Genomic DNA, 144,179 nt, shown 5'->3' on the forward strand with positions numbered 1-144,179 from the left:
CTTGTATCACGGTCTACACACGATTGACTGCAAATAAATAAATAATGTTGGACGGAGACTTGAAAACACTGGCCGTTTTTGAACTTTGTGTACTTAGGACCATCTTTGGCGGGGTATGTGAGTTCAGTGCATAAGGGAAAATGACAAACCACGAGCTGACGCAACTCTTCGGTGATCCCAGTACTCAGACTCAGCATTGGACAAAAGATAGGAGTCACAACGACAACTTGTTAAGCATAGCTACCTATTACCCCCCCCCCCCCCCCCTTCCTTTCCACTCTTTCCCCTTCATTCCCCTAAAAAATCCTTCTTCATTACTTTCCCTTACCGTCCCTTCATCAATTGTAGAATCCTCGTTTCAAAAAAATATGCCAAAACATTCCAAATCCGACCACTAGGACCGTTGCAGTAAAATAAATAGTGCGTCCAGATTTCAAATTTCAATATTTTATATTTATTTTTTTTCAATGCTTGAATACAAAATTGAAATAAAGCATATGAATTAATCGTAGAAAATTTGAGGTCAATCATTTAGTTCTAGATGTTCTTTTTCCTCAAAAGGAAAAACCCTTTTTCGCAATTTACCAGAATTCTTGTTTTTGAAAGAAGATAACTTTTGAATACATGGTAAGAATGCTGTAATATTAATATCAAAATGTCAAGAAATAAGAAGAAATAAAGAAATAAAGAAATATTAATGCATTCCTATTTTTCTTCAAACATTAAGCTGAACTAAACTAAAGATTGCAGTCTTTGTTGAGCTAATAGCATGAACACCTGATAGCTTTTCTGTATTTCTTTAGCTATGCAGAATAAACCATAAATCATATTGAATCAATTCAATTTTTGATAGCATTACGTAAAATTTAATCCTCTACGATGTCTCACCACAGTAACGAAGCACAGTTATGGCATCACACTGATCTCCCCGTGACATATTCAATAACCAGACATATAAAAACCACCCGTCCCGTTCGTTGATTGATCAATTGGTAATAGTCATGGTTGTCACGGTGTGTGTTTCCTTCCACTGCTCGGCCTGACTCCACTTCACTCAACTGCCTCAGATTGTGGCAGCATCTGCCGCTACATGGCGGCAGACAATGCAATTGGCGAAAATGTCACCGTCTCATTACTTGGAGTGTGTTTCCAGTTCGACAGGAAAAACCGTCAACCAGAATCGATATTGGCATCCGTTTTGCAGAGTAAGATAAACAATTACTCACTTCGAGCTGTCACAGGTTCGTGCTTGAAAACCGAATCGGGAAAAAATGCTGAAATCATGTCGTAATTCTACTTTTCACCAGTGAAGGATGCTCGTTATCTTATGACCAAACTGTGTGAACTTGCCAAAGTTGGTCATCAATTAATTTGTTTTCTAAACTCATTGTACATTCGTTTTTACTAGGTATTCATTTTTTTAAAGCGAACAACGGAAATTTAATCTTCATTCGAATTTAATATCTCCAAAGCGCGCAAAAGTTTCCATTATCGGAACGATTTAATTCGTAAGCGGTGTTTGGAGTGTAGTTTATTTTTCGCTCCGAAAGCCATGAATGATGATGGCACAGCGCAAAACTCTCGGTTCGGACCGGCGAAACTTTCAATCAACTCAAACTTCACGGGCGTAGAAAATTGCTTACGCTCGCCGGAAATCTTTAGCTGACTTCCATTGAGCCAACACAGCGTAAAAGTTGACGAAGATCGTCAGGCTAAGCTAGTCCAAATGCAATCAACAGTAGTAGCTAGCCGGCTTTGTAAACTGGTTGAAAACCGTCGTCGTCCTCGCCGCCTTCTATTCAGATCCTTCTTCGGGGAACGATTGTCGGCGGGTGTCACTCGCGTGAAGTTATTTTGAAACTCATTAAAACTCAATTAATTGCTTGACACATATGTGACGGCAATTAGATTGGGTTTTGCCCCTAACGTAGTATGACGGTGGTTAGGTTACTTGTGTTAGTGTAATTCCGATCAATTCAGTGCCGATGAAAATGTTCGGAAACAATGATTCTTCGATATAAATTAGTTAACTTCTGAGTAAATTATAATATTATTCGAATACAAAGTTATAGGATACCCGACCCCAGTGTCAATCTAATGACGAAGAAGGGTTTAAAAAAATCCTTAAAACTTATCATCAGACATTTTCCGCACGGCACAACCTCGACCCGTGATTGTCATACTATAGTGGAATTAATGTCAGCATGTGATTCTGTTTGAGTGGCCACGGCATTCGACCATTCCTATTCACGTGACGGGGTAGCACTTTAATCTCGAACGATAACAAGTAGTGTCAGCTTGTGGAGACTGTTGTGCGAGGGGGTTTCACGGCACGTGCACATAAGCGAAGACAGCATTATGGTGTGCTCGTTAAATGAAGGAAATTGCAGGACTTGACTTTGTTTTATCGAGAGGAACCCGAAAGCAACGGTATGGTGGTTGGCATGGTACAGAACGATAGATGGACTGCTCCTGAAGGCGTTGGCTTACTTCTTGACGGTGTTATTTTCTTCTGAGAAAACAAATTAAATTGCAGAGGATTTCATTTTGTTGCACCACGAAAGGTCTGCACTGCAAAAGTCATGCGGAGGCGGTAATGTTTTGACTGTATGTAATTTTATTGTTGTTTGCTGGTGTGGTTTATCTGATTGTTCTGTTTGTTATGCTAATAATATTTAAATTAGGTTGAGAGCACACCATCATGCTATAAGAGTGACGAAATTAAATTTTACCACTTAAAAATTTAAGGTTTTACTGCTGAACGTTGTTTCGCTGTAACGAAAATTTGCTGGAACATTCAAGTAGGTGTGCATCTCGCTAATTATGGAATGAATATCCTCCTTAATAAAATCAATATAAACCGAGTATCCTCATAAACAACCTCAAACAGCTCAATTACAAGTACAAGTACACTAAATTTTCAACCAAAAGTATCTACCTCCCCCTGAATGCCGGAGAACGGGCAGCAGCAGAATTCGGAAGCGAAAAATTGGATCAGCAAAGTGAAATAAATCCCTTCGCTCTATCAACCGTGTCGCCATCCGACGAAACAGCAGCAGGAGCAGCAGCAGGACCGGCAACAGCAACAACCCAGAGCCGGGCGAATGGCCTTTGTTTTGTGAGACATTCCGAAGTTTTTAATTCAATTTTCCCAACAGCCGTTTTCCCGCGGCGCGGTGCGTCCTTCGTGTGGCACAGCGAACCACAAACCGTGCCGAGCAATGCGACCGAGAATCGTTTTTCATGGAAAACGGAGTTGTACGGAGCAGTGTCAAGTCGACTTTGACCTCGCCCGCTAGTCGTCGCTATAGTCAGTTGATGTTGATATCGCTGCAAAAAGGAGAATGCGATGCGGCTTTCATGAATGGGTTCTTTCTCGCGGGCACACCACCAGGAAGTGGCCCGGGATGAATAACTCCGTGCCGGTTCTATGGCTATGTAGCAAACGCTCTGCAGTCTGGTTGGCCTATTGAATTTGCTTGCTGTATAGGTGCCAATGCTGTGTCACGGGGCGGAAGCCCTTCAGTCACTGCGACGGTTCGCACGCGGGCTGACAGATACCTTCCGATAAAGGAGCAACCAGCGCGAACGTGGCGGCCGTGGTAGCGTTGGTATAATTAACAGGAACCGCAACATGGCAGTGGGAGAACTATGGACTCGTGTCAAGTTCAACGGCCAAAAAGTGTTTAAAAGCCGAAAACAAACTACAGCGAAGACTTTATCTTGAGTACAGATAGAAAGTCGATCAGAGCGACTAACTTTTGATTTTGTGAAAAAGTATGCGGACCAGACAAAATATTCCTGGAGTACCTGAACCGGTACTTCCTGCTTAAGTTCCTGACTCGAAATACCGAACATATAAGAATACCGGTACTTTCAAATATGATTCATCAAGACTTTCAAGATCTGGACTGCTGTGCAATAAGCAATGATCGATCTTAAACTAGATTGGACTAGTGAGGGCGAGCTACTTAAGAAACGACGAGATGGAATTAGTTAGAGAAATGATTAAAGCTTTGGATCGTGTAAATGCAACAGATGTTGCATATTCTACGAAACAGCTCTTCATTTCATGCATGAATTTGACTCGACTTTCAAAACACCGATATTGCCGACGAATTTTCAGAAGTACTAAACCACCATATTAAAGGCAGGTTACAAACGCTACTTCTCTGTGTTTTTGTCCAGGCCAGCTTCAAGTATGAATATTTTTCAAAACAATACGGATTTATTTTTGTTAAAAGAAGCTAAGTTACTATTACTGAATCGAGATTGAAAGGCGTTGATTATGGGAATGGACTAGGGATGCTATACCGGTTTTACCTAAACCGGTTTTACCGGTATTACCGGGCTATTTTCCAATACCGAATTACCGGTTTTTCCAAGACCAAAAACCGGTATTTTCGGTATTTTTTTGCATGATCAAATAACAACTCAAGAAGCCTGAATCGCTGGTAAAACTTTTAAAGCACGGGGAAACTTAAATTCATGATTGAAGGTTCTACAAATAATAACTCAATTATGTAGTTCTTCCAAAGGGAAAACCCTGAAATACCTCCCCGCTGTCAGCATAGAGCTGGAGTGCCTCATGCTTTTTAAGCAGTCGTCTCCATTCAACTCGTTCCACTCCATGGGCTACTCGTCGCTAATTTCTCAGTCGTCTCAGAAGTCGCAAATCACCATGGATCTGATCGTGCCATCTTGCATGTTGAGCTCCTCTGTTACTGGTGTCGATGGGGTCGTTGAAGAGAACTGTTTTCGTTGCTGAGAAACAAGGATACGCTTTACTTAAGTGATGAGGAATTCATGAAGAAATAAGAAATTGTCGTAGTGCTAGAACCAGCCTTGGCTACTGTACCGGAAAAATGGCAAACTCTACGAACTACGAACTCTAAAACTACTCTCGGAACACCTTTCAAGTATCGCACAACTGCTGTTCGAGTTACTGTGTTGGTAGAATTTCAGAGAGAATTTCGAATATTTAAATTTATTCGTTTTATTCTTAGCCGCATTTGTGCATGTGCAATGACTTTGTAATAATCTTCATGGCATCAAGGATGTTTTAATAATAAAATTCTGCAAGGTTTTATTATTTTAAAAGTCAATGGAATAAACTCAGAACCTGAGCAGGCAGAGGAACCAAATCAACTAAACCTTCAGTTATAATTTATCATAAATGTCAGTATCTAAGCAGCTTATTAAAAACTCTTGAACAAGGGTTTTCCTACGCTACATTTCTAATTTATCACTAAAAATTGTTCTTTCTATCTCTGTGGACATCGAATGAAGGTTCTCTGCCTCCGGAAGTTTTTCATTGAAATTTGTTCTCGTTTAAAAGATGGCTCGGTAAATTCTCTTCGCATTGTTAAATATTATTTTTTAATGAACTAGTCAATTAACTATGCGACAGAAATTGAGTATCGTTGATTATGGAAGGATCTTCATATGATTTTTAAATATAGTTTTCAAGAGTTAACTTTTACCGGTTTTTTACCGGTTTTACCGGTATTGCATTTATCAATACCGAAAAACCGGTTTTCAAAATACCTCCCGGTATTGGCATCTCTAGAATGGACAGCTAACAAAATGCTACTTTAAAAGTACAGCAGCTCAAGGCATATTCAGCTTCAACGATTGAATTCAAAACACGCCTGGATTCAAAAAACTAAAGAATTGAAAGGCAAATTTTTTAGATTATGCATTTTAACGCCCTAAGTATGGTTCGCACTACGTCGGTAGATTCCGAGATGACATTTTTAGTCTGTCAATTTTACTAAGTTTTGTTCTCGAACGGAAGTGCAGTTGCAACTGCATTAATTGTTCTGTGAAATTTAAAGTCGAATTTATGATTTGGCTGCCCCTGTTAAGACTAAAATAAGTGTTATTAAATAAATAAGTTATTTTAGATTTTCCTATGAATTATATTCTTTGTTTTCGAAACTATCTTGAATACCGGTATTGAAAATATGGTGTCAAAACTCTCAACCTTGGTCGGAGCGCATGCTGTCCTTACTCGCTGTCGCTCACTTGGACTTAAAATTTGAGTAATCCTAGAAAACCAGCAGATCATGTGTTTGTTGTACCGTCGTTGTACTTTCTCTATCTCTTTCTAATCCTACCCTCTCACTCACTCTGTCAATCTTTAACTCCCTTTTTCACTCTATTCTATTCTCTCTTTCCTATCTCTATCTTCGTCTCTCTTCTTCTTCGTTTTCTTCTCTCTAGCTCCCTCCTTCTCTCTCATCCAGTTCCTGCCTCTCCCTCACACGTTCTCTCCCGCTCTCTTGCTCTCTTTTGTCTCTCTCCCTCTCTTGCTTTCCGTCCCTACCTTGCTCTCTCTCCCTCTTTCTTCCTATTTTCCCCTCTCTCTCTCCGTCTTTCTCCCTCTGTCGCCCTCTACCCCTTCTATCACTCTTTCTCTCTCCCTCTCGTGCACGCTTCAAATCACCGTCCACTCATCCAAAACACTCCCTTACTCAAAACAATCCACAATCTTCGATACCGTCAACATCAATCCGAGAATGGGCACGAGTGCCCATCAGCTGTTGTAGGTCGCTTTGAGATTTAAAGAGACTTAAGAGTTCTTACGATACTCTTGCTACGCACATCGCTCGGCACAATTGCCTTGACTAATCGGGTCAGTATAACCTGAAATCCTCGTTGTTTTCTAATGTTGGCAAGCACAGGGTGACCACTCTGACGGTAAAATATAAAAAAAACAAGAAAATGCCTGGGTTCAGTAATAACCGGGAAAACCCCGAAAAGGTTGGGAATTTCATAAATACCCCAGAAATTATCCCGCCTAATAATTTTATTTCAATTCCGACATATTTCAATCAAAATCTTCAGTAGGCCTTAGAAATGGTCAGGTTTCATATTTTCCAAACCCAAACCCGACCCGGGCCCGAAAATGTTTTGTCTGACAAACTCGAACCCGAAACTTTTTTTTTTGCCAAACGCGGACTTCAATTTTCATAAAACTCACAGCTCGATCCAAATCTAGCCAGTTTTTTTTTTCATATTATCTTTAACATGCAAACTCTGAAGTTAATTTGAGTTTTAGGTTTTTATAACCCTTCTATTTCGTTCTAATGGTTTATTTGAGGAACCCCACAAGCGCCGTTCGACGTGAGTTAATTTTTATGAGTTTTTGGCAATTTTGAATCCTCCAGGATTTCTACATCTTCTTTAAAATTCTGAAAAAGGTTGGTTCCATAAACCCCTTTTAGTTGGGGTTGAAAATATTTGCAAAAACTATTTTTTGTTGTTTTCTTACACTTGAGTCAACATCACATGTGGGGTTTTCGAAACAAACGCTTCATTTCTTTTTGACTTGAGAACTTAATAAAAAATTCTAAAAAATTAAAGTGTACACTAGAAACATTTTTTACTTTTTGTGAGAATTTTTCTATTAAACCGTGTAAAAGCAAAACTAAAAATTGTTTTGAAATGCTTGGGTCTTGTTTTATTATGTTATAACGATATCTAATGACCAAAAGGCAGTTTTTAAAACTCTCTATACTGACATCAAAAATTGTTTACTTTCCTAAAATTCGGCAAAAAAAGCCTTTATTATTGACAATTGTAAATAAACTGAGTGAGATCTGTACATTGACCGGTTTCTCATTACTCAAACCCAAATCCGACCCGTACCTAGGTTTAATTTTTTTGCTATACGCGATCCCGACCCGAGCCCGAATATTTTTTTCCGGTCAAAACCGAACCCGACCCGAACCCGATATCTGTTAAAACTTTCAAATCGAACCCGATCAACTCTAGTGGGCCTTTAGCTTTTTCCTGTCTCGATTATCAGTCATCCTCACCGCGTGATTTCCGCGGAGTTATGAATTGAATCCGAATCCTCAGGGGAAAAGGCGTAAATGCTGAGTGTACTCCATTAGGGATACAAATGATGGACATACGGACGTTAGGCATCAATACGCTAGGCATAATAGCAGGCATAACCCGCGGAAAGTACCATTCGGATTACCTAACCAATGAGCATTAACATAGGCAATAACTTAGCCGCTTATTAGCATATCTGGCATTTCATACCGCACGTAGCAGTTTATTAGCTTTTTGACTGCCTAACTGCATGAAATTGGCATCCAAATTATTCTTGTCGGTAATAAACTACAAATAAGTATTGTCAGTATACACGAGATGAACCGGCCCACAACTGAAAATCTCGATAATAGAGAAAAAAAATATTGTCAGTATATTATTTTTCCAAATACGGATCCAATAAAAAATACAATAGATAAAACTTTTTGCAGTTTTCACAAGATTTCGAACACTATTTTTACAATCAGCTATATGTTTACACAAGAGATTAGTGCTATATATGTATTAGTTTTAAAGTTAGTTAGAGTTAATAGGATCTTAGACACTGGCCCTGTAATTATCATGTACTCTAACAGCTGGCTGCGAAGTCTGTCGTATTAAAACAGAAGGTCAAGTTTCGATAACAGAATGTAGCACCTAGGCTTTGCTTTACTATCATGTATAAGTTTAACGTTTAGATAGGAAAGGAAAAAATTTAAAAGTAGTTACGTCTCACCTACACAACCGTGTGGGCTCGGACTTAAAGAGATAACAGAATTAGCAGTAAAGTAGCCGTATATTTTGCCGAAATAGTTTTTAAGTAGCATTTAAGGTGACTTAATTGCTGTTGTCTTGCGTTTGAATGGCATTGGTAATGCTTAGTGATTACCTGGAATACGAATGATCGAAACTCAAGTTCCCGCAGTGGCCGACACTACGACCACAGACTAACAGACGTAACACTGAAGCCTCATTCCATCGTCAATAAAAACGATCATTTCAAATGTTCACTTAAACCAAGACTCAAACAACACTCTCTGCGCGAGAATGCCGCTTGCTTGCGCTGGCGCTGTTGTCAGATAATATACAAATAAATTTATAGCATTGCTAAATTTATAGCGAGCTGCTCTGCGTAGCCCGCAGACTGCACCAGGTGATTCTAGTGCTTTTTTCCAAGTTTTAGGGGTGTCAATGAAACGATGTTTTGTTAGAAAATTTGTTCGAAATGTTACGTCTGTTAGTCTGTGGTAAAACCATTTTAATTTTCATCATTTGTTGAATGGATTTAATGAATACTCCAGCTCTTGTGCTGATTTGACTCACACACACTTACCTTCCGATCCGTGAACTTTGAAATCACTGAAAAGCGATTATTAAACAATATTATTGAAATTAAGCAACTGACTTTATTTCTTAAATTCGTCGTACCGTTTTAAAATCCGGCCATCAAAATTTTTCATCGTCCGAACTAAAAATCACAACAACGAAGCTAACGCGCATGTATTTGTGTAGAACGGTATGACAAATATTATTCTGCAGAATTTCTGCAGGTCAGGCAAGTTTTCCTGGCTGTAGAATAAGGACAATGCCTTGCATGAGTTATTTTCATTTATGAATGACGGAAATCAAAACGATTAGTCAACATTTTCTTCTTCGTCGCACGAAAAAACGTAGCAAATTTTACTGGTAGGATTTCTTTAACGATAAAAAGCATTTAAATAGATCTCAGCTCACTTTGATTGATCGCGTATGATAGACAACAAACTAAAATATTAGGGAATAACTAGTTTTCCATTGTGTGTCATAAAAATGCTGATATTTTTAATAATTTGTGTTAGATAGGACGGGAACAGGCAATTACGACGAAGCAGCAACATACCCCATATGCATTTTTTCTTTCAACACAATGAGCAGAACTGCTTTCAGAAATGAGAAATAAATCCACATAATGAAAAACAGACTAAACACAAAGAGAAAAAGTGACGCGCAGAAAAACTTCTTATTGCGCTCTTTAAATGAGAAACTTTCGGTTTCGCTCTCAGTCCTCTCGTGCGCGTACAGATACTATAGACTCAGAGGCGTCAAGGCAATCAAACGTCGTTAAATTTTGAAACATAGCAGAGAATTACCTTTGTTTATAATGGGACTTTCCTGTAGGTGCGCGTCAAGAAGCAAGTGCATGGGAATTCCAATGTTGTCATTTCTAAATAACATTTTTCGCACTGTTGCCGTTGTGACATGCCTAACTATATGATGCAGTTACGGGCAGCCAAACTCAACTGAATATACTAAATCATGATTCAACTGCATTAATGGATTAATATTTTCCTGATGGCAATGACCGCTATTTACAATCGTCGTTTTTTCTAAATGCACTACCCATGTTAAAACTACCCGTAGTTGTCATACGTCAGCGCATCGCATCAACGTATTCAAAGAGTATTAACATTCTGTTGCTCCTCAATGAGTAGCGCAATGTGCGGTTGCTCATACAACCGCGTTCAGCGAGAAAGAGAAGAGTCAAAATGAAACGGAGAAGAATAAATCGCGTTGAAGACTGAGCACAGTTTGAATTTTTCTCTTCTCTTTTTTTCTTCTGAGGAGGAATCATCCCTGCCATATGTATTTTTTCTAACAGTCAAGCAGCGCTTAAAGTACATAAAGCAAGTGTATTCTCTCACTGACGCAACTGACGGAAAAGAATCAAATAAACCTTTACTGGGTTCCTGGCCACTGTGGAGTGGAAGGAAACGAAAAAACCGATACTTTAGCGAGGCAGGGTTCATCTACGGACTTTATCGGCGCAGAACCGTTTTGTGGTGTATCACCAAGCGCACTTAAATCCGAACCTCGTGCATGGTAACAAAAAACAATAGAAGAAAATTGGAAATCCTCTGCAGGACTAAGGCAGTCAAAACGCTTTATACAGCCAGATCGTAAAAAAAGCCTAGCATTGCTTAATTTGAAGAAAACCTAACTAAGTTTAATAATAGGACTATTTACCGGTTACTGTCCGAGCAAACGCCATCTCAAAATGAATGATACTTGCCAACTCTGCGAATTCGAAAGCGAAACCGCAGAACATCTGCTCTGCCAATGCAGAGAACTAACTCTTCGCAGACTAAAAACCTTCGATAAAGGAACAATGGAGCCTTTCGAAGTCTGGTCTGCAAATCCTAATCAGGTAATAAACTTCACAAGAAATGCAATGCCGGACTGGGAAAAGAGGTATGAATTGTCAATGACAAACACTTCCGTCAATAGTGTTTTGTTGGCAACTAATACCTAGGCAAAAGAAGAAGTATACCACAATAGATCGAAATAATGGTCGCAGTGATCAAACCTTCCGACAAAAAAAGCTAAATGGTCCCTTATGTTCATGGCAATGTTTTTGTGGCAAACAGCATTATGCCAAATGAATTTACGTTAAATGGGCGGCACCGGTTCTCATTGTATTGTGACGCAACGTTGATTGACTCAAGTACGAGCTCATAGGAAAGCGAAATTTTGTACCTTATGGCTAACGCCCATTAGGCCTAACGTCCGCCATGCCTAATGTACGTATGTCTAACGTCGCGCACACATAAATGCTAACCGCTACACCGGAATTGATCCTTTTCAAGTTTACTTGCCCGGCTTTGTTCATTTACACAATTCATGTTTACACTTAAAAGATCTGCATTGAGTTCGTTCTTTAGAATTATCGGCACAGGGGTGTCCAAAATAAGAAAGCAGTGTCAGTCGTCGTATGTTCCAATCTCGGCTAGGCGATGCTGCTAAATAGAGTCAGTAGGATTTTTACACTAGCCCCGTAACTGTCCTGTGCTCTAAAAGTCGGCCGCGAAGTGTGTCGATAAAGAAGGATCTTAGAAAGACGTTTAAGCCCAAGGCTTAGCTCTGCTTCGTATTTCGCCTACGACTTGTAGACTTGTAGTGTCTGTTTTTGAACTTCGAAGTTTTAGAACATTTTAGAACGTTTTTCGACGTTCACGGATGATAAATCTCGCCGAATTTTGTGTGTATTTCCTGAGGGAACAGTCAGTGGGAAGCGCTTACACACACCGGAACAAACCGTGAAAAAGATTAAGATGCTCCGAACTGGCAATGGAAAAGAGTTTACGAATCGAAGGCTGGAAGTCCTGGAGATTTGAGGCGTTTGGGAATCCGCCATCAGACAACGGCGGACTCAGGTCGGAACAAAATGTACGTGTACATTTTGAAGTGAATATGCCGAAGACGTTCAGCCGAAACAATAGCAACAGCCGTCTGCCCGGCTAATCGATGTTCAAGCAAAGGGCATGAGATGACACCAGAAGAAATGTGGTCCGGAAAGATGCCCAACCTGGCACATGTATCAGATATCAGGTGCGTTTCTGGCACAAGTTCGAGTCATCGGGTCGAAAGCGATGGCGCATGTTTCCAAACTGAAGCGCAAGAAGTAGGAAGCCAACGCATCTGATCGCAAAAGCCCCTCTAAATCTGGGTGACACTCTGGAGCTAGAAAACGACCATACGAAGAACGCAAACGATATCGCAGCAGATAATGAACTAATAACGGAAGATGAATGACTGATGCAGATTATAACAACCCCACAAATGACGCGACCCTGCACTCCTCCTCCGGCAAACATCTTCACATCCAGCCACAGGTGTTGAGGCGAGGCAGAAGGAAGCACAACCTGACAGGCTTTCCGAGCAAAGGATTGTCCTCCGATCGTTTTTCAGACAGCCAATACGAGCCTAGTACCAACGAGGGTACTGAAGAAAACTTCGACCGTCCTGAACTTCAAGAAAGCCCACAACAGCAGGGACTAGCAGCCAGACGTCAACCATTAACCAATAAAGATCCACGAAACGCATCTAAGCCCTGAGAGGATCAAAAGCGAAACTCTGGATCAACGCATTGGATGACGAATATAAATCTCTAATTGAGAACGGTACGCGGAAACTGGTTGAACTGCCCCCGAAGATACGCAAGGCATTGGTTACAAGTGGGTCAAAACGAAGGAGGACAAGGGGAAACGAAGGGGAACGTAATGCGTCACAAAACCACGACTGGCAGCTTAAGAATTCGCGCAAAAGTTTTGCGTAGACTTTGATAAGATGTTCGCTCCCGTCGTCAAGCAAGTGACTCTCCAGACGGTCCTTACCATCGCAAGCCGGAGATGATGTTAATCGTGAGATGTTGGCCAACCTCGTGTTTTTAGTCTTAACCTTGAAATGCGGCCAGGCATATATATTAATGTTTTTTGAAACGGTGGTTCTACAATTGATGAAGGGACGGTAGGGGAAAGCAGAAAAAATTTTTTTGAAAAGGATGGGAAAGAGCGGAAAGGTGAGTTGGTAGCTACACTTAACAAGTATTCGTTGTGCCTCCTACCTTTTGTCCAATGCTGGAAGGTGCATGGATCGAACCAAGCTATAATCTGAGATTATAACCGGATTCGAATTCGTAAGATGTTGGTAATGCACATTTATGTTAGGACGGCGTATCTTCAAGGGATCGCAATCGCGGATTCAGCAATCGGGGCCTGCCACAAAAGACGATCATTAAGACTGTCGCAGTGGCCTTTTAACCCAATGCCCTTCTGGCATACAAAAAAAAAAAATCTTCAAGGGAAGCTAGAAAAAAGCCATCTGCAAGAAGCAGCCAGAACGTCACACCATGGGAAGTCGAAACACTGTCTACCAGCTGAAGAGAAGTTGTTATGTGTCAGGAATTAAGCTGGATGCGGAAATTGCTGATCAATATGGGCGAAGTTATCTTCAAGCCAGTTCGCACCTACGAAGATAATAACAGCTGCATTCGATTGGTAAGCAACAGAATTTAGAAGCGATCAAAGCACATCGAAACTAAGTAGGCTTATGTGCTTGACCTTCAAGAGAAGCAGCAGATCATTCTGGAGTACTGCCTCACCAAGCTTTCGCTGGCAGATATTCTCACAAAGCCGCTGCAACACCTACGATTGAAGACGTAACGCGAAAAGGCAGGAATACTGCAAGATATTTCCTAGGAGGGGTATTGATATGATGTCGATGTGTAGTAAATAAGCTAGTTCAATAAAATTTCTATTGCTGTTTCGCCTGCCAACCAGAGTAGTTTGTTCTAGAGCCAATACACAAGAAATCACAATCCAAAAATTCTTCAGTGAAAGATATTTTCTCAGCAACTTTCAATAGGCTGAAGGATAAGAACATAATATGATGGCATAGCCAAACTTTAGATATAAACGTCTTTAAGACTTGATCCTTCTTTATCGACAGACTTCACAGCCAGTTATTAGGGTAGAGGAAAATTACGGAGCTAGTCTAACGATACCAATGAGCTTAGCAGCACCGCCCAGCAGAGATTCGAACATACGACAACTGGCTTGTTAGACCAGCATTGTATCTCGAAGCTAACTGGACAGTCTGACACTTATTTAAGTGTCTTGCCGTCCTAGAACAAAGCCTATTGCACAAGGTTTCTTTAATTAACTCGGTTATACGCATAGGACAGTCTCATAATATGATTGACATGTTTAAATCCCAGAGAGTATTAAATACTCATAGCACAACCTCTCCCATCAACAGCTGCATCAGTTGAATGTAACCAACTTTTCCAATTTAAACACTCTTCCTCTTGATCATTATACCATGCAGAACTACGGCTAAGCCTAGTTAGGTTTAAAATGAAAACCACCAAGCTGTAGCAGCCTCGCCCACTATGCGTCATACTGATGATGCAAAGAACCACTTTTTGCCCTATAATTTTCCGCTCTCTTACAGGCTGAATGAGAGCGTCATTTTTACAACGTTCTCGCTTAATTTTCCTGTTTGCAATTTCATGGTATAATTTTAATTAAGTTTTTTAGGCATTCTTGCTGCCTCTGTCTACTGATTCGGACCCTTTTCAGGCGTTTTTCGACAATTACTCCGAAACTCCTCCGGTCTGGTGTCGGTGGAAATGGATGAATCATTATCCAGCGGGTTGACAAATGGATTAGTGTGCGAACCGTAAAAAGAACCCCCCGTTATTCAATATTCATGAATACGTAATTGCTGCTGGTAAAGCAGATTCGCAGTCAGTTATCCAATTGTCACCCATTTTGGGCCGATTTGCATAATGTTTATTCATTGCTTTTTTTGCTACCTTTCTACCAAATGTGTTTTATCAAACTCTAATTATTATTCCATTATGAAGTGCACTTATTGAACGGGTAAGCTATATTTTTCCCATTGAAAATCAAATGCCACCATTGCATTGGGGCAGTACAAACAGAGCAATTACTATGATGTGTATCGAAATCTGATCTACCGGTCATTCCAAACCACCCGCCCGTGGTGGTTTTACCGGAAAATCCATTGATTTTACATTAACCATTTACCGCATTCGGTTTAGCACAAAAAGCAAACTCGTAACCGGAAACACGTAATAAATAAATCCTATACAACTCATCCCAGCATTATTAAAGACCGATGCAAAGCCTTTATGGTTGATGTTTCCCGTACCAATGTACCGCAAATGTGGACATGTAACGGCGGGCATGCCAAACTTTGACCCGTTGTGGTGGTAAAGTAGCAACATACCTGCCGCCGGACCGGGCGGAACCGAACCGAACCGAACCAGCAGCAGCTGTGGCTGACCGGAACCATCCAATTGTTGCCGCTGGCTGTCGTGACGTGACGATCCGATAGGTCCTAGGTGTGGTTCATCTAAGCGAAAAACTATAACTAAATGGCAATCAGTAGGCATCCGTTCGCACGTCGGTCGGCGGAAGGCCAGGTCAGGCAGGTGATGATTGTTGATGTTTCCGAACAGGTTTGTCGGTTTTTTACTTGTTACTCACATCGGGCAGCATACGCTTGTCTAATCTACACGTATATTGTTTTTTTCTTTATTAGCCACTGATGAAAGGTTACTATCGGTGAGTGGTTTTCCATGAGTGGATTTTTGTTCTAGGATTCCCATGTGTGTAAAACATGCTTAAAATAAAATGCAAAATTGAAGAGAGGTGTATTTGCATATGTAAAATAAAAAATTAATAATAAATTAGTTTAAATATCAAAGAGCAAATAGCGCTCGGCCTGAAATTCATAACTTACTTGGAAAATGTTTCCAATAAAATCAGTTTTTTGCTGTTGGCCAAACATTCTGACCAACCCAACTAACCACTGGTCAACCGGCGTTTTTTTGCAATAGAAACAGAGTGCACCAGTCAGCAATATGTGCGCACTTATTTTGATATTTATTGAACCCACAATCCAAACCCCAATCATAGTCCGTTTAATTGCGGCCGACCGCACTCCCTGTGGTTTCCCTGGTTTCTCGTTCCAAAACCTACTGCCAGCTCCACGTATAAATATGCATAGATTTATATAAAGATGTATTTATAATGATGATAATATGCACACACGCATCCTAACAGTAGTGATAACACCCATAGACATAATTTCATGTAAATGTCAGCAACATCAACAGACTATAAATCATCAGCAAACAACAGCTAACGAAAGCTGCACCCAATCCCCGCCGGGGAAGCTGATGCACTGAGCCACCCTCGAACCAGGCGGCTCCGAACCCAAACGGGCCTCCGCAGCGGGTACTCGAGGCCGACCCGCTGTTCCGTATCCAGAGCGGTGGCTGCCGCGACGGTATCGGTGCCGGCATTTGGGTATTGCGTGCCTTCTCTAGGTTACTCCCGCCTCCTCCGGTGCCGGGTCCAGTCCCGGCACCATTGCCGGTTCCGGATCCACCGTACACACCCGCACCGGAACCGTAGCCTCCGAAGCCGCCGTTCGCTCCGTGACCTCCCCGTGGGGGCACTGTGGAAGAGAAGGATGGAAAATATTTTCGGTTAGTTCAGCTGTACGTACGGATAAAAACGCAGGCCAGTTTTATTTCCCCCGGCATGACGTCATTTAAAAGCAAATTTGATCATTATTCGATCAAATTTATGTGCGAGCATGTATTTTTTTTTTTCGTCAAGCACGCATCATGCGTGTAGGTCGTTTATTGCTTCCCTCAGCGTCGAAAGTGGTGAGAAACGCAATTCAAAGATAATGGAACAGCAAATCAAATTTCTACATATGCATTTTTTTAACGCAGAGGACCGCGTCGCAATATCCGTGTTGACGTCAATGACATGTGAAATACTAATGGATAATTAAAGATTGTTATGCTCTTGGTACAAAAGAATGCATTTGAACATTTTTCTGAAATAAGTTAAAAGTGTTTAGAATCAGCACAACAGACATTTGCGTTCAGGGTAAGATCATTTATTTACAGAATGGCGCCACTGGAATAAGTGTGTTGCGAATCGATCCCGCACGTTCGCAGTGAGAACCCTGTCATATCTACTCGTTAGTTATCTAAACTGTTGAATTATTCCAAATCCACAGTGTCCTGAAACGATTTTGAGATCATCTGATCACCAACAGAAAATCCAGAAATGTTAAAAAAGCTAAATCAGCTGGTTGTAAAACCCATTTTAAAGTAGTACCATGCTGCATCAAAATCCGGACGGTACCAATATCCGGAAACCTTCACTAATTTATCCTTATTAAGTAAGAATATATACAATTTATTATGTGTAGTTATGTGGATTACTTTTTAAATGTATCTAAGATCGTTTAAACATAATCGGTGATTAAGTAGGCTGCGCGAAATAACTTAAATAAATCCAAACGTAACGTACTTGCCAAACGGTGTCTTTTTCCTGCGAGTTATTTCAGATTAATAAAAAGTAATGCTTTCACGATTTAAGGTTTTGGGAACTTATTATTACAAAGAAACCAACTTTTTAGGCTCAGTATTAACAAAGAAGGTTAGTTTTAATTAATTGAGACGGTTTCATTCATTAATGTGTTGAAATAAAGTGTATTTTTATAAATAATTACGCTGTCCGGATTTGAAACCATGTTTTTAAATCCGGACATGTTGGACAATTGATGGTAACTACCTAATGTTTTTCTTAGAAAAAGCGAAAGGACTTGTTGAACTAGGCAGAAGGTGTGGTAAGAGAAGGAGTCTCGATCCATTGAACCGTCAAAATATTTGGAAATCCAAAATACTTTGAGGTATTTAATGTAGAGCTTCCGTTCTCTGGTTAGGTAAGTGGGTCAGTGTAGCACTTGACTAAAATCGTACCATTAATGACGCCAAAGTGGCATTAAAAGTAAAAGATGGTATAAAGAGATGATTTTTTAATACTACATTTTACAAGTGATAAGTTGTGTACTTATATTATAGGCATACATTTCTTAGACAAAATACGAAAAAGTTTTGCCTGTCCAGAAACCGATTCAAAAGTGTCCGGATATTGATTCACTGAGATGTGAGGTGTCCGGAATTATGAACAAGACAAGCCTGTTTATTTCTCTTATTTAAATGTATTTTATTGAGTTTTTATTATAAAACTAGCTGACCCGGCAAACTTCGTACTGCCACCAATTGAATTAAATGCCGTAAATAGTAAATTTTGGATGTACTCAAAGTGTAGGTTAAGTTTTGTGCGTTTTTTAGAAGTTTATCTTTTGAGGAAATGGTTAATTGACTACCGGATTTTCATAGAACATCTGTTTCTTACAACTGTGCTAAACCATTAGTTAGAAATGGCAATCAAAATCGTAAAATTTATTGCCAAATATACGCTAAAAACATGTGAAAAATGTTGATTTTTCAATTCTCAGTACCCAACAGTTGTGCTGAGTGTCAATTTATTTTTTGTAAAAGTAGACTCGATAACGCCTAATTCCGTCTACTGCAGCTAACTGTCTAATGATATGCAATATACATTCAAAACTTTTTGAGAACAGAATCATTGCACCACCAACTATATTTTCATTGCCGCCAAATCTATGATTGTTCTGTTCAACGCCCTCAAATGTTTTCTTTCGCCTTTGTGCATTCCCCCATTATTGATTTGAAATTTTGCATGTTCTTTTTTACGCAAATTTTTGCTTTATAAACATACTAGCTGACCCGACAAACTTCGTATTGCCACAAATTAACCTGTGTTGTACATAAATCATGAATCTCGGATGATCTTTGTCACAATCTCGAGTTTTGCAAGCCCCCAGTGGGCGGCGCTTCCGACGGCGGGTCACCGGCAACACTCGCGACCGTCTCGTCCTGAATGATCTAGTGTTACTATAGATAGTTTTTGTGGTCTTGTATTGACTAATGTTTTATGGAAGAGTCTCAAATTTCTCGAGTTCGATTAGTTTTTGAGTTTGCAAAAATTTCTGTTTTATTTGTATGAGAGTCCATTTCCCCCTACCACAGGGGTGAGAGATCTCTAACTTAATGTAAAATAAATTCAAGACTCCAAAATCTCCCACATGCCAAATTTAGTTCCATTTGCTTGATTAGTTCTCAAGTTATAAGGAAATTTGAATTTCATTTGTATGGGAGCTCCCCTCTTAAAAGGGGAAGGGGTCGTAATTCACCATAGAAAAAATTTCTGCCATTTAAAACTCCCACATGCCATAATTTGGTTCCATTTGATTGATTAGTTCTCGAGATAAGAGGAATTTGCATTTCATTTGTATGGAAGCCCACCCTCTTAAAGGGGAGATGGGCCATAACTCGCTTTCTAAAGAAGAGAGGGGTCTCAATTCACCATAGAAAAAAATCTTGCGTCCAAAACCACTTACATGTCAAATTTGGTTCCATTTGCTTGATTAGTTCTCGAGTTATGACGAAATTTGTTTTTCATTTGTATAGGAGCCCCCCCCCCCTCTTAGAGTGGGGAAATCCATAGAAAATATTCTTGCCTACAAAAGCACCCACATGATAAATTTGGTTCCATTTGCTTGATTAGTTCTAGAGTTATGAGGAAATTTGTATTTCGTTTGTATGAGAGCCCCCCCTCTTAAAAAGGTAAGAGGTCCTAATTCATCATAGAAAAAATGGTTGCCTCCAAAAACACCCACATGACAAATATGGTTCCATTTGCTTGATTAGTTCTTGAATTATGAGGAAATTTGTATTTTATTTGTGTAGAAGCACCCCCTCTTAAAGTTGGGAGGAGTCCTAATTCACCATAGAAAATATTTTTGCCTCCAAAAACCTCCACATGCCAAATTTGGTTCTATTTGCTTGATTAGTTCTCGAGTTATGAGAAAATTTGAATTTCATTTGTATAGGAGCCCCCCCTCCTAAAGTGGGTAGGGGTCCCAATTCATCATAGAAAAAATTTTTGTCTCCAAAAACACCCACGTGCCAAATTTGGTTCCATTTGCTTGATTAGTTCTCGAGTTATGAAGAAATTTGTATTTCGCTTGTATATGAGCCCCCCCTTCTAAAGTGGGGAGGGGTCCTAATTCATCATAAAAAATATTCTTGCCTTCGAAAACCTTCACATGCCAAATTTGGTTCCATTTGCTTGATTAGTTCTCGAGTTATGAGGAAATTTGTATTTCGCTTGTATATGAGCCCCCCCTCCTAAAGTGGGGAGGGGTCCCAATTCATCATAGAAAATATTTTTGCCTTTGAAAACCTTCACATGCCAAATTTGGTTCCATTTGCTTGATTAGTTCTCGAGTTATGAGGAAATTCGTATTTCGCTTGTATAGGAGCCCCCCCCTCCTAAAGTGGGGAGGGGTCCCAATTCATCATAGAAAAATTTTGGTCTCCAAAAACACACACATGCCAAATTTGGTTCCATTTACTTGATTAGTTCTCGAGTTATGAGGAAATTTGTATGGAAGCCCCCCCTCTTAAAGGGGAGAGGAGTTATAATTCCCCTTATAAAGAGGGGAGGGGTCTCAAATTACCCTAGAATAAATTCTTGTTACCGAAAACACCCACATGCCAAATTTGGTTCTATTTACTTGATTAGTTCTCGAGTTTTGCAGAAATTTGTGTTTCATTTGTATGGGAGCCCCCCCTCTTAGTGGGGGGAGGGGTCTCTAACCATCACTAAAACCTTCCCTGGCCCCAAAAACCTCTACATGCAAGTTTTCACGCCGATTGGTTCAGTAGTTTTCGATTCTATAAGGAACATGGGACAAACAGACAGACAGACAGACAGACAGACAGACAGACAGAAATCCTTCTTTATAGGTATAGATAATTTGTTGACACTTTCGATTTCCTCTATCGAAATCAGAGCTTTGTAGTGATTGCCACCGTAATTTTTGAATTTAAATTTGATTTTATTTGCTAATTTCATTTCTTGCTGGGCTCCTCAAACATACGAAAATGCAAATAAATGTACGCCTTGTCTTAAACCCTTTTTTGTCTTCTTTATTACTTTGGTATTTCAAAACAATTTGAAACAGAATTATAATTTTATGAGCCTTTTTGCACTTTTAGAAGTGTAATCAGAAGAGAAAAGCACAAAAAATAATTAACGTTGTTTTCAATACGATTTATTCTAATGGGTTACATGTACTTTTAGTGTTAATTTATTTTAGCTAATATTCTTTTCAAGTACACTTTTCAATTAAATTTAATACATAAAGTATATTCTTCACTTGACGGTCATATAACTTCATACCTAATTTTTAGTCATTGAAACATTTGTAAACATGCATTAGAAACGCATACAACGTAGAAAGTTTCCAGTTCTGGTTAATTTCATTAATTTGATAAATGATGTGAAAGAATTAGTTTTAGACTATTAGGCTCTTTTATAAACTGAACCCCCAACGCATTATACAACATTTATTATTTTTTAAATTTGCTAGCCCATAAAACTGTTTATTAGCAAGAATAAAGATTCTGTTTCAATATATGTATATTGCATACCATATTAACGGACAACTACAGCAGACGGAATTAGGCATTATCTAGAGCTATTGAATTTACTTTTATAAAAAATAAATTAACAGCTAGCTTAACTGTTGAGTGCTGTAAATTGAAAAATCAACATTTTCCACATGTTTTCAATGAATATTTGGCAATAAGTTTTAGGATTCTGGAAAGATTACCATTTCTAACTAATGTTGATTTCAGATTATCTCCGCCACCGCAATGTTTGTTCGATTTAATCGACGTTTTTCGGCGAAATAAGTATGAAGATTTTTCCGGACGTTTCGAGCTACTACTGGTCTTCGCTCATCATCTGCGGACAACTTTTTCGTCTATTAGGTTCTACTTGGACTTGGAGAAAGATAAACCAAGTAGAACCTAATGGACGAAAAAGTTGTCCGCAGATGATGAGCGAAGACCAGTAGTAGCTCGAAACGTCCAGACTAACTGGTATTTAAAAATCTTCATACTTATTTCGCCGAAAAACGTCGATTAAATCGAACAAACATTTCTAACTCAGTTTCTAAGTATTTCAGTATTCAGTCTTTCTAACACAGTTGTAACGAACAGATGTTCTGTGAAAATCAGGCACTATTGACCATTCAATCAAAGTTACCCTCATCAACATGTTTGTTAGCCCAGCAACGACGCTTCATATTGAATGCGACGCCGGTTGATTTGCACCGATAATAATCATAGTAGTCTAAAATATTGTCTATGCGACGAATGGCGGGAAAAGTAAAATATCGGTTTTTTACTATTTTTCAGTTTTTCGCGTAGATTTTTAATATTTTTTTTTGCGTATAAACCTGAAGCAAACCAAAACACCTCAACTGAAAAAAGAATCATGCAATTCCATTCTGCCGTTCTTGAGTTTATCCCTTACAAACAAACGAACCAACTTGGTTTTATTATATAGATTGACGTGTTATTGCAAAATTAAGCTTGATATTTGATTATGGTACAAAGCAATTACTAGAATGTTGCGAAATTATTGTTTACGGAGCATATTAAACATAAGACCTGCTTAAGTGTCCGGATATTGATGCAGCATGGTAGCTCTTTTTTAATGGAATCCAAAATTGTCATCGAGAGATGCGGTGAATTTGCGGGAGTTTCTCAATTCTATGATGACTATCCGGATGAATCCGGGATTCGCATTAGAATTCTGCATAAAATTCGTACAGAATGCCGTACTTATAGAAATAGGAATCCTTAAGATTCCTATAACTCGGTAAAGGAATTTTCTATGCCATGAAATAAGGATCCTCGGGATTTTGAAAGCAGGAATCCTGTGTGTGTGAGTAAGGGTGGTTTAAGTTTTATGACATAAGTTGTAACCATAATCGTAACGCGAGGCAAGGAGTGCCTTCACTCGTCGTAAGAAGCTGTCACTACATATTATAATTCGATTAAACAGTGATACAACAACAGTGATGTTACTTTCCAAAGTGTGGAGTCCGATGAATATGTCGGTAAGGAGTAGGTAAAGTAAGGAGGTAAGGTCGGTTAAAGAATAATTAATTGTAAAAGACAAACTGAAGAAGTCTTTCCATTCGAAATCCAAGGATTTTAAGTGCTCAGTAAGCGGTATAGTCGTCTTAATTCCGTAGAGGACAGCCGATTTAATAAGTGTTTTATTGACTGGCAGATGGATTCAACTAGTTTCTGCTTTTAATCTGATGAATTCACAAAGTTATGATATCAAAGTCATCAGCAAAGCCTAAAAGTCGAACCATCGCATAGTGGTCCAAACAGCGAAATACGTGATCGTGTGATATTGCGCCGAAATGTAAAGTTTTTCGCATGTAGTGTCTTTAGGAAAATTTCTTGGTATAACAAACCCCTTCTTGTGAGAGAAATCTTTGGGTGGTGAATTCTCTTTCAAGTGAGATACGAAATTTATTTTCTCGTATATTCGAGATAGAACTTTGATACATTCAGGAAAGTTATCGTAAATATTAATACAAACAACTTTGTCAAAGACACCATACTTGTATATCTTCACGTAAATTATCTATGAAGCGTTATACGTGGACAAACCCTTTAAAACAGTTTTAAACCCTGACTTATTCTGGTCAATTTTTACGTGTTCATAGTGTTCTAGTTTCTAGTTTTTCCCGGGACTTGGTTGTATTACCAGCTGGCACCACGAGGAGGTAGGGATAAGAGTTGCTATAACTGAAAGTGGTCAGGTTGCACTGTTATAGCCATTTACCAGCCAGAGCTCTAGCCCTTTGCCGTTTTGGTCTGCACAGGCGATCGTTTGAACAAGGAGATTTTGGTGGCGTGGTGGTGTTGGATACAAATTCATTTATCACATTCAAGATTGTTAATTGAAAATATTCGACGGCATCGTCATAATATGTAGCAGAGTTTAGTGTCTACCAATTAATGCGAAAGATAGAGGATCTAATCCCGACATAATCAGCTCGTCGAAAGTTCAGTGTATCATCATCTCCGAAGGGATCCTGAAAAATGATAGGCACTGGGAGATTCAACAGAACCTCTAAAGCAGGATGGTTTGCGTTGAGAGTAATCAAAGGCTCAATGGGTTCCGAAACGGTATAGACGGGTGTTGCAACTTCGTTAGACAAAACAAAATCAAGTGTTTCGGTTGACTATGCCATTGACTTCTGTCAATCCTTTTGCCCTGTAGGGCAAAACCATCGATAAGTGTAGAACTGAAGGGCGATAAAGCTTACTTACTTACTACTTACTTAGGTGGCTTGCCGTTCTAAGACAAAGCCTGTTGAACAAAGTTTCTCCATGTAACTCGGTTGAGGGCTATCGCTCTCCAATTCCTCGGACACCGAGTACTCTCCGCCAGATCTCGCTCCACCTGGTCTAACCATCTTGCTCGCTGCGCTCCTGGTCGTCTTGTTCCTACCGGATTTGAGGCGAACGCCATCTTTGCAGGGTAGTTGCCCGGCATTCTTGCAACATGCCCTGCCCATCGTATCCGTCCAGCTTTAGCCACCTTCCGGATACTGGGTTCGCCATAGAGCTGTACGAGTTCATGGTTCATCCTCCGCCTGTATGCCGCCGAAGATCGTTCTTAGCACTCGTCGTTCGAAAACTCCGAACACTCGCAGGTCCTCCTCGAGCATTGTCCATGTTTCATGCCCGTAGAGAACAACCGGTCTAATAAGCGTCTTGTACATGGTGCACTTTGTACGTGGACTTAGTCTATTCGACAGTAATTGCTTGTGAAGCCCATAGTAAGCACGACTTCCGCTGATAATACACCTCCGAATCTCACGGCTGGTATCATTGTCCGCCGTTACCAGTGAGCCAAGGTAGACAAATTCATCGACTACCTCAAACTCATCGTCGTCGATCAATATATGTACTACTGCCCAAGCGGTGTCGTTCGGCCTCGGTTCCGCAGGCCAGCATGTACTTTGTTTTAGACGTATTTACCTTTAACCCAATGTTTTTTGCTTCGCGCTTTAGTCTGGTGTACTGTTCAGCCACCGCCATAGATGTTCAGCCGATAATATCCATGTCATCGACAAAGCAGACGAATTGACTAGATTTGTTGAATATCGTGCCCCGCGTGTTGATATCCGCTCGGTTCATAACACCTTGTAGCGCTATGTTGAACAGCAGGCATGACAGACCATCACATTGACGAAGCCCTCTGTGTGATTCAAATGAACTTGACAATCCACCCAAAATCCGAACACAGCACTGTGTACCATCCATTGTAGATTTAATCAGTTTGATGAGCTTCCTGGGGAAGCTGTTCTCGTCCATGATTTTCTATAGCTCTTTCCGGTCGATGGTATCATATGCGGCTTTGAAGTCAACGAACAAATGTTGCAAAGGAACTCTGTATTCACGGCCCTTTTGGAGGATTTGCGCAGTGTAAATATTTGATCCGTCGTAGACCGACCTTCGACGAAGCCGGCTTGATAAGTTCCCATAAATCTGTTCGCAATTGGTGATAGTCGGCGGAAAATGATTTGAGACAGCACTTTATAGGCGGCAGAACGGTGATCGCTCAATAATTCTCACAGTCCAACTTGTCGCCCTTTTATTAGATCGAGCAGATAACCCCATCTTTCCACTCCTCCGGTAGCTGTTCCATATCAAAATTCTAACAATTAGTCGGTGTATACAAACGGCCAGCTTTTCTGGTCCCATTTTAATAAGCTCCACTCCGATGCCATCTTCTCCAGCTGACTTGTTGTTCTTTAGCTGCATGATGGCCTCCGTAACTTCGCCTATCGTTGGGACTGGCATCTCTTCCTCGTTTGTTGCACCGTCAAAATCGCTTTCCCCGCCGCCATGGTTCTCCGCCTGGGCGCCATTCAGGTGTTCGTCGAAGTGCTGCTTCCACCTATCGGTCACCTCACGATCGTCCGTCAGAATACTGCCAGTCTTATCCCAACACATTTCGGCCCGCGGCACAAAGCCTTTACGGGATCCGTTCAGTTTCTGGTAGAACTTTCGCGTTTCCTGAGAACGATGCAGCCGCTCCTAATCTGCATATCCCTGCTCTTCCAGTTAGCGCTTTTTCTCCCGAAAGATTTGGTTTCACTGCATCTTCTTCTGTTTGTGTCCGTTCCACGTTCTGACGTGTGGCACTGCGCATTTTGGCCGCCCGCGCAACGTTCTCCTCATCCATCACCCTCCTACATTCATCGTCAAACCAATCGTTCCGCTGATTCCGGGCCACATGCCCGATGGAGCTTTCCGCTACACTGCTAATGGCTGTTTTGATAGTGTTCCAACAGTCCTCAAGAGGGGCTTCGTCCAGCTCGTCCTCTTCCGGCAGCGTAACTTCGAGTAAATGCGAGTAATTTGCGGCGACGTCTGGCTGCTTCAGCCGCGCGAGATCTAACCGACGCTGGCGTTGGTACCGAATGTTGTTCACAACGGAGAGTCTTGGGTGCATCTTAACCATCACTAGGTAGTGGTCCAAGTCAACGTTAGCGCTTCGATAGGATCTGACGTCGATAATGTCTGAGAAGTGCCGACTGTCGATCAAAACGTGGTGATCGTCTGTGATTCTATCTGATTTGGTGACCTCCAGGTGTACTTGTGATGGATTCTGTGCTGGAAAAAGGTACTACGTACGGCCATGTTCTTGGAGGCGGCAAAGTCGATAAGTCTTAGGCCCATTTCATTGGTCCGCTGGTGTGCACTGAACCTTCCAATCACCGGTTTGTATTCCTCCTCCTGGCCGACCTGAGCACTGAAATCCCCGATGACGATCTTGATATCATGTTTTGGGCAGCAATCGTATTCACTCTCCAACTGCGCGTAGAATTCATCCTTGTCGTCATCGGTACTTCTGAGGTGAGGGCTATGCACGTTGATGATGCTTATATTAAAGAATCAACCCTTGATTCTCAACCTACACATTCGAGGATTGCTTGGCCACCACCCAATCACCCGTTTTCGCATCTCGCCCATCACTATGAAAGCTGTACCCAGCTCGGGTGTGTTGCCGCAGCTCTGGTAGATGGTATGCCCATCTCTGAACGTATGTACCGTTGAGCTCTTCCAGCACACCTTCTGCAGCGTTACGACGTCGAACTTGCGGCTCTTCAATACATCGGAGAGCACTCGAGTGCTCCCTTGGAAGTTGAGAGATCGGCAGTTCCACGTCCCGACTTTCCAATCCATAGTCCTTTTTCGTTGCGTGGGTCTATTCCGATTGTTCCAGTAAGAATTTCCTTTTTCTTCGTTCCGTGCTTTAGCATTTTTCGTGGTGACGGCTTGCAAAGCCTGCTACACCAACCCCCTGTTTCGCCGGAGGGCCAACGAAGCACGAAAGAGCCCTCCTTTCCTGTCAGCATACGACCTTGGCTTCCACCAGGGTTGGTTACCCGATCTCCACCAAAGTTGCTCGTATCCCGGTTAGTACCACGAGGAGGTAGGAATAGGAGTTACGATAAAGCAGTTAAGGAATCAACCTGAAATGTCCCGTCATTTGAGTTACACCACCGAAGCTGAGGCTGACTATAGTACCCAAACTTTAGAGCATAGTCACTAACTTCCAAGTTGTATGGGGGCGAACCAAACACTGGTTGAAAGCCCCATTAAAAAAAGTTGATAAATAAATAAATAAATCCAAGTTTTAAACAACAGCACCGAAAGATTCCACGTACTCATGAATGCTGCTTATATCGTTACGTCGATCCGGGAGTAAGTAGATCACGCCCACACTCACAACTCGACGAGGCTTAGCGATTCTAACCTATAGCTACTTTACAGTATCGGAAACAGGTGTTACGGGTTTTGATTCTGTTCGAGAGGTTACGATCAGTGCGATTAACAGCAAAGTCATTGCCGAATAGTTGCGCACTATATAAACAATAAACATTCATCATGTATCGATCAACAAAATAACATCGTAGTCGCACTTGCTTGCAGCTAGAAAGACTGGATCTAACTTTTCCAAAATCCTCGCATGTTTTTGTAGTAAGAGCGCATAGTGTGGGTATCTTCCACGTTGCTAGTTGCAACAACTCCATTGTTTAATTCTAAATTTGAGGTAGCTGGTAGAAAATACTCGGAATTCTAGCCGGGTAGTTCTTATCCCTAGTCTCTCGTAAACTTCGAACAGTCGCAGGTCCTTTCCGAGCATTACCTACGTTTCATGCCCGCAGAAAACAACCGCGTCTGAGCGTCGTGTATAGAGTACACTTTGCATGAAGACTAAGTTTGTTCGACCACAATTACATGTGAATCCCATAGAAAGCACTACTTCCGCTGATGCGCCTCCGAATCTAATGACCGGTGTCATCGTTTGTCGTTATAGAGGAGCCAAGGTAGACAAACTCGTGAACTACCTTCAGCAAACTCATCGCCGTCGATCGTTACACTACTTAGCAGTAACGCAGCAGTGCGGCGTCGTTCGGCTTCGATTACTGGTATTGTATTATGTTTATATTTGCAGTTGACAGATGTTCATCTGATCAACTTTCCGGCAAAACCATTCTCGTTCATAATTCTCCACAGCGGTCGATGGTATCATACGCAGCTTTGAAGTCAAATAACAAATTGTATGAGGAAACTCTGCATTTACGGTCAGGAAAGCAGCGGAATATCGTCATGGACCAGACTTTATCCGGGACCGGCCGCGACAGTGTAGTTAAAGATTATATAAAATCCGAAACATTCAAAAAAGTAAAGCAAAGTCTAGATGTTTCTTTCCGCACTCGAAACTTGACCTTCTGTTTATATTCAACAGACTCTGCAGACAGCTGTTATAGTGCACAACTGGAAAAATACTGAAACAAGAATAAGAAAAAATATAGCAATGCACTAAGATGAATCGATGTCATTATATCTGACACATGACGTGCCGAATAAATCACTACCGGTAATAAGTATCCATCCATCAGATTAACATTCATTTAATTTCCACTCATACATCACGGCATGTTCCGAAATGAAAATTATATTTTAAACAATGCAGAACGAATCTGACAAAAAGTTTCACTCAAAGTGAAAAAAATTGCAACAACAAAAATTAACATTTCCACCGAAAGCATGCTGCTCGAGGCACATAACATCTCCTTGCACGGGGAAAAAATATTCCGATGTTTGATCCTGGGTAACGCACGATAATCGCATTAATTAATTTATTGTGTTCACCCTGACCTTCTTCCGCCGCTTGGATGCTTGCTTGCCCGCTCGCTTGCTGGCTAGTAATACATTTGCACCGCGCGTGGGATTTAAGCCATCGCAATTGTGATGCAATAAAAATTAATTGAGCCTTCAATTTTGCAGCGATTTTAAATTAATAATGTACAGTTTTCCCCCGATTGGCAAAACGGAATCGGAGACATTGCGCGAATCGGAATTGAATCGCTACATTCAACCGATACCGATATGTACAAATGTATGTTCGCGATAGGTAGCGATAAAAAGCATCTGATCAATTCGAATAATTACGGAGCAAGCAAGCATCCGAATGCACCCGTTTGCGTACGTCTGATTTTCCCTTTTTTAATTCAAAGCTCTCAACCTGGATAAAGTGCTGCAATATTTACAAGTTTTTAATTACAGCAATAAAGTGGGTGCTGTTACCTTCAATTGAGGTGACTGCAAGTGACAACGCTGGTATTTATTAAGAGTCTTAAAATTCTAATTTGTCCATACATCGTAGTTTTCATGACCCTATTAAATACTATACATCAAGGTATGATTAAACATTTTGAAAAGAGCTCAATATCGTTCGTGTTTTATGCAAAACTTATTCAAAGAGGAAGTAATTCAACGGCCTAAATATATCTTTTTAATAGTTCCGGCAGACATAACTTTCACGAGCAGTATATTCAACAGTGCTTATAACGTGAGTTATTTTCAGCACCTGTTCCTTTTTTTTCGTACGATAGAACAAGGCTAGCAAGATACCTGTTAGGCACTCTATTCTTCGCGCTACTTTGTCAAAATCTGGAATGTCCAGGTGCCCAATCCACACAGCTCTCTACAGGTCAAGCTGCCAACAGTCAACACATTGCGACGTGATGTCCCTTTCCAATTTACGCAAACTATGCACAGCGAATGCGAATAAACCTATATATTTATACTTACCATCGGAACCAAAGCCACCGAGCAGGTCGTTCTCTTGGATGTGATTGATGATGTAGCTATCCCGGTTGAAGCTACCGCTCTGGCCACTTTTGCCGGTACCATCGTGGCTGGACTTGCCGTGGCCCTGATGGTGGGGCTTCCGCCGCGGTTGTTTCGCCGTCGGTGGCACGTACGGCGCCGGAGTGGTCGTCGGCTTCGGCGGCAACCGAAGCTCTGCAGAGTGGAGGAAAGTGAAAAGTAGAAGAGCGGGGGAAATATGATATTAGAACGAATTTACATACAATTAATTTTAATGTCGTGAGCAAATGTCAACTGTCAATAAGCAAATTAGCTAAACATGGATACAACGGTGATGCAGGTTGGCCTGGGCTAAATTTACTCTTGTGTGCTCTTGGCACGGCAGGCAGGCCCGTTGGAAATATATTAGATTTTCAATTTTTCGCCAATAAACTGTATTTTATTATTCGAAAGTTGACAGGATGGGCCTTGATGGGAGGCTTGCGTGCAGTTTGATGGAAACTCTTTCGATCTTCACATCTATTTCAAAACGCGCGTGTCCGCCAGGATAGCGGCGTTAGGTCCTGTACGTATTGAGCGGGGATTTTGCTATACGCTATAACGAATAGGTACCAGCGAACTGGAATGTCCCTTCGAGGAAAACCCGCTGGACCGTGCTAATTTTCCATCAATTTTACTGTCACTCACACTTGAAGGAACTTTTGCGACAGAAGCAAATTGATCACTCGCTTGAACGAAATTGAAATACGAAAGCTTTTTAAAAGATTTTTACTGCGTCCAGTCCATTGCTGAATCGCAATCCGACTCGAAAGCTAATCAGTTAGCACGGAGAGGTGATAGTTTCTGACAACCGAACAAAGTGTCTCCGAAAAAGTGTCGCAACGTTTCCACTTGATTGGGGCCGCTCGAAAGGTTGACGTTGGCAATCTTTGGAATTTTCCGGTCAAACTGAAGAATTTGTAAATTGAGTAAATTGAATAGGCCAACGAGTTATGTGAGCTATCTATGGGGGAAATGTAAAGTTTGTTCATGTTGTCCGAATAACGGGATCTAAGCGGTTGAATCACGGGCTTGCGACCACGTTTATGTCGCCGACGTCTCGGCACATGCGTAATAGAAACAGCAAGTTACCGCATACGATTTGCTCGACAATGTTTGCAACACCTTTCGTTAGGTAAACTGTCAAATGCCCTTCGTTAAGATACAGATAGCTTACTTCTAGTTGAGGCATAATATATGCATTTATTTTCCACTTAAGCTCTAAATACTTTTGTCCTCTTACTCAAGGTTTTTATATTCGCGTGTCTGATATGGCGTTGAACACTTTTGATTCAAGATAATCAAGTGTCTGCAAATAGACTACACGCTATAGAAGCTGCGTCGAAAAAGACCCGAATTAGCGAAAAATAAAGCATTCGAAAATATTATAGATCATAGGTATCCTTGGCCATGCACCAACGATCATAACCTAGATTACGATTTGCTTCATTAAAGCTGATGGAGAAGTAGTTTTGAGAGGTCATTCTACTATTCAGTTCTACTTCCTGATCTCTGGAAACACTGACTCGCTTAGGACAAAATATTTAGAAATACACCTGGAGGCATCCAAATGTCCTAATTTACGATCGACATTTTTCGGATGCCATCGATGCATCGATGGTACGGTCTTCTCGGAGACCAAATATCGACTCTGACCACTACTATCTCATCATGTGTAACATTCGCGCAAGATTGTCGAACGCGGCGAATGCTCGTACTGAGAGGACACTACGTTTCAACATCCAGCGGTTGGTGACAGATGGCGTGGCAGCCGAATGCACTAAAAAGCTTGATCAATTAATCGCAGAACAGCAGAAAGAAAGGGAAGAAGATATAAGTAAGCTGTGGAAGAACCTCCATGATGCCAATAGAACAACTGCGATAGAGGTGGTAATCACGACGTAAAGAAGACAGCGTAACGACTGGATTGATGTCGAATACCAGAGAGTACCAGATGAGAAGAACTTGGCCAGAAGTCACATGCTCACTGCGGCTTCATGTCAGATCGGAGAAAGTTATAGAGAGATTAGAGCTGCGGACAAAGCCCACCGTCTACAACAAAGCAAGTACTGTAAGCGCTTACTCACTGGCGCAAAGAAGCGATATGCCAGCAACGTCCTACGGAGCTTCTATAAAACGACTAGTTGAGCCCGAATCTTACGATCCGGAAAATATAAATGTCTGTTCAGAAGTTCGAAAACTGCGGATACTTTCCATTGGCCAGTGTTTGCGAAGATGGTTAATCTTTGTTTTAGTTCTTTGAGTTCTTATATTGCATAACATAGCTCTATGATGTACATAAAAGAGTCAGCCGGAAACTGAAACAAATAGCTTTTATGGTCGTATTGGATTTTATTTAACTGAATAAAAACTTCTGGCTGTTTGCAACATTTATGTAGTCTGATTAGAATAAAATGTTGCTTAGAAAATTCTTGATTATTTACCATCATTAACTCATTTTTTAAAATTTTGCGGCTTGGTCCGGTCTGATTTAACACCGACCATACGATATCGCGACAGGCAATCGAATTGAGCAGGCGATTCGAACAATCGAATCAAGCAATCGTGTCAAGCAGTTGGATCGAGCAATCGAGTCGAACAGTCAAGTCGAGCAGTCAAATCGAGCAGTCTAGTAGAGCAGTTAAATCAAGCTGTTCAGTCAAGCAGCCCGGTCGAGCAGTTGAATCGAGTAGTCGAGTCGAGCAGTTGAATCGAGTGGTCGAGTTGAGCAATCAAGTCGAGCAGTTAAGTGGAGTAGTCCTGTCGAGCAGTTGAATCGAGTAGTCTAGACAAGCACTTGAGTCGAGCACTCAAATCGAATTGTTTAGTCAAGCAGTCGGGTCAAGCGGTTAAGCCGAACAGTTGAGTCGAGCAGTTCATTCGTGCAGTCGAGTCGAGCAGTTAATTCGAGCAGTCGAGTCGAGTCTGACAGTTGAGTCGAGAAGTCCAGTCGAACGATTCATTCGAGCAGTTGAATCGAGTAGTCTTGTCGCACAGTTGAATAGAGTAGTCTAGTCGAGCAGTTGAGTCGAGCATTCTAGTCGAGCAGTCGGGTCAAGCGGTTCAGTCGAGCAGTTAAGTCAAACAGTTGAGTCGAGCAGTTCAGTCCAGTCCAGTAGTCCAGTCGAGCAGTTGAATCGAGCAGTTAAGTCGAGCTGTCGAATCAAACAGTTAAGTCAAGCAGTTGAGTCGAGCAGTCGGGTTGAGTGGCTAAGTCGAGCAGTCTAGTCGAGCTGTTGAATCAAGCTGTCAGTTGAATCGAGCAATCAAATCGAGTAGTCTAGTCGAGCAGTTTAATCGAGCATTCGGGTTGAGCAGTTGAGTCGAGCAGCCGATTCGAATAGTTCAATCGAGTAGTTGAGTCAATCAGTTCATTCGAGCAGTTGAGTCGAGTAGTTCAGTCGAGCAGTAAAATCAAGCAGTTGAATCGAACAGTTAAGTCAAGCGTCGAATCGAACAGTTTAGTCGAGCAGGTAAATCTTGCTGTCACGTCAAGCAGTCCAGTCGGCCAGTCGAATCGAACAGTCCAGTCGAGCAGCGCAATCGTGCAATTAAGTCGAGCAGTCGAGTCGAGTAGTAAGTCAAGCAAATGTGTCAAGCAGTCGAATCGAGTAGTTAAGTAGAGTAGTCCACTCTAGCAGTTAAATCGAGCTGTTCAGTCAAGCAGTTAAGTTGATCTGTACATTCAAGCAGTTGAGTCGAGCAGTCGAATCGAACAGTTCAGTCGAGCAGTTCAGTTAAGCAGTCCAGTCGAGCAATCAAATCGAGCAGTCTAATCGACCAGTCCAGTCAAGCAGTCTAGTCAACCAGTTGAGCAATCGAGTAGTCAAGCAGTCGACCAGTGATGTTAAAAACTCGAAATCTTAAATCTCATCAAAAATCAAAATCAACTGTGAATCATGTCAACTTGATCCTATGCAGAAAAAACTCACGCGTGAGTTTTTCTGTTTTCATAGCAAGAAGCACAAAACTCGCACATATTTCTTCCCGCTTGATCATATTCTGCTTTGCTTCAACTACTACCCGGAGCTATACACCTATACATACAAATTTGTTGTTGAACAGCATAGGCATTCTCTCGTGCGATACGTAACTGTGACTGATCGTAAGAGAATGAATCTCTAAATAAATCGTAAAGTTAAACTAAAACACACATTTAAACTACATGTTTCTCTAATTCGTATTGGGCTTTTTACTTTCTAGTTAAGAAAATGTCGATTCCCGCGAAGGAAAAATGTAAATTCTGCCAATTTGTTTGTCATCTTCATTCATGAATGTGTGCTAACTTTTTTCGCAGCTGATGTTTTCTCTGGCGGTTAATTCTCTTTCGCTCTATGGTTCGTTGTATGAAATGCCAGCTGTGGAAGAAGTAAGCAAAATGCTCACAGCTGAATTTGGTTCACATCGCATAGCAACAGAGACATCGCATATAATAGCGAGAAAAATTCATATGTGAGCTCGACGCTTCTGATCAAAGTTGAAATTTCTTATGCTTGAAATCTCATTGAGTTTTTTGCTGCTATTTTTCAACACTGGAGGTGACTGATAATGCAACCCATTGCTACGAAAGCATGACGTCCTGTCAGGGAGCTGTTTTTAGTTACCGATAAGCCTCTTATGACGTCCTGTCAGAAACCTGGTTTTCGGTACAGACATAAGCCTCTTATATAAATAGATGAGGAACAGGAATTTTGTGATGTGCAATGATGGTGCTGGCAACCTACTTACTTGACAGTAAGGTGGTTACAGCCAGATGGAAGGAACACTTCCGGACGCTGTTGAATGGAGAGCTAAACACGAATATCAGCAGGAACAAGCCAAGGATTGTGAGCAATGCTCAAGCTATAGGGCCACCAACACAAAAGGTTCGTAAGTGAAAGAAGTGGGCTGAAAACGCTAAGGCTGTTAAGAAGGGCGAAATCACGGTTTTACCTCTAGATCTGGAAGAATCTGGAAGGAAGAACAAATGCCGCAGGAGTGGTTGGATGGCCTCGTCCTCGTATACCCTGTTTTTATGAAATGACATCTACTCACATATAAAAACTATCCAGGCATTATATTGCTCAATTCTGCCCATAAGGTGCTCTCCCGTATCTTGTTCTGTAGAGTGTAGACTGAGGCCGTCGGCGGAGCCCTTCGTCGGTGCATATCAAGCTGGTTTTCGTGAGGGTCGCCCCACGATGGATCAGATGTCTACCCTGCATCAGTTACTAGACAAGTTCCAGGAGTACAACTTCCAGACTCATTATCTGTTTGTGGACTTTAAGGCAGCGTACGATTCAGTCAAACGAAATGAGTTGGAGCAGATGGCTTTCCGCAGATGCTAGAACATAGCTTTCCGATGAAACTAGTTACGCTGATTCTTGCGATACTGGATGGTTCAAAATCATCAGTCAGAATAGCCGCTTTCGTGACACTGGATGAACTTAAGGGGATGGTCTCTTTACCCTATTATTCAACATTGCCTTGAAAGGTGCAATACGAAGAGGAAACGTGAAAAAGAACAGGACCATAATCACGAAATCTCACACTTCTCACGCTTGTTGGTTTTGCGGATGACGTCAATACCGTCGCCATCAACCGTACAGTAGTGGAAGAGGCCTTTAGGCCTTTTAAATGGGAAGCGAGATTGGGAGGAACGTCGTAGTCCAAAAAGTGATGCTGCCGAGGTGGAGATGGATGGGGAAACGATATGAAGTGGTGGAGGAATTCATATACCTTGGCACGCTCGTGACATATGACAATGATACAAACCGTGAAGTAAAATGGCTAAGGCGAATCGGACTTTTTAATGATTACGTAGCCAGCTGAAGTCCCGTAGTTTGCAAATCCGCACAAAATTGTCGTTCTATAGAATACTAATCCTTCCGGTGATACTTTACGGACATGAATCATGGACGCTAAAGGAAACTAATCGATAAGTGCTTGGGGGTTTTGAGCGTAAAACTCTGCGGTCCATAGTTGGTTGCAAAATGGAGTGTAGCACAGACGCATGAACCACGAGTTGTACCAAATACGCTAATATAGTCAAGCTAGCACAACGTGGCGGACTACGGTGGGCTGACATGGCCAGAATGTCCGACGAATGAGTAACCGAAACTATTTTCAGCGGAGAATCAGGCAGAAGCTGTAGAATTTGGCGTTGTCGAGGACGAGGCATGTACAACTAATGTTCGAGGGGATTGCAGAAGGGCAGCCCAAGACCGATAGTGCTGGAGGACCATAATTCGTTCGGCGCAGGATCGATAATGGACAGTCCATTCGGCACTGAAGTAAAATAAATAAAGTAAAGTATGTAAGTAAGGTAGATCTACAATAGTTAGTATACAAAGCTATTAGAAGCTCCTAAATGGTTTAGTTTCTGAAGCACAATTTGGTTGGCAATACGGTCAAAAGCACCCATAAGATATATTTTCATTGATTTACTTAAGCAGCTTCCATCTGACGAAGATAAAATGAATAGAATTACAGAACATTTGAATCACTTAAGGAGATAACCCTATTGTTTTATTGAAATGCATAATATGCCCTTACCCTTGTCCTTATCAGTTTTGCAAAAACTTTCTGAAGCTTTCCCATGGTACATAAGGAAATGATACCACAGTAGTCTACTATGTTGCGTCCTTCCTCTAACTTGTATATTAGGAAATCATGGGATCTTCTCCAAGACTCCGGAAAATTGTTTTGTGCACTACGGTGTAGTGGTTAGTATTCACGCCTCTTCTCACGCTGAGGACTCGGATTCAAGTCCAAATCCCGCAAAGGTCATGAATGACATAAATTATTGAAGTAACAACCAAAATCATAGGAATAATCAGATTCAGATTCACTGACATCACTACTTGTAAGCGACAAATACTTTGTCGCGGTCTATACAGATTATGATAAACATGATCTGATATGAGATCATGTGCATTGATTGATATAAATATAACAAATACAGGCGATCGGTTGTGCACAATGCGTGAATTTCAATAAAAGCAATACGAAGGGCCGCTAGGTGAAATTTAACACTCGATGATCGACTGAGGCTACGAGTTATTAAAAGAGCAAAATTATGTGATTAAAGCTAAAGATTCACTGTTTGTCATAATCTCTACGGATCATGATCTGCGCGTATGACAATAGCTCATAGATTTGATCAAAATCGCTGATTTTTAATCGCTGGTACAACATAAATACTGCCAGTAAGTTAAATAAACTGTCAAAAATTTGAGGTTTTGTATTCACAATTACAAAGAAATCATTCCTGAGATCCCATAAAAAAACTAACCTCAATCAACAAGTCTGTCGCTAATCATTCCACTTACCTTGCAGCCGTATCCGGGCGTCGGCCTTCCCCAAGGCATTGATACTGGAGCACGCGTACGCTCCAAAGTCCGTCTTTTGGAGGTTTTTCACCGTCAGATTAAGCTGCCAGGTGAAGACATTCAGTTTTTCCTCGCTGATAATGTACTTTTCCCCTTCGTAAAGCTTGATTCCTGCGGAACAAAAAAGGGCACACCATTAGGTTGGACGACGAAGTTAGGCAAACATGCATGCTCATGGTTCGCGTTAGACCGAAATCGCCCGTAACAAATTAATCTTGGAACAGTACGATGGGAGCAAGGCAAGAAACAGTTGCTAAGCAGGTCGGTTGGCTGGCTGTAGTCGGAAGATCCCTTATTCAGCCAAGACGAAAATTGTGCGCCATAAAATAGCTCTCAACAGCAGACGTTCATTCCGATTATGGTCGTATGGAATGTGACTTCTTGCTAGTGAGTACCTCGAAACAGAACCGAAGCAGGAAAAAATGGGTATAAAATGCTTCCACAACAACACAACAGAAGCCAATTTTCCGAATAAAACATAAGCAAGGTTCCTGCGTTCAAATGTTGTTCATATGGCATGTCCTGTAAATCAACCAGGAAATAAACCGAAAGGGGTAAAACAATCACAGACAAGCTTTTAGGATACCTTCGAAAAATTGCAAGGAAAATAAATCAAAATAACATGTGCAATCGCGTCAAATGACGCGTGAAATTGAAAAAGCCAAAATCGAAAATAGTCAACTACCGCAACCGAATTTCTAGCTTCCAGGTGCGAACTTGTGCCATTTACACTATGACGACGGAACGACTCTCCGCACTTGCATCTTCTGTTGTCGCGTAACAATAGAAGTTCTGCAAGTTTATATACGATTATCTCCCCGCAGACGTAGATACTTACCTACGGGCAAGGACGATAGATGCCAAAGGTGCTGGCACCGGTACTTACCGTCGTTTTTGTACCACCCGTTGAGCGGCGTCGGGAAAGATTCCACGATACACTGCAGCATGACGTGACTTTCCACCGGTGCTGCCACCAGCTGATTACCGGCTTTCACGCTGGGCGGAACTGTAAAATGGGAAAATAAATTGATGGGGAAACGGTAAGATGTAGGAAATAAAATAAGCACTAAGAGATATAGGTATGTAAAATATTTAAATAGATAAAGAGACCAACCGGGTTTCCGTCCAAAAGCTGCCCCTAAACTTAACTGTATGGAGTAATCCACACGGCATAATTTCGACATAATCTGCACTCTTAAATGATTATACCCGTAAATAGGTCGGATTTTGCTAAAGCTAGGTTGAAACTACTCAAAATACCCTTAAAGTGTACAAACTCAAATTTTTGGGTAAAAAATTCAACCAATTTTCGCTACTTGCTACCGAAAATTGAATTATTCTCTGTGACAAATAACGCACTTTCAAGTTTTTTTTAAGGACTACTTTGTCCATTAATTTGAACTTTAAACTACTCAAAATCTGAGTTTGTACACTTTAAGGGTATTTTGAGTACTTTTAACCAAGTTTTAGCTAAATTCAACCAATTTGCGGGTAAACTCATTTGAGAATGTGGGTCAAATCTGGGTTAAAGCTGTTAGAAATAGGCATAATAACAACAATATACAATTTCAAACACCTACATTCTCTCTTCCACACTTTGCTCCCCTCTCAAACCAACACAATGGGGCCCCAGCTGATCACGTTAGTGACGGACCCGTAGGTTTCTCCATTATGGAATGATTCAAATAAACAGTTTGGCTTATGGAGCATTTTGGCAGATTTTCGGATCATTAGACGCCATATTGAATAACTAATTCGGATAGAGCGAATTTCATTTCTACTGTTTACTCCTAAAAACCAATCATAAAAATCTGAAAAAAGTCACAGTCACTCATCATGCAGGACTTTTACATTATTTTTTGGAAGTATTACACAGTAAAAAAATTTAAAAAATAATCATAATACAAATATTGGTAGACCAAACAAAACAAGTGCCACTCTTACAAAACTGTTATCATTGAGTTTGTTTAAGGCGGCACATAGGGAAGAACATCGTGCGTACATTGGAAAATTACAGGAAACCATGAAGAGTGAGCCTAAACATTACTGGAAATTTGTCAATAGCAGGAGGAAAAAAACCAGTGGATCTAGTGAGTATGAAGTATAAGGAAAATTATTCAGTAAACGCCAATTCGTCCGCTGCATTATTCGCTAAATTTTTTTCCATAGCGTGTATCGAAACACCGCGTTTCGTAACAACGAAAGAATTCGTAAAGCAAACGCTCGTTTTCGTACTATAAACCAAGTTTTATTATCAGTGTAAGCTTAGATAAAAACAAATCGGCAGGTGCTGATAACGTTACGAATCGTGTGATAGCTGACCTTGTCCAAGAAATTGTGGAATCATTGGACATTCTATTCAATTCTTCCCTTCGTACACTGATAATAAAACTTGGTTTATAGTACGAAAACGAGCGTTTGCTTTACGAATTCTTTCGTTGTTTGCTACCACAAACTAGATTCGTAAAATCAATCCTGAATGTTTCGTACATAGTAACAAAGCTATATTCGTAAGAATCATTACATTTTACAAAATGGTTTGTAGATTTTACGAATGCACGAAAAGGCTGTCGATAAAAATAATACTAGATTTCACTATTTTCCGATAGGTGTCAGTATGCTACATTACCGACACCTATCGAAAACTAGCGAAATCTTTATTGTCTCTGAAAAAAAGCTGTTTTTATCGGGAATCGAACTGAGCTCGTTTGTCATACTTCTTTACGAACAGTCGACGACGCCGCAAACCACAGAACCACAGCTACTGTGTACCAAGAAGGACATAATTGCACAAGTCTTTTTTCTCTTCATACAATCTTCGTATCCCGTTTTCGTCGATAATGATGCCCGACAACAACCGTGCATCAAATGGGTCTTGATGCAAGACAGCTACGAATGTGCTCTCGTAAAAAATACGAACCATTCGTAATAACAACATTTGCGGTAAACAATAAGCCTACGAAAGCTTTTGAATGGAACACACTAAAAAAAAAGTGCCGAAGTCAGCAAAATTTTTCCGAGATTTGGACAGCCGAGCGTTCGGTAAAATTTTTTATGATGCCAAACGTTAGTAAAGATCCGTAAACGTCGATTTGCAAAACTGAAATTTTTACCGAACGCTCGGCTGTCCAAATCTCGGCAAATTTTGCTGAGTTTTTTAAGTGTGTATGAAATTATTTGTACCAGCTACGAATATAGTTTTACGAATGTTTTTTCAAACAAAATACGAAATTATATTCTCAGTGTACTGGCTATTTTCCATCTCGGTGAAAAGTTTCGCATTTAACACCGATATATAAGAAAGGTAATCGTTCAGACGTAGAAAATTATTGCGGAGTGGCAATTCAGTCGGCTATTCCTAAATTGTTCGAGGCAAACATGTACGAAAGTCTATATGACAAAGTATATGGGCAAATATCATCGATTCAGCATGGGTTTCTGAAGGGTAAATCAGTCGTAACGAACCTGTGTGAATTCCATACAACAGTGACAGATTACATATCAACAGGATATCAATATCATCATATCTCACTGCTAAAGTGGTTAAACTCATATTTAACATGCAGAACGCAGTATGTATGTGAAAATTCACGGCGAAGTTTCTCAGCCGTTCATGTAAACTCAGGTGTGCCACAAGGAAGCCACCTACCTCCGTTACTCCGTACTAGTGATGAACAATCTCTCCACTTTCATCGTAGAAGCAAATATTTTGGTATACGCCCCTGATGTCAAACTATTCTTACCAGTAGATACCACCAAAGAATGTTTTATGCTGCAACAAGATCTAGTTAACTTTGGCAGATTCTGTGCTGCCTGTGGGTTGTCAGTAAATCACAGGAAATGTTCTGTATTGACGTTTACAAGAAGATCAGCGTCAATTGTATTTGATTATAGCTACGAAGAAACAGATACCCCCCAAGAGTGACAGTGATACGAGACTTAGGAGTTATATTCGATGAAAAGCTCTCGTTCAACTGCCATATAAATAATTTGATTAAAGAATGTTTGTAAATGTTTGCACTAGTGCGCTGATTTGGTCACGAACTTACCGATCCGCATGCTTTGCTAGCTATATTTATTGGCTTAGTCCGATCCAAGCTGGATTTTGCGAGTACCGTCTGGAGGCCGCAGTACTCTTATCAAATAAACCGTTTGGAAGGCATTCAGAAAAAAATCATGAGATTTGCCCTAAGGAACTTAGTACGGAACAACGACCACCTCCCTCCATATGAGCAACTTTGTATGCTTGTCGATCTGGATACCGTAACCGCCAGACATAAAATAACGGATGTTGTCTTCTTTATGAATGTATTGTCTGGTCGAGTAAGAAGCCAAGTGTTAAGCGACAAATTAAGTTTAAATAGGAGTCCCGCTGTACTTCATCGGTGCAGAACATTCGAGCCTCCTCTACAAAGCAGAAACTATACGCAGCATGAAGCGACATGTAGGTTCATGCACGAGTTTAACGGACTTCAGAATATTATAACTTTGGATATGACACCGAATATATCAAGACGAAGACTTAGTCTGTACTACAGAGGTCAATTACACAGCGTTTAGATTTTATGTATTTATAATTATTTAAGCCAATGTTTAATTTATAATTGTAATTCAATTATTGCTTAAGGGCAAAAAACCTACAAAAGCCAGAATAAATACAAATACAAATGAGCATTTTTCAGTGTTCCAAAGGTGCCGCCACTGACTTTTTTTTCTTCAATAAAATCATACTAAAGTTTTTGGAGCGTCTTAGTAGAATACGAAACCTGGAAATTAAATAAAAAGAAAACTTATCCAATTTTATTCTACATAGTAGAATTAAATTAGATAAGTTTTCTTTTTATTTTTATTTAATTTCCTAATGAGATCATATACAGTATACAGATTCTCTGTAGCACTTTTTACTGATGGTTTTATACTGATGTCAGTATTTTAAACACAGTAGTTTCCAGGTTCTGTATTTCGGCTATGTAGTTTGTAATTGTATTTATATTTCCTGGTATGTCTTTTTACACTGCCATGAAGCGGAATGGCGTTGCAGAGCATTTTAGGACAAAGAAGAAAGCCAAGTTCCCCAAAAAATATTTAGCATGGCAGGCCATATGCAGATGTGGGCGTGCAAGCAAAAGTTACATCACTACGGGGACCGGTTAACAAGGAAATATACCGTGAAGAATGCCTGCAGAAACGATTGTTGCCGTTCCTACACAGCCATGATGTACCCTCGCTGTTTTGGCCTGATTTGGCATCCTGTCACTACAACAAAGATGTTTTGGAATGGTATGATGCTAATGGAGTCCATATTGTACCGAAGGAGGTGAATCCACAGGAGGTAAGGTCCAAAATTACGCCCCATCGAGCGGTATTGAGCTTTGGTGAAGAGAGAGCTGTCCCAGCAGAAACAACAAGCAACAACTACAGATAAATTTCTAAAATTTTGGGCAAACGCAGCTAAATTGGTTGCCAATTCTGACCCTCATGGCAAGGGTAAACTCCAAAGTTCGCCAATTTTTTATGCAGACCAAATAAGTAATGTTAATTTGTTTGATTGAACGATACACACATAAATGATATAAAATTGTTGGATCATGGATTAGACTTCTACCAAATTTGTTTTATTGCAAAACTGAGGAACAAGCCTTATAACTTATTTTCCTTAAGAGATAGAAGTTTTCTTTCTTCAACAATAACTCCGTAAATAATATTTTGTACTACTTTTTCTGGGGTGTTGTTTATTTTTTGCTTCAAATAAAAAAGTAAATTGAATATTTATTGACCCACCCCCTTAATGCATTTTTTTGGAATAACGAAAAAGTACTTCGAACCAAAAAACGTTCCTAAAGACGCAAATACGGGAACATTAGTAGTTTCTTCGTAAAAGGCGTTGTCCGCGTTTTTTGAATCCGTTCCACTGTGCGCTGCTACTGCCTTATATTATAGCCATCTCATTGAATGTTTCTCTGGCCAGTGCATTTGACTATTAGAGTGATTTTTTGCACTGTCAAGAGGCTTCATCGTGCTAACATAGAATTCATAGAGTAATGAGGGGCAGAATAATAAACTCATGTTAAAGTGTGTCATAGCATAAGCATGACTTTAAGATTCGAATCCATTCACTTTTCAAAGCAGGACTTGTAAGCAAGCATAGGTGCCAGCCACGTAGCCAGAAGGGGGGGGGGCGGCCGGTGGCCCAATTTTGATTTTGACTGTTTTATATGCATATTTTTTCGCTTAAAACTACAATACATTAAATGTATTGTAATGTATTGTAATGTATTATATTTATAAACAGTAAGATATGCATATAACGTATTAGGAGCCAAGATGGGGCTCCTGGCCCCTACCTCTGGCTACGTGGCTGCTAGGTGCTGCATTCCGTTATTGAAACTTGACCTTCTGTTTTTATACGGCAGACTTCGCAGCCAGCTGTTAGAATACAGGACAATTGCAGGGCCAGTTACTACGATCCTATTGACTCTAACAGCCTCTCCCAGCCGAGATTCGAACATACGACGACTAAGCCAGTTGGACCAGCCCCTGGGAGGTAACAGGACTTGTATTGGTATAATTAATGTAGTATTGAATATTATGGACCCTATTCCGTAAGTAAGTAAGGTAAGTAAGGCTCAGTCGCTGTCGAGTGCGAAAAGAACGGGTAGCATTGCGGCTCGATGAATAACCACAACCGCAAGCTGACTTGCGGTCAGTTGCTGACAGTTGAGTTACTAGCTTTTTGGCGGTTGACTCAGTCGAGTTACTCGACAAAATCGTGTGACTTACATAATACCACAAATACTAAATGTGGATTAATCGAGCAAAATGACACTCGACGTGACTTGCAGAATAGGGCCCTATAGATCGCGTTGTTGGTTCATCGACTAAGTAGCATGTTTCGAAATCGAAATTTTCTTCAGGTTTTTCATCAAAATTAAAGACAAAAAATCTTTTTCTAACTAGTCTTTTATTTTTTATATTCATATTAAATCCTAAAGATATTGATTGATATTTGATATTTGAGAGATATCATTGATTCGATACAATGGTTAACAGTGGTTTCCACTCGGGAAATTCGTACCCGCGTAGATTTTTAAAAGCATTCCCGGTTGTGTTTGCGGAAAAGTAAAATGTTTGAGCAGTAGGCTTCGCATTTCTCTTACCCCGGCTGGCTCGAGCAAACTTTCTACAAAGTGGAGTATCTTTGTCCGATTCACTTTCGCTGGAAGAGTAATTCATTTTCGTGGACACATTAGCCAAATCCTCGTCTTCGTCGCTGCTTACGGGTTGCTGCCTGTCAGCTGATAATTTTTCCAAATTGGATTTGGAATTGTTGCTTGGACGGTCAGGCCTACAAGCTGCATTGGCACAAGACATGCCATGATGCTCCGGCTTGCTGCAATGACGACACGTTTTTTTCTGACCCCGATAAGTCACCAGCGTTGTTTCACGACACGACACTTTGTCGCAGAAGGTAACATACGAAGGTATGTGATTGTTTATACGCATTCGTAATACCCGTACTCCATTGTTCAACCCAGGAAAGAGGGATTTCCATGTTTCGTGCTCGATCGAAAGCACTTCACCGTATTTCTCCATTTCCTTCTTGATGACACTCCTACTAAGTCGCATCGAGAGATCGTGAAGTCGCACTTCAACGGCGTTATCTTCCATATAAATTGGAATACTATAAGTGGTCCCATTTTTTCTAATCGAATGCTTTAGATTGTTGTCAGCCACGAAACGTTCCGCCATGGTCCGATTTTTAAACGTAATCAATGCGCAGTTTCTGACACGATGCACCTGCAAGCAGGACAACTTATCGACATCCAGCTTCATTTCCTGCTTTAGGAGCTGCTCAATTTCCCGGAAGGACGGTCGAACCGAACAACGCTCGAAATCAACAACAGCGGTGTTGATGCGCAATTCAGGTGTTTGGTGATTTCCTGCCATTCTTGAAACGTAGTAGAATTCAATTTTAAAACTTTTAGTAAATCAAAACTAACTCTTTACTTCAATACGAAGCTATGCAGATCGAAAGGCAACTGTATCTTTTAAACCAGATAGCTGTAACTGCTGATTATATTGGAAATTTTTTATTGCCTAGCTAGTGAGGTAAGCGTTTTCGAATAACTCTCGGTAACCATTAGTAGGTAAAGCATATGTTCTATCGCTAATAGGTAGTATTAATCTACAAATTTTAACAAATGTTTGGAACACTGTAACAAATGCTTATGGAAACTTTGTCAATTTTTCTTCGCTGTGATATTCGAATCGGAAAATTTTAGGTAGATTGAATATCCTATGGATGAAGGGCAAGACTAGGACTGTCTAACCGGTAGTACCGGTAGTACCGAAACCGGTAATACCGGCCAATTTTTGGATACCGAAATACCGGTTTTGGAAAGGCAAAAAACCGGTATTTCCGGTATATTCTCATATCCCAGTTTTTGAGTTTCCAAAGATTCAAAGAAGAACTAAGTTTGATAAGAGATTGTAAAACTCATAGAAAAACAACTTCGTGTTAATGCTGACGAGATTCTTCGACTACTAGCAATGAATAGGGTGAAACTGTGGGTCACATAATTATAGCTCTTGAACCCGTTTAAGGCATAGTACAGCATCTTTGCTGTATGTTTCAAGCAAATGTTTCAGTGTATAACTCAAGCAGCACGATTTGTTGCATGAAAGGTTACGCAACGATAATTGAAACATTCAAATATTGTAAAAGTTCGCATCAGTTACCTTTATCGAACTGTTATGTGATTGAAAAAGCGCAAGAGAAGTCAATAACACAATGTGGTACATTTTTGATAATAAAGACATGTTCGGAATTGGCCATTGTAGTTCTTGGTGCTCAATTTGGCTTACTTGAATCTATTTCAAAAGTTTTAGTGTGATTTAAGGTGTCATATGATGAGTTTTTGTTCATGTTCGAAATTGGTCATTTCCTAGAGGTTTCCGGAGCTCCCCAAATATGTCCAGATATGACCAAATCTGACCCTAGATAGCAGATTTGGCTTCCATTGATCTAGTTATTGAATTCTAGTGTGATTTAAGGTGCCGCACGATAAGCTTTTGTTTGTGGACGAAATTGGCCACTCGCCTGGGTGTTCCCGGAAGTCCCCGGAACTTATCCAGATATAACCAATATGGTGCTAGGTAGTTGATCTGACTGTCAATGAGCTAGTTTTCAAATTCTGGCGTAATTTGAGGTGTCGCATGATAAGTATTTGTTCATGTTCGATACTGGCTATTTTCCACAGCAATAACTTAATCCGGAACATTTCCGGTTAATCCCAATACAGCGTAAAACCTTTAAAATGGTCGGCAATGAGTATGTTACATAAAAAATCAATACCGGCTGTGATTTACGTTCATTTTGGAAGTGTCATTGAAGATTTTTATTTACTTTATATGAGAAATCTGCCCTATGAAACTTCAAAAGGGCGTAACTCAAAAATTCGTTGATCGATTTTTTAAAAAATTGGCTCAGAGGTGTAGGATGGCAATACAAACCAACTGGCATTTTCCGTTTAAATGGCCTATTTTATTTCTTAATAACGGTATTTTGAACACCGTGATTATTGTTTAGCAATGACATTATAATAACACGATGTTGCGATGAAGTTTCATGTTCCTAGATATAGATATTTGTGACAGCCAGTATAAGTATTGGATAACCTGAATACAACGTATTAATAACATGAAGTTGCTTATTTGTTGTGTGTTTCAATACTGTAACCGGTGAAGTTTTTTGCAATTTAAACAAGACTTAATAGCAACATGAAAGATGTTGCAAGTGCTGCTTGGGAAGCCAGACGTCACGTTTTAATTTATTTTCGAACAACTTGACATGATACATATGTACAAGCCAGCAAACTATTCGCAGCTCTCATTTAACAAGATCAGCGCCCGTCGCTTACAATAGTAAATACAACAGTCATGCAACAATGAAGTAATGAAACTTCAGTTTCAACTGCATATAGACTGCATATGCATGTATATAGAAAAATACAAATGAAACTTTAAAACCGGTCGTCATGGTGAAGTGTTAATAATTCAAATATTCACTAGAAGGCCAACAACTTTGAATTTACTCAACATCGATAAATCGTGCCTGACTGCCAGTCGTCGTCATTTGATACAGTCACTAACTTCAGCTGAAGTTTGCTTGAACAAATTTGCTTGCCTGTTCAACAAATGAAACAAGTGACTTCATGTATGAAACGAAGGTACGAGAAAGTCAGCTTCATTTATTTATTTCGACGATGCCGGCCTGTGATTAGAATATGGGAATTTTCGCGCTTTTTGAGTATTCTTGGCATCAAAGAATCTACCAGGAAAGAATTTGGAATATTTTTCAAGTCTTTCAAGTGATATATTGATTAAACAAGTAGCTGAAATCTCCAAGCCACTATCTACGAAGAGTGGGATTAAAAGCAGAGATGAGAAGGTATCTATGCACGATGATGCAAGGACTCCGGTTTAGGGATAGAGGAAAAAATCGTGAAGAGACTGTAAGAGACCGGTACATTCATTATGCTGGAAGTTGCAATATGGAGATTTTTGAAAATAGTTGAAAGTGAGTTTTCCTATTATAAATTTGAAGAAATGATAGGAAAATTCCTGATGCGCTTAAAGCCGTTCGTCAGACTTCGATGAAAGCGGAAGTTTCTTCAATTGTTAGAAGCGTTGGCAACAAAATTCGTTCTACCAAAGGAAATAAATTGCTAAGCGTATTATTTCTGCCTTAATACTACCTTGCAAAGCAACAATTCTGAAGTAATAGTTTAAAAACAAAGATATTTACTGAAAAACATCAACATTTCTATTGATTGCGAATAATCTGCCAATACCGGTAATACCGGTATTTTCTACGCTAAGACCGAAATACCGGTTTTCACCAAAAGTGCCCAATACCCACAGCCCTAGGTAAGACCCATATATCCGGATTCCTAATAAATAAATAAAAAACCACACCGAATCCGTACAAACGCATGTTTGACCGATTAATACTACCTATTAGCGATAGAACATATGCTTTACCTACTAATGATTACCGAGAGTTATTCGAAAACGCTTACCTCACTAGCTAGGCAATAAATAAATTCCAATATAATCAGCAGTTACCGCTATCTGGTTTAAAAGATACAGTTCGATCTTTCGATCTGCATAGCTTCGTATTGAAGTAAAGAGTTAGTTTTGATTTACTAAAAGTTTTAAAATTGAATTCTACTACATTTCAAGAATGGCAGGAAATCACCAAACACCTGAATTGCGCATCAACACCGCTGTTGTTGATTTCGAGCGTTGTTCGGTTCGACCGTCCTTCCGGGAAATTGAGCAGCTCCTAAAGCAGGAAATGAAGCTGGATGTCGATAAGTTGTCCTGCTTGCAGGTGCATCGTGTCAGAAACTGCGCATTGATTACGTTTAAAAATCTGACCATGGCGGAACGTTTCGTGGCTGACAACAATCTAAAGCATTCGATTAGAAAAAATGGGACCACTTATAGTATTCCAATTTATATGGAAGATAACGCCGTTGAAGTGCGACTTCACGATCTCTCGATGCGACTTAGTAGGAGTGTCATCAAGAAGGAAATGGAGAAATACGGTGAAGTGCTTTCGATCGAGCACGAAACATGGAAATCCCTCTTTCCTGGGTTGAACAATGGAGTACGGGTATTACGGATGCGTATAAACAATCACATACCTTCGTATGTTACCTTCTGCGACAAAGTGTCATGTCGTGAAACAACGCTGGTGACTTATCGGGGTCAGAAAAAAACGTGTCGTCATTGCAGCAAGCCGGACCATCATGGCATGTCTTGTGCCAATGCAGCTTGTAGGCCGGACCGTCCAAGCAACAATTCCAAATCCAATTTGGAAAAATTATCAGCTGACAAGCAGCAACCCGCAAGCAGCGAAGAAGACGAGGATTTGGCTAATGTGTCCACGAAAAAGAACCACTCTTCCAGCGAAAGCGAATCGGATAAAGATACCCCACTTTGTAGAAAGTTTGCTCGAGCCAGCCGGGGTAAGAGAAATGCGAAGCCTACTGCTCAAACATTTTACTTCTCCACAAACACAACCGGGAATGCTTTTAAAAATCTGCGCGGGTATGAATTTCCCGATTGGAAACCATTGAAATAATCGTCAACATTCTCGATGCATATCTTGTACGAGGATGTTAACCATTGTATCGAATCAATGATATCTTTCAAATATCAATCAATATCTTTAGGATTTAATATGAATATAAAAAATAAAAGATTAGTTAGAAAAAGATTTTTTGTCTTTAATTTTGATGAAAAACCTGAAGAAAATTTCGATTTCGAAACATGCTACTTAGTCGATGAACCAACAACGCGATCTATAGGGCCCTATTCTGTAAGTCACGTCGAGTGTCATTTTGCTCGATTAATCCACATTTAGTATTTGTGGTATTATGTAAGTCACACGATTTTGTCGAGTAACTCGACTGAGTCAACCGCCAAAAAGCTAGTAACTCAACTGTCAGCAACTGACCGCAAGTCAGCTTGCGGTTGTGGTTATTCATCGAGCCGCAATGCTACCCGTTCTTTTCGCACTCGACAGCGACTGAGCCTTACTTACTTTACTTACTTACAATTTTACATTGGAATTTTATAATGATTAGAGTATATCAAAGCAAAGCGAACAAAAAGTTGTTTTTCAGTCGTGCGGATTTTAATATACAACTGGTTGCCTAGTAGCTTGCCGCCATCCCAAGGTTTCTAGTATTGATGTCGAATTCGTCTGTGAAAGCTAGAAGTTGAAAGTACTCTTGTTGAAGGTCGTTCCTCTTGTTTCGATGCTCGCTCACCGAATTACAGGGGTATATTTGATTAGCCGGGTTGTACGGAAAACCGTTGTCAATGACAACTTGTCATACATTATCTGCCATAGCAGTTCGCGTTAGATTGAATCGTATGCTACCTTGAAACCCACTAAAATATGATGGTTGGGCATATTGTACTTCCGATATTTCGGAAGGATTTCTTGGAGAGTGAATATTTGGCCTGTATTCTACCTGCCAGATGGCTGTAGTATACGCAATTGCATTTTAGCAGATAAGCGTAGTCTAGCAATAGTAAAATATTTCGTGAAAATGGTTATAGCTCGTGAAAGTTATAGCTCGGTTGATCAAACTTATCGAACTGGGTTGCGATCAAAAAGATGTACGTATCTATCTATACCAATAGAAATAAATTTCTGCCTGTCTGCCCTTATAGATTCGGAAACTACTGAACCGATTAGTGTAAAATTGTTTTTAGAAAAGACTGGCTACTAACGGAATGCCTTCAATACCATAGAATATAGAGCGAACACGACAAAAGCAACGTAGAATCTAAGTGCTACATTCCAATTCCAGTTCGGAGCAGAACACATCCATTCATCGCAAAGGAACATGTAATCCTGTAAAATTAAATGCTCATACAAAGGAATGCAATCATTATAATGGGAGCAACAATTCATTATACTGGAAACCAAAAAAACAAAAGCATTGAAGCGGTCCACGAAGCGGTCTCTATGTTCTGTAAAAAGAAATAATTTTAATTTACTTCTAATTGCTATTCTGAATTGAAATTTTTGATGTAGGTAGCACTGTTTAGTTTAACCCATCAGACGCAGTTAAAAAAATTGTTAATTTGTCATGGTAAAAAAGCAAAGCCTTTGAGTACACGTAGTGACACCAGTTGTCATATTCAAATTGTAGTTAAAAATTCCCAAAATTTCCTTCCACTGCTAAGTAGCCATACCATTCATTGGACCAATTTGCTGCCAGTTAGCTGTCTATACGTCAAGAAGAATGATTTTCAGTTTACCCATGTACTATTTTCACACCTATATCTACTTGATGCTTTGCCCAGAACCCTTTAGTTAATGGCATACAAGTGTTTGTGCTTGCTTCAACTTCGGCTGGAGAACCCTTTCTCCAACCAACCATCCGGTCGTAACAGCATGTTCATCATTCATGAACAAGGCTAGTCACCACTAATTTGAAGAAAGCAACTAACCGGTTCGAAAGAATTCTTTCCGTCCCGGTTTCTCGTCTCGGCAGGAATGAACCAGTGCATTTCTGGAATGTTAGCCGAAGGATACTTTCTCAACTGACCTTTTTCACTTCGTCAGAGTGAAGCACTTTGCGAGCGATAAATCATGGCAACGAACGACACAAGCAAAATTGAAAACCATGACAAATGATGGATAGAAACATTCAACTTTTTTCATCCCATCAAACAGAAATTTATTAGTCATCAAATTATACTCACAATTGACTTGCACGTCGTACCGCTTGCTCACCGAGGGAGGCACTCCGTTGGAAGCAATGCATAAATATCCTCCCATGTCCGTACGCTGCACCTGACTCAGAGCGAGCCGTTCTCCTTCGACGAATTTCACCACTGCAATGATTGAAGTGGATCGTTAATTTAATACCAATTAACACCTCTCTTAACCTTAGGTCAAACGACCACCTGTGACCCTTACCTTGCTTCTCACGACCGTCGGATCGTATAACGATGTCCTTACCGCCCTCTCGGCGCCATTGGACGTTCGGTAGTGGTACGCCAACCGCTTGGCACAATAGTTGTATATTGCCACCTTCGTTGGCGATGCCTTCTTCCAGGGAAGCACTATTTGGATCGTTGCTGTTTAGGATGTCCGGCGGAACTACCACATCCAGATGACCGGACTGAAAATGGGAAAGATGCATGCAAAATTTCGTGCATCAGTTTCGCATACGAAAATGGGTTGGAATTTGAACCGCTAAATTACGCGTGATGAAATGGATGCCCTTCCCAAACTGATGAATGAAAGAGCAGTTACATATATTTCTCTGCTTATTGAAGTCACGATCTCCCTCCAGAAATCAACATTCAGCGCAAGCTAGCGAACCGTTCACAGGCGGATGTCCTTTTTCGACAATGTGAATTATTCCTGCCATAAAATAATCGTCCTCGTCCAGCTGGCAAAGGTGTCCTAGGGTGCATGCTATGAATATCTAAAACCGACCTATTTTTCAAACCGAACATGCAAGCCAGCGAACGACGGATCCCTATAGAAATCAGATACAGAAAGACCACCGTATACTAGTTCACCCACCTGATGCCGCATTGGATCCGTGTTGACTTGGCACATATAACTTCCGGAGTCGTTGAGCTGCACGTGCGAAATGTGCAGCTTCCAGGTGTTGTGCCCATTATGCGTGACCGACAGGCGCGGATTTACCGCTACCATATGGGTGTGAATGGCGAGGATTGCTTTCGAGTCCGACTTTATCCATGCCACCTGTAAAGAAAAATAATCGTCATTGTATTATGGTTCACACCTAGAAGAAAATAATTATGATTCGACGGAAACCAAAATGTGGATAAAATTGATTAATGGTAAATGCTCTGAAAGACGCGCATAGCTTTCTAATACTAAGGTTAGCTGTTTTCTCACTTGTTTGACACCCAAATTTCCGTTTCCGTTTGAAATCCTTCTTGTCGCGGGCAGGACGACAGATTACGCTCCTTGGTTTGACTCAATTTAAAAATTGACATTTTGCCAAGTCGAGCCAGAAAAAACAATGAACCTTACGCTGTTCCACAGATACATAATGTGCACACTTTTTAATAAATTTCTTTGTTGACGATTCCAGAACTTATAAAAAACCAACCGGGAAACTTTTTCGAGAACTTCGACCTCTTTTGTAGTTTAACAAAGCTCTTTACCGATCAAACGATAAGCGGAATATTGTTTATTTTAAGAAAAATATTACTCATGACAAATGTCTACTATGATTCTACCCACTATGACCCAATAAATTTTGAAAGTTTTTGCTAACAAAATAAATAAATTCGGATTCTTTACCACTGACGACTTCAAATGGATGCATTCTGACAACCTGTAGAAATCGAACGTGAAGCCCAGCCAACCAGAAATATCGACGGCAAAGCGTGGATTTAAGGTAATGCTCAGTGCGCGCTACGGTCAGAAAGTGATGATCTACTGTAAGTTACTGGAATCAAATCAGACCATTTCGACGGTTGATTTGTTTAAAGTGAGCATTGATTGAAATTGATGACAACATCAATCAACTACCTAGTAGAAAAATTGCTGGTAAATTTTGTGTCATCCGCCATATTCACCAGATTTTACACTGTCTGACACTCATTTCAATCGACGCAATACGCCTTTAGTGGAATATTGCTTCTTCACTTCTGAGCAAGATACTAAAATATAACTTAAGGAGACATAAACAACTAAAAATGTTGGAAACCCCACTATTTTTAATTTCAGATTGCGATACTACAGACATTTTCGCGTATTTCGATATTAATTTTGTAATAATTTCACCACGGGAAGTGAATGAAACGATCACGACGCTTTTCAATCGCCTCTAACACCTGATGCTCAACAGCGCTTGTCCAACGGGTACGGGGTCTGCCTCGAAGTCGACGGCCTCCGTTGGGTTCTCTGCTGAATATTATTTTTGTTGGTCTCTCATCCGGCATCCTTGCTACGTGACCAGTCCATTGAAGTCCGCCGTGTTTTATCCACCTCACAATATCCGCAACTTTGTGTACTTGGTATATTTCATGATTCATGCTCCTGTACCACACTCCTTCTTGTAATACGCCGCCAAGAACTGATCGCTGGATCTAATGCTCAAAAACACCAAGAGTTCGTCGATCGCTCTCTTTCCACGTCCACGCTTCGTGACAGTAGAGTACCACCGCGAGAATTTGCGTCTTAAAGGGTGGGAGTTTTGTACGGAGTTGCAGGCTACAGGACTTCAGCTGACTACGTAATCCGTAGAAAGCCAGTGAACATTTAGTGCGTCCGGGAGAATCTCTCTTGAAAACCGCACTCGTATTCGCCAACAAAGATTTCCTGCAACGGCCTTAGTCTGAGAAACAGAATGCGGGAGAGAATTTTGTATGTAGAATTGAGGAGAGTAATGGCATCGGTAATTACTGCGTTCAAGTCGGGGGCCTTTTTTGTAACAAGGGCAAATGGACCTTGCTACTTCCGTAGGTATTTCCTCCGCAGTCCATACCTTTAGTAAAACCTGATGAATTGCACAATACAGCCGTTTGCTCCCGACTTTCAAAAGTTCCACAAAGATAACGGGTGACAACTAAAATTTTGGAATGTTTTTCTCAAGCTGTCAAAAAAGACAAAGATACATGAAGAAGATCTGATCTACCGAAATTAAAGATACATTATCCACTGTTGAAAAAAATAGTATCCATTTGAAAACGGTCCGTAATCGGCTATTCGGCGAAGCTTTCGCTTGACGTCGAAACAGGAGCGTTGTACGGCCGCCATGTCAACTTTGCGAATGCATCTCTTTATTCTACCAATCAACTGTTTGCAATTCGTGGTACTCCAGGTTTTTTTGTACACCAAGGAACTCAAAATCCCGAAGAAATCTTCGATTGGGCGCACTGAGACAGATTTTTCGGGTCGTGGTTTTTTGCTAAAAATGGGATCGAATGAGTATTCAGGAACGATTGTGTTTTTTGGCGTAATGCGATGATGATCCGGCCAAAACACGTATTGTCCATCTTCATGATGTTTTGGTAGAAACGGGATCAAAATTTTCTTCAAACATTCGTCTGGTGCATCTGAACCAGAGGGCTTGTTGTTGAAGAAACGAGAAAGAGAACGATGTCCGTCTGCATCCATAATTTTGGTTGGTCTTCCCCTACCTTGTTTGGGAATAGTTGTTGGGCATCTTAGGATAGGGTAAACAGTCGAAGCTGCAACATATTCGCTTTTTATGTTGTACCGTATACTTTTTGCCGAAATTTCTGTGGCAGTTCGTAGAAGTGTACAGCGCGCTCCCGAAATGCTTCTTGATTCGACGTCATTTTAAGCAAAGCAAGGCAAACATAAACAAAATAAAAAATATTGACAAAAAGAGGAGAGAGAGCTAACACATACATACTCTCATTTCTCTCTGAGCTCGTTTGTTGTGGAGTAGAGGGGCCTCAAAAAACTTCCAAAATTTTAGTTGTCACCCGTTACTTTTCTTTCCAGCTGCTTTGCCGTTTCTCAGCTCTCTCGCTGCTTTTCTAATCACATCCAAAATTGTTGGGTCCACAGCTTTTCCATCATCCTCAATCGTTATTCTATTTCTATTGACCGCTCCATCTTGTTCACCATTGAACAATACTTCAAAATGTTGTTTCAAACGCCTAGCCGCGTCCGATCTTTCGGTAATCCGGAAGGAGTTGGCACCAAGGCCCGACAACGTCACCTTCAATTGCATAGCGTCACTCAACAATGAAGCACTGAAGCTTCGGTTTCAACAGAAGCATGACCGTTTCAGTTTCAAACTGGCTTCAGTCAGTGTCAGCGAAACTGGTTTCACTTCGTTATGACTATCGGTTGCAACTTTTCATTTGTACTTTTTTATGAAACATTCAGAAGAAGGCCAGCAACTATGAATGCAAATGAATTGAATTTGAGTAACATTTCCTACAATGCAACGCATATTAAAGTTAACCTTGTAAATGTCGACAAATCGTGCCTGACATTTTGTCGTCGTCAATTGAAACAGCCACCAACTTCAACTGAAGCTTGCTTGAAACGTTTTGTTCAACAAGTGAAGCAAGTCACTTCATGTATGAAGCGAAGGTAAGGGAAAGTCAGTTTCATTTATTTGTTTCGACGATGCCGGACCCTGGTTGGCACGTTCTGGCTAATGATTCCGTTGAACGTATTAAAGAAGCTTCTCGTATCGTGCTTCCCGAAACAATCCGCAATCACTCTGCAAGAGCGCGATCCCAGTGCTGGAATTTCTTAAAGGGTGTCCCACATCAAATTGCATCACGGAAGAAACGCTGTAGAAAATTACCTAATTGACCGATCCTTTTCGTACTTTCAGACAATAAAATATAACCCATTAGTAAGCTTTTGGCATATTTATTTCGTTCAACTTCAATACCTTAACCGTATACTCTCACCTTATGCTTAACTCCACTCAAAAAGTTTTGTGCAACATCTTGCTGCAGCTTCTTCTGTATGGAAACCCACTTTTTCCTCATGTCTTCATCAGATTTTGGACCTCCTCAGTGTATTTTTCATTGAGTATTTTTCATTGAGCCTTAGTTCCGGTGCGTTGGGGTGGTTCATGTCCTTGGGTACGAAAGTAACCCCGTTGGCTTCATACCACTCCAGGACATCCTTTGAATAGTGGCACGAAGCTAGATCGTAGGGCCCTCGTATTGCTTCAACAGAGGAAGCAGACGCTTCTGTAAACACTCCTCGAAGTAGATCTGCCCGTTTACAGTCCCGGTAGTCACGAACGGCGCACTCTGTTTGCCGCATGAGCAGATCGCTTGCCAAATCATGTATTTCTTGGCAAACTTTGAAACTTTCTGCATGCTTACTTTCTCCGGAACATCAAACTTGTGCTGGGAGGTGAGGTACAGTAGCCCCGGAAGCTGCCGAAAGTCCGCCTTGACGTTAGTCTCATCATCCATGATGAGAGAGTTAAAAATGTTCCAGGTGCTTGCGCAAAATAAATTCGTGACGTTACTTTTCGGGTGACGTCATTTTGTTCAATTGTGAAAAGCTGACCGCGATAAAAATACAGTGTAAACAATACACTCTAAACTACTTCTACCCAAAAATACCCAATGGGTAATGCAATTTGATTTGGAACACCCTTTACGACGGTGAAATCTCTTTTCGGCAGCTCTAGCGTCTTGGTATCTGTCCCTGCTCTGGCGTGTAACAGTTGCAGCCAATATGTTACTTCTGGCTTGATTCTTCTCATCAGTCACTCGTTGGCACTCTGCTTCTAACCAATCACTGGAAGTGGCTGCAGGAATAGTACCCAACATTTCTCGCGCTGTAGTACTGATCGCGTCATGATGGATGTACCTCCATTGTTCGTTCAAGTTCTCTCCAAGTTGTTCTCCGATCCGCTCATCAGTCCTCCACGAGTACTCTGCAGCAACTCCTTCTACGGATAACCGCTGAATGTTCAGTCGTATCTTTCTCGTTGGCGCCGATTTGAATACCTTGGGCAACCAGACGCGGATCTTGCTTACTACGTGATAGTGTCCCGAGTCAACGTTTGGTCCCCGGAAGGATCGTACGTCTGCGAAATCAGAAAAGTCATTCCTCTGGCTGCAGCGAAGTTGATTAGCCTCAGGCCATTGCCGCTTATGACAGCAGGAAGCTTTCTCTACCAATAACAGGATGAAAAAAATCTTCGCGTGCGACCTGCGCATTTGTATCACTGATAACTATTTTTTTGTGATGTCCTGGACACTCTCCATATGTACTTTCGAGAAGATCATAGAACTGCTCTTTTACGTCATCGGGGGTGTCGTTCGTCAGTACGTACGCATTTATCAGGCTGTAGTCAAAGAACTTGCTATTAATTCTCAACACGCATAGACGGTCATTGATGGGCCTCCATCTAATGACATTTGCTGTGACACTTTGTTTTTAATGTGGAACGAATCCGTCTCCATGCTCTGTTTTATTGCCGCCACTGCAGTAGATTTGATACTTGAAAGTCGTGCCCGCTTTGGCCATCGCACTTCCTGGATGACTACAACCTTCATATCCTGCAGCTCTCTTGCCAGGATACACGCGCGTGCCGGTTCAAGTAGAATCCCGACGTTCCAAGTACCAAATTACAATAATCGTTGCCCTTTTTCTTTTGCCTGAGTCCATACCGGTTATTCCGTTGTAGTTCCGTTCCTGAATTTCACCTAGCATTTGAAAGCCCTATACTTTCTCAGAACAAAACTTGTCGTTTATAGTTTATTGCATAGCAAATGTTGGGAATATCATAATAATTATATGAATATTGTGAGCCTTGCTACAGATAATTGGTTGTTTCATTTAGTTCATGACAATGCACACCTAGTTGTATGAATGATTCTCGTAGTATTTTATCTCAGCTTTCCAATGGTGGCCTTGAAATGAAAATCGGTTTGAGGCTCATGACGAAAACAGCGATTTTCTGATAAAATCCAATATGGCGACCAAATCCAAGATCGCAGCCAAAAATGTTTTTACTCCATTTGAAAGCCATTCTCTTCTTCTTTACAGAACCATGCCATTTGTTAGTTGTTTCGTAACAAATTTAGGAAATATCACATGATATAGACCTCAAAGTTTGCTGAAAATTCAACTTTTTTTTTAAATATTCGGGCCCCTTGGCGAACGAGGGGTCCACTGTTTCGAGGTATTAAAAGTATAATTTTCATTTGTTAACCGGCTTCAACCAATCAAGTACAAAAGATCCAGTATTTGAAGACTACGTGTCAGTAGTGGCCCCATCTCAACGAGAATTACTCACATGGCTTTCTACGCATCACATAACCAACTGAAGTCCCGGTGTTTGGTAAACTCACACGTAACTAACGCTCTAAACTTTTGAGTCTAAAGGATTATACTGACTCTCTGGAATCCCCGCAATACGAATTCCTCCGGACATGAAGTACGGACGCTTATTAAAGCAGATAACTGTGGCTTTTCTAAGCGTAAAGTTACACGATCAATACTTGGCGATAAAAAGGAATATGCTATAGTGAAGGAACCACAAAGTGACAGGCTATATTGGGCTAAACATTTGGCTAGAATGTTTAACAAAAGGACAGTCAAAACCTGTCATCAGCAAAAACTCGGAAGGAGGTTATTGACTCCTGGGTAGGTCCCGCAACTCATGGAAGATGCTCTTCCAACAGAACCACACGTTGTTCAACGCATCGCCAAAACAGCAAAATAAAGTTAGCAATTTTGCAGTTGATTTCAACCCTTTTCAAATTAATAATTTGAACTAATTATAGAGAAATAAAGTAGGCAAAGTTTCTTAGTTTCACACTGTTCTGAAATAGTGTTGTTCGACCAAAAGGCAAGTTGTATACTGTCACCTCACCTGCCGATATCATGATCTAAGATTAACAACTAAATTTAATTTCTATTGCATGTGTCCCGGGCCACGAAGCACGTATTGTGAACAAACAGTTTAGTAACCTTATGGGCGTGTGCTCACGTGCTATGTGTACAAAAAAAACTTTCCTGGTTTTTCCCCTCGTCATGCCAGATGAATTTTTCATTGTCGATTTCAGCCTTCTCCTTGAATCGAGTCCTGTCGTCTTGTTTTAAACGACTACCTCCCAGATACAAGCTCAGTCATGGACTGGCAGGCAGTTAGTGGCAGAAAACTTTGGAACCTGGCCCGCTGTTACTATACTGTTACAACACTGACTGCCATTGTGGTTGGGGTCAACTGCGTGACTCAAGGTTTCCTTATATGCGCCGTCTGTATCTTTCGTATCGGCTCAAAATTGATTTTAGAAGTTTATTAAAAGTGTTTCCAATTTTTCATCAACTTGTTGTGGCAGAAGTGCTCGGTTTGCGTGTCATGCTCACCAACTCCATAGTCACTGTTCAAGGCACAAGGCAGTGCCTCTTTATTTTGCTTTGCCACCCAGCTTCGCCGCTGCGCTGTTAGTTTCGTAGTTCAGTGAATGAAATCATTAATAACGATTGGACGAACTTGCGCTTCCAAACATTGTGTCAGAGCTTTAGGCCCAAAACTTTGGCTATGCATAAATGTAAGAAAAACTCTACGCTATTTAAAATTTCGCATGTCAGCAGGCTATCAGGGATTTGATTTGTTGTGTTTTTTTTGCGATGGTGAATTGAAGCTTTTTTTCATGACCGTTGCAGGACTTGATACTGACGAAGGGCATCGAGCAGCAGTGGGTAAAGTTCTTTTCGGTGTTCTTCTAGCGCATTTTGTGCTGCCATCAGTGGCACGAAATCGAAATTGTAAAAATTAATGTTTCATCGGTGGCGGTGGCCGCATGAAACTTTTTTATCCGTGCTATAATGACAAGATTTTATACTCTCACAGGATGACCGACCGAGAAGGTATGATCCCTGCGCAAGTTAGGCATTAACCTAGGGAAAGGGGTGATTAGAAAATCCTTTGTTATAACATAGATAAAATTTAAACTGTTAATAGCAAACTTCAGTGGAACGTTTCCTGAAAATGGTTCGTATTATATAAACATCTATTAAATAATATTACTTCCACAGATACTGTTGATAGCTGCACAAATAAAGTATCCCTTATAGGGAATGGAAGGAACTGATAAAAAGCACAATTGATCAAAATTGAACAAAAAAGCTGAACCTGAAACTCACCCGATATTGTCCGAGATTGTTCACCACACAGGTGAATGACACATCGCGTCCCTGCGTCACCGTGAGGTTGTCCAACGGAGCCAAAAACTCCGGCTGCAAGTCCGACTGTGAGCCATGGCCTGCGTGGAAAAAAACGAGATGAAAAATGTTTAGACTCGAGTCAAATGCCATTTTTCCGAAAAGCAATCACTTTGCATCCATCTCAGCACACAGCTCAAGTGCACCGACATTTTCTGCCTTCGGGCATTCGGGAACGTTCTTGCATTGTTCGCTTTGTTTGCTCCAGAGAAGTTGCATAATTAAATCCAACAAATTAAGCCAGCGAAACAATTATGACAATTTATCATTGCAGACAGGAAATTTCCCATTCGCTTTTAATTTGAATAAATCCAGTTCCTTTCTAGTTTTCGTTCGCTAGGGTGACCAACGTAAACAAACGAGCAACATTTTAAAAATTATAAAAAATGGTCAAAGCAACATAAATCGATCTAGATTCTAGTAATAGAATTGCAAAACATTTAATTTCCTCCCTGCGCCAACACTGACCACCCTAGTCGAACCATGAATGAGAAAAGCCGAACTTACCGCGCACCAGAATCGCAACCAACAGTACATTCAACAATAGCTTTAGCTCCACAAAATTTATGTGTCCCATTTCTAGGCTCTGTTACAGCACTCTGTTGCTCCTGTTACTATTTTCCGCGCCACTTTGGGATATTAATGCGTCCGGAACCACTATCAGCATATATGAGCAACGATGCACTTTTTATCTCACAGATCTCCGACTAAGAATGCTTCTATTTTTTTTTATTTTGTTCACAGTTTAACTACTACTATTGTTGCACAGTTTTGTATTTGCCCATCTCCTAGAGTGCACTCGAACGGTTCTCGCACTGACTGGTACGGTGGTCCTGCTTCATTGCATTCTACCGATATGCGACGGTGGCATGGCAGCCAAAACCGCCCGTCACCGTAAGTCGAGTGTTTTCGGTTGATGCAATTCCTAATTGCATGGGAAAATAAGCTGTTGGTACCAAAGTGTGCAGCTGATACCGTCGCACCGCGTTCACCAGCCACGAGATCGGAAACTTCGGCGGAAATGATATTCGGTAAGTGCTTTGTGCCAAATGATTCTGAAATAGAAGGAGAAAATTTCGATCAGACGCAGATAAATTGGTAAATTCTAGATATGTAATAATTTCTTGTCAAATAAAATGGGTAATTGCAACATGGTGAGTTAACATGTTTATATCAAAATAGGCTATTATTCAAAATCATCCTTTAAAGATAATGTTTCCAGAATATATCATTATGATTCATTAGCATTCGAGAGACAGTCAATTTTGCCAGGAAAACTTTAGTTTTTTTTTTGCCAACTGGTAAAACGCGCCAACGTAAGAACACATACGATATCAAAATAAAATCGCGAACAACTTTTTGAATTTCTACCGCACTTTATTTGGAGAGATCTCTTATACTATGGTATCTACAACGAACAATTTTCATCCTCGTATTAAACGTTATATAATGAGTCAGGGGTGAATGTACAGTGTGACACATATATATTCGAACGAAAATCACTTTATGCTGCAACGGCATATACATTCAATACAATCAAACACGACCATGTGTGTGTCATCATGACTTAAGTTTTACTTGACGTAGTTTCATGATCGTATTGTGTCTCGTTCGGTGTGCGCGTATTATGCTTGAATTACGGTCGTTGATAATAAATAAATCCCGAAACGGTGCTACTTGCGGCACTATTTTACGTGACCTAACACATCTCAGCATAAAAAGTGGATTTGTATACTATATAATAAAAAGAATTGTCGAGACAGGATATTTTGAAAACCGGAAAAACCGGATGAAAATGAAGCGTTAGAACTGCACAAAAAGGTTGTTTGACATCTAATTCGTCGCAGCTGCGACCGGTCCGCACAGAAATTGGCAGTTGAGCTGCATGTCAACAGGAAATCTCTTCGTCGAATTTCGAAAATAGATCTGGATATGAAAGCATTCAAAAAACATAAAATCCATGGATTAACGGAAGCAACAAAACTAAAACGGCAAGAAAGATGCAAACTGCTAGCAGTACGGTGATTTCGAAGTAATCTTTTCTGATGAGAAATTACCAAAATTCATCAGCGGTCATAGGCATAGGGAGGTATTTCAGAGAAAGGGAAACTTCCTCTTGTATTAATTGACAAGGGTATGAAAGTTAATGCAAAATACTATCTAGAAATGGTCTTAGAACAAAATTTGATTTCTTACATTCGGGGAATGTATGGTGAAGAATATTACTGCTTTCAATAGGACGGAGCTCCAGCCCTCACTGCAATCCTTGTGCAAACGTGGTGCAAAACCATTCTGACGGATTTAATTTCGAAAAAGAAATGGTCGCCAAGTTCTCCCGATTTGAACCCGCAGGATTTTTGAATATGGGGGTGCATGCAGCAGAAACTCAAGAATTATAAATATCATAATTTGGATGAATTTAAGTTAGTTAGGCCATTACAAATATTTTATAAAGTTTTTGCCCTTCCGGTGTTAGGCCTGAAGGGGGAGGCGAAAAAAAAACAAAGTGAGGTTTTTAATCGTGCAAAAAAAAATTGATTTTAAGAATTTTTATTTAAGGTTTAAACGTGAAAACCGAATCTATTCTTGCTTATAATATATACGTTATTATTTTCTTGCAAAAATATACGAAAAAAGACAAAAACGAAGGAAAATTTTTTTGGACGAATTTCGGAAATTCCATTGTTCGAATTTCTATTTCTGTTTCGTGCCAGAAGCGTTAATTCAACTCGGAGACTCATTTTTCGAGTTTTTCAGACTGTAGAGCCCACAGACAATTGATTTTATAAAAGGAAATTTGACTCAAATCCTACAAATTATTTTTTTGCCCCCCGATTTTTCAAGCCAATTTCCAAGGCCCCCCCCCCCCCAACAAACAAAAACTAACAAAAACTTTAAATATGATTTGCAATGGCCTTATCAGCAAGATATCCCAAGTAACAATTCTAAAGCCACTTGGTTTGACCTGAGTTTTATAAATGCTTTATTGCTCTATTGATCATTACCTCTGGTTTTATTGTGGTATAGCGCAATACCCAGAAGATACGAGTCCAAACACACTTAAAACTAGCTAGAAAACCATAATAAAATTGTTGATGAAGCAAATTTATTGTGGTTGCATATATTACCACGTTAAAACTTGTTGGCCGCACCACGTCTCTTATAAATTTACCATAACTGTGGTGTAGCAATACAAAATGGCGCACCAATCAAAATTGATCTTATCGCGATTGCTTGTCAAACCGCAAGAAATCTGTTAGTTTTATGGAGCTATTAAAATGGTAACACCCTGACCAAACAGTTTTTTTGCTGCTATTATGAGTATGAAGAATACTACACTAGAATCATTTCTTTATGCGAGATCATATTGCCATATTCTAGTATTTTGCTTTAACTCTCAAACAAGTGCTATGCAGAAAGACACTTATTATCGACACTAAAATGATTGTGCTAGGAACTGAGATTGACTAATTGAATAAACTTATTTTGTTAAAACCACCAGTTTTCGAAAATTGCAAAATTTCGAAGACGCGTTGGTTTTATCCACCTTATCATATCAATATGCACGATAAAATTCAATGCGCACATGCTACAAACCAATGAAATAACTCAAAATTTATTATATATTCTATGGGGTATTTTATTATGGTCGCTATAAACCAAATCGATCAGAATGATCTGACAGTAAAACTTTAACTTTGCTGCTCACGGAAGTATTTTCGAGTTGACAAAGCTAACGAATTGATTTAGCTTTTACCAGAGCAAAAAGGGAAAAGCTTTATTAAATTATGGCAGTGGCTGTCAAGCAGCGAAAGCTTAATCGATTTTATTGCTGCTTTAAGCAGAGCCTGAAACGACTACTTGAGCTTACAACCTGATTCTTATAGAGGTTATGAAAACATTCTGAGGAGTGATGTCAGAAAGAGGTTTATAGCGGTCATGCAGGTGCAAAGGTCTGGTGGAGCTCATAGTTTTATTAGCGGTTTTATGAATTTGGTCATGAAAACCACTATACGAACGTAACAAAACTTTGAATTGTTACTTGGGATACGATGATATTCCTATGACGGTATCGCGTGCCGCGTGTAATAACTTCAAAACGCGTTTGAAGCGTGTTATCCAGGCAAAAGGCGATTTAATAGAGTATTGATTGTTTATTGCGTACTGTATCTGTCACACTGTAATATCCGTCGTCGTGCGTTCGCCTTAACCTAGGACAGGACGTGACATGTTGTATCGCAAAAGAGCCAATTTGCTGTCAAAAAAGAACCAGCTTCCTGATTGGCTGATTTCATGCGTGCAACTGAAGAAACAAAAATTCACAAGGGAAGCGGAAAAGTGTTGCTGGAAACCACAGCAAACACTGAAATCATCAAATTTTTAACGTTACTAGGATTTTATCATTTTGTTTATCGTGGCGTGTTAGCATAAAACAAACTAAACTCAAGTGAAAGTTTAATTCGGCCAAATTGAATCTATTTTTGTGTAATTAGTGATCAACTAGGGCAAGGGGCCTCTATCAAAAACTGCAGCTGCATTCTTGGAAACACTTTTCGTTGCCGTAGTAAATTTTGAAAGGGAATCGCTAAAACAATAAACAAAAATAATAAGAAGTCACATGTCATGTCCTGTCGTAGGCCTTAACGACTCCCATACATTGACTATGCTTTCCAGCTGGTAACAACAGATTGATTGTGCAAATTAAAGAGAGTAACACTCTATATCTTTAACGTTATGACGTTATAACGTTATAACGAATGTTTCAAAATATTAAATTTGAACATTTTAGAAAAAAGGAGAATATGAATGATAATAGGTTCTTTTAGTTCATAAGTTGTTATCCCTCGGGAATAAACGTTTAGTTTTATGAATGATTTTTTAGGACTTTTTAGGACATTCGAGTGGTCGTGGGCTTGAATCTCAATAAAATCAGGCTATTCGATGTCATGTGACCTTGCAAATAGATTGATTTATTTGCAAACCTCTCCACAATTTTGCTTCGTACTAAATTCTGCACTATAAACATTGAAAGTTCTTGCTAGGACAATCACTTGAATCACTTTACTCTGGGAAACATCAAGAAGCTCAAATTTCACAGAATTCAAAATCGTTCGTTCCGACCGTCTTTAACCTTGTCATGAAATCACTCATAATGCTAAATTTAATTGAGGACGGCACGGAATCGTCAGCTCTAAACGCTTCGGAACGCATTCCATTCGTTCCATTGTATTATTTTCTAATTCCACATTCAAAGCAATCTTCCAGTTTTGGGGCTTGGCTTCTAAAATTGAGAGACTATAGGCATTCCATTTTATGGTTCAGGGTTCAAACTCTAGCTTTTTTTGCCTTTGTCCGTTTCCTCTCTGGAGCAATTATACCAACTCGAAGCTCTGTTCGGTAGCATAATTGGTTGGTTCCGACTGGTACTGACTGCCAGGTGCCGCCGGAAGGAAGGTGCTACACGGACGAACAACGTAAGGAGACAATCTGAATAGGAGAACAATTGAAGGTGGAATTGAGAGAGCTGGTCATACCGTCAGTCGTTGGCGTAGCGAACTGTTTTCATTCATTTCAGTTCGGATTTGAATTTTTCGTTTGGCGTTTCCGATAATAAACGTACCTACATTTAAAATTCACATTGATCGATTCATTCGCGTATTCGAGAATTAGTCCGGAACGACCGGATGCAGGTGTAAAATTTACATATTCATTCGGTACAACCGAACATGTCATTCAGCATTGCAGGTTTGTTCCTTTTAATCGTGTTTTATAATTTGTGAAGCAGTTTTAAGATAAAAGATTTTTTGTTGGGTCCTATTTAATAAGTTAAAATCAGCGGAAACATCCCTGAACATATCCAGATATGACCAACGTGACCGTAGATAGCAGATTTGGCTTAAATTGATGTAGTTTTTGAATTCTAGTGTGATTTGTGGTGTCACACGATACGTTTTTGTTAACGGACGAAACTGGCCACAAGTCTGGGTGTTCCCGGAAGTCTTCAACACTTGTCCGGATATAACCAACATGATGCTAGATAGTTGATCTGACTTCCATTGATCCAGTTTTAAAACTGAAGGTTGAAATTGATAAAAATAGACACAACTTTTCATAAAACAGTTATAAATCTTGTTTTTTTTTTCATAAAAGTAGCCTTTATGGAATAAGAAGATTTACATACATAACGAAAAAGAATTATAGCAACAGATTTTTTTTTATAATAGAAGTTACTCTTATTTGTCAAGCTGGTCAATTAATTAGGCGATAAGAAATCGTTAATGAAATTTAATGTGAGGTGATTCAAATCAGTTGAAACCCTATTAAAAAGTTATGATAACCTTTTTTCCGCACAGATTCAGATTGAAGCAAAGAAACTTACATTCAAGTGAGAAAAACATTTGAGATGAAAATGAAAATGTTAGTAAATTTTCTTAGCATATTCGAAGATGGATTACCAACGGATCTACAGTGCGACACATATATATTCGAGCAAAAATCATTTTATGCTTGCAGCGGCATATACAATTAATACAATCAAACTAAGACCATGTGTGTGTGGCATCATGACTTAAGTCTTACTTAACGTAGTTTCATTTTCATATTGTGTCTCGTTCGGTGTACACGTACCAGAGTTTGAGCTACGGTCGTTGCTAATAAATAAATTGTTAAACGGATTTACGGAAACGGCAGAAAAGATGCAAACTGCTGCTTTATCAGCACGGTATTACAGAAGTGATCTATTCTGATGAGAAGTTGTTTCTTCTTCAAACACCGCATCATGCTCATAATGATTGTTTGTGGTTGGTTTCGATCATGAACGTTCCAAAGCACAAACGGAATGTACCACTACACCAAAATTCATCAACGGTCATGGTATGGGGAGCCATTTCAAAGAAAGGGAAACTATTATTTATTGACAAGGGTGTGAAAGTTAATGCAAAATACTATCTAGAAATGGTCTTAGAACAAAACTTGATACCTCACGTTCGGGGAAAGTATGGTGGAGAAGATTACGGCTTTCAACAGGATGGAACTCCAGCCCACACTGCAAATCTTGTGAAGACGTGGTGCAAAGCCAATCCGACGCGTGCCGCATGTAATGACAAACAAAAAAACAGAGGATAAAAACGAAAGCCAGAACAGAGGAAATTCAGGACTCAGAAAAAGGACGAGAAACGGGAAAAGAAAAGAAAAATTAAAAAGGGAAACGACGGACAGAAAAACAACAAGAAAGAGAGAGAGAGGGAGAGAGAGACAGAGAGAATACGGGAAAAATCAGAGAACGGAAAAGGGAGCAGGAAACAAAAGGGAAAAGAAGAATAGCGGGAGGAGAGAGAGATAAAATGAGACAGAAAAAAGACAAAAAAACAAAGAAAACCCCAAAAGAAAAGTGAAAAAAAAGAGAGCAGAAACCTAAAGTGACAAAAAATGGTAAAATAGGGCATCAAAAAGAGGAGAAAAGGAAAAAAGAAAAAAGGAGAGGTCAGTCCCGGCGTAGTGGTTAGCGTTCACACCTCTCACGCCGAGGACCCGAATTCAAATCCCAACCCCGCAGAGGTCACGAATGACCAAAAACTGGTTAAAGTGACTATAATCTAAAGAAAAAAAGAAAAAAAGAAGTAAAGTGAAAGCTAAAATCTAGAAAACTCTACGGAATAGGAGCAAAAAATAAAACTAAAAGCGGAAAAGGATGACTGAAAAAGAGAAAAAACGGAATAGAAAGGATGTAAAACATATGGGAGTATAAGACGAAAAATATAAATTCTAATTTCAAGTTTATCTTCGTGCCTAGTTTCATGTGCAAATCCGATTTAAAGTAAAACTTCAATTTCCAATATCAAGTTGCATTCAAGTTCAATTTTGAGCTTAATTTGAAGTCAAATTTCAACTTTAATTGCAAATCTAATTTCAAATTTAATTCAATTCAAAGTTCAATTCAATAAAATTTCAAGTCCAGTTTCGATTAAAAATTTCTAATTCTGTTTTAAATAACTTTTTTCATGTATAATTCCAAGTGAAACTTAAAATCCAGATTACTCTAAATTTAACTACAATTTCAAATTCAATTTTAAGCCCAATTTCCATATCAATATGAAGTACCTAGCAAACCACAAATCGTATAATAATGTGTGAAAATCATCTTAAATATCGCTGAACAAACTCGAAATCGTACATAAAGCTTAATAAAGCGCACCCTAGTTTACATTTATTCGTACAAAATGACAGTAACTGATTCACATACGATTTTCGTCACAGAATTGTATAGCATTATGGTACTAATCATGTTGATTTCAACTCTTATTTCTAGACCAGATCCAAGTCTAATATCTAACCCAACTTAAACTTTGATTTTGGACTAAAGTTTTTGGAGCGTCTTAGTGGAATAATCGAGAAAAAGTTTTCTTTTCTTCAATTTCAGGTTTGATTTTAAATTCAATTCCACCAGAAAGTCCGGACTTTTCAGTCAAAAGAAAAAATGTGACAGAAAGGGACCGTAAACGGGACATAAAAAGCAAAGAAAAGAAGAAACAGATTTTTCTCTTGAAGAATGAGAAAGCGAGGAGAATGAGCAGAAAAACATGACGAACGGAGGATCCACAAGAAAACTGTGAGCAATGAATGAAAACCATTAAGAAAGCGAAGAAAAGAAACTAGACGGAAAAGCAATAAAACCAGGATAAAAAAAGAGAAAAGAAAAGGAGAAAACATGGAAGCAAGAAAATGGAAAAACAAGAACAGATAAAGAGGAAAAATGGGGCAGGTCAAGAAAAAAATGGACAGGAAAAAATTAAAAAGGAATACAAAAAGGATAAAACGGAAACCAAAAAGAACATGATAAAAGAAAGAACGAAACAGACAAAAGCAAAAAACGGGAAATAAAGGGACTGAAAAAATAAATAAGATGAAAAACGGGACAAAAAAAGTCTAAACTAGACAGAAAATGACAAAAAAAGAAGAAAACGGGTCAGGAAACAGGATGAAAACCGGAAGAAAAAAGACCAGAACAGGACAGAATAAATTCAAGACTCAGGAAAAAGGCGAGAAAAGGGAAAAAGAAGAGAAAGAGAACAGAAAAAAATTGAACAGCAGACAGAAAAAGAGGAAAAACGGAACAGGCAAAGGCGAAAAATGAAAAGGAAAAGATACAAAAAAATGAAAGAGACGAAAACTGAACACAAAACAAAGAAAAGAAAAGTGATTAGACGGAAAACAGGAAAAAACAAAACGAAAAATAAGTGAAAAACATGAGGAAAAACGGGACAATAAATAATAATAAAAAGGACAAGAAACGAAGAAAAACCTCACAAAGAAACAGGAAATACAGGACAGAAAACGAGAAAAAGAGGAAACACATTAGGAAAATGATAGCAAAAACCAAGAAAACGGTACAGAAAAGGAGAAACGAAATGACAAGTGAAAAAATAGGACTGGAAAACAAAAAAAAAAGCAAAACCAACCAAAAAGGAGGTAAAACGTGTTAGTGCATAAAGGCGAAAACTGTGAATTTCAATTTCAAGTTAACCTTTGTGTTTAATTTCATGTGCATGTCCGGTTTGAAGTAGAGCTTCAAGTTTATATTAGTCCAAACTGAAGTCTTATTTACTTACTAATGTCAAAGTCAATTTCAACAAGTTTAATTTTATGCTTAATTTAAAATCCGATTTTAAGTCAAATTGATACTTTAATTTCGAATCCAATTCGAAAAATTTCCCAATTTACAGTCCAATAAGTAAAAGTAAAGCTTCAGGTCCAAATTAGCCCAAATAAACATCTAATTTAATGTCCTATGTCAAGTAGATTTTCAACTCTAATTTCTAGTTCAGTTCAAAATCTATTTGCAGGTCCAATTTCAAGTTTGATTTTTAATCCAATTGTACCCGAAGGTGCGGAGTTTTCAACTAAATAGGTCGATATTTATGTGATAAGTGGACATTTCTGGGAAAATAAGGCCATTACACATATTTTATAAAGTTTTTATCCTTCCGATTTCGAGATTCGGGCAAAAATATATGCGTTTTAAGCATTTTTACTAATAATTTAAAAGCGAAAACCAAATCAAGTTCAGGCGCGACGCCTGTCCAAAGTAGATGAACCACTCTAGTAATACTGGTATTTTGTAGATGGTGTTTAAAGAAATGGGATGCGTTTCAAAATTACGTTTATAGCACTTTAGATTGCTTTAAAAAAAATTATCAAAACACAAATAATAAATTCATGCGCAATCCTCCACCTCTCGCACATTTAACAGAAGTTTATATTTATTTCAACTTGAGCAATAGTAAATATTATATGCTTAAACAACATTCCGCTGCCCGCTTTGCCAAATCAAAAAAAAAGTTATTGTGTACGATCAAGTTTAATTGAAACTGGCATTTACGATAACGATATAAGTTTCTCCATTGCGGATGTCTTCTCTACTGCTTTTCCCGTGAGCGGCAGTAGTCTAAATTGTCTCTTTCCCGGTGGACTGTACCAATCTTGTACCTCATTTGATTAGATTCATTATTATAGAGCCCCTCAAATGGAAAACCGCGCACATCTGCAAATGGAAAGCTTCATAAATTTAACGTAATCGTAAATCTCCTTGCGAAATTACTTTCAACGCCTGGCTGTTCTCATCCCAACTAATAGAATGAAACGCGTGTGTATTTTACTCCCCTCAATTGGAATGATGTTACGCGCTTTGGTTCAATTTTCATCCGAAAGTAACTTTCCTCGCAGAGGGAATTGACAAGCAGAAGCTCAATTTCAATTTGGATCGTTTTAGCGGCGAACAAGTTGTTCGTTTTTTCTGAGAAGCAGGACGAAAGAAGAAAAAAATGCGAAAAGTGAATCTCAAAGCAATTCTTTTCCAAAAGCTATCAACTATTTGACGTTTTCCAATTGCTCCTTGAAACGAGAAGAGGTTTTATGGCGCGAGCCAAAGGCTGTGTGGTAATCCATTGTGTCACCCCCCCAACCAAACCGAACGCAACGCAACGTCGACAGAGACAGAGAAGATTGAGATGATTCCGAAATCCCCCTTCGATCCATTAGCGTTCGTTCGATCGGGCGCAATACACGGGAATGTCATCATCTAATCAAAATTGAAAAGGGGATTCCCACACTGGCAGCTGGTTTTCGAACATAAGTATTTATATTTTCACAGGAGAAAGCTATCACTGCACTGTGTGAAATGGTTTCGTTTCGTTTTGGTAAATTATTGAGCACATTTACCTCGAAGCAAGACCAGTTTGATGAGAGTATTTGACACTTGTCTAATGAAAGTGTTATTAGTGAAGGTCTTCAGTAAAATTGTGAATAATAAAACGGTACTTCTTTGAATTTGTTCTTTTAAATTTTATTTTTAAGTTTCTTTCCAAAAAATATACCATGAGTACTTTCGAAACGTTGCGAGATTGTAAACAAAGAAAAAAATTCCTCTGGAGATCTCTACGAGTGTGACTCAGATTCTTTTTGAACGGGTTTCTTACTGTAGTTGGCTATGCTCAATATAGAACAGAAATAAAGGTTTCTTAAACCATGACTATCTGTATCATTTCTGGGGATTCCCTTCCATCGAGAGATTAGCACAACTCATGTCAGCACGAAATCAGCTTCACTTTGACCGTTTCTTTACTGCGACCAGTGCTAAATTAAGGAAATCAGTCAGACTTACAGCGAACCGGCGTGAGCAACAAATGCAACTCTGTCTGTGCAAAATCAAGTTCCTTCTTCTCTTGCTGAGCTGAAATCCGGACAGTGCGAATTGTTTACCATCCAAAGCAACATGAAAAGTGAATTTACTGTTTGGCTTGCACTGTTATCAATTATTAGCATTGATCCAGCACACGGTACTGGGTAAATGAAACTAAAAGTTATTTTTATTATATGTTTTGCAAATAATTTGTATCATTCTAGCCACTATGCCATATTAGCACCAAACGTCATCAACTCGGGCCACCAATATCAATTATCTGTTTCAACGTTTGATCTCAGTGACCCGCCCAAGTTGCAACTTTCAATCAAAGGTGTTTCTGATCAAGACAAACCTTTTAAAACAGAACAGCAAGTGCAATTTAAATCGAATGAAACGAGGCTACTTGAATTTAATGTAAATATTTCAAGTTCTGTAGCACTGTTATTTCTAAAAACTCTATTTTCTAGAATAGACTACGCATTTGGAATCCGGAGATTACAATTTAACGATACGCTCCCTATCCGGAACTGTTATCAATAGAACCATCGATCTTACCTACCGGAAAAGCAAAGATCTAGTGCTGATTCAAACAGATAAACCAATCTACAGACCGGGAAACATAGTAAAATTCCGTATTCTAGTTTTGGACCATCAAACAAGACCGCTGAGTAACCTACAGAATATTCGAGTTACGCTCTTCGATCCAGAACAGAATGAAATCAAAGTGTGGCGATCGGCGACCCTTCGCAAAGGAATTTTCCAATCCGAGCTGGAGATCGCCAATGAGCCGAATGTTGGAAACTGGACCCTCACAGCAGAAGTTCGCGACGAAAGCTACTCACGAGTGTTTCCAGTTGAGGAGTACACTCTACCGAATCACGAAATAAGAATCAACACTCCCAAAGTGATCACGTTCGATGATAAAACTTTTACGGTGGAAATTGATGCTTGGTACACTTTTGGAAAACCTATGAAAGGAGATCTAATCGTTAGTGTAGAAGGACTTCGAACAAGCAACGTAATTTCTAAGATCAACGGTCGCACAACTGTCAGTTTTGACGTGCCGACTGTACTCGCTCAGTCAGTTGAAAGATCTCGCAAGTTCATTCAAGTAGATGTCATCTTGAAGGAGAAACATACAAGTTTGTACTATACTTCTACACTCATTGTCAGTCACTAACCGAATTTATTTTTAGAGAGAACATTCAATGCAACCAGTACGTTTCCTATTTTTGAAACACTCTATCAAATACACATGAAAAAATCATCCAAGTATTTCATACCGGGCAAAACGTACATTTGTTGGATTTCGATCAGTAATCATCTCGGAGAGATGTTATCGTCTCATGTGGGACATCAAATGATAATAAGTGTCGACTTTAACGGACCTAACAACTTTACTGATACTGTTTTCTTGAATCCAAGTCCAGCTGATGATGAAACAAGCTTACTTATTCTTGATATTCCTTATCAAGCTACGACTGCCGAACTAACCGTTATTTACAAAGAAAGTAACCAGTTGTTCTTCCTCGAAAAGGATCCGGCAAATAGTTTACAAATGTTCCAAGTTTCCATACTTGACCGCAAGCCAGCGGTTGGCAAACCAATATCCATACAAGTCCAATCTGCATCGCCACTTGGTCCGTTAGTTTATCAAATTTCTACAATGCATAAAATCAATCAAGTAGGAAGAATCGATTCACAAGGAAACACAATGGTAACGTTCGATATTCCGGTGGAACCAGAAATGATTCCGGAACTAACCATACATGTCTACTCAATCCAAAACGGATTCCTTCTCACCGACAGTGTTTCCATGCGGTTGCATGCTCTGCCTAATACGGTAATTAAAATTACAAAATTAAATTTGCTAGTACTAAAACTATCATCACACACGGACTGAACTTTTTAGATCGAAATGACCGCAACAGAACATCAAGTAAAGCCCGGTCAAAAAGTTGAATTAACGATTCAATCAAAGCCCAACTCATTAGTTGGACTGCTAGCGATTGACAAACGAGCACTGCTGCTGAACCGAGACGGCATACTTACACCGCAACTGGTATTTGAACAGCTGAGTAATACGGACGCCGAGGAAGCCGATGATGATTCACAGGTAAGTTATAAAACTTAGAAAAGGTACAAAGCTCCTGCTAAAGTAAAAATATTGAACGCAACGCAAATATTTCTGTGAACCTGACTGAATATTATGCACCCTACTAGTTATTACAACGCTTGTTATTACAGCAATTGAGGTAATTGCTATATGAGTAATTTGAGTCATTAGCAAGTTGATATAACTAAAAGTACAGTCGTAACCAAGATGCCAAAAGTCCACCCTAACGCACATTTAATACTGTTTCACATCACAAATAGGCAAAAGAAGATGATGTTTGATAGTTTTTGCGCAGGGGCATCGTGGACGGTATTGTGAGTGATACTAGTCTAACCATCAAGAACCTGCTGGACTTTGGGATTGACCGATTGAAAGACTAGGGACAACGATACCAAAGTATATACTCCATCAGATACATTTCCAGTACCTAGGTTTCGTCCGATTTGGACTACCTAGTATGCGTGAGCAATGTCCATCTGCCAAATTCCAAGCAGTTTGGTCAGACGTTCACCCGTTGTTACGATATGTTGCGATAAAAATATGGAGAATTCGGGCGGATGAAATATGCGAGAAAGTTGTGGAAAGTAAAAATGTTTCTTCCCTTCGGCATCCCAAGCTTCCCTCAATGTGACTCAAGCAACTTGGAATACATTTGTTTAAATTTTGATTTGATACAATTTTTAATTTTATATTCACATTTTCGCGGACATCACTTACAATACTTACAATTGCAAAAATTTATAAACAGATCTTTATTTACTCATCTTATTTATGAAGAAAGAAAGAGACAGAGAGAGAGAGAGAGAGAGAGAGAGAGAGAGAGAGAGAGAGAAATCTTCTTCTCTCAGCGACCAAGTCCCAGCGTGTTTTCATTTTCTGGTCAACCATTTTGAATGCCTCCGAATGATGTCGAATACCGTTACAACAATTCATCTTGCTCAGATAGAGCATAACTACAAGCAGAGCTAGTCTTTTATTCATACACGAAACCTAGAGACTATTTGCTCCGCATGCCAGAGAGAATATTTTCAGAGCGCGGCAAAAGCCTGTTTATAAGCCTTGAACGTTGAACCAATAATCGCAAAAAAATATTTTCTTATGAACGTTTAAAAAAGATTTCTCAACAATCCAGCAAAAATATTAAAATAATTCTCCAAATATTTTTTTTCTTGAAATATTGGGAAAAATAAAAATGTTTTGAACTTCATGACAGTTCAGGTACGAAAAACGTATCAACCAAATCTGAATACTTAAAAATGCCAACTTCCTCAATCAATAGATTCTATTAAGATGCTTATAGACGAAATATTGAGCAAAATAACATACAAAAATGAAACCGAATAGCATAAAACCGATCAAAAATAACACAGGAATAATAAAAATGACACACAATTGACATACAAATACAAATGAAAATTATATATAAACGTTACAATAATGACAAAAAATAACAATAATGACAAAAAATATTATACAAAAGTGATACACAATGGTACAGAAAATAATTAAAAAATAACGTAACCATGAAACAAGAAAAACCTAAATTAAAAAATATTAGGGGAATTGTGTATAACGTGCCCCCCCTGGCCAATGTGCCCTACCTTCGTTTTTCCCTAATCAAGCGGAATTAAAATGCACAACCACCCAGAATCCATAGTATTTGATGGAACTAGCTTACTATGCAAGTATGACAGTTGTCACATGCTGTAAAAACAAAACAAAAATAAATTTGTGTTTGAACAGCTTCCGATGTAACTTTTGGCGTCTTTTATATAAGCTATTTTCTCGTCAAAATCTGTAAATAACCGGTTGTTGCGATTCGATTGCGTAAAGTGAACTTCAAAAAGACATCTCTGCCAAAAATGACGGTATGAAACGCTTGATTTGCTTTAGCATTAATATTTTTTCAAATAAGTAAAAGCAGGCCAATATGCCCCACTTGCGGTGGTGCAATTTGCCCCCCTTGCAAATGTGGCTATAAACATAGGAAACAGATCTAAGTTCAAGTCAATTGCTATTATTTAATTCCATTAGTATTGCAGAGTAACCGTGGTGGGAATAATTTATTATCAACGTCCAAATTCCAGGTAATTCAACTACGCGGTGCAAAATGCCTCAGCTGCAGTATAATGTGCCCCATGCAGAAAAGAAAAAGTGCACCACAAGGCCAAAACTAGGTTTATTTTATATAAAGATACGATATTTTGAAAACAAACAAAATAGTTTTACTTTCTACAAAATAGAATTGGTCTGTCACTGGAAGAAATACTCAAATTACCGCATTGGGCATATTACACCGCAGGTGGGGCATTTTACCCCGCGCAGACGAGAAACACAACATTTAGGTGCTTTTATTAAATAATTCCTAGCATATTTATTCCACAATACTAAATGAAATAAACAATTGCAATTGGTTGTCAGCTTAAATACCAACATATACTCGTAGTTTTCACGTTAATTTGGGGAAGCATGACAGAGATATATCCATTTATTCTTAGGGGGGCACATTATACACAATTCCCCTACATCTGCTAAATGGAAAACCACAAAAACAAAACAAAAAGCAATATAAAAATAGCCAAAACTCCGAAGGGATTTTTTACACTAAATTCCTCTGCACCGCAGTGGACTTGAAAATACATTAGGATTTGGATTTCAAGTTAAACTTGGGTTCAGACTTGTACTTGGACTTGTATTTCGACTGGAAATTGAAAAACTGCAATTTGGACCTTCTGTTGAACTCAAAATTAGATTTGAGTATGGACATCAAATCTTCTATACCTATAAAAATGGATTTCTGTCTGTCTGTCCGTATGTTCCTTATAGAATCGAAAACTACTGAACCGATCGGCGGGAAAATTTGCATGTAGGAGTTTTTGGTGCAATGGAAGGTGTTAGGATTTCTGTCACTAAGTCTTTGAAGAATCAGCCAATATTTAATGGACTGATCAAAACTGAAATTGTATATATATTTTGCTATAGTATTTAACATTATTTTATAAGTTTAGTTTTAACCTACAAATTTAGTTTCGCAATCCGGGTTACCTCTTGCAGATCGGATTCGTTTTCTTTGCACAAATGGCAATTACATAGCCTGCCTGTACATAATTTTAACTGTATTTAGTATGTAGATAGATTTAGGAATATATTTTTAATGACTTACTTGCTATTTCTGTTTTTAACTAATCGGGTTTACAAATTACTTTTAAGAGCAAATCTTCACTCACTGTCTTTTACCTGCATGAAATTTTGTGTTATTTATTTATTTTAATTAGCAACAGAGAATATTTTTAATTTAACTCACAGAACTTTCAAAGTAGATAGATAAACCACAAAGATTTAGTGATATAAACAGATATTCACTAGGAAATAAACTTTTAGTAGGGCGTTTTTCTACAGAACTTTACTTTCCACGCGCTAAACGACTTAGTTCTTCTGTTCGTTTTGTTTACTTTTTTCACTTCCGTCGGCTTTCGGCAACCACCGCTAGCGGTGTTGCAAATCAAATCGAACTGCCCGCGGGCATTACTTTGTGACAGTGACAGCGTTGCCTGCCCTGCGGTTTCTACCGCAACATGCCCCGGCCCGTGAACCTGGTCCGGTGAGTACATCCGGTCCAGCGTCACCTTCACTAATCTCTAGCACCGCAAGCTTCGCTGTCGCTCCTTTCAGCACTCCACTGTGGGTATGAACCCAGGCTTGGCGTACTCTTTCATCTCCAGCAACTATCGGCTCCCGAAAGACTTCTCGCACCCAGCATTTCTGCCCATCACCATCAACGATGTAGACTAACTCACCCGCCTTCGTGTGTTGATCTGACGTGATCCACGAGAGCACAATCGTCGAGTCCGTCCAGACGAACTGCTGCTTGATCTTTAACAAGTAATCGTCTCGTACCGTAGAAGCTATCCTGGCCCGTAGCACTGCCGACTGCGGCTCAAATCTCGCAGCTGATATCGGTTTCAGCGGAATCACCTTAACTCGTCCATTTACCAATACACACCAGCCTGTATCTCCTACCACCGCTCGATAATACTGGAGGTCTTTGACCTGGTCGATTTCGGCATTTCCGAAGTAATTCCCACGAGTTCTGATTTCTTTAGTCATCGACAGCACTTTCGTCCAACGGATCCATTTCTGGAACGATTCATCGTCGTTATCCTCGTCCAAGTCGCAGCCAGTTCTCCAAGAATCTTGAACTAGCGTGCGACGGAAAACAGCAAACGGAGACAGTAAACCTTGCGGGTCGAACATCGTCCAGACGCAGCTCAACATGATTCTTTTGGTTGGCCGTTCAACGCCTTGCAGAACCGGTTGGAACTCCTCTCGTCCAGCAGTCGAAAACATGAATATATCTTCTCCAGGCTTCCACAGGATTTCCAGAACTTGCTCGGTTTGCGTGTTCTTGTCCCTAAAGTGTACAACAGGAGTTATCTTCTGCTCGCTCATCGCTTCCAGAAGCTGCTGGGAGTTGGACACACTGTTTCTGATCCGAAAGCCTTCTCGAGAGAAAATACATTTCTCCTCGTTCGCCAACCTTATCTTACCGTCGATGGAGACCGCGCTACCGTCATAGTAGTCTACGTAGCGCTTTTTACCTTCCGTATTCGACGCTGGTGTAAACTCCTTTGTAAAGTTGGCGACCTTTCCACGCGCTTTTATCCGCCGGACCACCATCGAATAACTGTTTGGGTACCACTTTTTGTTTTCACGCCGCAGTACACCTGTCTCGAATCTGTCGCCGATCCGCGTCGTCGCCGCTTGCAGAATCTCACAAGCGCGTAGATTTTTCGCCGATGCTAATTCCGCATTGCAGAAAGTGCCGGTGTCCTCCAATAAATACCGTCGTCGCATTCGTCGCATCTCATGAAGGTCCTCGTGGATTATTGGTTCAACGGAATGAATGTTGACGAAACTCTCAGCAACCGCAGTGCAATTTTCCGGTCCGTAAATGGTCCACCCTAGCTTCGACCTCACGGCGATCGGTCGACCAGGTTCACCTACGCGGGTTTCCACTGGGGCGAACACGTGCAGGTTATCTAAGCCGATAATTATGCGAGGTTCCTCCAACGCGTAACTCATCACCGGCAAGTCCTTCAGATGCGAGTAGCGATCCGTGATCTCCTCGTACGACATGGCCTGACTCGGCAACTTCAACGTTGCCACCGAACGAGCGTTCTTCAATGTCAGCATTTCTCGGGATCCTCTGGCTGAAAGCTTGAGATCAAATTTCTTCGACCGATTCTCATGGCGATTCACGTTACCCGTCCACGTAACGACTAGAGGCTCGTTAACACCTTCCGCGTTCAACTCGTTGACGATAACCTCTTCCACAAGCGTAGTGGACGACCCTTCGTCCAGAAAGGCTAGCACGTCCATCGCATAGTTTCGAAAATAGAGTGTGACCGGTACCATACGAAAAATAACGGTTCGATTCAAACTTGCGTGGGTATGGCATTCAACGTTTAGTAATTGGACAGCTGGTTCGGCACGATGCAGCAGAGGGTGATGTTCGCCTTAACACCGAACCACGTTACAGCGAACTTTAAAGTTACAGCGACTTTTGCCGTGGTTGTTTAAACACAGCGGGCAGAGCCTATTTTGTTCCACCGTCTTCAATCGATCTGCGATACTAAGCTTTTTAAAATCATCGCAGAATCGCAACTTGTGGTCGGTCCGCTTGCAGACCTAGCATGGCTTGAGCACCTTTATTTCCGCCGGAGACTCAATTTTGCTCAAGACAGAATTGTGAACATTTACGAACTCCTTTCTGCTTGGGTTTCCTTTTCCGAAAAATGGAGCTTCACTCAAGCCGAACGCAGAAAACTCGGAAACTTCCGACACATCGGAAACGATGTTCTTCATAAAGTCCGTGAAGACCCGTAGCGGCTTTCCTATTTTTCCCCGTTTGTGTCGGACCCAGTCCAACTTGTAAGTAGCCGGAAGTTTGTCCACCAGTTCATTCACCAACATCGGATTACTGAGATGATCCGACATGCGAGCTGCCTCGAGGTGATCGCAGAGCTGTTTCACCGTTATTCCGAACTGGATGAACGTTTCAAGCCGATCAGCTCTCAGAGCTTGTGCGCCGCGGACTTTCGTCAATAGAGTCTTGAGTAGCTTTTCCGGTTTCCCGAAGAGTCGTCGAAGATCGTTGATAACGTCGGGAACAGATTCCGGAAGAACGAGACGGCTCCTTACAGCTTCCTGCGCGCTGCCCTGAAGACTATCCTGCAACCGCTTTAGATTTTCCAAGTTCGAAAATCCACACGCCTGTGTGGTGTATTCGTAGCTGCTTATAAAAATAGGCCACAACTCCGGTTCACCTTTAAACATTGGAAGGTTTTTGGAGAGGGCTTGCCGTGCAGCAATCTGTTCCTTTGACAGCTTCGGCACGACCGTGCGAACTTGCTCCGGCAAGTTTTTCTGTTGGGATCGCTGCTTATTTGTCACTTGTTGCTGCTGCTGTTTCCTTTTCTCCGATGGCTGCAGCTTCTGCATCGACGACTTTTTCCGTTTCTTGCCGGCTAGCAAGCGAGCGAGTAACTTCCTCTCTTTTCAGACAGCTGGAACTTTTCATCATCTTTTTCGTTTTCCTCTTGATCATCGCTGCTTTCTTCTTCATTTTCTTCTCGGACGTCACCGCTACTGCCTTCTTCTTCATCGTCACTTTCATTCGCTTCTTCTTCCTCTTCTTGCTGGTACGAAATATTCTCTACCACCTGCTTCAGCGAACATGCTATCTGGTTAGCCTGCTTCGCTTTGGTCGGCGAAGAATTTTTCCCGACCGTCTGCCTTTTCAACCAAAACTTAACTTTCCTATTAAAGGAAGATTCCTTTTCCTCTTCGGCATCAACTTCGACGTGTTTCTCTTCATCGGCAGCCGGCTCAGCGACGGCATCTTTTGCCTTCTGAAACTCGTCGTACATTTTCTTACGCCGTTCTTGAAAGGCGGCTTTCTCTGCCAACTCCTTTTCCAGCATCTTGCGCTCCTCCTGTAGCTGGCGCTCTTTAAGCTCACGCTCTTGCTGCAGTTGTTTCTCGCGGAATGCTTTTTCCATTTTCTGACGTTTTTCATGAAGAACTTTTTCCATCTGCAAACGTTTTTCACGCAAAACCATCTCTTCTTCGAAGGCCTTCTCCTTGGCGCGCTGTTCCATTTCCAATTTTTTCAGAGAATCTTCCAGCGTACCAACGCCCTCCGAAATGGACCCGACAGAGGATCCAGCATCGCTCTTCGCTTTCTGCCCAGTCGTCTTTTTGGCACCGTTTCTGGCAGCTTTTCTGGTCTTTGGAACCTGCAATGCATTTGTGCACGTAATGCAGTTCCAATCCTGCTCCATTACCGCCTCCGTAACGCCAGCACACGAGTAGTGGGCCCACATCTCACAATTATCGCACTGCACCATGTCGCAAATCATGTTCGGAGCATTGCACATCATGCAATCTCGATTTTCAGAATCCACCCTTTGAGGCATAAATTTCTTTGATTTTGTTAGGATTTCTGTCACTAAGTCTTTGAAGAATCAGCCAATATTTAATGGACTGATCAAAACTGAAATTGTATATATATTTTGCTATAGTATTTAACATTATTTTATAAGTTTAGTTTTAACCTACAAATTTAGTTTCGCAATCCGGGTTACCTCTTGCAGATCGGATTCGTTTTCTTTGCACAAATGGCAATTACATAGCCTGCCTGTACATAATTTTAACTGTATTTAGTATGTAGATAGATTTAGGAATATATTTTTAATGACTTACTTGCTATTTCTGTTTTTAACTAATCGGGTTTACAAATTACTTTTAAGAGCAAATCTTCACTCACTGTCTTTTACCTGCATGAAATTTTGTGTTATTTATTTATTTTAATTAGCAACAGAGAATATTTTTAATTTAACTCACAGAACTTTCAAAGTAGATAGATAAACCACAAAGATTTAGTGATATAAACAGATATTCACTAGGAAATAAACTTTTAGTAGGGCGTTTTTCTACAGAACTTTACTTTCCACGCGCTAAACGACTTAGTTCTTCTGTTCGTTTTGTTTACTTTTTTCACTTCCGTCGGCTTTCGGCAACCACCGCTAGCGGTGTTGCAAATCAAATCGAACTGCCCGCGGGCATCACTTTGTGACAGTGACAGCGTTGCCTGCCCTGCGGTTTCTACCGCAACAGAAGGTTCTTATTATGGTTAGAGATCCCTCCCCCGACTAAGAGGGGGGGCTCCCATACAAATCTAGGCCTATAAAAATGGATTTCTGCCTGTCTATCTGTCGGTATGTTCTTTATAGACCCGAAAACTACTGTACCGATCGACATGAAAATTTGCATGTGGGGATTTATGGGGGGAACTACTGAACCGACCGGCGTAAAAATTTGCATGTAAGGGTTTTTGGGGCCGGTGAAGGTTCTTATGATGGTAAGAGGCCTCTCCCTTCGCTAAGAGGAGGGGCTCCCATATAAATGAAATTCAAATTTCTACATAACTCGAGAACTAATCAGGCAAATGGAACAAAATTTGGCATATGGGTATTATCGGAGAAGAAATTTTTTTCCATGGTGCATTGAAACCCCTCACCTCTTTAAAAGGGTAATTATGATCCCTCCTTCCTTTAGGAGGGCGGGATCCCATACAAATGAAATACAAATTTTCTCATAACTCGAGAACTAGTCAATCAAATGGAACCAAATTTAGCATGTGAAAGTTTTTGGAGGCAAGAATTTTTTCTATGATGAATTAGGACCTCTCTCCATTTTAGGAGGGGGGCTCCCATACAAATGAAATACAAATTTTCTCATAACTCGAGATCTAATTAAGCAAATGGAACCAAATTTGGCATGTGAAGGTTTTTTGAGGCAAGAATTTTTTATATGATGAATTAGGACCTCTCCCCTTTTTAGGAGGGGGGTTTCCATACAAATGAAACAAAAATTTCCTCATAACTCTAGAACTAATCAAACAAATGGAACCAAATTTGGCATGTGACATGCTTTTGATGATAATTTTTTTTTCTATGGTGAATTGAGACCATTCCCCTCCTTAGGAGAGGAATTATGACCCCTCCCCCTATAAGAGGGGGGCTCCCATACAAATGAAATACAAACTTCTTCATAACAAGAAAACTAAGCAAGCAAATGAAATAAATTTGGTATGCGGGGGATTTTGCAGGCAGAATTTTTTAAAGATGGTTTGAGACCCCTCACCTCTGTGGTAGGGGAACAAGGACTCTCACACAAACAAAACGGAAATTTTTCATAAAACATAACAGACAATAACAAGAACACCTAAAACTATCTGCAACCCCCGGAGAAATCAGTTCTGTCTAGGTTTTTTTGTTTTCCTAGGTCTACTGACCTCTATTACTTTCCTTCAGTTGGGTCCGAACGAGCGATAACGTTTAAGGAGAGGATCATTCGAGGATCGAAATGGTACTTTCCACGAAAAGGTTTTCCGTGAAATGGTATTCGGCGAAATGTTATACAATAACGGCGAGTATTTAAGTACTATCCGCTTTACTTTACCTGGCGTAGTAACGGGGGGAGTGTTTTCTACTTTAGGAAAAATTTGTAATTTGCCCATGCTTTCATAGTGACATAACTGCTAATATGAATTATCTAAGGTTGAGTTCCTCAGAAACTTGCTCTTGCTAAACTCTTGGTTGTGACAGATTCTCGATTTATGTACTACACATTTTAATTTGAGGCAATACGAAGTTGGTCGGGTCAGCTAGTTACAGATAAATAAGACTTGAAATGGGACATGAAATTGCAATTAAAACAGGATTTGAATTGAATTTGAATGCAATATATGAATGAATTGAATCGAACTTGAAATTCGACTTGAAATTGGACTTCAAATTGAACTTAAAATTGGTACTAAAATTAAACATGAAATTTCCTTGAATTGAACTTAAAATTCAATTTGGGAATAGGATTATCGTACCAGTATAGTAGCGCATTTAGTAATAAAATGTCAAATTTTTGCTCAGAATACAGTAAAGTCAAAACAAAAATACATGCCTTACCAAACGATATGATGGAAATGTTTTAAATCTTTTAGAAAATGACGGTCGAATCAGTGAAAAATTTTTAATGAGAAAGATTTTTTGCTGATATCATTGGTTTGCCAGTAGTGGAGGTACGGTTCCTGCGTTGGAGGCATCGTGTACCTTTAATGGAGGTAGTTCATTAAACAGTTAATTACTGTAACCAAAATTTATACAAACTGGCTCAGGAAATCTTAGCAAATCCAGCAGAACGCTTCTACTATTTTTTGAAAAAGATTTTTTCAAAACAAAACAAAAGATGTTTATTTTAAAAGAACCATATAACCCAGGTGTACATTAAATGTATGTTAATTGGAAGCATAATTGCATTTTTGCTCATTAACCCTTTATAAGGCAGTGGCAACTATATTGCCACCAACAAAAATTTTTTATTTTGCTTCTATAATTATATTGATGTCATTATAGACGCAAAACAAATATTTTTCGTTGGTGGCAATTTTATTGCCACGGCCTTATAAAGGGTTAAGGGCATATTTTATTCAAATACTACCACTTTTGGTACTAGGTACCTCCACTAAAGGTACGCTTACCCTAAATGTTATACAGGTATATTTTTTTCGCAAAAATACTGGGCTATTAAATTAAAATCACAATACTTCCCTGGTATACCTTGAGGAATTAATTTTTTACATTGATTTTCTCATAAAATGGTGGGGCATACGCCTAGTGTGCTTCATATGACACGCACGGTTGACACACATAAATAAACAAAATATAAAAATAAGTGGCAAATGATACATAAGTTTTACTCCAAAATGAAATAAAAATAGCACAAACACTGCACAAAAATAGCCAAAGTCGTGCAACAAGTTCCAAAAACATGAAAAATTATGCGAAAAAATGCTAAAGGAATATCAAAATAGCACGAAAATAAGACAGAAATTACACAGAATTAGAGGGAAGTCCTCTATGGCCGGACTCCAGGATTTCTCAACAACAAAGATTGATAAAAATATTCGTAAAAGCTACACTATCAGAAGTTCACTTAACGCATTCTTCAAATAATGCTGCAATAGATTTAAGGTGAAATTAGTCGTCATTGGATCTGCAAATTTCAAATGCAGTTTGTTTGTTTGAAAAAAAGTTCTGTTCATTAAAATATATTCAGTGTGTTCAGATTGGCAAGCAGAATGCAGTGAATACATTTTTAAATGCAGCATCCTTGTTTTGTGTCCAAAAACTGCTTCCGAAAGTGGGATTTCCGACGAAAAGTTAATGATTGCTAGTTTCCTGTTAAGGCTACAAAGCGTTGTCGAATAGATGAATGTGTAAGATATTACCCATCATACAATTCTAAATTTTTACTTTTCAGCTCAACGACATGATCATACTGAGTGACGCACAGCGCCCCATCGGTACGTATCATTATTGAATGTTTATTATGATCTTCACTAAATTATTCAAATAATAATCTGCCTGTTTGTAATAATGTTTTTTTTCATTGATCACTAATCTAGCACTGACATCCCGATTTGGTAATTACGACATCGACGAAGAAGATAGTTATATTTCCCCGCGAAATATTTTTACTGAATCATGGATGTGGGACGACATCAAGCAAGTTGGGTAAAGTAGTGCAGATCCAATCATAATTGATGTTCTAACTTATATCAATTCCAAAAAACACAGAGCAAATGGCCAATTAACCGTGCGAGACTATGCACCGGACACACTAACCAGCTGGGAAATAACCGCATTTGCACTTCATCCCGAAAATGGTCTCGCTATTCTAGAATCACCGATTGCGCTCAAGACTTTCAAACCATTCTTCGTCATGATGAATCTTCCAAACTCGATCAAAAAGAGCGAGATCGCCGTCATCGAGGTTAGCTTGTTCAACTATCTAGAAGAAATGGTCTATGTTGGTGTGACATTGAAAAACACTCGGCAAGAGTTTGAACTTGTGGACAATCACGGTCGAAAGGATGCCAGCTATCAAGCAATCAATGTGGTTGTTCCTCCGAATTCAGCTAAAAGCACGAAGTTCTACATTAAACCCAAAAAGATGGGTAACATTCTGGTGAAAGTAATTGCTGCAGCAACTGAAGGATCCGATTCGGTTGAACGACTGCTTCGGATTACTCCGGAGAGCTTGCCATACCAGAATACAATCAAACGATTTATTCAAGTTGAAAATTCAACACAACAATTCAAGAACATAAAAATGATAATTCCACAACATTTGGATGCAGGTTCTGAGAAAATTAATTTCACCGTATACGGTAATTCGCCGAGTCTAGAAGTGAAGAATCTAGCCAATCAGATTAGTCAACCATCAGGCAATGGAGAGCAGAATATTATTCAAATGATTCCCAGTGTGGTTCTCTTGGATAATATTGCTCACACTAAGTCTTATGATGAGTCCACAAGAAAAATGGCTCAGCGCTATGTAGAAATGGGATATCAAAACCAGCTCAAGTACAAACGAAATGACGGATCATTTAGTTTGTCTGGAAATAAAGATAGTTCTGGAAATGTTTTCTTGACAGCATTGGTAGTCAAAACTCTGAAGCAAGCCTCGGGTTTCATAACAGTGGATAATAAAGTTATCGAGATGGCTTTCGACTGGCTTCAGATGCAACAAAACAGTGACGGATCTTTCAACGAGTGTCCGCAAAAGCAAAATAATGTACTGCAGCTGAATCATCGAAACATAGTAACTCTAACCGCATATGTTTTGATTGCCTTTTTGGAAAACCAGGAAGTTGCTAGGAAATACGAAACTGTAATTTCCAAAGGAGTTAATTATCTGCCAACTAACTATAACGAGTTTGACTCCATGTTCAAACTCTCTTTGGTTGCTTATGCACTAAAATTGGCAAATCACACCAGAAAGCAGGCCGCCTTTGAGGAGTTGCTGCTAATATCCAAAAATGACTACGCACAATCATTCCGCTGGTGGGAAGCAGGACCAGTCAGTATCGATACCACAGCCTATGCTTTATTAACAATGCTCGGTGTTGGTAATTTGCAAGATTTGGAACCCATTTTTAACTGGTTAGCTAGCAAACAGTACTATTATGGTGTATACGAAAATCCGCAAACAACCTTCGTTGGCCTGCAAGCTATGTCCGAGTGGGCCAAAAAAATGTCCCCTTCCCGAAACTCCTACGAGGTTACAGTAAAATATGGGCCAACACAAAAGTCCACAATTGCAATAAATCCACTAACAACACTTACACCTCAAAAGCTTATGTTACCTCACGATATTCGAACTATCGATGTGATCATTAGCGGAACTGGCATTGGGGTTTTCGAGCTCGAGTATAGCTATTTTTCCAACATCTTGAATATGCGCCCTCGGTTCGCTGTAACGGTTGAAACATTGGATGCAAGCCAGCACTACCTGGATCTAAGGGTTTGTGCCAAGTTTTTACCCAAAGAGGCATACGAAGAAACCGATCTGGTTCTTATGGAAATCATTTTTCCCAGTGGGTATATCGCTTTGGACGATTCGGTTGAAGAGTTGGAATCGTCGGAGATAGTTCGAGTACGATTCGATTAACTTTTTATACGAAATTTTGTTTATATTGAAAATTTATTTTCAGAAAGTTGCAACCAAACACGGGGATACCTCATTGTTGCTGTATTTCGATTCGCTTCCCATCCACTACCAATGTTTGAACGTGACGGGTTTCCGAGAAAAGGATGTTCTGCAGCAAGTTCCCGGATCCGTGAGGATATTTGACTTCTACGATAACTGTAAATACAGTCACCGCATCCGTTTCGCAATTGTAGCATTAAGTAACTCTTATACCATTGCAGCTCGTGTTGCCATAGCGCATTTCGATGGAAAGGAGCTAACAGTGTGCGATAGTTGTGACGATGACTGATCAACTCAAAAAACAAATATAATCAGCAAATCAACACATATTTTCGAACGATTTTTTTCCATGATATAGGATTAAAATGTATAATGTAAAATGTTTAATTATATTCTTATACAAAACTATTGCTACCTGCAGTTTTTCGTTTCACCTTAACATTGAGAATATCGCAAAATGCTTTTACAATGCATGCAATGACTCAGTGTTTTAAGAAAGTTTGCTCTTGGGTTTTTACATAATAAAAATCTCTATCTCTATCTCTATCTCTATCTCTATCTCTATCTCTATCTCTATCTCTATCTCTATCTCTATCTCTATCTCTATCTCTATCTCTATCTCTATCTCTATCTCTATCTCTATCTCTATCTCTATCTCTATCTCTATCTCTATCTCTATCTCTATCTCTATCTCTATCTCTATCTCTATCTCTATCTCTATCTCTATCTCTATCTCTATCTCTATCTCTATCTCTATCTCTATCTCTATCTCTATCTCTATCTCTATCTCTATCTCTATCTCTCTGTTTTCTCTTTAACTTTTGCTTTCTCATTACCTCTTTTCCTTCGTGTTACCTCTTTTCCTATCTCTCTCTCGCTCTCTCTCTCTCTCTCGCTTTGCCTATCTTTTATTCATTTCCATTATTTTTCATTTCAGGCTCTTTAGACTTCAATTATTTATGTCCTCAATCCCTACAGTCTTAAAAGATTTTACAGATTTTGACGTAGGACAACGTCTTACGAGAACGTAGGGAGTTATTCCAAAAAATCTTGAAATGCATGCGTCACGAAAAATGGTTAGGTTTTGAGCGCTAATAACTCAGTAATGTCCTGATCGATTTTAATATTTTTGCGCCAATCGATCGGGCAATCTTCTACGCATCGACCCAGTAAAGAAAATATTTTTAAATATCATCCTACCAGGATACCGGCGATAAAAACTGAAAAAACTTTTGTTGGCTTTCTTGGATTTGCCGCCAAATTACATTTTGTCAAAAACTCATCTTTTTCGCCATTTTTGCGTCAATCAATTTTCATTTAAGACCCAAGATGGCCGCTAAAAATTTTACACTTCATTGGAAAGCTCAACCAATGAACAAATTTTGTTTGTTCGTTTGTTAATTATTAATTGTTTGGAAAATATCGGAGGACAAAATGTGAAAGTTTTCTAAAAATAAACTTTTTCGCAGGCTGTCTGACCTATTGGCGAACGAGGGGTCGATTGTTTCAAGTGCATGAAAATGTAATTCTTAGTTTTTGACAATTTTCGACCAATCAAGCAGAAAAGTTTCAATATTTAAAAACCTCGTGTGAATAGTGGTCCCCTATCTAACGACAATGGTTCATGACAAAAATATCCAAATTAACGTTTTTCAATTTTTTTCCTGGTGGATATTTTTAAAGCAGATTCTGTATCATGAAAACCTGTACTAGCACGCTGTGAAAGAATGTACATGTATTTATGTCAGAGTTGCATAATCCGACCTCTCAGGCATAGCGTGACCGAACACCAACCTAAAATGTTGCCCGTTTTGATCGGCCAATCAGTAAACTGGCAGTGCCAGTTGGCTGGATTCGAAAGTCCCTTTGATTAGCAGCTGCTCGTAACGACGACTCATACAAATACGGTGACTTTTGATTAGACAGCGTTCAATTCCGAATTCATTCCCTTTGCGGATTTATTTCAGTAACCGATTGATGATTCCTCGAACAGGGCGGTAGCGTTGCTGGAAGAATGCAATAGGTAGCATATTTTTGCAGCAGAATTAAGGGCTTGATCTTTTTCGAATTGCAAATGAATGGGCTGGCGAAGAGCTTAATAACAACTGTTTTCCGAGAGGCTTCAGTATGCTTATTAAAGTGGGTTTAACTATTAAGTAGTATTCTAGAAATAGGGAAGATTTTACAGAAAAAAAACCTAATAAAAGACGACGGAAATACTTATCCGTGGAAACTAATTGATGTGATTATCTCAATTAAAAGATAAACAGCCCCACCAGAACGTTCGGCAAAGAAATCATCCAAAGATCGCAGCCAACGGCAGGTTCACTTCAGCTAATTGGAGGATTATCCCGGTCGCATGGCAACTCTCGTGGTCTCGATGATGATAGCCCTGCGACCATCTGTCTGTCAGGCTTAAGTACGCACTTCTCCGTCGATCTCTGTTCAGTTCGTTTGAATTCTGCTTTTAATTGGAGCTGCCCAAGAACAATAAATAACTTCGGGCATGTTTTTTCCCAGGAGAACTTCTATTGGACCGTGCGCCGTTCTTTTGCTGGTCGATTTTTCTTTCTTCTACTTTTTATGTTAATACTGTGTGGAGTACCGTGCTAATCCCTACTAAGAAGATTTAGCAATTACCAATGGTCATGGGGCTGCTACGGCACGAGCATTTTAGGCTGCTGCTATTTCGCTCGACGGAGTTTCCTAATTGATGTAAATTGTTGTGATGGGAAAAAGTTTTCGCTTATCGCATTGTTAAAAACGCAGAGCTGTTTGGCCTTTTGTTGTTGTCCATCTGTCCATTCGTTTGACTTTTGCTAGTTAAAACAAAATGCTAGTTTTTTTAAATTTTGGACGATAAAGGCTCAGCAGGATTACCTCAGGAAGTTTTTCTTATCTGAATCTGAATTCCATTCAGAAAACAACAAAGCGTCTGTAAAGAATATCACCCGTTGAATCAATTATACTCTCCTACATGACAACGTCAAAAAAATCAAATAAAAGTCAGCTGTTCAAAATTGAAATCAATAGTTTGTCGAAGTTGAAACTCAATTGATGCTTCTTTCCGGCGAAGAAAGAAAAAGAAAGGCAAAATACTTCCTTGCAAAGTGGAGGCAGTAGCCGGATCTATTCGTTCCAGTTTACAAGCGGATCAAATCGTACAATGTTCTCAAATCTTGTTTGAATATTTGCCCTCACCGCCAGGGCGAAAGGGAAAATAGGGAGGAGAAGGCGAGATCAAGCTCTTCCTTTAGGCGCTAGGTAAACACGGCAAATCTGATGCTTTTTCCTCCGACGATGATGGGAGTTTACCGAAGAAGGAAAACGAGACCGAGAGGAATGAATAATAATCGGACTATTGCAGATGGTCTGTGGTACTGAACTGGGGGCGCTCGCTGGTTTAGATCTTACACAAACTCAGGCAGGGCGGAACCACTATGGAAGGAGCTGCAAATGTTAAACACGGGTGAAAGCGTTGCGGTACTTGCGTTTCTTTCTTTGTGCCGGGTTTCCCACAGGAAGTAGAGACACCAGCGGCAGCGCATTACAAGGCCAAGGAGGCGTCCAATAATTTCCTGGAAGTTTAGTATTTTTATTGAGAAAGTTGTATTTTCATTCGGACGGTGCAATCGATTTCGAATGGTTTCAGGCGCCTGGGTTGTGGAGCCTAAGTCTTTTGAATAAATTAAACCTATTTTATCTTCAAGCGTAATTTAGGAATCTAAATATACCAATTCTTGTAAAGTACTGCAGTATAAGCAGCAATTTACATCTATACAAGTTTTTACTTCAGATCAATTAAATAATTGCCTATATTTCATAAAAGAAACAATATAGTCCTTTGTACCGTATGATTTTTTTATACTATTTTGTCGAAAAAACCAAACTAATTAAAAATATTTGTATAATTTTTCAAGGTGGAGCAAATATTCCAGGATTGGCTTTTTAGAAAAAACTCTGTGGAAATTTTTCAAATTTGTATTATTTCACAAATTAGCATGTAAACAGTAGAGCAATTCCACGCGAAATCACTCGAAGAATACGAAACCTGGAAATTAAATAAAAAGAAAACTTATCCAATTTAATTCCACAATGTACATTTATTCTTAACAGATACGTATATCGCCTACGACTTGCAGGCTTCCTCAGTGTTTGTTTTCGAACAGATTCGAAGTTCGAAGTGCTCGTCGATACTTGATCAATAGTTCCCTCTTGGTAATGCTTAGATAGTTTTATTAGCTCGTTTTTCCTCTCTATGAAATGAATGGCATTTCGTGCACTCAAGGCTTCTTCACCCAGCACCACAGTTGCGGCCTCATTAACGACCGAACGCATCCTGCTCCATACGTCTTCGCGAGTTGAAGCACCTGAGGAGCAAGAAAAGGTAGACCTTCATCCAGAAGGTGCGCGTAGTTCTCGGCAACTCGCGGGTTTTCTAATTGCCAAATGTTTAACCGCGGCTTTGTCACCAGATGTATACTGTCGATAATTTTGAGCGCACACGTACTGCTACTAAATAATGATACGAGTCAATATGCGCACCTCAAGAATATGATCGATTTGGTTCAAAATTCGTTGACAGGTGGTCTCCAGATCTTTTGAACTGTAGGCTATAAGGTCAAATCATCGGTCTATACATCGATTCCCTGCTGATCTGGGCGTTCATATCACCGATGACGATCTTGATGTCCCGTGGTGAATGCATAGAACGCTTCCTGCTCGTCGTCGGGTCGACCTTCATGTGGACAGTGCACGTTTATGGCGGTGCAGCTGAAGAAACAGCCTTTATCCCAACGTACACATCCTCGCGTAGATCACCTTTCAATTAATCACGCGATCTTGCATTCTGTCCATCACTACAAACCCCTTTCCCAACTCGTTGGTCACTCCTCCGCTCTGGTAACCTTGCCGTCACGGATCCTCCACTCCTTCTAGACTTGGCGACAAATCTCGTTCAGTGCCACGATGCCAAACTTGCGGGACTCTTACTGATCGAGCAGCACCCTGTTGCCACCAACGAAATTCAGCCATCTGCAGTTCCAAGTACTAAGCATCCATCCCATGTCCTTATTTCATCCATGCCGAATGTTCCGAGTCGAATTTTCTTGATTTTTCGTAGTGAGTTTAGCTTGCGTAGATTGCCTTACTACTAGGGCCACTCTACCGAGTGTCGTGATGGAGTTGCCATCTTAGTTGTAGTACCAAGACAACACATATCTTAATTAAGCCGCCCACTCTAGACCAGACGCTGCCGTGAGCCGCTCCTAACCTGAAGCACAACTGCGCACTTGGTTGACAGACGTTCAAGTCTGACAAGGCTACTCCTCGTTGTTACTTCCCTGTCGGTATACGACCTTAGTTTTCGCCGTGGTTGGTTACCCACTAGGGTTAGTCGTGATCTGATTAATACGAGGAGGTAGGGGTAGGAATTGCTGGTTCAAAGGCTAAGGACCACTGTGGGGTCAATTTACGCATTATCCAGTAGTTCACCAACCATCATTCATCATTCTATGATTATGAGCATTTTTAGTGTAAATCACGTAAGGAATTGTTATTTCTATTAAAATCTATCATGTTACTAAAAAATCTCTAGAATGTTACTAAAAAAACTTCTGAGAAATCATTTCTCTTCGAAGCCCGTCCATGAAGGTTGCTCCATCTTTTGGAACAACTTTTACTAGACTGAAAATTCTATATTTTCCAAAAAAAAATTAAAAAGACAATAGTGGTATTGGTATTTCAGATATTTCGGTAAGTTTTTTGACATAGTACTAAGTCTTACCACAGGGTAATAATTTAGATTCTAGTTACCGTCCCGAAAATATGAAAGATTTTGAACGCTAACAGCTCTGCCAATTATGAATGGATTTTCATGATTAAGATACCGATCGACTTATGACAGATGCAGCAATTATGTGTTTTCTAAAATGATTTTTCTTTGTCAATCAAGTATGTGTGATAATTAACAAAAACGTTCAAGGTCAAATATCCTCATACATTTTCTTCGGAATCGCCTTGCTTCACAGGCAGGGACGACAGTTAAACACACCATCTGTTTACTATGATTTTGATTACTTTATTTCTAAAAAAAAATAACAAAGCTCCCTCGTCCCTATAGTTCGAAGATTCTTTACTGAACGTAGTAAAGAATACTTATACTGATTTGATATCTGTGCTTGGAAAAAAGTGATGAGATCCTCTCGTACTAACAAAGTTTCTAAGGACTGCTATAAACCTGCACCAATTTGATGTCTGTATTGGAGAAGTGCGACAGAAAAAGTGATAAGTCTGCTCATCCCAATACGATTTCTTAGGACCGTGATAAACCTAGTTCAATTCGATGTCCTGGGACTGAACAGTTATAAAAAAAAGTGAGCGACCAACCCTATCTTTCGCCCGATTGTATCCACATACTGCAAGAATTTATTAAAACTGATGTCTTATAGGGTATATGGGATGACGGAATATTCATGGATGTGACGTGATGCAGCAATTTTCAAAGTGAGGAAGAATTAGCGACTGTCTGATCTAAAAATGTTGTTGGATTACAATTAGTTGCGTGCAATTGTTTACATACTTGCGATTGTGTTGCTGTCAAGTGTGAAATAACTGATAAACAGAGTGGCTAAAAGAACTATTAATGTGCAGAGGACGTTGCCGATTGATGATATTTTAATGGTAATAATTTTAACTCGTTGTAGAGATGTTAGTTGAAAGGCAATTACCGTGACCGCTCCTAATTCTACGCAGCTCCTAATTCTGCGCATTTTTCTTTATATAAGTATTTTTTAGCATTGTGCATAACTATGATCATTGCGTTGTTTTTTTATAAATGTCTGTTGAATATTACGCCATTATTCACAAACGGGCCATAATATTTGAGAGGGAAATAATTTAACGTGAAACTGAAAGTATTTTATATGGCAGAAAACATCGTCGTTAGCACCAACGCTAAAATTGTCCTTCTAGAAAATTAACAAATTTATGATCGAAATTCTTTTCAATGATCAAATTAGCCAGCATAAGTAGAAAGAATAATTAGTTTTAGTCATGTTTTAGACAAAAAGAGTGATTGCATGCAGTGCTTTCCTTAGAAAAATGCGATGCAATAATGCGCAGATTTAGGCACATATTTTTTATTCATGTGCCAAATTTTGTGCAGTAATGTATCCTACAAAGAAACGGCACCCAAATCACTGAGATATAGAGGCATGAAAATTCAAGTAGAATCTTTAACTTGCATTGATTGGAATCCAGTGCTGTGTCTCGGGGTCCGAACCTACGAGCGCCAATTCATGAAATCAAGTCTTCTATTTATTTTAATGTTCAACCTCATGGGGCTGTCCGAGAGTGGGGAAGTGGTTTCTATATGAAAACACAATTTTTAGTATTAATCTAAAGTGTAATGTTCGGTATGCAGAAAACCCGAATCAATTCGCCCTTCACATTATCGAGAATAAAATATTTAAAATGAGGCAATCAAAATGATAACAATATCCCTTTGCCACCCGGACAGCACAAGAAGGCCGGATCATGGATTTATTTATGGTAAAGGCTAATGCCGGATTTTTTGGTGCGCTTTCAGCGTATAAAGACATAAACAGCAGGACAGGAGTATTTATTTTCACTTTTTGGGTGCGCAGAATTAGGAGCAAACATGCGCAGAATTAGGAACATGGACAAGAAAGTGCGCAGAATTAGGCACCGTGGATAAGTTTACAAAACGAAAAATATACTCAATTGTTAGTCGACTTATAATTCCTACATTTGTTACCAGATATTATAGATCGTAGCACTACACGTTGCTGCTATCCACGTTGTAAATTTAAAACTAGAATACTTAGAATAGCGGAAGAATCATACAAATGTCTTAACTGCGCAGAATATGGTACGTTCACGGTATATTTCAAATCAACCTGTCACAATAAAATGGTGCTATATATCTACTGTATCTACTATAATTGACGAATGTGAACCAGCGGTAAATGATAACCCAGATTATTTATTTATTTTTCCCATCAAGCATATATTAAGCGTCCAATGACAAATATTTTATGTTTTGAGCAAAATCTTTAAATCAGTTAACATTCGTTTCAAGCCAGTTATTTAAAGTGGATTAGTGCTACAAGTCATAAGAATTTTCAAAATGCGATATCGTCGCCAATCACCAGAAGAAGTGTGATTGTGGCCTGATGAACCTCTTAGTGGAACTGTAGACTCTAAAAACGAATAAAACTGATATACAGAGTACGGGCATTTAGGAAATTTAAATTTATCTCCTTCCTTCTTGTATCACCTTTTTGAGAATGTTTCAGAGCATTTATTACAATACAGTAAATTAAAAATTTGCTTGACATACATTTGCAAAACGGCAAACTTTGTCGAATTGAACCTGCATTCGTAGTTCTATGTGAGCCCCTAGATAGAGACCTTCATAATTTTTGGAGTAGAACTACGTCTTTGTTTACTATACTGGGACTGGGTAGCATTTTGTGAAAACGAAAAGAGAATTGTAACGTTTGTATGAAAGATTTCAAATGCCAATAACTACTAAACTACTGAACTAAACTGAACAATTTATATGTCGTTGGATAGATAAAATGACCAGCAATTGGAGCGGGAGCAACTTTAAGGAGGGCATAAGAGGTGATAACTCGAGAACTAACCAAGCAAAAGGAACCAAATTTGGCATGGGGGGGTTTTGGAGGTAAGAATTTTTTCTATAGTATACTGAGACCCCTGCCCCTTCTAAGAGACGGGGTTCTCACACAAATGAAATCCAAATTTCCTCGTAACTCTAGAACTAATCAAATAAATGGAACCAAATTTGGCATTTTGGGGGTTTTTGGAGACATGAATTTATTTCATGATGGTTTGAGACCCCTCACCCCTGTGGTAGGAGGATAAAGACTCTCATACAAATAATAAAACAGAATAATAATAAAACAGATGACACATTCCGCGGGCCGGTATACCAACCAGACATTTTATAAAAGTTGCTTTTAGCATTGTTGAATATTTTTTCATGATTGGGTAATGTTTGAACCTTTCAAAACTGCCCTTACTGGTATTCTAGCATTTTCGGAAGTTATTTAAAACGTGTGTCGAAAATAAATGAAATTTACAAGAAATAAATGATTTTTCGCGATATTTTTTAAAAAGGCTGCTACAATGCGCTAAAACATTTCATAATAGCACTTGTTTCCGACCAACTTACAAAGGAATATATGCTGAATCCATTCCAAAAATAGTTTGGATGCAATTTTGCAGTTATTTTGTATTTCAAGTGGATGAAATAGGGCCATTTTTTGCGTTGTAACGTCACGAAAAAAGTGTAGTTTTCCGCTTTCGCAGAAAAGTACAAATTCGAACAATCTAATGATCCGTATTCTCTTTGTACTCAAAAATACTTTTAAAATGGTACCTAAAGAAGGTAAGGTAAGTAGAACCTAAGTTACAACTGATTGAAGCTCGCGTTGTAACGTCACGGCGGGCAGCCGGACGAATTTAAAACATGTGAGACATAAGTAATAGTATCGACACCTTAAGACATAGCATAATAGTAGCTTCAGAAAAGTTTCTTCATTTAAAAAGCATTTTCTAGTGATTAAAAAACATTCGGACATTAGGGTGTCCCTAAGCAGATAGAAAAAATATTTTCTCTATTTTAAGTCAGAAATGATTGCTGTCTACAGAAAATTTGTAGAAAAACTAATTTCAAGAAACTTCGTTGAAAACTGAAGATTTATATTTCTTACATGAAAAAAGTTATAGACTCTTAGAGACACCCTTAAAAATAGTTTTTTTTTATCTAGCTCTTTAATAACGCTTCGTACACCTTTTAGATGTTCTAAGAAATTGGTAATAGAATTAACCTGCACATTTTCGTTGAAGATAGTAGAGATCTATCTTTTTTCCTTTAGGTGCTATCCCTATTATTTAAACATGTTCACCTACGGTTGTCTTCATAATAACTTTTTTTAGATTTTCCACATTATACTCTAAGCTGTACATGGTGGAATACAGCATAAATTAACTCACAAAAAACAAGTGAGATTAGCTGCTCATAGCTGTTCTCCCTCGAGATACACCCCCTTAAAGAGTACATGTAAAAATAAAAAATTGTCAGTAATAGCGTCTAAAGGGAAAAAGATAGTGCTCTACTATTTTCGACAAAAATGTGCAATTTAATTAGATTACCAATTTTTAGAACATTCGCAAGCCATACGAAGCGTTATTAAAGAGGTAGATCGAAAAAAATATTTTTAAGGGTGTCCCTAAGAGCTTGGCTCTATAACTTTTTTCATGTAAAAAATATAAATCTCTGGCATTCAACAAAGTCTCTTAAAATTAGTTTTTCTATAAATTTTCTGTAGACAGCAATTATTTCTGACTTAAAATAGAGAAAATACTTTTTGTATCTGCTTGAGGACACCCTAATGTCCGAATATTTTTTCACCACTAGAAAGTGCTTTTTAAATGAAGAAACTTTTCTGAAGCAACTATTATGCTATGTTTTAAGGTTTCGATGCTATTACTTCCGTCTCACTTTCCTAGAATCCCTCCCACTGAGCGACGTAATTTGTGAAGAACCCCACAATTACGTAGGCAAAATAGTTAAAAGACAAATTATCAACACGGTTTTGGATTATCCCTTATGTACAGAAGGCAGCAACAGCGATAATTACCGAATATTAACTGAACAGATTTTTCGTGACGTTACAACGGAGCTACGACCCTCTCTGTGTAGAGCAGAGCGTTGTAACGTCACGAAAAGTAAAATCTGTTTAAAAATTAACTTCACTAATCATCGGAATTCTGAACATAGCAAATTGTTCAGTATTCATCTCTTATCAAATCATAGAAGAAAGTCTTCAGATAAAATTTAAAAAAGAGCAGAATTTTCATATTTTTTAACAGAAGAACCAAAAGACGAATTTCTGGCGCGTTGTAACGTCACGCTACATATTTGCTTACCAAAACAATCTAAGTAAGGGAAATGCTATTAATTTGTTAATTTTTAATAGGAAATTTTATGCTCTTGCCAAATATATAATAATATTTGGGGGTTTCTCAACGATTTTCTTAGCTGAAACACAAATACTGTGCAAAGAAATGTCAAAACGTTGTAACGTCACGCCGGAATGTGTCAGATATTTTTGGCGTATGTACGTATGTTTCAACCTTTATGATGCACACAAGTGATTTTTAAAAGAAATCTCTATGTTTCAATGGTTGCAGGCGTTGTACTTATGAACGACCGTCCAGGTATGTTCAAAGCCACCATTGCATTTAAAGAAGAATTTGATCTGAATATTTTGCTCTTCTCTTTTAAACATTCGCTTAAACAATGGCACACACAGATTCTTATAAACATACATGCCAGAAATGCAGTTTACATTAGTCTTTGATCTAATGATCTGATATAGTCCTACGTCACCCTTTCGTACAACCCTTAGGGCTGTATACCTTGTAGTTTTTTCTAATTTTCGAAAGACTAGTAATTTTTTTCGGTATACATTTTACCTATGTACTTGAACTTGTCAAAATTGTACCAAAATCTGTAAAAGAGACACGTTTCAACCTATCAAACACGTTTCATCAGAAAGTAGAAAGATTGTTTAAAATCGTTCACGTGACAGAGAGTAGAAAAGTTGATCAATGTTAGCTTAAAAATTACACTTGTGATAATGGTAACATTGATATTTTCAAATTTATTAAAAAAAAAAACAACAAGAGGCGGTGGATAACAATATTCAAATTATCCTAATTAAATACGTTGTAGAAAAATTAGTTATTTGGTAGTGACGATACTAGGAAATGTAGCGAAACACAGAACTTCAACAACTGAATAATTCATGTTACATGACAAAATGTCCTATGAAAAGCCAGAATTACAAAAACTCGAAGAAGTAAAATACGCATGTACAGCCCTCGTAAATATATGGCACAGCATCTGAAAGAAAGTAGATTATTATACAATTCAGCGAACTACAACTTAATCTGCCTACAAAAGAATTGCATTAAAATATTTCTTCGGCGTTGGGAATTTAAAACATTATTCAGATAAAAAAAACAAAGACTGCAAATTAAAAAATGCTAAATAAAGCACAGCGCGATGTTCTTTCAGCTTTCTCGCGGCAACAGCAGCAGTAGCAGCAGCGGGGCGCCTATGCCAGTTGCCATAGCCATCACGTTCAATATAAAATCTGACCAAAACCGCGTACTGACGGCTGACGGGTAACCGCAGGAACACATCCAATGGGTACCTAATTGGACATCCTATCTTCAGTCACGACAAAGTTGTTTTTGGCTCTTTCTTGCTCTTTTAGCTACGCGGCGACGCTTATTTTTTCCTTCTTTTTTTTCGGGTGGCGCTTACTCTGCGGACAGTAGCTCAGGCTTCACTTCCGCTGCCCAGCGGAATAGGACATGCCAGATAGCAAACACGGAAATTAATCCGTGCGACATCAGCCTGGGCAAATTGTGTGGCTCGCAGCATAGTGAGTCGAAACTGGTCTAAAAAACCGGTTTAGAAAACTCTTCAACAAATTGATAGTTTAGTAGTACAACAAAGAAAATAAACTCTGCACGCAACTAGTCCGGCAAAATCCGTGCAATTCAATCTAGTGATGTAAATTATAACCAATTACTCACGAATGAACTCGTACAATGCACTCGCCGGAGATACACACGCCTCACCCGAAAATTAGCCAGACGAAGCTGTTGGGTGGAAAGAAATTAAATTAAAAACACAATTTTTTTTTCGCGCGCAATCGTTGTTTTCTCTGTTTTCTTTTCCAAAACTTTCACATCCGTCCTGTTGGAAGGCATTGCTTAGCTACAAGCAGCCCTCCGCCATACTCACTCCCGAATAGTTTGTTTCGGACTGTTTCGTTTATTAAAAATATTTTCCTTCTGTTCGCAACGGCTTGGAACATTTGTTCATGCTTTTTGCCCACCGGAGTTCCTGTCGCTATTTTCCACGCTCTATTTAATCCTTTTGCTTGAATGATGATGTTGTTGCGGCAGCGTGCGGCGGCGGCGGCCGGCCGGGTGTGCCCAGTCCCCGTTGCTGGATGTGTACAAGCGAGGATAGCTTACCCAATCGTGCTCCCAGGATTGAGGGGGATTTTCGACGAGCATTCGAGCGAGCAGTATGTGACGGGCATTCCGGAGCTTTGCCGTGAAAGGGTAAGCGAATTAAAAGCTTTGCGTGCCCGGATTATAGAGTGCATTTCAAGTGCGGGAAAATAGAAGCGGTAAATGATGGCTCCTTATCGACCTCGGTTGAAAGATTATAGTTCAACTGCAAGAATTAGACGCGGTGCGAATAATGCTGTACGATTATCCTACATTCAGTCCGATTTGAACAAACCCGAATAGTGTTTTGCGTAGCGCATTTTCGAAACGAAATGAGAAAAGCTATCAACAGTAGCGTGGAAACACGGACTACCAGTTACCAGTGAATTTCAGGGTTCTGACACTCACTAGGCATTACCCATCGATAAAACATCTTACAATGACAAACTAAACTTAACCCCTTTACACATATAATTAGTCATACAGCAGAGCTTTGAGCTTTATAAAGGTGTGCTGACGGTCTAAAATCTGCCTATACGGGAAATTTTATTGTAATATTTTAAAAAGTAAACTTGTTAGGTGTTGTGTATTTATATTTCAATGCAATGTGGTAACTGAGTAAATAAATATTTCAGGCGTCTGGTGATAGTAGATATACGCAGAAGGTCAGGTAAAACAGTATATTTTAACTCGTATTAACTTGGTATTGCGTAATACCGTAATAAAACCAGAGGTAATGATTAACACCGCAATAAAACTGTTATGAAATTCAAATAAAATCATTTATTTCTTGGCTTTGTTGACCTTTTTCTGTGGAATTATAACTCGCGATACTTTATCGATGTAACGTTTCAGTCTACTTAGACTTCGACTATCACCAGACGTCTAAAATATTTATTTACATAGTTACCACACTGCATTGAAATGTAAATACAGAACACCTAACAATTTTACAAATTAAAATATTACAATAATACTTCCACATATAGCTTTCTTACTATTAAGAAAGCTCTTCATAGTAGGCAGGTATAAAACGCTACATATAAACGTATATAAATGCACAGTTTTTTGCAAAAACATAGCAAATTTACTGCAGTTGCTTATATTACGGCACATCAATACCAAATTGATTCCATTACGGTTGCTTGGCAATAAATCTGTTAGTTTTATAACGCTATCAATACGTTAACACCCTAAGCAAACTGATTTATTGCTGCTATTATGAAGAATATTAGAGTTCAACACCGAAAACAAAACGAGACCATATTGCCATATTCTAGCATTGTTTTTGCCGCAAAAAAATTCATAAAAGCAAAGTATGAGTTGCAGTAAGAAAGTTATTATCAATTGGTTTCCATGTTACTGATAGTAACTAGAATGATTTGGCTAGAAATTGATGCTGACTAATCAAACATAATTATTTTGTTTTGACAACTGGTTTCAGAAATTGCAAAAATTCTATGGCACGTTGATTTTCGTCACCTACCATTATAATATGCACGATAAATTTTACAGCGCATATGCTGCACAACTACGGAACCGTTGTAAATTCATTGCTTATTTATTGATTTACTAGTTCAGCCCGAAATCTACGATCCGGAAAATATAAATGTCTGTTCATAAAACTGCGGACACATTCCTTTGGCCAATGTTTGCGAAGATGTTTAATCTTTGTATTAGTTCTTTGAGTTCTTATATTGCATAATATTGCTCTAAGATATTGTACATAAAAGAGTCTTAGCCGGAAACTGAAACAAATTGTCGCATTGGATGTTATTTAACTGAATAAAAACATTATCTCCACTGTGTTGATTCTAAAGGTGGGCAAAATGGCTCTTCTTTGTGAGTGGCTTTGACCATTCTGCCGCGAACCGATTCATATGGTCGGTGTCAGGCCAAACCAAGTGACAAAATTCTGACTTCCAGAAAAACGCATTCAAAGTTTGCTGCTCTATATGGTTTATAGCTATCAATCATTCGAAATCATCTTCTAACTCAGGCTATTTGATACATTTCTGATGGTAGTCTGATTAGAGTAAATTGTTGCTTAGAAAATTCTTGATAGTTTGCTGTCATTAACTCATTTTTTAAAATTTTGCGACTTGGTCCGCTCTGATTTAACACCGGCCATATGATATCGCGAGAAGCAATCGAGTTGAGCAGGCGAGTCGAGCAGTCGTATCAAGCAGTTGGGTCGAGCAGTCGAGTAGTAGAATCAAACTGTTCAATCAAGCAGTCCAGTCGAGCAGCTAAGTCGAGTAGTTGAATCGAGCAGTCATGTAGAGTAGTTTAATCCAGCAGCCCAGTTGAACAGTTTAATCGAACAGTTTAGTCGAGTAGTCCAGTCGAGCAGTTGAATCCAGTAGTCTAGTGAAGCAGTTCAATCGAGCAGTTGAGTCAAGCAGGTGAGTCGAGCAGTCGAATCATACAGTTTATTCAAGCAGTCTAGTCGAGCAGTCGGGTCAAATGGTTCAGTCGAGCAATTTAATTATGTTTCGCAGTGAAATCGAGCAGTTCAGTCAAGTAGTCAAGTCGAGCAGTTGAATTGAGTAATCCAGTCGAGCAGTTGAATCGAGCCATCGAGTACAGCAGGTGAGTCGAGCAGCTGATTCGAATAGTCCAATCGAGTAATTGAGTCTAGCAGTTGAGGCGAGTAGTTTAGTCGAGCAGTTGAGTCGAGTAGTCCAGTCTAGCAGTTAAATCGATCAGTTGAGTCCAGCAGTTGAATCGAACAGTTAAGTCGAGTAGTGAGGACGAGTGTCGAACAGTTGAGTCACTCGAGCAGTTAAATCGAGCTGTTCAGTCAAGCAGTCAGCAGTTTAGTTGAGCAGTCCAGCCGAACAATCAAATCAAGCAGTCTAATCCACCAGTGCGGTCGAGCAGTCTAGTCAACCAGTTGAGCAATCGAGCAGTCCAGCAGTCGACCAGTGAGATGACTGAGAATAGAACTCATTGCTACGAAAACATGACGTCCTGTCAGCGGCCTGTTTTTAATTATCGATAAACCTCTTATGACGTCCTGTCAGAGACCTGGTTTTGGCTACAAACAAACCAAATCTATTATATAAATAAATTAATCTTGTTTGCGCAATGCATTCGAAAATGTGCCAATCAAAAGACCGATTTTGACAGAAAAATTATATTGGATAAGTTTAAGCATATCGATTTCCTGTGAAAATTTACTGATGGATCGTGCCTCGTCACTAAATTCTAATTGGAATTAAACAAAAAAGCAATTTTTTTAATTTTTTATAACGGTAGTTTTTTACAATCCACGGAAGGAACGGTAGAAGAATGTAGTGTAACAAAAGTGTTTATAGTATCTCAGGGGAAACAAAACGTGAAAGAGAAAGAGCAAAAAATTGGGCAGGGAAGGGTCATTAGAGCAACGCTTATTAAGTTTGTATAACGTTCTTCTTTACCCAAGCTGGTGAATCGAAGCAAACTATAACGAGAGCGAATTTAAACCGGATTAGTACCCAAGAAAAAACAGGAAACACAGAAGGAACTTAGGAAAAATGGTCCCCTGTCTCTCTACATACCCTACCCTCTACCTCTCTCTCTCGTCTGTCTGTCTATCTTCTCTTTCACCTTTTTCTAACTTCTCTCATCTCTCTCACACATCTTCCTCTCCCCTATGTCTGTTTCTCCTCTCTGTCTCATCTCTTTCTATCGCCTTTCTCATACACATCTCTCTGTTTCTCTGACTTGCACTCTATCCCAAAATTTTCATGAAAGTTTCCATACTACAACGGGTTGAATGAATATCGTAGAGTAAGCATTTTGTATGGAAATGTAAGTAAATTTTCTCATTAATCTTAAAGCTATAGCAGGTAAGACCTGCTTAATTATTAGTTGAACAGTTAGGTTTTAAACAAGGAACTTCGTCTGGGACTCTTACAACAGAACAATTTCCTATTCCTAGTATTATGAAGCCGCAAGTACAATACTCTCCCCCATAACGTGCAATATGCTTCATTTATTTAGTGTTAATTGAACAAATACAGCGAATCAACTTTATAAGAACGGGAGCAATTAAGGCATGGTGTTTATATGATCTGTGATTTGTGAGTTCTACCCAAAGTATATTGCAGCCAAAGGCCTATGTATCAGAGATAATAGCGAATATTGTATATTTGTCAAACCGAAACCCAAATTGTGCCCAATTCTACTGGAAACCAGATGCAATTAAACATATAATTGTTTCTTCACGAAAATTGCTCAAGCGTGCCGTAAAAGGTACGGGAAAAACTACCAAGTATTTAGTCCATAAAACTCTATCAAAGCCGACAGTAGTACAAGAAACAAACGTGCAGGCAGACCTGCAAAGAAAAACGAAAATCCGGCTTGTCCCAGGCGGTACTTTCACCTTCACTGCACTTTGGTTCGTTGTTTGTTAGTTCACGCCGAGTTTATGCGAGGAGGAAAAACAAAAAAAAGACAAAAGACAGCCAATAGAGTTGTTTCAAAATCGAAATGCCATTTTAATAGAGCGAAAATTGCTGCAAAAGCAGATCCCGAGAAAGGAAGCAATAAAAAGGGAACGTGATGCGATTACACTTTCCAGCGGCAACCGCCCATCGGGATACGGTAGCAATGAATTTCCTGTGAGTGGGTTCGATAGTGTAGTTCGTTAAAAAAAGTTAAATCGGGAGTCATTTTGGATTTCAAAGTAATTATTTATCCTACCGCATTTAGTAATTTAGTTTAGTTTAGTAAACCTTAACTTAACTTGGCAACCCTTCTTATGTTACCATGCAATTACTAATGCTGGCTTGGATGTAGTCTATCATCAAATAGTTGAAGAAATATAATAAAAAGAAGTGGTTTTAAACTGCTGCCTTGCGGTACACTAGACAAATTTGTGAATAGTAAAAAAATTTGCGCTATTTTAGAACGGTAGGGAGCAATTAGCCGTATTAATTCTAGTTTATTTAATTGTTAGCCTATAAAATTGATGTAGTAGTAATTAAAACCTTCTTCTCCATTTTGATAACTCTCAATGTGATCTGCCTATTCTAGAATAAATGTTAAAATTAGAATAGAGTTGAACACGAAAGCCCACCGCGTTCGGCAAAGCGCGGCAGGTGGGAAAATCACAACGTTGAATGTGCTTGAGAGACTTTCGACAAACTACCGAATGAAAGAAGACTCCCCCGAATGAAAGCTCGAGGCGGCGAAGCAGGTGTTTGATTTCTCCAGATAGCTATAGCTTACAGATCGAAGATGAATTTGGCTGAGGCTATTTGGGTAGCCCGAAAGATGCCAGTGAAACCAATCGGTGCGGTAAGGGTGGTCAGGAACCAGCTGCTTGAAAAGTTTATTGAATGAGGATAGGTGAGAGCTTGCGATAGCAATATTACACCTTGGCGCCTTCTCTCTGGCAGGATGGATCTTTTCAACAGGATGCGGGTTCTGTCCGCTGGCACTCCGCTAGCTATTTTGAAAAGGTACATAAATCGTTTTGTCAGTCAGGTTAAATTGAAACATTTCACTCGTTCGAATAAAGTGCATTCTATTGAAGGCCCAAGGATACGTCATTTGAGATAAACAAGTAAATGCAATTGTTGGTCGACTGTTTTCGATTGAAATTGATTTTCGGTTTGTTTTAAATGGTTGCACACAAGGTACTTACTGAAATCCGTGGCATTAAAACACGGCATTTAATCCTTGTTCGCAATGAAACCAATTCATCAAAATTGTTGAACGATAAAAACATGTTTGTAAATTGTATGAACTTCTGCAACTTTGTTGACTGGTTTGTGGCTTCCAGGCTTAACTTCAGTTTTCGAACAAAATTAACTTTATTGATTTATTTTACATTTACAATCATGTTAAAGCTTACATTGTATTTATTTTTTTGAGCTGGTTGGTTCAATAAATTATTGGCGATTCGCTGCTAACTCTACCGATATGTTGAGATATAAATATGAAGTTGCTTCCGGTTTTGCCATTTGCTCTGTTCACGTATGTGTATTTGAAAAGCTGAAAAGAAGTTGTTACGGAACCACGTCAACCGAAGTGAAAGAGCGTAAATGAAAGAAGCCACCCCGCGAGTCATTATTTTCCATACCATAATAAAATACCGCCACCGTTTCCTTCATCTTTGCGCTACGATGCTACGCGCGCTGTTTGTGAAGCAGCCAGTTACGTGTTGACTCTTATGCTTCAGAGTCTTTTAAAAAGCCAGTGATGTCAGATTTAGTTTCACGAAAAAAGTAAAACGATTTGCATAATTCTCTAAAGTGTGGCAAAATTCAAATCTCATACTACGGGGCTGGCAGCACTGGTTTTTGTTTGAAGTTATCTTGACTAATAGAGAAGATTAAACAATCCCACTTCAGTAGAAGGTTGTGGAAATTGTTGGAGAAAAGCTTATAACGCGAAAGTGTCACCAACAACAGAATCACGGTGTCGTTGAGTAGCACTCTGTATGCTTCGATTGAACAGCTGAGAAGGGGAAAAGTCAAACCAGTTGTTGGTTGGTTGGAAATTCGCTAGTAGGGTGGTAGTCTTGCTTTCCACTCGGGGTTCCTTGACAAATGTGAATCACATGTATACCTACCTGTGTCTAGGTGATTCGTTCACTGGTTCCGCTCCTGCCACGATTCGACAAAGCAAATGTCTGCCGAAAGAACATTTGTGTGTTGGGCTTTATGGTAGAATTCTTCAAATGGAATGGCACAGATACAAGGATGAACTTAACAATACTCATTGAAGCGTTATTGAATGGAAAACATCTTTTCTGAATCATTGAAACCGATCTGATTTGCTCGGAATTTATGTGGGATGATGCCGATTTCATGCAATATTACTGATATATAAATAACTCCATTGTGGTCTTTTGAGACCTTCGTGATTTATAACACGTACACGTTAGATCCGGTTGCAAATTGAATTTGAAAATAGGTTTAGTTTTGGACAATAAGCGATATGGTTTGCTATATAACTTAAAAATACAATAGTATAACATAGCATAAACATTTTATGTTTCATCTCAGTTCTATTTAACTTTTGCTGTTCGCTTAAAACTGCTGTATCTATGTAAGAAGTCTGGGAAATGCAATGGAGTTGCATTTTGGTTTTCAAATAGAAAAAATATTTGGATGCTCTGTCACTAAAAATAACGTCCTAAACCCCTGTTAATATGAACTCCGCTAGTTTGAATGCGTTCCCAACTCTAAGGGACCAAACGTCATGCACAACTGACAGTTAGATTAACTGGACAAACTGAATAAATAAACTCGCTCAAACAGAATAAAATGTTATTCACGTTAGCGGGGGTCCACGGTGTTTATTTCGGACTCCAATTTTTCTTGAAAATGGGGAAAGAAGTTTATTTTTAAACCTAATAATTTCAAAGATATAAGCAACAGAAATAAGCAAGAGTATTTGCCAAAAACAAGGCTGTCTAAAATTGGGTCTTCCAATGTATCGACAGGAAGTTCAAGCGGCACCAAACAAGTTTGACATTCTTCACACCAAACACTCTCAAATCCTGTTACGACAGCTGTCACCGATAGCACGAGGTTTCGTAGGGAATTGTTAGACGGGCTTCATGGAAGCTCGTGCAACAACGCACCAAATTTTACCAGCTGACAGATCTTGCAGAAATGTTAGGACTACAACGTGCTCGTGCATCACAACTTAAAGCAACATACCATACAGTCGACCCCTTATCCTGCATACGGTTTAACATCGCTCTAGAGAGGGTGATCAATCGAACGGCATCGAAACGACAGGCAAGATTTTCACCAAAGGTAGCCAACTCCTAGGCTTCGCAGAAGACTTTGATATCATAGCCAAGAACTTTGCGACAGCGGAGGCCACTTACACCAGACTGAAAGTAAAGTTTACTTACTTATCCTCGTGCGATGTCCCTTAGGATTTCATATTTCATCTGCATAGCAACAAACTCGGTTCATGGTTGTCCGTCTCCATTTTTTCGAATGCCCCACACTTACCAGGTCATGCTCCACTTGATCTAACCATTGAGCACGCTGCGCAACTCTACGTCTGGTACCAACCGGACTCGAGACGAATCCATTTTTATGGGGTTTTTATCCGGCATTCTCACCACATGTCCCATCCATTATACCCTTCCATAGCTTTAGCAACTTTCTGGATACTGGGTCCGCCGAATAGCTGCACCAGCTCGTGGTTCATCCGTCTCCTCCACACACCGTGCTCCAATACACAGCCAACGATGGGCCTAAGCACACGACGTTCGAAAACGCCCCGTGGGTTCAAGTGCCCGTCGAGCATTGTCCACGCTCTGTTCTCGTATAGGACTACCGGTCTTATTAGCGTTTTGTACATGGTACATTTGGTACGGGGGTGAAGCTTACCAGACCTTAGAATCGTGCGGAGTCTGTAGTAAGCACGACTTCCGGAAAGAATACTTCTACGTATTTATCTGCTGCAGTTGTTATCCGACGTCATCAACGTCCACCACCTCGACTACCACACTATTACCTATTGGGATACTTTGTTTTGGACGTATTCACCACTAATCCTTTACTCGACTGCTTCATTGCTTCACGTTTGAGCTTGATATACTGCTCAGCAACCGCCTGTAACGCCCTTCCGACAATATCCACATCGTTTTAGACAATGTCCGACAATGTCCACGAAATTGGCTAGATTTATTGAAGATCGTGCCCCGCATGTTAAAACACGCACCCCAAGCAACAATGTCAGTTTTATTGTACTCTTATGATGGTCTTTAAGACCAATTTTGGTTTTAAATGCCATCATAAGAGTCTAATAAAACCCAAATCGTTACCTGGGACGTTTCATAACACCTCCTAGCACGGTGTTGAACATAAATCGCAACATACCAATCGCAACATACCATCGCCTTGTCGAAGTCCCCTGCGTGTTTCAAAAGGACTTGATAATGCGCTCGATTTCCTCACATAGCACCATCCACCATCTGTACACCATCCATCAGTTTCGCAGGAAAGCCGTCTTCGTAAAGGATTTTCCATAGTTCTTCACGGTCGACAATATCGTAGGTGGCCTTGAAATGTATGGATAGGAGCGCACGGACTTAGTATTCGCGACACTTTTGGAGGATCTGTCGCAGCACAAAGATTTGGTCCGTTGTCTATCGCTCGTCCACAAAACCGGCTTGATAACTTCCCACAAATCTATTTGCTATTCGCGATAGATGGCGAAAGATAATCTAAGAAAGCACTTTATAGGTGGCATTGAAAATGGTGATCGCTTGGTAGTTCACCCATTCCAGCTTGTCGCCCTTCTTGTATATTGGACATATTACTTCCACTCCTCTGGTAGTTGTTCTGTTTCCCTGAACCTAACTGTCAGCCGGTGCAGACTAGTAGGCAACCTATCCGGGTTCATCTTGATAAGCTCCGCTGCTATGCCATCTTTGTCAGATGCCTTCGTCTTTATCCCGACATGTTTCGGCTCCCGGCACAAAGCGTTTGGGGGAAACTTCACTTTTTGAAACTCAATACTAAATATTAGAATAAACACAAGGCTTGTAGTCAAATTTTCGGACTGCTGGTTTAGTCAATAAGTGGCAGTGTTGCTAAAACTGCGGGATTTATATTCCCACACTTTATATTATAGGGCTTTATTGAGACTGGCTTAGAAACTGGAAATTGGCTTTTGAAATCACAACTGCTTGTTTCTGGTGCTAGTGCACAGTGCACACATAGAGTAGTACCGAAAATAGTAAACGAAAAGTAGTGAAATGAACTCGATTATGACACTAAAACAACTATAAGAAATAATTTGTAACAACCACATGTACAATGTACATTTTGCGAATATGTTGTTCATTGAGAAACACATACATAGTTTCAGCTGTCATTTTTTCTTACTTTTAGGTACAATAAGGTTGTTATATTCTCCGTAAGTTTTGGGTGTATGTTTTAATCTTTCAACGCGTCAAAAGAAAACAAGGGAACTACCCTGCTGGAAATAGCAGAAAGCGTTAAACATTTTACAGGTTTTATTGATGAATGATTCTCAAATTTGATTAACTATTGAAACTTCTGCCAAAAAATATTCACCATTTCTCTTCAAATATATTGCACCAGGTAGTTAGTTTTAGGTAGTCAGAAATACCATTAAAACCGTTCAAGATTAGTCACTTGCACCGAAAATACCAGTCAAATCAAAACGTAAATCCGAAAATCTCCCTACAAATTGCTCTTTTACTCTGTTGAAACAAAAAGTGCAAAAAAATCATTACAAACTACAATTTCTTTATATCCTAGAGATGCAGTCCTTCCCCAAGAGTAACCAATAAAAGTAAACACTCTATCTCCCCCAACGACCGCAGATTTAATTGCTACCAGCTCAAATTTAATTTTGCAGCCCATTTCCTTTATGGTCCCAATGGATTCTTTAATTTGATTGTTTTTCCTCCCAAATAGTCTTCCTGCCGTTTGCTTTGTATTGACCCACCTTTAGCAATCGTTCGTTCACTCAATGAATCAGTCGTCGACCATAAAGACAGCAGCACAGTAGTAGAATACACTCAATCTGTTGCCTTGTATCTATCCGTTCGATCCGATCCAGATGTACAGCACAACCATTCCTTGAGAGACAACGAGGAGTCGTATTCGTGGGTGGGAGAAAGAAAACCGTCTGGAAATAAGCACAGAACAAAAAGTAGAAGATAATTCTTCTCAAAACAGACAACTATTCGGAGCAATGTTGATACTAATCTGATTACACCAAGGTAAGGAGCTTCGTGTTTTCCCGGTTGTTTTGATGAATACTAATAAATAATAATAAACTGATATCAAACTTCAGAAGTAAAGGAAAACCCAATTGGACTTTCTGCATAGATTGCAATTTTATAACGGTGAGTTTTCATATTGCTCCTCAATTGTTAAATGGCGGTTTTTTCTAACATGAATGATCTGCATATTTCAGTGTCACATTTCAATCATATTTGAAGCCTAATAATTGAAAAGAGCTCAAGTCGAAAATGTAAACAAACCGAATAAAGGTTCATTTTCCTATGCTAGTGCAGCAAGAAATGACTCTCACTCGGTTGTAAACAAATTTGAGGACACACAAACAAATTTTGGACTTGAGTCCTTTGCAATTGTTGGTCAAGAATTTCGGGAACAACCATTATAATCCTGAAACATATTTTGATTGGATTAACATACGTGCACAATTAATAGCATTGTTGAAATTATTTATTGCTTTAATCATACTAATTTCTACTCTTCACAAAAACTATTTACAGCACATTGAGCAAAAACAAAAACTGCAATACCCCGGAGGACTAAACTGTGGCAGAAAACCTAACCGTTTAAAGTTTTGAATACCAACTGTAAATTACACAGTAATCGTTTTACCCGAAAAACAAACATCTTCATCGATACTGCTCTCAACGGTCACATGCAGTCTACCGTAAAGGCTCCAACTTCGTCGTAACACCTCTTGCTCGTACGTCTCCACTCCGCTCGTCTGCTGGTGTGAAAATTGATTCCGGAAATCTTGTGCATACTTCACCGGCGGCAATCGGTAGGTACTAAGTGTTACACGCTTCCTTCCCATGGGTAACCGCTAAAGTTGTTCGTACAAACACAGCTCCTTGAACTTTCCTGTTGTCTTAAGATTTCCTCCACTGCTCGCTGCCAGTTTTACTAAACCCTCTTTTGCTGGGAGCAATCAAGTCCCAGTGGCTCAGTCAGAGCAGCACCAGCAATAAAATTTCTATTTGTTTAATTTGTACTCTGGGCAAAAGGAAATTAAACACAAGTTCGGGGTAATGTTTTCCGGTTGCTGTTTTTAATGGGTATCCATGCCCTGAGAGGTGCTGTTTCTTTCCATCCTTTCCATTACACCAGTGTACGTTGCACTCTCGGCGCTCGGACCGGCTCGGTGGTTAACTGCTCAACACGGTCTGGTTTGTGATTTGCTCCGGAAGAAGGGTTCAAAGCAACAGCAGCAGCGGCAAGAAGGCACTGCAGCAGTAGCCAACAGTTTGAAGTATTCGTTCACTAATTAACCACTCCTGGCACTGCACAAATGAACCACACAGAAACCTTGCGATCCTGGTATTGAAACTAAGCCAGACACTTACTTCTGTATTTATTCCGGTTCTCAATAAATGGGTGTTCGTTCCATGAATGATAAACAGAAAGTTTTTTTTGCTTGAAGTGTTTAGATGATAGAACGAACAAGTTGGACTAGAATTACTGTTTAAAGTTGTTAGAAGGTATTTTATTTTGTATTTAGATTTTATTTAAATTTTTACCAGCTTCACGATTGTGATTTGTTATTAATTATTATAGCAAAATCATAGCAAACCTACCAAGACAAGGGAGTTAAAAAACTATAATTAGGGTACTGCCGTTATCGTCGGGCCACTGTTATGGTCGGGCCATCACGATTTTACAGTTTTAGTAACTCATGATTTCTATGATACAACCATTGTAAAACTTCTTACTGTGATAGCTAACTTTTCACAATATTGTGAGTTTCAATCGTGTATTCAAAACACCCGTACTGAATTCAGTGACTAAATCTTACAAAAACAAGTTTTCCAGGCGGAATGAACTTTTCTTCAAGAAATGATTCATGAAATGCAATTATCGAGATAAATTTTGAAAATGTATGAAGTGTGTTGTGCCGCACACGAAGACTATAGAAAAATCCCCTTCTGTAAGGTGTTTGAGAAGGCTAAGGTGAAATACTAGAAAAGCGCTATTTGTAAAGGTCGGGCCACTTGAGTAGTCATGGTTGGGCCACCATAATTTTAGGCGCAGAAGCGCAATAATCGCTAGAGAATGTCTGTCACGTAAAATGTGATAAAATAAAGCAAAATTAATACGATAAAAACCTAGATTTTTGTTGTTTTTTTTTTCATTGTAGTTGTACACTTCGGAAAATGCAATTGTAGCAATATTGATTTTACAAGATCGCCAAAATTGCGCAAAAATGTAATTAAAGATAGGATATTTGTACCTATATGAGCCGTTGTTTACGGAATTCATTCTTTTCATGTCTCTTCATGTCAGAATTTCAATACGTATGTCTTAGATTTTCTGCGGTGGCCCAACCTGTACAACATGGCCCGACTATGATAACATTTTTTGCCTTAACGTAAATGCCTATAACTTTTTCAAGCAATTTTATTCAAATGAATAGTTATCTTGATATAATTTTTTAAAAAACAAGTCTTTTTTCACTCGTTTTTGTGGCTGGCAGCACTTTCTCAGAATTCAATAAAACTTGGTGTGGGTAAACAATTCATGTAAATAAGTAACTTTACATACTTTGTTTTTGCAACATTGATTCAAGCTAACTTTTTAAAGTTTGGTGAAAGTTGGTCACTATTGCATGAAAGTTAGGAAAACAACAAGATATCGTAGCTATTTATCATGAATACAGGACAACTAGGGTGATTTATGTATATTGGACAGCCGTTCCTCATATTCTATTTTAATTTAATGTCGCCGTAAATGTCCGTAAATTTGATGTTGCCGTACGTGTAACGCCTGTCCGAAATACATAAATCACCCTATTATACGCATACGCACAGGTAAGCATTATTCGCCAGACTTTGGATGAAAGCAAGCTAGTCTTTTTTTTTTAGTTGTTTGCTGTTTGCCCTTTTGCTTAAGTTACCGATAAAGTATTGTCGTTAAACAGCCGATTTGCGACACACACATATTTTATAGTATACCTGTAATATCAAACCAGCGCTTGTAAGAGCGAGTGTGTATCAAAATACATTCTCACCGAAAATTGTCCTGCTCATACCCGTGAGGTAACATTTGTTTGTCCCTTTATTTTGTCATTGTGATACATTCTGGTTACCACGTTTTTTTATATACAGAGTGTTCAGAACAGCAACTGTTTGGTCACTGAGGCATCGAGCGAGAACCGCTAAAATTGGCAACACAACAACATGCATAAATTTACCAGTAGGAATCGCAATGATAACTGATAACACACACACATACACCATGACCTATACACAATTATTGATTACTTAAACACCATAGCTGAGACACACAATAGTCAGAAAAAGCATAACACGCTGAACAAACACAGAAAATGCGGTCACACATGATTAGGGTAAGGTGGTGCAGAATGCACCGCTTAAGCAAAACATCATTTTCCAGAGCAACGGCGTGTTTGTTCCACGTTTTTCAACTTCTAGAAGACTTTGGGATCTTTTTTACACTTACTCCTGGTGAAATTTCCTAACAAAAACCAGTATTTCTTGCTATTTTTGACGATTTGTGGCAAGAGTCAAAATCATTATGTGAGGCAGAACGCCAAAGCCCGTGGACAAAACGCACCTAGTTTGCCCAGCTAGGCGTTAAACGCAACCAAAAAATTTACCATTCAATCACGTGTTGGAACTCCTAAAACTAGGCTGCCGAAATGGCGAAAGCGTTCGTTTTAGCGTTTGTTGCAAACGCTTGTTTGCTGGGACATAATGGGTTCATATCTCAACATAATTGGCAATAAAATTTAATCATCTAATTTTCTCCAACTGATGTGTGATGAAATATTGTAAGTTAAACAATGTACAATTAGGTTTAAGGCAAATTCTAAGTCATATACAATACATAATATTGCTACATTTTTAATAAATAATCCGAAACAATAATCCGATATCAATTAGATAGACTGTATTTATTATGAAATTTGCATACCGACTAGTGGTAAAAGCTTAATAGAAAACCGTGATTTCTTACATGTGGAATGAGATCGCGGATAATCGCTTGTTTTTATTGGATGTGGCTATGTTTGATGCTTTTACATGCTACATAATTATGAATTAGCGTGTTTTACACCAAAATAAAATGCGCATTCATAATTTTACCAAATAGTTTCCGCGTTTTTAAGCAATTAATAGCATGGGCCATTCTACCCCCACGGTGCGTTCTGGACAGTCTTCCCCTAATATTTTTTTGAAACGGTGGTTCTACAATTGATGAAGGGACAGTAGGGGAAAGTAATGAATTTTTTTTAATGGAGGGGAAAGAGTGGAAAGGTGAGGGGGAGGGGTTATTGGTAGCAACGCTTAACAAGTAGTCGTTGTCTCGTATCTTTTGACCAATGCTGGAAGGTGCATGGGTCGAACCAAGCTATAATCTGAGATTATAACCGGATTATACGGGATCATCCGAAATTGTATTCACTTTCCCACTGCAACACAGAGAACAACTGGTTTATCACTCTTCGATTTTGTCGTTTATTTCTGGGTATGAACCAATGATATTTTGATTCTCTGACTAATGTGTTCAGAACTCGTTTCTAGACATTTTGGCATCGATTTTTATACCGTTCACACCATGCGCTCGAAAGTTATAATTTTTCAAAAACAATTGCGAAAACAATTATTTCGAGAATTTTGGCCAGCTTTAATTTTGAAGAAAAGAACTTCTAGAATAAAATGATTGATATCACAATTATTCTGTGATTTTTTTCGTATTTTTTGATCACCGTGCAATTTTCTTATCGATAAATTTAAATTTTATTCTAATAAGGAAAAAGATTTCCGTGATTAATTTACATTTATTTGAATTTTTGAATTTGATCTGTTTTGAAAAATAACTGGGCAGAGCGTTCGAAATAAAAAACGAATTTGTTTAAGTATTTCTTACATAACAAACCAAATAATTGATTTACTGTTGATTTGAAAAAAAACACCAATTTTACTCAAAACTCCTAATGTTTAAATAAAATGAATTTCAAACCTTATTGCAAATAATTTGCGTTTTTTAAACAATTAATGTTGACACGAATAGTATCAGAGTCCAAGTCCAAGTCCAAATCCAAGTCCTATTTCAAACCCAAGCCCAATTCTATATCCAAGTGCAAATTCAAGTCCGAATTAAAGTCTAAATTCAAGTCCAAATCCAAGACCAAGTCCAAGTCAAAGTTCAAGTAAAAGTTCAAGTCCAAGCCCAAATGCAAGTCCAAGTCCATATCCAAGTCCAAGTCAAAGTCCAAGTCCTAGTTCAAGCCCAAGTCTATATCCAAGTTCAAGTCCAAGTCCAAGTCTAAACCCAAGTCCTAGTTCAAGCCCAAGCCTAAGTCTAAGTCTATAACCAAGTCCAAATTCAAATCCAAATCATAGACCAAGTCCAAGTCTAAGTACAAGTATAAATCCAAGTCCAAGTCCAAATGCAAGTCCAAGTCCAAGTCCTAGTTCAAGCTCGAGTTCAAGTCTATAGCCAAGTCCAAGTCCAAGCCCAAGTCCAAGCCCAAGTCCAAGTCCAAATTCGTGTCCAAGTCCAAGTCTAAGTCTAAGTGCAATTCTAAGTCCATATCCAAGTCCAAGGCCAAGTCCAAGTCCAAATTCTTGTCCAAGTGCAAGTCTAAGTCTAAGGGCAAGTCTAAGTCTAAGTGCAAGTCTAAGTCCATGTCCAAGTCCAAGCCCAAGTCCAAGTCCAAGTCCAAGTCCAAGTCCAAGTCCAAGTCCAAGTCCAAGTCCAAGTCCAAGTCCAAGTCCAAGTCCAAGTCCAAGTCCAAGTCCAAGTCCAAGTCCAAGTCCAAGTCCAAGTCCAAGTCCAAGTCCAAGTCCAAGTCCAAGTCCAAGTCCAAGTCCAAGTCCAAGTCCAAGTCCAAGTTCAAGTCCAAATCCAAGTGCAAGTCCAAGTCCAAATCCAAGTCCAAGTCCAAATCCAAGCCCAAGTCCAAGTCCATGCCCAAGTCCAAGTCTAAATCCATGTCCAAGTCCAATCCCAAGCCCAAGCCTAAGTCCAAATCCAATTCCAAGTCTAAATCCAAGTCCAAGTCCAAGTCCATGTCCATGTCCATGTCCAAGTCCAAGCCCAAGACCAAGTTCAAGTCCAAATTCAAGTTCATGTCCAAGTCCACGTCCAAGTCCAAGTCCAAATCCAAGTCATAGTTCAAGCCCAAGCCTAAGCCCAAGTCCAGGTCCAAGTCCAAGTCCAAGTCCAAGTCCAAGTCCAAGTCCAAGTCCAAGTCCAAGTCCAAGTCCAAGTCCAAGTCCAAGTCCAAGTCCAAGTCCAAGTCCAAGTCCAAGTCCAAGTCCAAGTCCAAGTCCAAGTCCAAGTCCAAGTCCAAGTCCAAGTCCAAGTCCAAGTCCAAGTCCAAGTCCAAGTCCAAGTCCAAGTCCAAGTCCAAGACCAAGTTCAAGTTCAAGTTCAAGTCCAAGTCCAAATTCAAATCCATGTCCAATTCCAATTCCTAGTTCAAGTCCAAGCCCAAGCTAACCTCCCCTAACAATTCTACTGTTTTACCTGACTCACTGCGAATATGCGTGTTATTGAAATGAAACGTAACCATACGTTTTATTCGTTTATAACGCATATGCAGTTAATATCGATAACAAACGATTTTTTATAAGTTGTGCTTTTGTTATTGCATTTAATTTGCAAAAAGTTGCATAAATAACAATTCAGTTTCACAATACAATTATTGCGTACTACTGGCACATGAAATATAACGTTTAAGTACGTTATTTTTAGTGATCAAAATTAACGATATTTTCGATACAAGGGCGATATTTTTCGAAACCTTTCGAACCAACACGATCCCGCGAATACAACGCATTTCGCAGTGAGTCAGGTAACACAGTAGCTAAATCTTTGTAACGCACTAATAGAACGCACTAATAAAAACAAACACGCCTTCAAATATGATGTACTATCTTTCAATTAGATGTAATGCTGAAGTAATGCCAATATATAGCTGATAGGTTTTCAATGCAGCTGATACTGTAGGTCAGCACTAGCATTTATAATATATGTCTAATCAGCGTCAGATGGTTACATTTATAGTCTACGCTTATTTTACGCGTTCAATCTAAACTAGGATCATTCCGATTCAGATAAATAGGGTAAATTAAGCATTAGTGGACCATTTAGTGCTTGAGTGGCTTTCTTCCATGAATTATTTTGAACTGGCAACACGCAACAACTTTCAATTAATGCTAAAAAATATATTGCAAATCTCTATATTTTACACATTTTTTAAAACAACTTAGAATGTCCGTTTACCTTTTGGTTTACAATAGGATAGCGACCGGGTCCATTATAGGCATTCTAGTGCATTTTGCATGAAGAGGGTACACTAATAGCGACATCTGCATTGTTAACCGTATGATGAACCCTCACTTGTTAAAAATGTCGATTTTAAGGCATTAATCATTAATTGCGGCTAAAATTTTGTAATCTGAACTGTGTGGTATGTTTAGTACTTTTCGTTTCATGTCATATATCCTCGGAAATAAAAAGTACAAACTAATAAACCCCGAAACTGTAATTTCGGGTAATTCATCCGATACGCTCTCCGAAAGCTTAACTGGAGGGATAGAACAAACCTGCCACCATGTGAAAGCTGGTGCATACTGATCGGCATGCCAAACGCTCTCAAGCGGGTGAATGTTCCTTCAACGCATATTAGTAATTGATACCCTGACTGACAACATCGACTGCCCCGATATACTGGGAAAACTGCGATTCAACATCCCTACCCGAGTGATGCGTCAATTTGAGTTCTTCCGAGGATCTAGATCTATAGTAATGTACTGTAACCGTTTTAACGAAGTTGCTCATCATATGTTTGATTTCGGTATGAAAAAGTGTGTATTTACACTAAGAGTTAGTTAGCATGTAATAAGTAATATGTCTGTGCGATATTTATATGTCGAAGATTAGTAAACAAACAACCAATATTCTCTTAAATATTTAATAACCAATGTGATCAGCAAATATTGGGTTAGTGCTGCAACTGCATCCAATTTAAGTGTCTATTCAAGATATTCTTCAACAAAACTGCACCATGCACGGAAGAAATAGATGAGACCAACGGGTGATACTTTTCGGCAACAAAAAACACGTGCACAAAGAACTCCAACGTTTTTAAAGCATTTTCAGCGATGTGCAATGTAACAGCTGTTCAGATATGAATATGCTAACTTGAACCCCTTTCAGTTCTTAGTAGTGCTTGGTGTAGCTGCTCAGAATATTGTGCAAAAAAATGTATCCCAGTTTAATATTCAACTGAAACAATAATCTGAATATGAATGTAATAACATACTCTCATATTAACCTCATATTATATGAGTCAGACCTTGGAATAATGATTTCCAATTTTAATTTAGTTCAACAGTATTCAATTTTCGAGCATTAAGCAGTAGCTACTGACTTCGCATTCTCCAAGTTCGACAAGAACAAAAAAAAAATTCATTTATTGTTAGCATCTAAAAATTTAGTAGTTTCCGAAAAGAATTAATTTAATCTTCACAAATTTTCGTTGCGTCAATCTTAAAAAGTTGAAAAGTTAAAAAGTTGTGATACTTCTGAGAAATTCATTCTATAAGGCAACTAATTATTCATTCACATGGAAAAACTTATGATAAAATATTGCATTATCTAACAAAATTCGAACAAAAACCATTTCACAACATCAACAACAGTCTTTCACAGCATCATATCAAAGAGCAATTTGTTTACGTTGCACTTGCTTGCCGTTGTTCCGCTGTCGACATTGCACAGCACTCTGATCAACCAGTCAGCTGCAGCCGGCGCCGGCACTGAAAGGTTAGGCGTGTTCTCGTCGTGCAGCACCTTCGACTTTATTTGGCAGCGCAGAAGGAACACAAGGGTTGAAGAAAGCGAAGCTATCAGCACTGTCATCCCGAAAGTACTTCTGCGAGCGACAGACATTATAGCAGAACGCTATATGGAAGCAAATGGATGCAGCTTATACTAACAGCGGTGGCGTGTTTTCCACAACTTTGTAAACACTGATTGCATGAGAGGAAAATTAAGCCATCGCTTGTTTGTGAAATTAGGAAGAAATTCATAAAAACTTTGCTTTAACGTTCTTTAACAAATTTACTTCGTTCTACTTGTTTGGACTCAAAAGGCTAAATTTTCATGTGATCTAGGTATAACAAAGGCCCTCTCCAGAATTCGCCAAAGCAGTCCTACCCCGGTTTGTCTGTTTTCGACAGTTTTACGTTCGGAACGATTCTCGTGCACCCAATGAAGTGTTAAAGGGTTAAAAATCTGGCTTAACTAACCGTTGATACCATCTGCTCGATGGCCCGAAATTGCCGGCATAACGGAAGAAACCAGATTAATCCCCCAGAAGTATCCTTTATTTACCACTAGTCCGGCATTATTTTTTCTCATTATTCCACGTCGTTTAGCCAGCTGTAATCCTTAATCAAGCAGCCCCGGTAGGATGAGACCGGAGAACGTTCCACGTGAGAATTTCCCATCTTATAACGAACAATCTTCGCAATTCCGAGCATACGAACGAAAGCTCCGGCAAACTAGACAGTGACAATAGATTACCTACATTCATGTTTTTTCACTTCGTTCGCATCCTTACGAGGAGAAACTGGACGTACATATTTTCCTTTTGTAAAACTGAGACAGCCGAGGATACTCCTCCCAGCAGCCCAGCCAACAGCAGTATAGCACTGTCCTGTACTGATACGGTTCAAGCATCATCAGTCAGGATAATGCCTTAGCTCCCTCTACCATCTATTCCACCATTTGGCTACGCATCGGAAACCCTATGCTAGCGTTCGGTTGCTTTCTCGATAAGGATCAAGGGTCCTCTATTACTATATCATTATGTTGTAATCCTGAAGTGGGCAGTCAATTGGCAGGAAGGGATTTTCATGTTACGGCATCTTCGTCCGGGTCGTTCTGTTTCACTCGGCTGAATGGACGAACTCAGGGAAAGCACTACTTACTGTTTCGCAGTGTGCCGACTTGTTTCTACCGGAGCCGGGCTTTCGGTCAGGATCAGGCTAATATAAAAAAAATAATTTCGAATACGTACACATAAACATAAAGATGTTAAGGGGTAGATTCTACATTGTTGACAGGTCTTTCCGGTAGTTAGGTGTCAGCGGAAGAATTGTTTAATAGAATAGCGCTGTATAAAATGGGGTTAGGCTAGTTTCTATTGTATTTAGCAGCATTTTTCTTGTACTTTTACAATTAATAAGGTCATTACAAATATTTTTTAATGTTTTTGTCCTTGCGGTGTTGGGCCACTGAAGGGGGGGGGCGAAAAAAAAAACAAAGAGATATTTTTAATCGGGCAGCAAAAAATTAGCGTTTAAGGGGTTTATGTCCCCTAAAAACTTCTGAAAACTTCATTATTTTTTTATTTCAGATTTTGATTCTGCAGTCTTTTCTGCTTATTTTGATACTAATTTTGTAACGATCCGACACGGGAAGTGGCCAAAAAACGATCATACACATAAGCATTCCAGTGCGGCACACCGTGGGATGAAACCCACAGCTAGGTGGACAAAAGTAATTACGCTAAAACCGTTAGTCCTAGGTATATACTATCTTCGGAGTAAATTTGTTATTTTAACTTTCGCATTTTTGGTGTATATGATATTAGGGTGACCATCATAGTAAGCGAGTGAAAAACATAAACTTTTTTATGGCTTAAGTTAGCTGAATAAAATGTTCAGCAAAGTTAAAGAACATTAAATTTTGAGTAACTTTACTAAAACAATGAAAGTTTTTGCTCTTATGGTTGATGAGCTGGAGCTAATTGAAGTTTTTTGGTCGGGGTGGACCTAAAAAATCCGTTTTTTCTTTATATATCCTTTCGTGTTTATTTCTCACAAATCATGCCTTTTGAGCACTATCACATGCATGGAAAACACACATTTTGTTTGAAGGAATCAAGTCGCTATCTCCGTCGGTTCTGAAGCTACAGGCACTTTTCAAAAAAAAATATGCTTTTTTCAAATGTCAATAAACGTAAAAACTGCTCAAAAGCAGCCATTCAAATTTTGTATAGATGTTTAGTAATATATTGGCCTCCGAAATTAATAGAGATCACATCGGTCCAAGTCGGCCGTTTTTTGCTAGACCGTATTGAATTATGAAGTAAAAATTACCGTTTTACTTACCAAAATCACAATTTTTACGCTAATAGACTGAAATCAAAAAAGGAAAATAAGTCTGAACGATTGTACTCTTACTATTTAAAAATCAAATTTTCTATCTTACTTTTAAGTGGATTAATCAAAAAATGGTTCATAAGAAAGAATTTACGTAGTATATCACTCGCTCCAGCGCAGCATTGATTAACCGCATCGGTTTGTCTGGAAACACGTTCTCGTGTATTACTAAACATAGCAGTTTGCGCTCGACTGTATCGTATGCTGCCCTGAAGTCCACGAAAATAAGATGTGTGGGTACATACTCCCGATACTTGTTGGAAGATTTGTCGGAATGTAAAAATTTGATCCGTAGTAGTGCGGGCCCCCACAATCCCCACTTGGAATTGCCCCATCATATCTCTTGATATTGTAGGCAGGGTTGATCAGTGTAATGCCGCGATAATTACAACAATATGGTCGCTCACCCTTTTGTGTAAATTTTTTACCCATTCGTCCGGCAGCTTCTAATAAAAAAATGGAGGTCTCCCTGGCTTTAACATCCCGAAACATTGTACCCTTTCTGAATATTGGATTTCTCTTCTGCAGTTGATATTCATCGTCACAACCTCGAACTCGTCCTAGTCGATTACAACACTATTGCTTATAGAGCTCGCACTCGGTTATACCTGCTAACAGGTACTTAGTTATGGATGTATTCAGTTTCATTCCCATCTTCTCCGCTTCACGTTTTAGTTTAGTATACTGCTCAAACGTCCTTCCGACAATGTCCAAGTCTTCCATGAAGCAGGTTGATAGAAGATAGTACTACGAATGTTACAAACCGCACATTTCATAGCATCCTCTAGCACGGTAATGAATAGGAGGCAGGGAATATCATCGTCTTGTCGAAACTCGAAACCCTTGCGTGTTTCAAACTGGCTTGATCGCGCTCACAATACTCTCATGCAGCACTGTCTACCACCCATCGTAGCCTTAATCAGCCTTGTCAGCTCCCCAGGAATGTCATTTTCGTCTATTGTCTTCCATAGCAATTCACGGTCGATAGTATCATAGACGGCTTTGAAATCTATAAATAGGTGGTGCGTGTGTGAACTTGGTATTAAATAACCATGACAGCTCTGGATGTTCTGCCGCAAAAAAAAGATTGGCTCCATTGTCGATCGCCCGTCCACAAAACCGGCCTGGTAATATCCCACTTGGATGGTGAACGGCTGGATAATGTGTAACATCAACGCCTCGCGTACCTTCAAATATAAAATAGAACCCACAGTGGTCCCTAGGCTCTGAGCCTAGTGATGCCAGGTTTTGCTAAAGAAAAATCCGTAGTTTTACCATCTGTGTTTTAATTACAGAGGAAAAGGTTATAAATTATAAAACTTAATCAAATTTTAAATTAAACTTTTGATTTAAATGAAAATTTGGCCGACATTTGTTCTTCATATAAAGTGCTTCTCAGTTTTGCTAAAAAGTAACATTTTTTATCGCATAGGTATTCTTGATTGCATTTGAAACAAACTAATACGTTTTTGAATCGAATCAGTTTATGATACATTTCAAATTTCCTCTATATTAATCAAGAACGCATAAACTTGATTTTCGTCATTCGCCTTTATTATTATTTATTATTTTTCGTTTTGATTATTTTGTATTTTGTTTTCAATTTTTCGTTTTTTTCGTTTTGCTAAGTGTACTCCGTCAACTTTTCCGCCGTTATTGTTATCTTGTCGTTTTTTGTTTATTTTAATGTGAGCTGTGTGACAGCTTGGGTCATTCGTGGTTTCTGTGGGTCTGTGGAACCCAAGTCCTCGGCGTGAGAGATGTGAGTGCTAACCACTACACCGTGTTAACCCCTCGTTTTGTTTGTTTCCTTTTAACGTTTGTTGATCGTTTTCCGTTATTTTTAACATGTGGTAATCTATCGTCGTCTTTTTGTCTCTTTTATGTGATTTGGACGTCATTTTTTATTGCTTTTTGTGGCGTTTTGGTTTGATGGCAACAATAGAAACCTTTTGTAAAGAAGCGTTTAGTGTTCCGCAGTACAGTTCAAAGCAAGAAAAACTATTTGAATTTTTAAATATTCCAAATCATGTACCAACTACTACCCTCCATGACCATAATATGTGAATCCTAAGAATAGAACAAAAGACTAAATGATATTACCCCTTGAAAAAGACACCAACAAAGTGTCAAAACGTCGGGAAAACATCAAACTTCAGTCTTGATAAATTTCTCCGAAGACTACCCTGCCGAATATTAACAGTTACAATTGAATCCAGTCGATAATTAATGCATATGGAACAAGGATTCCGTCTACTTGTTAAAAAAGAACAACCTTATTCGCTTGATTTTGAAGTTCCATCGCACTACAGAAATCATATTACGGACCTGCCAAAATGTGAGAAAAACTAAAAATGAAAATATTTAGCCATTTTGCCGCACTCCAACCAGGAAAAAATCGGTATTATTATAAATATCTGCCGCCAAAGCGAAAACTGCTAGTTTTCATTGACAGCATAACAGCAATAAAGCAAATCTTCCATTTTAAAAACACTTCTCGTTAACAAAAAGTATTCTATTCGCTACTTTCTCTCAGAAACAATAAAGTTGTGCTTTTCGGGATATTATTCATTGCATGTAGCGTACGCGTACTTTTTGTCTCGTACTTTGAATCTTTTCCGCAAAGTTTATGAAAATCCGTAGATTTGAGCACTTGATCCGTAGGTCCGTAGAAAATTCCTAAATCCGTAGAAATACGGATAAAACCGTAGATCTGGCATCACTGCATGTGTAGGAACGAGATGGTCGATAAATGGAAGCAGTTCTTCAATAAACATCTTAATGGCGATATGGGAGGACGAAAAGCTACCGGATGAATGGGTGGAAGAAGTGGTTTGTATCGTCTACTAAAAGGGTGATCGTTTCGCATGTTGCAACTATCGCAACTATAACGCTGGTAACCGTCGCCTACATGGTATTCTCCCAATTCCTGTGACATGGACTGTTACCGATAGCTCAAGGTTTCGTAAGCAATAATCAGAGGACTTTGAGGAGGACTCGCACCACAGCTAACCAAATATTTACCATCCGACATATTTTGCAGAAATAGCGGGAATACGACATGCCCACGCATCACACCATGATTGACTTCAAAGCAGCATACAATACAGTCGATCGATCTGTCTCTGATTTTTTTTTTTTTTTGTAAGCCCCCCCCCCCCCCCTTGCCCTTTTCAATTAAAACAGTTGCTCAATATTATTCGTTGAGCGACAAAATCTTAAGCAACACAATGATGTTAAGATCGATCTTTCGTAAAAATTATACCTCAAAAATGATATACAAGCTATAACAACTAATTAAAATTAGCTACGTTTGGTCAATCAATATATAATCAAAAGAGCAGCAACACAGAGCTCAACTGTTCCGCAATTTAAGGAAATAAGCAGTTAAGGATACTAAAAACATTTAAGTAAATACATTATAGACTACAGAATACAAAATTTTCAAACGTGTTCAATTCTTGTCTACGATTCACATCCCTTTTACGGTCGGTATAACGTTAATTCTACATTATAGCAATGGCCAAACCAAGAAATTACTCGCAGCCCGTGATAATAATCACAAACTTCATCGGACCCATGTGCGTTCGTACCAAAGACAACATCATCCAAATCCCATTAGCCGTCAAATGAGCTCTTGTGCTCTTCTTGATTTGAAGCAATTAATCTCTCGTCGTCTCCCTTTCTCCGCTGCTGCACTGTGCTGCCTGGGAGCAAGCAAATTCCAAATCAAAGCACACGGTTGTCAGTCGCCAGCCCCTGGCTGCCTGGCAGCCATTATTGTGTGGTACGCTACGGGGCAAAAACAAACAATTTGAGTGGAATCAAGTCGAAATCCCTAATTCCGTTTGCCGTGAAAAGTCTACCCACTACTTAAGCCAACCAAGTTACTTGAACCGCCTCCATTCCACCGAAGCCCAGAACAATCATTTGTCTCATCTTTTAATTCCCGCTTGTCTTTCGAGCTCTCTGTATGTGTCACCCGGCAGCCATTCTGAAATGAATGGCGATGGTGGTGGGTTCTGGTGGTTAGATTAGGAGTTGCGGTGGCTTTCTGGGTGGCTGTTGGGTAAATCCGTATGATTCCGATTTTATCTTCATCGACGGTGATCTATCTTATTACGCCTGAGTGGAACACACATACACACTCATTCATACCCACTGATTACACCCACTTTACCATACGATCCGTTCGAGAGGACGCTACTTAATGTCGATGGTCGGTTTCACTCAAGCGGACAGTTCGGGGGGCGTACGAATTTTGCCCTATGGAATGAAACTATGATTACAGCAAATGTGTGCTCTTTGAAAAAAAGCCTACTAATTGTCTGGTCAAATAATTGGTAATTAGTGTCGAATCTGACTGGAAATTAGTTACCTTAGATGACAATGATGCTCGATTAGAAGGTTTGATGAAAAACAAGTTTATTTATTTTAATTAATATTAAGTATATGTTCGACCTAAAAATGTAAGACGGCTCAAAAATGTATGACTATTTTAGATACTCATGCTCTAAGGTCTCTTATAATAGTACCTCGTCCATTCACCATCGTGATATAAAACTCATTCGGTCAGGTGCATGCACTCACAGTGACTGGATATAAATAGGTAAAAATAATAGTAACCGCGTTCAACCGGGGTTAGCAAAGGTAATAATCCATGAAGCTCCACTCATCGCATTTTCCACTTTTTAAGCATAGCATTTTTATGTAACTTTTCAATTATCCGCATCCGTGAAACGGGTCGAAAAAGAACGTTGAACGTTCTACTTATGGTAACGATAAATACAACAGCCGAGGCTTTCTTCTGCAGGATCCACAATAAGCTGGCCGTCAGCTTCATCCATCGGTTTCTTTCACCGTTGAACCTGGATACAGCAGTTAGATTCATCTTTTTCTCACGTGGCGTACGCCGAAAAGGCACACTCCTCGAGCTGCAACTCGGTCGGTCGTTCCATAACCAAAACCATAACCATTGATAAATGCGCAGGAACGAGTATGTCATTGTATATGCTCACTTCTGCAAGAGAACGAAGCCGGAATGATGCTGATGTGATCCTATAGTACAGCTCTGTGAACGTGCGGCGGAAGAGCAGAAAATCTTTTGCATCCCATGGCATGGATTTCAGAGCTCTGGCACCGACGACACAGAAGAAGTCAACAGAAATACACGGAACAGGCAGCCGGCTGATATGTTTTATATCTGTCTTCTCGAACTGCCAGCTTACTTGCCCGGATAGGCTATGTGTGAGTTAGAGATTAACAGCTCAACTCCGGCAGCTTCTGCCGTTTTGCCGGAGTTTGGAAAACCGAGAGCAAAAAAAAGCACACAGAAAAAAAGAAAACATTTACCTATCTACTACGGCTGCGGCAGATATCTCCCCCTTCGAAGGTAGCAAATGATTAGTGGCACCTTGAGCTACTCAAGCATGTGACAGACACCGTAATCGGCTTAGACGGCAATATCAGCCAGCCTGCTGCTTCAAACCGAGTCTTAACCGGGATCCTCGATGTCGAGAGGCGAAGGTTACGCGATAATCTGGAAACAGAGAACAAGAAAGAACAACCAATATGAAAAACCTGGTGGAAAGGTGTCGTCCGAATTCGGTAATAATGTCGGAAATTCATGACTGCATAATAAGGGATTTCAAGATGAGTTGGTACATCGGTATCATCGTATTATCCTATATTTTATTAGGTGGAATGGTTTAAAATTGGATATTTAGTTGCGAAATAAAAGGTGTATTGCGGTAATCAGGGATGTTTCGATCGCATTGACTCAATTTTTATTCATTTGACAGTACCATCTCATTAGCGACTAAATGAACGTTCACTTAGCTACTAAAGAGGTACTAGCATTGTAGCACCGTAAATACAAAAGATACAGCAAAACTAAATTCAACAAAATTGTAGATAATAACTATCCTATAAAAATCCTTGTTTTTTGTGCGATGTAATATTTTTCGAAACAATCGATGGAAATGAAAACTATGCCACCATTGTTAAGTGGATAAAAATATATTTTATTTCACTCATTCAGGATCCAATAACTGCATGTGGCCACTTAACATATTAAACCAATTCGCCACCTCAGCAGCACAAACTTTCTCTACCTAGGTATATAGTTAATCTCGTCTGAACCCAGAACGAACGGTGCAGAGCAGCATGACGCATAACTCCGGAAGCACTTGTAGTAGCCCTGACCGACTATTCTACACCGGCTGATGCAACAATTGAACTGCACTCACTTTTTATCGGAAAACTTTTCCTAGAAAGATTTATTTCCGAACTGGAGTTTCCCCTACCCGGTCATTAGTGTTCGCCGCACTGTGGTTCAGAATTAGACTTTAGACTAAAATTCGTAACATCTACTAAAGGCGGTTGGTGTCTTCATAAATATTATTGAACTTAATAAAGTTGCTTTATTTAGTACTGATATATGTTGGAGAGGATTTTAATTTAACTTAATTTAATTTAATTTCATTCGATAAATCTCACTACCTTAGTCTTAAAAACAATGTTCCGCCATAACTCCGAGACACATGGACGGTTCTGCATCAAACTTGCTGCACATATCCCTTGACATAAAATAATCTGCGCAGAAGGGGTCAACAAACCAAGGGGCTGGTTCAAATCAGTAAATGGGTTGTGTTTTTTTTTTGGCCGATTGCAGTTGTGTAAAGTGACTGAGTGACAAGAAGGAGGGGGATCATGGAGTGGGGGTTCCACCAAGGAGGGATACAAAAAAGGCTTTATTTGTCTTCCGTTATAGGGATTTTCAGAGAGCAAACAGATGCATAATTGGCTATGTGACAGAAGAGTAAGCGGACTTTGGAGTAGCGAACAGGGGGGGCACGAGGAACATGAGAATGATTGTATGTTCCACCATAACGTCAAAGCGTCTGGACGGTCCTTCATCAGACGTGGCACACGTGTTCCTTGACATAAAAGAATCAGCGCAGGGTGATTAACAAAAGGGGGTGGTCGCTAGTAACAGGGGAGGAGGTCCAAATAAGTAAAAAAAAGGTTGCGTCTCTCTTGTATTTAGACCAATTGCAATTGTGCAAGTGACTGGGAAACAAAAAGGGGGTTGATAAAATGGTGTAAAGAGGCGCGTTTCTCTTGATTTGGAACGATAGCGGTTGTACAAGTGGTTGAACCATAAAAGGAGATTTTTGAAAGGGGCCAATGACAAGAAGGAGATTTAAAAATGAAAAAAGGTTTTGACTTGCTTTACGCGAATTACCGAAACGATAGATTTACAAGTGGCTTGGAGACAAACGGTAGGGAAGCTGACAAAGGGTAGACATATTCAAATGAAGAGAAAGGGTTTTGTTTCTTGCATTATGAGAATTTTCGTTACAATAACACATGTACAGGTTGACTGTCAATGTTTTTGGACGTGTTTAATTAAAAATGGGTTAGTCACAGATGCGATTACATTATCCTCGTTTAGAGTGATTCAAATGTCAACACAGCTTGTAAGTTTGTTTTGAACTTTCATTCGTTTAAAAGTCGTGGTAATCATGGACGCAAAAAGGGAACTTGTGATAAGTGTGTTTTTGAAATATTTTAAACCGTGTACATTTTAAAGACGTTGAAGCTACTCGAAATAAACGATAGATACATCTTTCGTACCACCAAGCGATACAAGGAAACCGGTGCTTGGAAAATACTTCCCAAACTTAGCCTAAAGGTACTGTATGGACACCGGAACCCATCGAAAGAGTAAGAGTGCGAATTCGATGTAAGACGTAAGAACTGAAAATTTTGCAGTCAACTATGAAGAATATTTTGAAAGATGATCTTCGACTGATTCCATACAACAAGCATTGGGTACACGGTTTGACTACAAAACAGAAGGTTGCAAGAGTCGAAAGATGTCGATATCTGCTCAAGCGGCATGGTAAATGTGAAATTCTGTTTTCGAGCTAAAAAATGTTTCTGCTACAGGATCAATACAACCGACAAAACGATCGGATATATACAGCACATCTTTCTGATATTCCTCGGGACAAACTGGCTGTTCAAAAGTCCCAGAATGTTTCCAGAGTGATGGTATAAGGGTGTTTCTCTAAAAATTTGAGGGTTCCATTGCTGTTGATTGAACCTGGTGTTAAAATCAAAATTAAATATTAGATCGATAATGTTTAAAAGAACCATTTGCTTCCCATCGTCAAAAAATACTACAACAATGCACCATACTGTTTCCAACAAGCTTCTGCACCATGTCACCAGGCGAAAGCTACACAGGCTTGGTCTGAGGACTATATTTCCGGATTATATTTCTTTGAAAGAGTGGTCTGCCTCTTCTCCTGATTTCAATCTTCTCAACTTTTATGTATGGGGTTACATGTTAGGCAAACTAGGGAGCACTAAAGGATTGACTGTGGATACTTTCAAGCATCGTTTGGAGAAGATATGGAAGAAAATGCCATAGGATATCGTGCTTGCCAGCTGTAACGCTTTTCAACAACGATTGCGACTAATTTAAAACAAATATTATGGATATACTTTATACGAAATACACTCAAAATTAAAATTTATGCATTATTACTTATTACCACTCACTCTATACAAGTGACTGAGAGACAAAGGGACCCGGGCCTATGGCTTAACAAAGCAGTTTAAGGAATGTAACTATAGTTATAACTATAGATATATTATATAGTTATAGCTATAACTTTATAACCAATATGTTTGAAAACGATAGAGTATGTAATATGTAATTATTTTTATGCTCTGATGTTTGTTTGTTTTTTTTTTTGTTTTAGATTATAGTCACTTTAACCAGCTTTGGCTCATTCGTGACTTCTGCGGGGTTGGGATTTGAAGCCGGGTCCTTGGCGTGAGAGGCGTGAATGCTAACCACTACACCGGGAGTGACCCCTACTGAAGTTTGTTTTGATTGACTAAATATAAAAGAGAATAGAAAAATTAAAACTTACTAGGGTACGGGAGGGTATTTTCAGCAGGTTTCTAAATTCAGCCTATTTGCCTTTTCTTTCGCCAATAAAAATACTTTGCCAACATACAATTTTAATATGTTCTAACTATTTTTTATTCAAAGAACGTCAAAACCACCTGTTCTTCCACCAGAACTAGGCCATAGGCCGAAAAAATAGATGCCATCGCTTAATGGACTGAAAATATCCTCCCGTGTCCTACTTTTTAAGCGGACTGATATAAACCACCTGTAATCGAACTTTCACTGCAATTTACAAGTCTTTGCCTTTTGTCATAAGCTATTAGACATGGAATGAACGATAGGCAAAACGAACATTAGGCATAATTTACATAACTTCACTTTCCTATGAATATGTACTTAAGCCAACCATCGCTCCATCACAATACAATGAGGTGCCGCCTCCAGCATCTGTTTGTGGACTTAAAGGCGGCGTACGACTCAGTCAAACGAAATGAGGCCTACCATTCAATTTTAATACTAAAATTAAATGGAATTTTCTGCTAATTTTCTCGCTGGAAAAAAAAAATAAAATAAAAATAAAGTATAACGATAGTCTTTCCAACAGATTCGATAGTTCGATCCGCGGATGCCACTTGGATTAATAGGAACATTATACAAACTTAATAAGCGTTGCTTCAATAACCCCCTGGGGGGGCTCCATAGCCGCAAGATTACCGAGTCTGCTTTGATAAGCGAGTAGTCGTGGGTTCGAATCTTAGTAGGATCAGGCCATTCGATGTCAAGGGACTTTAGCATGGGTTTATTCTCAGGCCCCTCATTAAGCTTCCTTCATGGTGAATTCTCTACGACCCCCTTAAAAGCACTCTTGACAGCGCAAAAAGTTACCCTTATAGTTAAATGTACCGGTCAGCCTCGCCAGGGATGGCTGTAATTGAAGACAGTACTAGCATTGAGGAGCAAGGTGGGTAAAGTAGATTTAGAATTGATGGGAGGGTAAACCCCACTACACGCAAGTTCGCATAAAATTTAATAAGCATATCGCTCATTCAATAGCGATTATAGCAAACACCCGGGTGATATCACAATAGATCAACGATACTTGTCGCAGTGATGAGTCCATTCTGGAAAAAAAACCCTCTCTCTCTCTTAATTTTCCGCTCATTCCCCTTCACGTCTTGTCTCGCCTTGAACTTGTTACACTTTTTTCTTTTGATGTAGCACTATACGTCTTACCGCAGGGTGTCAATCCAAAATTTAGATTCAGTCCAGCGTCATCGGATGGATCACGGCATCCTCCTTGCTAGGCTGGAGAAGCTGGGAGTTTCCGCACCGTTCTGCAAGTGACTACGTTCGTACCTAACACACCGTAGGCTAAGTGTGAAGATCGGATCAGAGTTCTCCGACTCGTTCAACAACATCTCTGGCGTGCCACAGGGGAGCAACCTTGGACCCTTGCTCTTTTCTCTTTTTATAAACGAACTATCAGCTCTTCTGCCACCAGGCTGTCAATCTTTTTATGCTGACGATGTAAAAATCTTTAAAGTAATTAAAATGGACTCCGACTGCATTGAACTGCAACACCTTGTGGACAAATTTGAAGATTGGTGCTCGAATAACATGCTTACCGTCAGCATCTCAAAGTGCTTCCCCATCTCCTTTCATCGTAAAAATAAGCCCATAACTTTTAGCTACAACATGGCAGCACATTTGTTATAACGCGTCTATCACATTCGTAATCTTGGTGTCGTCCTGGATAGCGAACTAACCTTCCGTATACACTACAACGAAATTATCTCCAGAGCCAATAAGCAACTTGGATTTATTTTTAAAATCGCCAAGGATTTCCGTGACCCGTACTGTTTTTGATCTTTGTACTATGCACTTGTAAGGTCTGTTTTGGAATTCGGATCAGTGATCTGGTCAACATATCACCAAATTTGGATCACAAGAATCGAAGCAGAAAAAAATGCAGAAAAAAATTCTACGGTATGCTTTGCGCAGTCTTCCATGGCGCGATCCCAGAAACCTTCCGCCATATGAGGAACGCTGCCGTCTGCTTAACTTGGAGACTCTTGAAAGAAGATGTGCCAACGCTCAAGCCACGTTCCTGGCTAGATTGTTATTAGGAGATATTGACAGCCCCGCTCTTCTGAGTCAACTGAATCTGTATGCTCCTGAACGACCCCTCAGAACTAGGTATTTCCTGCACCTGCAGGGACGGAATGCAAACTACGGACTGTACGACCCTATCCGATTTATGGCAATGCGGTTCAACGAACTCTATGGTTGGTTCGATTTCAACATGACGCCTAATAATTTTCAACGACTCTCTCTCGGAGACGATAAATTTGTAATTGTACTATTGTATGTATGTATTTATTATGTATGTATTGTATGTATTTATTGTCATATGTGTTTACATCATGAAGACCACCTTGTGTCCGATGATTTTTTTTTTTTTTTTTTTTTTTTTCAAATAAACAAATAAGCGAGTGAACGAAAGATTTTGACCCTTAATAGCTTTTCTAATACAGAACGAATTTTGTTGGTTCGCATACCATACGATTCACAAAAGATGCAGCAATTGTGTGGTTTTCATGAAATGAATGTTTTCCAATCGCTAAATAGTGACGAAAACTATTGAAACCAAAACCTTCAAGGTCAAATTTTTCCATACATTTTTCACGCGATAACTTTGCTTCACAAGCACGAGTAACTATTTCATACACCATACGCACGACTGCTGCTGTTGCTTCAAGAAGAAGAAAAAGAATAAACTAACAACACTTGCACAGCCCCGCCTTCTTAACATATAAAAACTGCTGAAATGATATAAAAATAAAAGCCGCCATTATCGTTGCTCAATTGCTGCTCGACTTTCGAGCTATTCAGTTCAACTTTCCTCTTCGATCTAAGCTTGGACCCCACCAGTGGTAATCCGACTTAGATATTGTCATGTGGAAAATCTATTACGTCTTATTTCGTCTGTAACCAAACCAGGCTCCTGACAGGATGTCATAAGATTATTGTCGGTGACCAAAACTAAACCCCTGACAGGATGTCGTGTTTTCGTAGCAAGAAGTTCTATTGTCGGTCACCTCACCGGTCGACTGTTGGACTGCTCGATTGCTCAACTGGCCGACTGGACTGCTTACCTGAACAGCTCAAATCAACTGCTCGACTCAACTGTTCGACTGGACAGCATGACTGGATTGCTCGACTAGATTGCTCGACTCAACAGCTTGACTCGACTACTCAACTCAACTGCTCGATTGGACTACTCAGTTGCTCGACTCGATTGTTGGACTGGACTGCTCGACTAAATTGCTCAACTCGAGTGCTCGACTGAACCGCCCCACGCAATATCAACCAATCGTAGTTCACCGAACTGTCAACTTGGCAAACAAACGAACCGTGAACTGTGCGTCCTGCTCATTTGAATGGCTCACTAAAGAACCTTTCTGCTTACCTCTAGAATCCGCACAATGGCGTTGACTAAAGAAGGTGGGCGTCCGAAAAATTTGGAGGGTCGCCGTCTAGGGGGAGAAAATAAAGTTAAAATAAAGGCAAAAGGTTCCGTTTCTATTTTATAATGATTTTCAAAGTAAAAACAGATGTTTAAGTGGCTGTAGGACAAAAGGTGGCAGCTAACCAGGAGAGGGGAGGAGTTAGTTATCTAATAACGTCAAAATGAGGAAAAACCTTGTAGCATGACAGGAAGCCGTAACGAAAATTGATACACAAGCTCCTAGAATACAAAAAAGGGCTGAGGTCCAATCTACATGCATATATAAAAGTATGCAAATGAGGAGAGGGCCAAATAAGGAAAGAGGTGTTTGTCTTACATTATGTGAATTCGCATCGTGGCACTTGAGTTTTGCTTCGAGTGTTAAGTATAAAACCGTACAAATTGAATAACATTTTAACCATTTTTTCAGAATCACGGAAGCACATTCCGGTATACTCAGCATAACAGTAGAACGGAAACCTCACACCTGATTTTTCTCACTGCTCAGTCAGAAACTTTTCCCCTCAGCTGAAGTGTGAATCAGGAATATTTTTCACTTACAATTGAACTTTCACAAGCTATACAACGTGTGCTGTACAAATTGCAGAATTTGATCGCAGTGATGAAAGCAAGTTTATGCAGGGTAGGTAGTACAAGCAGCAAAAAACAGTTTTCGTTTCGACCTGTAGCGCGTAGTTTGACTACTGTAAACTTAATCGACTTTCACCCTATCAGCTATAAAACATCAGAGCGATAAAAAAGTTTCATTAGTGCGTATTTTTTTAATAATTTAAAAATGGTATTTTAAACAATCATGCATGAATGATTCTGTATTACTAGTATTTAAACAGCTGTAAGAGATCAAACTTCTACGAAAATTTTCCTTGTGGGGAATGTTATGTATCTTAACAGAAAAAAAATCTTACCATCCTTTTTCAATATAGAAAGAAATACAAAAGCACAAACAACACTATTGAATCCAATGCGTAAATCCATCCGTTACACCCCTGATGATAATAGCAGATTAAGCCGAGCAGACCCATTGCGACGGTGGACAAGCAATGAGCATAAAGTAGTCCCACGCCAGAAGAATCACGCCGGAACGTGTGCGTATCGATGTGAGGTCTCCCACGTACATCACCTCTTCCCGTGAGACTCGTATAGCAACAGAGCTGCCCAAGCCAAAGAGCCCGACCGAGCGAGCGAATGGCCACCACAATTCGGAGATTTTACGAATCGGGAGACTGTGTGCCATTTTTCGAGGGTTGTAAATAAGAGGTTTATCGGCGGTGTCTATCGGTACTATTGTGCTCGATCCGACGACTGGGAACCTTGAAATATCCAACTTTGTGATTAGATGAAACTACCCGTACCTAGTACTGGTGAATTACTCGGTCGTACATTCGGTTACGCCATCAAAAATTTATGTTAGTCAATTTTATTCTCAAAATAATCTTTTTGCTTTTATGTGATTGTTTATCACCGAATAAATGAGTCCGTATACTACCCACAAAACGAAATGCGCAACAATTTTAGTGTTAGAGTCAATTGTCGATTGTCGTCGAAGAAACATTTTTCACTATTCTCGAATGTGATAAAAGTTTGTTGAACTACTGGAAGTCACTTTCCAGTGTCATACTTGCCCATATATTCGATTTTATTAAAGCTTTGATATAAAGCTGCGGTTTCTAAATTTATTCATTAACTTAAACTGTTTAAACGGTTGTTCAGAGGTCTTTCTTGGTTATAAAACTCCTGCTGAGCTATTGAATCGACGGTACAGTGTTGCTGTACCTATAAAGTATTTTATTATGCGGTCACAATTAATGTTTATGTGCAGTGTGCACAAAAATTTTCTTTCTCAGCGTGTTAGTACAGGTCTTCACGATTCAGAATCGCTTATTTAAAAAAAAATCAGCGGGAAAGAATTGAACAAAGTCAACTTGAATATTATAGCTTAAAGTAGCTTAAAGTGTCGTCGAAAAAGGACCACAACTGAAGCGAGGTCTTTAAATATTAAAATTTTTGAACTGGAAACAGTGTACTGTGGAACCATCGTTAGCCAAGAGGCTAAACCGTTTTCAAAAAGTCACAGTTTTGTAAGCTTTAAAAAACTCGTTTCATCCAATAATCTAACATCAAACACCTAAGTTATCCGTAATTGTGTGGAAAATGTATATTATAGAAAAAGAATAACGAGTTCGAACATCTCTACAGCTCACTGTAAGCTATGGCAGAATCCTGGCAAAGGAAGTTATTAAGTTCAAAGAGTGTAACAATGAAACGAACTCTCACACATCGTTTCATACGGTTTCTGCTATACCGCCGGGTAGGAAAAGTCCATGGTCGGTCTTCGCTAGCCATATCATCATGAGCCGTTGTACATCCTGATACTATAGGTGTTTCATTCATCTCGGGACACTTTTCTACTCCGCCTACTTATATACTGTACACTACGGCCAACAGTCACAAGCAGTCGAACGGAAACGTGCTCACCGGAACTGTAAGAAGGCTGTTTTGAGAAGGGATGTGGTCACGATGGATGAAGTTATCATAACTGTTGTCGCTGTAGTTGTTGTTCTTATTAATGATGACGATGATGACGACGATGATGATGATGATGATGATGTGTCTCGACATCGGTTGCTTCTCCTTTTCTTTCCAGATTTTGCTATCACAGTGTGACGAGGTATCACAAGGCAGATAACTTTAACCGCCACTCGACGCGGAAGTTAGAACCGGAAGCGAAGGTAAATAAATAACAACAACTTGATTAAGGAAATCAAGTTTCATGGGCTTCCTTTTCAATTTCCATAATTTGCTATTGTCTACATGGGAAGAGCTGGACGGGTACGAACGGAAGTAGCAGCAGCCCAGGTAAAGCGGAAGGGACTAGATGGATGATGTGGCACAATAAGTGACACAGCAACCGATAGCTTTGAAAGGATGGTAGATATAGACGGGAGTTTGGGCTGCGAATTGAGTGTGAAAACGAAATCAAATAGGGGCAAAATTGAAAGATTACTTTAATAGGTGAACCTAAAATTGATGGAGGAAATTGTGTTACTTTTTCGTCATTCGAAAATAACTATGCTCTTATGGGGGATTCTGCAGCAAACTGTATATTATCAAACTACCACACTGTGATTCTGTGAAATTCAGCATTTCTCAAATGTCAAAAGCTCTCGGCCTTAATAACCATAATTAAATTGATAGCTTTTTCATATAATGTAAATATAATAGAGAAATTGATTGGAAAAAAATCTAGCTGGGTTTAATTGTTTCAACTCAAAATTCAAAAATATCGAAAACAAGCGTAAACATAAATAAATTTCAGATTACCACTGCTGAAATACATCGTTACAAAGATAAATACAATTTAAAGTTCATTCATTTATCCACACTGCCTTTACTGCAAAGTTAGTAAGTAAGTAAAATCGCATCTCACTTACCATAATTATAAATTTAAGGCGACATCGGTACTACCCATCGCATTAAACAAGAGTGTCATTTCGACGCACCTGCATAGGGAGCAGAACACCCATATTCATCCCGACATCCGATAAGTGAGTAGCTTTAATAGTTCCACTGCGAATCTTCCGATACTTTTCCTAGGACCCTTGCAATTGCTAACAATCTACTGTTCCGATTGAGATTGACCTTTACTAGGATGTAGGTACCCCAGTATGTGTGCCATTCATTTCGTTGCCGGTCACCGGAGGCTTCCGGTCTACCTTGGTTTCGATCATGAACGGACAGGAGACAATGTGTACAGCGCTTTCCCCTCCAACTGCCAGCGTAACGGGGTGGCTGGGAGATTATGGCCATACAGTAAAGTTTATCTTGGTAAAAGTTTGCTTCATGCTACATTTCCCGTGTGCGGCCTTTCAACCTATGACTTTGGTCATGATACACCACCACCGGGTCATTGAAGCAAAAAAAAGGCTAGAACGACTTTCACGGGGCCGTTGTTGCAGAGGACGATGATACTGATGCTGGTGCTCTAGGAGGAGAGGCAGAAAGTTGACCGGCAAGGTGTTGCATCGGTCCAAGCACCGTGATTTACAACAACCGAGATAGGGAGGTGACGGCTTTGTTTCGTTGTAATGGATGTAGCGGTTATTTTCGGATGTTGTAGCGTAACGCCGGCAACATTTCACAGACACTGTTCCATTGTTTGTGCTTGCATTTTGGATTTATGCCTAAATTCTGAAACCTGCATTTTGCTGGTTAGCAAGTAAGATAATAAAATATTTTGTAAGATAATAGGCAACTCTTGCAGTTAAGAAGATTCATTATCGGAATTTCGAATGTTCCTTGCATCTATCTTATAAACATTAATTCAGTTTCATCGCTCAAAACGCAGAGAAATAACACAAAGTTTCCATTTTCTTTTCTAAAAATTGTGTATTTCAGAATCATGCATTGAAACAAATTTCAAGAAAGTTTCTAAAAAATGCTGCCAACACGAATTTCGACAAAAAACATGAACAATATAATTTACCGAATTGACGAAATTGACCAAATTGTCTTGTAAATTTTAAACTATAAGTATTTTTTTAATGTTATTCGCTTTCGGAAGATTTGTTTTTTATAAAACTCACACCTTGGCATGTTCTCTTAGGCCTATATTATATTAATTATAGTTATTTGAAGGTTCGGAAGAATTATGAAATAACAATTAATAATAAGTCAATATATAATATTAAAAATCAATTCAAATCAACTGGTCCTACGTGTTCTCATTATTTATTAATTCAAGATTAAAGAAATAACAAGAAATACTGCTTACTTTGAGTACGTTTCTTGATAGATTTCCGTTCGTTGTCAATCGTGTGCAATTCAATGTGCACGGCGTCTCCATTTTATCTTAACTTATGCGGTCGCATGGTTATTTGATTGTACAGTAGAACTGGAGCGACAAACGCAAAAATTTAAGTCAGTGTTCTATACCAGCAGCATCCTAAGGCTAACCGGGTAGGCAATCATAGCTTTTATTACAATTTATTACAATGATCAAAATAACGATTCGAATAACAAAGATTGAAATAGGTAGGTGCGTGAATGAAATGCCAGGACTGCACTGGCGTGAGCAGGATAAAGCAAATTGTAACACCGTACAGCTTTTGTTTAAAATTTCATGCCATGTGATACGAAGCGATGCGATATTTCTGATAGAATTATACGTTTCTGTGCATAAGCTCATTTAGTTTCTAGCTAAGGGTTATAAGGCAAATATGTTGCAAACCAATTTCTGCCAAGATCTGCAAACTGAACAAATATCTTTAACTGCGATTAATAGACTTCGCTGAAGTGCAACACTTCAACAGGCTTTTCCCTGGAAAATACGGCAAAATAACCCAAATAATACAAATAGTACACAGATAGATTTTAAACTTTTTACTCTATACTCTTTACTCTTTACTCTTTACTCTTTACTCTTTACTCTTTACTCTTTACTCTTTACTCTTTACTCTTTACTCTTTACTCTTTACTCTTTACTCTTTACTCTTTACTCTTTACTCTTTACTCTTTACTCTTTACTCTTTACTCTTTACTCTTTACTCTTTACTCTTTACTCTTTACTCTTTACTCTTTACTCTTTACTCTTTACTCTTTACTCTTTACTCTTTACTCTTTACTCTTTACTCTTTACTCTTTACTCTTTACTCTTTACTCTTTACTCTTTACTCTTTACTCTTTACTCTTTACTCTTTACTCTTTACTCTTTACTCTTTACTCTTTACTCTTTACTCTTTACTCTTTACTCTTTACTCTTTACTCTTTACTCTTTACTCTTTACTCTTTACTCTTTACTCTTTACTCTTTACTCTTTACTCTTTACTCTTTACTCTTTACTCTTTACTCTTTACTCTTTACTCTTTACTCTTTACTCTTTACTCTTTACTCTTTACTCTTTACTCTTTACTCTTTACTCTTTACTCTTTACTCTTTACTCTTTACTCTTTACTCTTTACTCTTTACTCTTTACTCTTTACTCTTTACTCTTTACTTTAGACTTCGTTTGTCGTTTTTGCCTGTTTTTTGACGTCGTTTTTGACTGTCGTTTATGACTGTCTTTTTTACTCTTTATCTTACTTTATATTTCGCTTGTCGCTTTTAACTGTCGCCTTTGACTGTCGTTTTTGACTGTCGTTTTTGAGTCGTTTTTGACTGTCGTTCTTGACTGACGTTTCTGACTATCGTTTTTGATTGTCGTTTCTGACTGACGTTGCTGACGGTCGTGTTTGACTGTTGCTTTAGACTTACGATTCAGACTTGTGTTTTTGACTTTATTTTTTGATTTTACTTCTTTTAGTTTCAAAAGTTACCATGTACATTATATTTTGGTTTACTTTTTAATATATATTTTGGTTACTGCTTAGTTTACTTTGTAATTTAGTTTTAGTTTACTTTTCAGTTGGTCGGTGTTAAAGCACCAAGCACAAAATTTTAAAAAATGAGTTAATGACAGCAATCGTTCAAGAATTTTTTAAGCTACATATTACTATAATCAGACTGCATAAATATTGCAATTTCGAACGATTGATAGCTATAAACCATACAGAGCAGTAAACTTTGAACACGTTTTTCTCGAAATCAGAGTCTTTTCACTTGGTTCGGTCTGATTTAACAGCGAAACCAGTTAATATTTTACCTGACGTTATAGTTCATTTTTTTAGTTTACTTTTACATCCACTTTGCATTTTACTGCTCAGCTTACATTTCAGTTTAATTTTTGATTTACTTTTTTACTTTGTTTTAATTTACCTTTTAACTTTTTAGTGTACTTTTTAGTTTACTTTCGGTTTACATTTTAGTTCATTTTTTAATTTTCGTTTATAATCACTTTTCAGTTTATCATTTAGTTGACGTTTAAGATTACATTTTCGTTTACTTTTTAATTTATAATTTAATTTATATTAATATAATTTATATAGTTTTAAAAAGTAATTTTGGCACATTTTTAACTTTTCGTTAAGTTTCACTTCCTTTTGGTTTACTTTTTCACTTTACTTTTTTTGGTTTGCTTTTCAGCTTACTTTATGACTTACTTTTTAATTCACTTTTTAGTTTACTGTTTAGTTTACATCTTTGTTTACGTAATAAATCACTTATTGGTTCGGTATTCATTTTATTTTCCAATTTATCATCTAGTTTACATTTAAATTTAACTTTTAGTTTGCTGTTTTGTTCACTTTTTATGGCCATTGCAATTAATTTTTAAAGGTTTTATAACCCCCCCCCCCCCTCCTCCTTGGAAATTGGCAAAAAATAATATGGGGGGCAAAAAAATAATATGGAACATGAGTTAATTTTTTTTTATAAAATCAATTGTCTGTGGGTACTCGAAAAACTCAAAAAATGAGTGTATGAGTTGAGTTAACGCTTCTAGCACGAAATAGAAATGGGAATTCAAACAGTGGAATTTCCCAAAATCGGCCAAAAAAATTGCCCCCCCCCCTTCAGTAGCCCAACACCGGAAGGACAAAAACTTTTTAAATTATTTGGAATGGCCAAATTCACACACTGAGTGTTTTTAATGTTTTAATGTACTTTTTAGTTTATTTTGTAATTAACTATATACACACTTAAAAAACTCAGCAAAATTTACCGAGATTTGGACAGCCGAGCGTTCGGTGAAAATTTTAGTTTTGCAAATCGACGTTTACGGATCTTTACTAACGTTTGGCATCATAAAAAATTTTACCGAACGCTCGGCTGTCCAAATCTCGGCAAAATTTTGCTGACTTCGGCACTTTTTTTAAGTGTGTAGGCCATTACAAATATTTTAAGCAAGAATAGATTTGGTTTTCACGTTTATACTTTGAGTAAAAATAGCCTAAGGCTAAATAAGGCCATTACAAATTATTTTTAAAGTTTTTGTCCTTCCGGTATTGAGCAACTGAAAGGGGGAAAGCGAAAAAAACAAAGAAATTTTTCTACTCGAGCAAAAAAAATGCGTTTTAAACATTTTTACTCACAGTATAAACGTGAAAACCAAATCTGTTCTTGCTTTCCATATATAGGTAATTATTTCTCATGAAAAACGTTCGAAATGAAACACAAAATCGAAAGAATTTTTGTAGCCTAAACCCTTAAAGAAAACGAAGAAAATGAGAAAAAAATATGAATAAACAGGAAGAAAAGGAGAAAGAACGAGACAAAAAATAGAAAAACAGGATAGAAAAGGAGGAAAAGAAACAGAGAAAATATAGAAGCAAGACAATGGAGAAATCAGAAAAAAAATGAGGAACAACGAAACAGAAAAAAAGATGAGAAAAAAATGAAAACAGGTGACAAAAGTATAAAACCGAAAAGAAAAACAGAACGAGACGGAAAACGAGAAAAAGCAGAACATTATAAGAGCAAGAACTGAACAGACAAAACGGAATACGGAATAGAAACAAGAGAAACTAAAAGATAAAAGAAGAATAGCGAGAGAAAAAAGAACACCGACAAAACGAGCGAGGATAACGAGGAAAAGAGGTCAA

At 39.2% G+C, this 144,179-nt stretch overlaps 2 protein-coding genes across 2 annotated transcripts; one reads left to right on the forward strand and one right to left on the reverse strand.

Annotated features, from left to right (window-relative positions):
* Positions 1 to 15,187: 15,187 nt before the first annotated feature.
* Positions 15,188 to 61,394, reverse strand: LOC128740468 (neural cell adhesion molecule 1). The gene is made up of 10 exons (XM_053836008.1): positions 61,325 to 61,394; positions 60,740 to 60,858; positions 52,670 to 52,855; positions 52,055 to 52,259; positions 51,838 to 51,969; positions 38,432 to 38,551; positions 37,486 to 37,656; positions 30,119 to 30,331; positions 16,327 to 16,629; positions 15,188 to 15,504 (listed from the first exon to the last, which is right to left on the reverse strand). The coding sequence occupies exons 1-10, from the start codon at positions 61,392 to 61,394 to the stop codon at positions 15,188 to 15,190; spliced, it is 1,836 nt and encodes a 611-aa protein (XP_053691983.1).
* An 11,193-nt stretch (positions 61,395 to 72,587) lies between these two features.
* Positions 72,588 to 88,582, forward strand: LOC128740469 (thioester-containing protein 1 allele R1-like). The gene is made up of 10 exons (XM_053836009.1): positions 72,588 to 72,658; positions 72,719 to 72,911; positions 72,970 to 73,639; positions 73,694 to 74,340; positions 74,410 to 74,613; positions 85,996 to 86,038; positions 86,141 to 86,249; positions 86,313 to 88,173; positions 88,232 to 88,385; positions 88,449 to 88,582. Exons 1-10 carry the CDS (start codon positions 72,588 to 72,590, stop codon positions 88,514 to 88,516), a joined length of 4,020 nt encoding a protein of 1,339 aa, XP_053691984.1. The 3' UTR covers positions 88,517 to 88,582.
* The last annotated feature ends 55,597 nt before the right edge of the window (positions 88,583 to 144,179 follow it).

Source organism: Sabethes cyaneus, chromosome 3 (assembly GCF_943734655.1).
Source record: "Sabethes cyaneus chromosome 3, idSabCyanKW18_F2, whole genome shotgun sequence".
Classification (NCBI taxonomy): Eukaryota; Metazoa; Arthropoda; class Insecta; order Diptera; family Culicidae; genus Sabethes; species Sabethes cyaneus.

Bases quoted from the DNA above. Each gene is read 5' to 3' on its own strand.
- LOC128740469 (XM_053836009.1), top strand. From the start codon at position 72,588: ATGAAAAGTGAATTTACTGTTTGGCTTGCACTGTTATCAATTATTAGC. The intron at 74,341-74,409 runs GTAATTAAAATT...TGAACTTTTTAG, and splicing joins TGCATGCTCTGCCTAATACG to ATCGAAATGACCGCAACAGA. The intron at 86,039-86,140 runs GTACGTATCATT...TCACTAATCTAG, and splicing joins TGACGCACAGCGCCCCATCG to CACTGACATCCCGATTTGGT.
- LOC128740468 (XM_053836008.1), bottom strand. From the start codon at position 61,394: ATGGGACACATAAATTTTGTGGAGCTAAAGCTATTGTTGAATGTACTG. The intron at 60,859-61,324 runs GTAAGTTCGGCT...TTTTCCACGCAG, and splicing joins GGTTGCGATTCTGGTGCGCG to GCCATGGCTCACAGTCGGAC. The intron at 52,856-60,739 runs GTGAGTTTCAGG...TTTTCTTTACAG, and splicing joins ACAATCTCGGACAATATCGG to GTGGCATGGATAAAGTCGGA.